The sequence below is a fragment of the Cryptomeria japonica genome, chromosome 11 (assembly GCF_030272615.1).
Source record: "Cryptomeria japonica chromosome 11, Sugi_1.0, whole genome shotgun sequence".
NCBI classification, from domain to species: domain Eukaryota; kingdom Viridiplantae; phylum Streptophyta; class Pinopsida; order Cupressales; family Cupressaceae; genus Cryptomeria; species Cryptomeria japonica.
The window spans coordinates 621450230-621594408 of NC_081415.1; the positions used below are offsets into that span (position 1 = coordinate 621450230).

Genomic DNA, 144179 nt, shown 5'->3' on the forward strand with positions numbered 1-144179 from the left:
GGATTATTCAAGTGCACTACCTTGGCACAATTTATGGATTACCATGCATGCAATAGAAGTCAAGATGACATTATTCAAATGCCTGTGGATGGTTCAGCATTTATGGACATAGAGGAAAAGTGGCCACACTTTAAAGAAGAACCTCGTAATCTTAGGCTTTCATTGGCAGCGGACGGTGTCAATCCATTTGGAGAGATGAGATTCGTTTACTTAGTGTGGCCTGTTTTTGTTATCAACAATAACATTCCTCCATGGATGTCAATAAAGAGGGAGCACATAATGTTGGCAATGATTGTTCCAGGTATTTTATCATTTAAATATAGGCGTCTAAATTTAATTATAAATATTGCAGTAAAATGGTCATAATAATTATGTAATGTTTTTGCTCATTCGATTAGGTAAGTACCAAGTTAAAAATATGAATGGATATATCAAGCCTCTTATCAACGAGTTACTGGAGTTATGGAATGGTGTCACTATGTATGACGTCTCTAGACCAATAGGACAAAGACAATTTCAATTCCATGCAATGCTTCTATGGACAATACACGATGCCCCAGGGCTAACACATTTTTGTGGTATGTTATAGTGTTTAAGTTGTGCATGAATATTATAATTCAAAAAATTATCATATTTAATCCAATTATACATTATCTTGTAGGTCTTCAAACAAAGGGAAAATTTGCATGTCCTATTTGTGGTCCAAAGATGAAATCTCGTCATTCAAAAAGTTTAGGAAAGCAAGTGTTTGATGAGTATAGGCACTTTCTCCACAAAAATCATAAGTATCAAAATAATAAAAAACATCTTTTCAATGGGAAAGAAGAGAATACATCAAACCCATGAAGAATGACACCTCACCTGTGGAAGTTGGAATATAATAGAATTAATCATCAAGGTAATGCCATTCCATCTATTGGTTTGTCACAAAACATCTTTTCTATTTTGTTTTGTTTATTGATGATGTGATTGATGATCATGATAGTCGTGAAGGCATAAATGACCACCTTCCTAAGGGAATAAAAAGTTATCCCTGACAATTTAGTAGGTTGCCCTACTACGAGCAGTTACAAATTGTTCATTTGTTTTGATAGTATGCATATTGGAAAGAATATAATAGAGACATTATGGAAAATATTGGATGGAAGGCATGACAAAGAGAAAATTGTCAAAATATGTAGTGACATTTAGGATTCCAATCATGCAATGATAAATGTCATTCAATCAAACAGCCATGGAGACCAGATTAATATAAGTGAGCTTCCTTGGTTATTAACGGACCAGCAAAGCAATGCTATAAAAGAAGTCATATGAAAAATTCGATTTCCCATAGGATTTGCTGCGAACATAAACAATCTCATATCAAAGAAAAGTGAATTTGGGCCAAGGATGAAAACGCATGATTGGCATACCTTCATTAAGGTAATTCATGTTCTTGTGTTTTTAGTATGTATTTAAGTATTGAGCGTACGTGTACTTTTCATTATGTTACAAAAAAATGAAAAGATAATTTTATAATTGTTGCAGTACGTTCTACCTCTATCTCTCCTAGATGACTTCGACAATAATGTCAAGCAAGTCATATATGATCTTGGAAAATACATAAGGTAAGTAGTGATATTTGTTTAGTTCGTTGTATAGATATTATATTTGCGATTTGTTTTACTTCTTATGTAATATATTTTTTTGCGTCTTGAATACCTTGTAGGTGATTGTCATGTAAAGAAATCCATAAAGATGATATAAAATATTGGAAGAGAAAAATTCCTCATTTAATGTGTGAAATGCAAAAGTGTCTACCTCCAAACTTTTTCAATGCACAAGAACACTACCTCATACACCAAGTTGAGGAGATTGAATTGTGTGGACTTGTACACACTAGGTCAATGTGGATGGTTGAGAGGAACTTGAAATTTTTGAAGGCTTTGGTTCGACAAAGAGCACATCCTGAGGGTTCTATGGTGGAGGGATATATGGTATACCAGACTATGGTGTACATTTCTGAATATCTTCCTAAGTTTGCAGCAAAGATCCACGTGGATCGCATTTGGGATCCCAACACCATTAACAAATTCGAAGGGGAGTACTTGATAGGGAAAGGTAGATTGAGGAAAGTGAGAGGTAATTATAAGATGTTATTGTAGTTAATTAATTCTTAATCTTCAAAATAAATTGATTGTAAGACGTCTATTTATTTTTTGTATAGTTGGTCGAGAGTGGGATGCACTACATTTGTATATTGCAAACAATCTTAATTGGATGATGGTATGGATTGAATGTTGTCAACATTCTGGATGCACGTTAACATGGGAAGGTGTGGCTTCATTGGTTAAAGAAGCACATCGTAATGGAGATTCCAATGTTACGCAAAGGGAAATTGATTTAGCATATGGTTTAAGAGATAAACAGGTACGTATAAATTTATTAATTGTCCATATGTTTATCAACTCACAATGCAATAAATTTTACATGTTTGAAATATTGCAAGTCAAACACCACAATGCTATGTGCTACAATGGTCATAAATTTCGCATAAAAAAGTTGGGTGACAGGAAGAAAACTTATGATTCTGGCATCACTGCAGTCTTTGAGGTGACAAATATTTCACCGAGAAATGACATTCATCCTCAATAGTATCAAAATTGATACTATGGTATTTTGGATGATATACTTGAGTGTGACTTTAATTCCTTCAAATTAGTTTTGTTCGTCGTCAAATGGTACAGGCTACGATTGAATAAAAATGATCTTGATAGAACTGTTATTGAACATGATAATGGTTTTATAATGCTAAATACAAGGTCATTTGAACTAGTTGGGGATGAGCCCTATGTTCTTCCAAGCCAATGTGAGCAAGTATTTTACTCTAAGGTTCCACATAAACCGGGTTGGTCATTTGTTGTTAGACATGATCCAAGAGGAAGGCCGATAAAGTATAATGTGATGGAAGAAGAAGATACAGAAGAAGTAGAAGATGAAGTGGATGATGATCATGATCGACAGTTTCACAATGACGATGAAGAAGAAGAGGAAGAAGAAGAAGAAGAAGATGATGATGATGATGATGACGGTGATGGTGATGATGGTGATGATGATGGCAAAGATGTTGATGATGATGATGATGATGATGACGACGATGATGATGATGATAATGATGATGATGATGATGATAATGATGATGATGATGATGATGATGATGATGATGATGATGATGATGATGATGATGATGATGATGATGATGATGATGATGATGATGATGATGATGATGATGATTATGATGACGATGATGACCTTGATGTTCATGATGATGAGGAATGAAATGTATGAGGAATGCGATTAGTATATTATCTATTGAATATTGACTTCTTGATAGAATTTTTTTTACATAATTAATTCATTCTATTTTGAATTCTAATGCCATTACATAATTAATTCATGATGCACCTTTTAATATGGAGATGGAGATAGGGGGTGTGACTATTTATGTGACAATTTTTAAACTGTGTTTATTTATGGAAATTGGATTGTTTATTAGCATGTGACTATTTATGTGACCATTTAGTTGAGGATCCTGCATAGTCTACATAAAGTAAAGGTAAGGAATTACAAAATTTACAATGATTTTGATGACAACATCTTTTTATTATTTAATACTCTTTTTGTCTACAAAGTTCATGTTATTCATGTTGTGTATGATGTAATTTCGCTAACGTTTTTTATATTTTTTCTTTCTCATAGGCCAACATGGATCCATCACATATCGCAGACAGAGATGTACCTTGCGACACTTCTACTGAGCAGGTAAACCACACTGTAATTGTACAAATTAGGTAGAAGGAAACTGTTACATTATTATGTTTTTTTTTTTAGTGATTTATACTAATTTTGTAATTGTTAATGATATTCTTGACACAGACAGATGTTCAGGGAAAGGGAAAGGGAGTTGTAGTACCTGAGCACCTTTCTATGGATGTCCAATCATTAGGGTTAAGCAATGATGACCGTGAAGATCCCACAAACCTTGTGAAATTCTTTAAGATACCTCTTATAAAAATTAGAAAAGAGATTGTTGCTTCGGTAGTTGTGCATCCTACCACTGATGAGATACGACAGAGGATGGAATTATTGTATAAGACAACAGAAAACTTGCAAGTAAGCAGTAATGAAAGCTTTAATTATAACAAAAGTTCAATAATGGTTTATATTTTATTCTCTTTTTATGTCATTAACTAAAATATGTACGTATTGTTTTTACAACAATTTATCCGCCCTCATGAAAGTTGTTCCTATGATCAGGGTGTTGCAGGATCAGGTGATGATGATTTTCTTGCATTATCACTTGCTTGGCTTATCACTCTGAGTACCCAAAACACATCATACTTGATACTGTCAATTTTCAAAGTAAAGGTTCATCCTTGTTTACAATTCTTGCACTTTTCATATATTTAATGTTTGATATATTTAATGTATTATTCTTTAGGTGCTGTCAATGTTACTGTGCAAATGCCGACGCCACCTCATCAGAGGTCACCCTCACCTGTATTGCCAACTGCAATTTTGGCAACACGTAGCATGCAGACATCCTCTAGTGCACGTCATATTGGCCTGCCCACTGTTGGTAGATCCCTCTTTTTCTCTATCTTCTGTCATGTGTTTATTTCCCTTCAAGCGTTCTTTCTTGAATTCTAATGCCATTTCATAGTGGATTCATTTTTTGTAGGAGGAGATGCACATGAGGATATGCCACAGGCGACTACTACTGATAACATAGCATCATTTCTTGGATCTTCTCGTATTGCTAGTATAGGAACATTGCAGGCCACATTCATGGTGAGTGACAAAGAAATGCTTCCCTTAAAGATACAAAAGGTTCCAGGTACTTTAAAATTATTATTATATATATTCTAATTGTAATTTACTTTATGATCACTCATTTTGGACTAATATTGATCCCATGAATTTTTTGCAGGCAATGATATTTTCTATAAACATCTTAGTGACATTGCATTGAAGATATTTGGGCCCACCATATGTAAAAGGTGGTACATCATATGTGAACTAACCCTTATCCACTTTTGATTTCATATCATTCCTAGAATACCTTTCCTTTGATCCATTTCTTGAAGTGTAAATGTAGCTTCAGTTCATTTATGAATCTAACAGGTTTGTTTTTGCTTTAAAAGGTGGAATGACCAAGAGAAAAGGTTAAAAGATGAATTGAAAAACCAAATGGTTGAGTGGTTTGGGAATGACACCTTTGACAAAACCAAGCTCCTTGAAAAAGTTGGCACATATCTAAAGTATGTGAGGGACCAATACAGGACCCATTTGGAGAGGAACCTAAAGTACGAGCGTCCCTCAATGATTCCAGAGAGGGAGTGGAAGAACCTAATTTTGGATGCCAAGGAGAGAATTGAAAGGAAAAAAGGAAATACACCAGTAGATGCTAGAAGAAGGTATGGGATACTATTAAGAATGTAATTATGTACTAATTAATTACTCTTTATACTTATATAATCTAACATATTTCAAACTTTTTATAGACTGAGTGACACGTCAAAGGCAACCAAGGCAAGGCAAGAAAAGCACGAGCAACACAAACTCAGCTCTGGTGGTTACATGAAACTTGCTGCACGAATTGTAAGTATCTCATGTAAACTCCCATATTGTCTCAAAATATTAATAAATTACAAATGTTTTTTTTTATCAAACAATGCAAGCAAAATTCATGGTACCAAGCAAAAATGCAGGGCTCTGAATTCAATAGAGCACCCACAGAAGATGATAAGAGAATTGCCTACCAGCAAGGCTATTCAACTGTGGCTAATAGGCTATGAGAATTGAGTGGGCATACACAACATTTGAGTGCATCCGTCACACAGGTAAATATGGTAAATGGAAGTTGTTTCAAATTGAATACTTTACCAATAATCTAAGTGATGTTGAGTTCCAACATAAAGTGACTATATTTGTTTGAAATAAGCAAGCAATGATAACAATGTGCATGTCATTGGAATGCAGCCTGCTAATTGTGAAACACCACCTACACATGAACATCCAGATGTGCATCCCAGTAGTGGAGGTATTCATTTTCTATTCAAATTTATTTATTTAGATATTATTACAATTAAACATCTTAGTTTGTAATTAGAGTAGTAATTAATGTAACCTCTCTTGTTAATATTTTAGAGCATGTAGTCGGTGGTGAGCAAGTGGAGCATGATCTGGGTACACAACCTCAAGAACGTGATGTTCCCCACTCAGGTGAAGAGGACTGTGGTGTTCAGCATGTTGAGGTTGAGGCTACACAAAATGATGTGGCCCCATCAGGTAAAGGGCACAACAATTATGTTCTCTAAATTAATGAAATACTTGTAACAATAATATGTTTTTTTTTTTAATTTAACCCATTTCTTTGTTATTGCAGAGGACCCCCCTTCACTTCAGTGTCCTCGTCCTCAGTATAGGACTAGGCATACATTGAGATCACAAGCAGTTGGCGGAACATCTGCAGAGGCGGGAAATGATGAAGACACCGATGTTCCACTTAGTCTTTTCATAGCTTCAAAGAAAAAACAAAGAAAGAAATGATAGTAGTCTAACTTATTTGATAATGACTGATTTTTATGTGTTAGTGAATGTAATTATGTGCTAATTAATGGTTATGGATGATATGTCTTAATTAATATTGATGAATGTTACGTGTTAATTAATATTAATCAATGTTATGTGTTAATGAATATTATGTGATATTAATGAATGAACGCTATATTTTTTTAATGGTAGAAAGAATTAATGAATGAATGTTATAAGATTTTAATGGGGAATTTAGAGTGATGTTAGGGGGGCGGAGAGGCCAAATGAACTTCCACCTTCATGTGGTTGGCCCTGTTAAGTAGAGAATATTAAACTATTCTCAAAACCAAGCGAAGCTCAACAAGGTAGCACACTTTTCAATATTTCATTATGTTGCACAGTTAATCTTATTGAATAATGTATATTGAATCTTAATTGCAGGGTCCGATAGAGTCAACACAAACAACAACACCATGAGTTGTTGGGTATAATGAACTCCCATATTGTCTTGTCTTTACACGAACAATATGAGTTGCTTCTAGTGTTGATATCCAAGGTGGGATTGCAAAAGTTATGAATATGCCTCATCCTTGTAAGTTTTTTTATTACAACTCCTAATTCTTGAGACTAAACTTTTTGTTCTTGATGTTTTTCACTAGTTGTCATAACCTCTGACTTTGATGCTTGTGCCTTAATAGAACTAGATGTTTCTTGTATGCATACTTGGTCAAGGACTGCATTATGATGCTATAGGGCTTCAAACTAAGATTATTTATTGTATTGAGTTTCACATTTGACATGAGTTGCCCTATGACTGCTATGCACATTTATGTATATACACTATTTCTAGTCTATATATTGATATTAATTTGGAGAAAATATTACAAAACTCAGAGTATTCTCTATAAGACTAGAAAAAAGCTCAGATAAATTTCTGTAGCATTTTCTTAAAATTACTTGCGATCAATTTTTTAGGAGTCCTGGTATCCATTTATAATAGTATGGATGCATACAAACTTTGGACCCTTCAAAAGAAAGTTTGTTACAAACAACCGGTCGTTTTCAAGAAATGGTTATAAGTCCTTTTCAGCATCTGTGGCTTCCTCTGCTTGTTGTTCTGTTGCAACCTCCTGTAACTGCTCCCAAGCATCTTCTTTTTGTCCCATATACTTATCTTTCCAGTCTCAATACACATCATCAATAGGCCAAGTAAAACTAGCAATCTTCTATTTCATATCTTCTAGCCGCTTCCAAGTGACTCGTACATGCACAATCTCTATTTCTATGAAACCATAATGAGATTTCACTTTTTCAATTTCCTCAATTATTTGGACAAATAAGGATGTGTCATCAGTACTAATAATATGATTTATCCTTGGGGACAAATTGTGGTCCACCTTCTTTAACCAAGTCTTCTCTTCCTTTAGCTGGACAAGACCAATGAAACCTCCTAGAAACATTTCAAATTTATGATTTGCATATTCTTTCCTATAAAGTTGGGCGTTTCTTTTTATACATGCTCCTTCCACTGAAAGAATATTCATCTCTTTTATAATCTCACATGTGGACCTTAGATTATCATTCTCTTCTACATCTACATGGGAAGAACACATGAGCTCCAACTCTTTACCTCTAGGCACCCACTTATTCAGGATTGGTTCCAAAGTGGCTTCTTCTTCTCTCAGTTTGATCAAAATCTCAAGAATCCTCTTCATATTTATGTATACATTGGAGGTTTTGATTGAGTCAGCAAACTTCAAGATGGCGGCTTTCACCTTCTCCTCATATTTGTTTGCATACAATGTCTGAGCTTGTTTCAATTTTTCCAACAGATGTTGGACATTTTCAAGTAATTGGGAACTAGAAGGCATAGGAGAAGGGGGATATTCAATGATGGGACTAGTAGGAGGGGGTCTTGCTAGAGAGGAGGCTATCATGAGTGTAGAAGATTCACCGGGATGATATTGACCTGCTAGTTGACTCTGGAGTCTAGCAATTATGTTGTCTATGTTGGCTATTCCTTCTTTAGCATCATTGTAAGATTTTAAAATAGTCTCCAACTTCAATTGGAGATTAGCCTTTTCTTGTGCCTCTTTCTCTGCCACCACAACACTGAATTTTGCAGTCTCTAGGACTGTGCTTGTAGCTTCCACTACCCCTGTGTCTTGGACTCTTTTAACTATAATGCCTCCTAAGAGGCTAGAATCTGATGCATCCTTCCTTCTTTTGTTTTCATCCTTCTTTAAAGACCACATGACAAGAGCAACATTATCTTTGCTAAATGTCACTCCTTCCATAGGCTTTATTTCTTTCCTCACTGCATCAAGCACTAAGGCATCGGCTATATCCCAATCAGGGAGAATCAACACACCAGCCTTTGCTACCATTTCTCTTTCTTTCTCAGGGGTGATTGCTTTGAACTCCTCCATCATTTCTTGCTTAACCTCTTCTTCTACCTGAGTTGTAATTTTAAGAGGTTGTTCACTTTTCCTTTGTTCACATCTAGTCTTGAATTGATCAATATTTTGCTTCCATAGAAACTATATAAAAGCTCCTGATGTGATAAAATTACTCTCACCTAGGAATTCTTCACTAGCTTTCTTAACAGTAAGGTCCATTTATTGGCCCTTTAACTCACCATCAGTCAAATCCATTTCAGCATTAGGTGGCTCTTCGGGCATCCCCTCTTGGGTCTCCTCATAGGTATAGGAAATCTCACTAAGACTCCCTGACTGCAATAATTGTTCAGCCACAGCTTGTTCATCTCCAATGTGGATAGGAGATTGAGATGGATAATATTGAGGCTCCTCAGCTTCAATTTCCTTTCCCACTCTCTGCTTCTTAGGGGAATCCTGGATGTCAATGGCATCTTCAATTTTCCTCTTCCCTTTTGAAGTGGAAGGCTCACCTGTCACTAGCATTATCATAGTGTACTTTGACCTTTTGTGCATTACATAGTCACCACATGGGATATCTCTAGCAAAGGCAGGCTTAGCCAATACCATCTTAGCCTTATCAGGCTCATTTTGCATTATGGCCTCCCTCTTTTCTTTTAAGGTCTACATGAGATCTTCAAAATAAAGAATCAAGAATTTTATTTTCTCCTCAAATGGATTGAAGCTAGAAAGGGGGTCATAGCCAGTGTCAAATTCATGGATAAAATCAAGGGCTTTCTTATATGCCACCCACTTCTCCTTCCTCAGTTCTTGCTCATCTAAGCTGAAGTCATTTCTAATTAGATCTTCTGGGAATTGAAATTGATGTGGCCTACCTCTGCACACTGCTCTTTTTCTGAACATGCCATTGAAAAAATCCTCGGGGTTTGCACATCTTGACACTGCAGTAGACAACCTATATGGCTTAAAGAATTCTTCAAAAAATCTCCATCCACCCTTAGTGATCACAAAATGGTGAGCCATGGTAATAGTTGGGAAAATAGTCCCTTTACCTCTATTGGTTAGCTCTGCTTCTTGTTCTCCCCCAATTTGTCTCAGGATTTCTGCAATCCCTATCTTCAATGGGACCTGATAGGGTAGTAAAAAGGGGGTGCCTCTCAATCCAAACACTCTAAAAATAGTAGACATAGGGTACAAATATATGTCTCCCCAATTGTGAACAATCTTGATATCCTCTGCAAACTCCTTTGGTCTGAGAAACTCCAAAAGAGCCTTAGGAATTCTAGGGTTTTCTCTGCATAGAAGAATCCTAATTTTAGATGCAAAGCATCTATCAAAATTTAAATAACTTGCATCTTCTCTATCCCAAGATAGAACAGTACTGCACAATTGCACTGGCATCTCCTCTTTATCCTTGATCTTAATTAGGTCCATCTCCTTTCCAAAATAATCATCCCCTTTGAACAGAAACATATGCATTAACATGGAGTACCATCCAAATGGGCTATCCACCTTACCATTTTTTATTCCTACTAGCCCTTTATGAATTGCATCAGCAAGGTATGAGGCATACTCAAATGTTATTGCTAGGGAGGGGTTTAGAATTTGTGCAATCATTAACATATAATGGGTTGGCATATTCTTTTTAGCATCCTCTCCAAAAATCTGGCATAATGCCCAATACATACCCTTAGCTCTCAGAGTGAATAGGTTGAGAGAGAATGGTTCCATTGTGTTGGGGCCTACAACTGTTAACCCCCCTATCTTTACAAAGAATTCTTTCAATGGGCCACTTCTAAGATGATCCCTTTGTGTGTTGTAAACCTGGGCTAATGACTCAAAGTTAATAGGTTCTAACAAATTGGAGGACTCACTAAGTTTAAACACTTTCCTGAATTCATCTTCATTTATCTCAATCAAGACTGATCCCTTTATGTTCCCGATGCATCTTGCCACAGAGTCATAATTATGTACAATCAAGGCTAACAGATCTACATCCATAAAAACACCTGGGACCACAAGCTTTCCACATCCTGCTCCCATATGCCATGCAAAGGAGCTGGGGAATTCCTCTACCCAAAATTGACTTTGAAGAGTCCTAAGCCTGACAATCCTATTTCAGGGTCCCTCAACCAATTACCCTTATCATAAAGGCCATCTCCAATTTTTAGACGAGGGTTCTTAGGTACTAGCTCTTTGGCCTTAGCCCCAGCATTGGTGGACATGGTTAATTGCTCTAAAAAATCATCATAGATATTTTGGTCCTGGTAATTCACTTTCCCTATAAATTCTCTTCTAGGTGCCATTGTGGTCAAACAATTATACCACTAGAAGCTAGCACAGACCTCTAATGAAGTAATTCACATAGCAGTATTTGAGAACAAACCAAGAGTTATCAAGAAAAGCACAAGAAACCTGATTATTTGCCTGAAGAAAATCACTCTGCAACAATTTTCTCTGCAACAATTCGCTCTGCAACAAACTTTGATGAAACAATACTTAGCAATCAAGTTGATGCGAACTAAAAAGGGCAAGTTGGCATTTAATTTTTTAGAAATTAACTCCACATGCTTTGAATTTCTTTTTGGAATTAAATTCACCAAATTGAATTCAAAACTGGCTCCAACAGGTCATAATTTCTCTAAATCTTTCCTCTGTTTCACTCTTTTGCTACTTCGCAAAACATAAAAACCGTGCTCTTTTCTTTCGCGAAACAATGCTGGCCATTGGATCTCAAGAACTTACATCGCCTTTATCTCCATTTAATCTCTTTGCTTTAGTGTCGGGGCCTACCTCCTTTTCACCATTTCACAAAGTTTAACAGTCGTGCACTTTTCCTTCACCAGGCTGTGCCAAGTGTTAGATCAGACTCAAATCATCCAGCCTTTAACTCCAACCGGGAATGTCAATCCTTTTAACTAACTGGACCTCATCTTGACGGCTAATAGTTTTCGCCATTTCACTGAGGTTAAGCTGCGGGCATCTTCGGGTCACAAAACAATGAGAAGCATTGGATGAATCTTGAGATGAATGCCTTTTAAGTGGGCCCTTTATCCGGGAATTACTTACCCCACTTGTTATTTGGTTAATAAATGCCACATGGGAGTCAGCCATTAGCCCTAGAAACTCCTTTTGGTTCCACCCTTAATCCGCCACGTGTTCCCTTTTACTATTCCCACATAACTGTTGGTTACTTCTAGGTGGGCCCTCAACCACTTTTTAAACCATGTGTCACGTCACTCCTTCGTGTGATTTCCACCTATCTTTCGCAACTTTGTGAACATTATTCTTCATTTGGCTTGCAACCACAAAACCACGAGAACCGTTAGATCAAAATAGACCTGATCTACTTTTAACTTCATACCATGCCTATCCCTTGGGCCCATCAGCCTTTTCACTACTTTGCAATGACTAACTTGCTAGCATCTTATCTTTGTGAATTCATGCGAGCCGTTAGCTCTCAAGAACTTGCTTGTTGTTTACTCTTTTTATGACAACCTTGCCCGGACCCACTGCATACTACCAACTCAATGCCTTGTCATCGCCAACTGGGGTTACCACATTTACTACCACTCTTAGCGGGAACCTCCACCTTTTCGCTATTTTGTTGAAGGTATAGCTCATACATCTCCCGGCCACGAAACAATGAGAAGCCATTGATCTTTTTCCAAGCTCTACAAAAAGCGGTAGCTATTATGCCACGTCACTCCTCCATGTGATTTCCACCTGTCTTTCATGACTTCACAAACATTACTCTTCATTTGGCTTGCAGCCATGAAACCATGAGAACCGTTAGATCAAAATAGACCTGATCTACTTTTAACTTCATGCCATGCCTATCCCTTGGGCCCATCGGCCTTTTCGCTACTTCTCAATGACTAACTTGCTAGCATCTTATCTTCACGAATTCACGCGAGGTGTTAGATCTTAAGAACTTGCTCGTTGTTTACTCTTTTTATGACAACCTTGCCCAGACCCACTGCATACCGCCAACTCAGTGCCTTGTCACCGCCATGTCATCACCAACTGGGGTTACCACATTTACTACCACTCTTAGCGGGACCCTCCACCTTTTTGCTATTTCACTGAAGGTATAGCTCGTGCATCTCCCGCCCATGAAACAATGAAAAGCCATTGATCTTTTTCCAACCCAATCATTCTTTAACCAAAGAAGACCGCTTATCTCTGGGACCCACCAAACCCTTTCGCCATTTCACGAAGGTTAAAACACATTTAGCTTGATCTCACGAAACCATGTTGTTCGTCCGATCAGATGAAACTTGATCGGTGTTTAGCTTTGGTCCAAACCTATATGTCAGGTCCATCTTCGCCTTTCACTACTTCGCAGAAACTAAGTTTTGAGCACTTTTTGGTCGCGAATCAACGCGGGCCATCAAATCAACAAAAAATCGCATGATACTTATAAGGCCCGACGGACATTAGAAAGGGCAGATTAAAAGCAAACAAGAATAAAATTTTAAAGGGACCATCTAGGTAAATGACAAGGGGAAAACACTTTTATGATAAATGGACCCATCACTTAAGTGAATAGTATAGTAATGCCAAATTAGAAACCAAAAGGGCTTTTCTCAGGTATTTATTTTTTTTATATCGATGATAATTATTACTTTTTTTATAAAAATGGTCATCGTCAGAATTACGACGAATACCAAGCTTTCGACTGATGACTTCTTTGACCGTCGGCAGAGTCCATTGGATTGTCGAATTTTCGATGGGCATGGCATCGTCGACCAATCCGACATCAAGTTTTCAACAGTGGATTTTGTCAACACTCTGACAAAAATTTGTCAAAAATCTGACAAATGGCCGTTAGAAATCAGCTCTGAATGTTCTAGTGTTAAGATCCTCAATATGTTCTTGTTTGAGGCTTTTTCTTGACCATTTCCTTGTGGGTAATATGGGGTGGATAAACGATATTGGATATGAAACTTCTCACAAAGTTCTCAGACATCCTGATTTTTGAAGGAAATCCTATTATCTTTAATGATGGACATGGGTACACCATACTGGCAGATAATGTAATCTAGGATGAATGAGGTGATCTGCTTGCTATTGACTTGGGTGAGTGGAATGGATTTGATCCACTTTGTGAAGTACTTAGTGGCAGTAATGATGAAGTTGTGACCACTGGATGAAGATGGATGAAATTTACCCACAAGGTCAAGTCCCCATTGAAAAAAAGGCCATCGTGTTGTGATGGGTTGTAGTTCTTGCACTGGTGCATGTATCAAATCTCTGTGTACTTAGTTCTTCTTGCATTTTTTGACAAAGTAATAGGAGTCTTTTTCCATAGAGGGCCAATAGTATCTTGTTCTCATGATATTTTTAGCCAATGAAGGGCCTCTTGAGTGAGCCCCACAGATACCTTCATGTACATCTTCTAAAGTTGTGGTCACCTCACTTTTCTCTAAACATCGGAGGAGAGTACCATCGAGACTTCGCTGATATTGGGTTTCGACAATGATAATGTAGTGGGAATATTGGTGTATGAAGGTTTTTTTTTATTGTTTGATTGGTGTGGTAGGAGGATTTGATCATGTATGTAAGAGTAAAACTCACCATACCATGGGGAATCGGGACCAATGAATTGATATACCATCTCCGATTCTGGGATATCATAAGTGAGGATCCAAAATTATTTGACTAAGAGCTCGTAGCATATTGAGTTATGTGGAAGATCAAGGAGAGAGGCTATTGTAGCCATTGCATCTGTAACTCTATTCTGGTCATGGGGAATCTGATCAAAGGTGATAGCTATGAATAATTCCTTGAAACTATCAACCATTTTCTTCTAAGGTATGAGATTATCATCCTTAATCTAGTAGTCATCATTGACCTGTCAGATGACTAGTTGTAAATGACCATAGACCTGTAGCTCCTGCAAGTTCGATTGTATGGCCATCCTTATTCTTGTGATTAAGGCCTCATTCTACTATGTTGTTTGTGCATGGTAATTTGATCTTGTATGATTTTGGAATGCTATCGCCTTGAGGTGTGATAAAAATAATGCTAGCTCCTGAACCATGTCTAGTGTAGGACTCATCAAAATATAGCATCCATTGCTATGTTGGCATGATTATGAAGATATATTTGTATGACAAATTTCAAATGAGAGAATGGTCTCTTATAAGTGGTACTTTAGCCATCTGATCTACAATGACTTTCCCTTTGATTTATTTTCGGTCCACATACTCTATGTCGAATTCGCTGAGAAGCATAACCCATTTTTCCAAGCAGCCTATTAGTGGTGCTTTACTGAGTAGGTACTTGAGTGGGTCTATCTTGTTAATGAGTTGTATGTTGTGTGTTATCAAGTACTGCCTTATTTTAGTGGCTTCCAAAATCACTACGAGGTAGGCTTGTCCAATAGGGGTATAATTGAGTTCATACCCTACCAGCATCCGAGAGATGTAGTATACTACACATTCTCTTCCTTCAACATTATGTTGTGCTAGTAATACTCCTAAGGCCATTTTTGTAGCTGATATGTATAATAACAAGGGCCTGTCTAGAGATGGTGGTATCAGTAATGGTGGTGTCATCAGGTAGTCTTTAAGCTATTGGAATGCTTGCTGGCAATTTTCTTCCCATTTGAAATGAACATTCTTATGTAGCAGATGTGTGAAGGGATGACATTTATAAGCCAATTGTGCAATGAAGTGCTAGATTGACTATAGCCTCCCTTGTAATGTCCTTAATTGACTAATGTTTTTAGGAGGTGGAATCTCCATGATTTCTTGTACCTTTGTAGGATCAACCTTAATTCCTTTATTTGAGACAATGTATTCTAGGAGTTTCCTAGAGGTTACCCCAAACACACACTTCTTTGGATTTAGGCATACATTATATTGTTCTAGTCTAGTGAAGATTTTGTCTAGCACTATGAGGTGACCCTCTCTTGTTAATGATTTAGCTAGCAAATAATCCACATAGTCTTCCATTAATGTATGCATCATGTCATGGAAGATGGTAGTCATTTCCCTTTGATATGTGGCCCTTGCATTTTTGAGACCGAATGGCATCACATTCCAACACTATGTTCCCCATGGGTATGTGGAAGTAGTTTATGTTGTTCTTTTGGAGCAATTTTTATTTGGTTGTATCCTAAGAATCCATCCATGAGAGAGAGGATAGCATGCCCTACTGTTAGATCCACAATCATATCAATGTTTGGTAACGAGAAGTCATCTTTCCAACATGCTTTGTTTAGATCTCTAAAATCTGCATAGATACAAATTCCCCAAGTCAGTTTTTCCACTGGTACAATGTTAGATATCCATTTCAAATAATCAATTAATCTTATAAAACCCACATCTAATAGCTTCTTGAGTTCTACCTTCACTAATAGTACAATCTAAGGATGCATCTTCCTGATATTTTGTGTTTTACCGATTTTTCTCCTTCTTCTACTACCAAGTGATGCATTACTAGATCTCAATCTAGTCCTGGCATGTCTACATATGACCAAGCAAAATTTATTTTCTGGTCCTTGAAGAGTTACACAAAGTGAGGATCCTCTATGTGAGGTAAGGATTCTGCTAAGTGAATTTTATGGGGTTTCCCCTCTAATCCTAGATTGAGTTCCTTGGTCTCCTCTATGAGAATGGATGATATCTCTTGATTCATGCTAAAGGGGAGAATTTCAAACCTTTCATCGTTAGGTGCCTCAGAGAGGTTTTCACTTTTAGATGCATCCTTTGTTTCTCCATTTTTGGGATCCAAAAGTGCCACAATGTGGTTTTGATTGTAATATTTTTGCAGTTGAAAGGTTTGGCATTCTCTCCAAAGTAAGTCACACTATTAAGTTCAATAACATACCCAACCTTGTGATCCCCGCTTGGTATATGATCCCATAATTAGAGAAATTCTATTATTGCCTCATCATTTTGGAAGGTATTAAGGCTTGGAGGGTCTTTTTGGTCCTAGAAAATGAGTTTGAGGTGGATAATTGGCATTGCTTCATCGATTAGGTTAATCTCATAGGAGTCATCAACTATTCTTAGGATGGAGGTATTGATGTCACCATCCATACTCTCCTCTTCACAATCAAGCTTGGGAGGTGACCTATTTCTTCTAGAAGTATCTTCAGTATCTAGATCCCAAAATATTTTGATCCATACCTCTCCTTCAACTCCTTTGTCTTCAAAAGTATCAAGAGAATCCTCTTCAAATTCATGTGAAGTTAAAGAACCCCATTCATATTCCTGTGAATCCATCTTGGAGTCACTCGACATAATTTTGTCACTATATATTATAGGGATACCATTGGGTGTGAAAGTTTTGGTGACAATTGCTATAGGTGTTGTATCTGATGGGATTACTGGTGTTGCTTGGGTGTCTGAAGTGGATAAGAACTTTAACCTTCCAGAGTGATTGCAACATACCTCTTTTTCTTGTTTGTTGTATGTGTGGACTTCAATTGAGAAGCCCTTGTGTGATGTGGATTTTTTGATGTTATAGATTTGTCTACAATGGACATTAGCCTGATTCTAGGAGTGATGGATTTAGAACTTGGTTTCCTTTTTTTGCTAGTGAGATTGATCTTAGAAGAGCCCCATAAACTACAATTGAATCAAATTCCTATTATATCTCTTGGTTTTAACAAGGGTGGTAATGAATCTTGTATACCTTGCTTATGGGATCCTAATGCACTATGGCCATCATAGCCCATCTTTTACATCATGGTAAAACCTTTTCCATATTTCTCTATTGGGAGATTGATCTATTGTTTACCTTTATCTGAAGGGTCCTTGTAAATCCATCCTACAAAGTCTTCATCAATAGTTTCCTGTTCTTCTGAACTACCTAGGGTGAATCCATCAAGTGTATAGGTAGTGGTTGCAATAGATGTCTTGAGTAAAATTTGTGGTTTTCCATGAGTCCTAGGTGAGATAGGTAGCTGACCAATAGATAAGAGTTTTCTAAGGTTCTATTCTCTCAGACCTTCATCTTTTACCTTCATTTTCAACTTATCATATTTGGGTGTAGGGATCGGTGTACTGGTAAGAGAACTTGGATGGCTGTAAGATGATGAGGTAGTGGCTTCTTTGTTGCTGTGTACTATGATATCTAGTTGATGTCTTATATTGTTGAAAAAGGCAAATGGGTTAGCATCACCAAGGATGGTAATATCTACTCCGTTATGTGGAAAATCAATGCATTGATGGTAAGTGGATGGTACCACTTTCATGGCATGAATCCATGGTCTACCTAGTAGGAGATTGTATGGAAGACAAAGGTCTAGGACTTGACAAACCACATGCTTCATCATAGGTCCTGCCTTTATTGGTAGAGTAGCACACCCTTTAGAGGAGAATCCTACATCATCATGGGCCTTGATGGTGATCTTCTTTTTGGCATCAATTGCTACTTCTGCATACCCTAATGTTGTGATTAACTGCAAGTGCAAATCTTAAGGCTAGATCCATTGTCAATCAAGACTCGCTTGATTCTATGTTTATGTATGAATCCCTCAATGTGGAGAGGAGCGTTATGTGGTTGTTGAAAGGATACATCATCATTCTCAATAAAAGTGAGACATGGTGATGATTGAGACTTCCAACCATGGCTTGAAATTTATTTGTATTTAGGTTGGATGGAACTGACGCTTCTTGAAGAGCTTAGTCCAAGATTTTTTTATGTGAAGGTGATAGGCGTAAAAGATCTAGTATGGAAATGAGTGATAGCATCTTATCTAACTGGTCCACAAGGCTATATTTTTTGGGCACATATGCCACTCTTCATGGTGCTCCTTGTATGGTAATATTTCTATGGTGTGTAACAACATTGCATGCAAGATCTTTTCCTTTCATTGTAATGGTTGTAACTTGTTCATTGGCATCATAAAGGTTATTGACAGTATAGGTATATGGTGTAAGTGTATAGTCTGCCATGTTGTCTTGTTTCTTACCTTGATGGGAGTGGATTTTTGAACATGGTACGACCCATATTAGAAGTTTTTGTATTATGGCCATTGAATTCTATGTCACATTGATCAACAAGGTCCAAAATGATATCTTTTAACTGATGGCAGTTGTTCGTTTTGTGTCCTTTTCCCTTATGAAATTAATAATACTCATTATCTCTCCAACATGAAGGTTTAACCTGTGGTTCATAGTTTGATTTTTTAGGCAATGTGATGAGTTTGGAAGATATAGGTTGTCATAATATCTTCTCAAGAGGTTCTCCCAAGGGTGTGTGTGTTCAATTTGGTTTGTAGGTAGAATACCTATTTTTAGGTGCTTCTTGCTACATATTGGGAGCTTGATTTCCCTGATTGGTTGGGGGATTACCTTGGTTGACATTGTGGTTGTTACAATAATCCACTTGCCCTACAATTTTGACTATAGGTTGGGAAATTTTGATGGTTCTTATGTCTACAACACCATCGTTAACGATGATTTTATTCTTGGCCCAAAATTTGGGTTTGTCACTGTTGTAGACTGGTCGTGGACCATCCTTGTTATCTTTGTAGATTTTAACATGTCCCTTTTTTATAAGGGCTTTCTTGATTTTGAGTCCTTGAGCTATTACATCCTTAAAAGAATATAAACATTTGACCTCTAACTGAAATTCTATCTCCTCATTTAGGTTTGAAATAAAGATTTCCACTAACTATTCCTCAAGAATGGGGAAAGAACATCTGCTAGACATGTGTCTCCATCTTTAAAAGAATGTTGAGAATAACTCTCCATTCTTTTGTTTTGTATTGCATAGATCAGCCATGGAGACATCACGTTCTATATTGTGTACATGATGTGTTATAAATTTTTGCACTAGGTCATCAAATGTGCCGATTCCACTAGGAAAGTGTGAAAACCATTGCATGACCGATTCGCCAAAAATTTGAGGGAAAATGTGCATTAAATATGTTTCATCATATGCCACCTCTAAAAACATGGAGTAAAATTCTCTCACATGGTCTCTTGGATCTCATTTCCCTTTGTATTTGTCAAACTTTGGTGTTTTGAAATTTCATGGACAAGGAGGCATGACCATGTTCCTATTGAATGGATAGGTACATATATCTTCAAGAGAATATCTTGTTGTGTCCCCCCTAAGTAAAATTGTTGTGCAAGGTCTTGTATTTTTTGTCTCAAAATATCCATTTCTATGGGAGGAAGTAGGAGGTTCTCATGTTCATATTTGTTGTCATCATAATTACAGGTATTCCTTGCTCTTCTATCATCTTGATTTCATTCTTGCTGATGACGATGTTGTGCTTGTTCTTAGGAAATGAGCATTGGTATTCCCCTTAATAATATCATTACATAGCCTATTAAACCTAGGATTACTAGTTGTTTCCACTATTTCTGATAGGGTTAACCTAGCTTGCTCACACTTCACCTAGTTGGTGTTGCTCAATTCAACCAACCTCACCAGGTCTAGCTATGTTTCAAGAACTCCAAGTCCTTCCCAATCTCTACTAGGACTTTCTCTTTTCTAATATTAAGGTGTTTTCAAAAAGTCTTTTGACTAGGAACTCTACCAACTCAATGTGTTTCCCATATGCTCAATCTTGCATTATTGACAACAACTTGTCAACTTCTCACTTTTCACCCCCATGCTATTATGAGACATTGTAGAGGTGTGGAGGTGGTATTAACCATGGAATCAATTCAACTAGGTCCATTTGAGGTTGTGCAATCTTCATCTCTCTTACCGATTTCATAAAATTGCTTAGGGTTAGGGCTACAAGGATGAGCCCCAATTAAGCCTCCTAAATCCAGTTTTTAAGGGTTTTTGGTTTTACGGTCCAAAAGAGCTTGCAAAGAGTTTTATTTTTATTCAATCACTTACCATCCTCACAAGATTTTGTAGGTTTTATCTTTCTAACTTGCCATACAGTGCCCTAACCCAAAAATGAGGGTTTGCTAGGGTTTCTAGGCCTTAACCGATAGTGACTGTCCAAATTTGTAAAATGCGCATATAAAGGACTTGTCAAGGCTTCTCCTTGTAGTTGAAACTCTATATTGACCTCATGAACCATCCCAAATGATTTGGTTAAGGTTTTTTATTCACCCCTATAGTATGCATTCAATTTACACCCTGTTTTCTCTAGTCGGGTTGCTCCTGGACTCCCCTAGAACAAGGTGGAAACTATCATGAACTCCACTTCCAAAAATCCTCCCTAAATATTTACACTTTACATAGGGTTTCCTTCCATATCCCAATAGGCCATGATGGTAGCACAGAGGGATTTTATGGGGCAACCATTTTACACAAATCTGCTATTTACAAGCCAAAACTGGCTGATTAAAAACAAAACAATAAATGTACTAACACACACTATTTACAAAGCATGAAATGAACCAAATAATACTAGAACATGCCAAAGAACCACTATCCAAAACTGGATCAATGGATTCAATCCATTTGTGTTCACTTCCTATGCAAAATAAGACAAAAATAGTGATAACAGTCCAAAAATGAGTAGTTTCAGGTTGTCATTTATAAAATTCAAAACTTCCAACCTTGGTAACCATGCAAGAGGAGGTTTAAATATTCTTTTCCATGTGTGAAGGCATCTTAGGTCAAAGTTCTAACCCTAACTCCACCTCTAAGCTCTTTTAGGACCAAAGTTGTCATGACAACTTTTACAACTTTACACATTTTGTCTTTTCAACTTAAGCAACCTATTTCAAGTCATTATTCATGTCTTTTCCAACATTCCTAAGACTATTCTAAACCTCTCTAATTTTCACATCAATTTATGCCTCTTTTGGCCATCAAGAAGGTCATTTACCTACTCAAACTACCACCTACTTAGAAGGTGCAAACCTAGAAAGAAAACTAACTCAACTAGGCCTACACTTGAATCAAATAAAACATTACACACACACTTTGGGCCCTCCTGGAGTCCTTATTAGAAACCTGACTTGGCTAAGGTCAGTACAAGCCAAAATTGTAGAAGGACTATGAGCCTAAGTCCTAGGTGTTGCTGTACCATTCTTCCAAGCAAAAGTAAATTAAGTCACCTCTTTGGGGATTAGATTTTGATCAATGCCTAGCTTCTTGAACTCTATCTCAAGCACCCATGTAGGCTCAGCATCATCCATACCCTACCACTTAATTAGGTGCTCCCAATAAATTTGGTGTCATCTTCTTAGCAATCCTTGAACTCAATACCTTTTCATCCTTTGGACTTGGTCTTTTTGGTACTTAAAGGTTATTTACATCATTTGATACCTCCGAGTGACTTCAATCTGAACCTCGAATTGGCCCTTTGTAAGCAACTAAGTTTGCTATGTTGAAAACTGGTGACAATCCTATTTCACTAGGTAGGTCCACCTTGTATGAATTCTCCATACTTGGCTAGGATGGCACACAAACCCAACCTTCTCAACTGCAACTTATTAGGTACTCCTTGTTGTAGCCTTGCCTTGTTAAGGTGCACCATGACAAGATCACCTACTTGGAATTGTAGGTTCTTCCTTCTCTCATCAACCTTTTGCTTGATCTTACATGTGTTATCCATCAATGCTTGCTTCACTGATTCATGTACCTCTTTCATTGACTGAGAAAAATCTTTAGCATATCCACTCCTTGTTGCTGCATTTCCTTAATCCCTTAACTCCAATATACCCCTTGGGTCAAAACCATAGACCACCTCAAAAGGACTCTTGTCGGTGGTTCTATTAATTGTGTCATTGTAAGCATATTCAGCTTGTGATAACACTTGATCCCATGTTTGACCATACTCCTTGGTAAGGCACCTCAATAAGTTCCCTAAGCTCCTATTAACCACTTCGGTCTACCCATGTATTTGTGGATGGTAGGATGATCCAAAAGACAAGATGGTGCCAAGATTTTGCCAAAGTGTCTTCCAAAAATGACTCATGAACTTTGAGTCCCTATCTGAAACAATGCTCATGGGTAAACCATGTATACTTATCAATTCCTTGAAGAACAACTGAGCTATATTACATGCATCATGAGTAGACTTGCAAGGTACAAAGTGGGCCATCTTGTTAGGGTTTCAAGCAGGTCCAAAGCAAATATGAACTAACATGGATAATATGCAGATTTAAATATAAATGATAAAGGAATAAAACAAAACATGGATAACATAGAGATTTAACGTGGTTCACCCAAAATGGGTTACGTCCACCATACACAGTCGTCCAATCTTTCTTATTATCCAGAAAAAATAGTACATCAACCTTGCAATGCTTTAAGCATCCCAACCACTTATGACATGCATTTTAGGGGCAACAAACAAAGTCGGCCTTGTTGGTCACCAAATCTGGTTAACCCAAGATCACCTACAAATAAATCTATAAGAAAGCCAATCTCAATCAATGAAATAACCTCAAGGCTTGGACAACATAACAAGGACCTAAATCCTTCTACTCTTCAGGCTCTACAAAACCTAGGTGGGTGTACCTATGATGCATTTAATCAGAACCATTACACACAAGACTGCATCAACAAAAGCATATGGATCTCAAAAGGTTAAAAAACTAGGAGGTTACTGCAGATGGGCTAGATCCACACTTGCAACTCAACATTATTTGAATCATGAGATGGATGGAACAAACTTAACATTACAAACATAAAATTAAAGGTAGATATTCTAATTTTTTATTTTAAATCCCTGAGAAAACCCCAAAATCTGTAAGAGCAGTGCCTTATCCAAGGGCAATAGAGTCGTACATCAAACTGAAAAATTAAATTTTTTATTGTAAATCCAATTCATTAAGAAAGATATCCCTGTATTAATGCCTAACATTAATACATTCTAAACTTAGACAGAGGATTATACATATCCAAACATCATCTTGAAATCCAAAATGGTTGCTCATAGAATTTAAACTCTTCCTAGAAGAGTACTTGAAAACAACCCTTACACTCCCACTTTGAGAGGACAAACCCAAACTCCCTTGAAGACTGGATTTATTGAAAATAGAGAATGCTTAGAGACAATCCAATAAATTGTGTATATGCCTTACACATACATGACCTGCAACAAAAGCATTTACAACAAGATGATACTCTATTATTGAAAGAGAAGCACTGCCCTACACAATCTTGAAGAAAACTCAGAATTGGAAGCCATGAAATCTGGAGTACTTCCTCCAAAATTCTGGAACCCTTACAATGAGAAGAAAATGAGAATAAGAAGGAGAGGGAAAAAGATTAGGTTTCATCAAAATTTGCCAAGTGTCTCTCTTTCCAACTAAATTTCACTTCCTTCATCTTTCCCATGGAAACTGCTCCCAAAATATCCAGAATTTGTTAAAAATAACTACCTAATTGGATTCCTTATCCCAAGAGCTTTCTAGTGATATATGATACTTGGTATTTTGGCCAAAAATAAGCCTCTGGGCGAATTAATTCTGAATATGCCTCTCTCATTTAAATATTTTGAATTTCTTATATAGTTGAAACTATATATTTAATTTTGATTTTTCAATCCATTTTTTGGCCTGACGCCCTGCCACATGGCAACCTCCAATTTGGGAACCACCTAGGATGACACCTCATCCTTCACCACTTGTCTGCCTCATCACTGCCACTGGACTACTTGCTCATGCACCACATCATCGCCATGTCAGCAGGACCCTTGAATTGTCTTTCCACCTAGATCCACCACCTATCTTTCACCATTTGATAGAGGCTAACAATCTTGCATCTTTGGGTGATGAAGTCATGCGAGCCGTCGATCTTGCTGAACTTGCAGGGTCTTTAACACTTCATTTTCACTTCATTTTCGGCTTGAGCTTTTCGCCACTTCGTAGAGGGTGACTGGTGTGCATCTTCGGCTTGCGAAATCATGCCGACCGTTGATCTACTAGGAACCTACTCACTGGTTAATCTGCCCTTTGTATGCAAAATTTGCCTGCTTTGGGATATATGCCTATGTGGGGTCCATTTGTCACCATTTGTTGGCCTCCTCAGTCACCTTGGAAGCGCACCCACATGTGAGGGGTCCGCCTTGGGTGCCCATCAGTACCATCTGTCAAAATCCTTTGAGGTTTTCACACTATGAATGTGTGAAGCCTTACTTATAAATACCAAAAAAGTGCATCGCCCAGCCAATGTGGCATAATGCGTTTGAGCCTGGAAATGCATTTTGAAGGCTTTTAAAGGTGCCAATGTTTATTCGCTTAAGTTCTGAAAACCCTCATTTGCAAACTTCATTTTCCACGCAAGGCTCCCATCTTTGCACTTGGTGTTGATGACACCCTTCCAATGATGGTATATGTGTTCACAGATGCACCCAAGGTATGATCTACAATACGTAAGCAGTCATTTGTCTTCAAAAGGAAAAGAATCACACGTGGAAGCCTCTTCAAAAGGAAAATATTGTGATGCATACATCTAAAGTTTTGACCAATCCTCACTTGTCCCATTCAAATGTAAATGGTCTATTGCTGGATCATCCACCTTGTTCCATGGCCTCATTGTAAGTATGCTAGCAAAAAGAACATAGAGATCCTCTCCAGCACCTAATTTCACACTGTAGCGTCGTAAATTGTATGCACTCGCTAGGGTAGTACAATTTCACACCTAGTTTAGCACCCGCCTTAGTGCATTTTGCATTCTGCATTGCATTTCTCCTTAAGCACTTAATTAATCAAATTAATTAGGTCTAAGGTTCCATTTCATCATTCTTTACATCACAAAGTTGGGCCCTTTCACTAAAGCACGCCCTTCGCATTTTATTCCTTCAATGCATCACTTAATCAAAAACCCTAATTAAGTCCTATTCCGAATTTAGGGGCTTGGTTTCAGGGTCAAAACATCTCGAAATCACCTGTAACTTCGGGATTCTCTCTAAAATCATCATATCCGATGGCCCTGAAAATTTGGTGAAAAGTTGCCAGGACCGTGGCGCCCGGTGCACATGGTCCCGGACATTTTTCCTGAAATTTTAGGGGCGCGATCCAATCATGAAATAAAGCTTAACCCCAAGAAATTGGCGGGATATTCAATCTCTAGGTCAGCCAAAATACGAATTTACGATCTAGGGTTTCATACATAAAAGGCTCTCTTTCCTTATTTGAAGGGATCGGATTTTTGTTTTCAGGAACTTCATATGCAGCAAAAGAGTAGATCTTTGAGGACTTCAACATCTTACAACATCTTTCTATCAAGCATCTATCAAATTCATTCATCCTCTTAGGGCTTGGAAGACATTGAAGAACAATAGGAGATTACCGACTGAAGATTGCCTTGTACTCCTCCCTTGAGGGTTGGCTATGATTTTGTATTGTTTTCATGTCTTTGCATAAGCTTTGATACATCATTTATTCATGCTTTAAATCACATTTCATCTTGATTTAGAGCATTTACATTATCATTTGCAAGCAATTAGGGTTTACTTTCTAGGTTGCTCTAGTTTGCTTTCTTGCATTTTTTGACCTTGCACACACACTAGGTCTGCACACACAACATATTTTACAAAACAACTTGGCTATTCGTGGAGGTGGAAATCACCGAAGTGGGGGTTTGACTAAGGCAAAACCCTATATAGCCGCCCCTCCCCCTTTTTAGATATTATTGCAGGTTTCGGGATTCGGACGACGCCGCAAGATACAGATCTGGAGAGAGAAAGTTGGGACAGCACTCTGTGTGAAATTGCAGAGCAGGAGACCGGGATAGGGGCGCTGGGCGCCCTGGTCCCTGGGACAGAGGCGCTGGGCGCCTTGGTCCTCCGGACAGACAGTTTGCAGACAGTTTCCAGACAGTGTTTTAGGGTGTAGAACAGTGGTTTCCGGTGTAGTTTTCAGGACAGTGGCGCCGGCACCCCCGTCCTGAACATTTTCAGTCTGATTTTGACTCCGGGTACATATCTGCATTCTTATTTCATCCTTGTACTTACAGCTGTTCATTGTTTAATCTCAATTCTGCAATCTTGTTATTAGTTCATACTTGCATTTTGAGATTAGGGTTTGAACTTGCATTACTTGATCTTACAATTTCAACAAGGGAATAGGAATCCTAATAGATATCCCGTGGCTCTCTCTTTCACCAAAAGAAGTAGCCAATTGTGCGATATCTCTAGGCTCTTTCGTATTCCGTAATGTGTGTCAAAGAGTAGGATTAGGGTATGTTGACCTAGTCTCACTTTTTTTCACCACACATTTTGGTGAACCCGACGTGAATCCATCATTGCTTCCTCTTGCGTTACATTTGTTAGATCTAGATCTAGATTTAGTGTGTTTTCATTTCATTTTTATTAAAAGAGAAAAAGAAAAAAAAAAAAAAAAGAGTGTGTTTCTTTGCATTGGGTGTTTAAATTTTATGCAATCTTTTCAAAATGTCAGATTTTTATTTACAAAATGTTCATGCTTTTGATGATTATTATGAGTATAGCCAAGATGAATTAGATGAAGCTTTAGATGAGTTTTTAAACCCTAAGGATGCTAAACCTTCATTTTACCAAAAACTCATAAACCTTGTTACTATGCCATTTAGGTGTGGTGAGAAAGATAAGTCGAATGATTCCTCTCAAGGATACATTCCTATCAACTCTTCCCCTGAATCTAGTAACATGGTTGTTTTCAATAATCCCCTATATGAGGAGATGTCTCCTTTTGAATCAAAAAACAAACCTTTTAACCGATATGATCATGCTTTGTTGGATGATGCTCTTGATGACTTTGTGGCTTTGTCGAAACCTATAAACAAAAACAAGACCTCTAAATTGGTTAACATGATAAATTTGAATGAACATAATAAGCCTCTCTTTGAAGTCCAAGGTGCTTATCCTTCTCCTACCTTTCAAATTCCTAAATCACCCCTCCTTACTGTCCAAGGGAGGTATGATCATGATTCCTTTCGTACCCCGAATAAACCAATCATCACTGTACAAGGGAGAAAACCTATAAGTCCTTACAATTATGCTAAACAAATAACTAGAGAGAGTTATCATGAGGTTGCCCATACTTATCATACTAGAAATAATAGGCAACCTAATCCTCCTCCTGTTATTCCAATTTCCCTTCCTAATCCTCAACCAATTCTTCCTCAAGCTCCCCGTATTTCGCAAGTTATGGGTAAGGAATATGATCTCATAGAACAACTTAAAGCTACCCCTGCTAAGATATCCATATGGGATTTGATTCAAACTTCTTCTGCCTATCATGGAATGTTACAAGATGCCTTGAAAGATTTGAATGTTCCTCCACCGAACACATCTAGTAATATAGCATCTTTTGTTAACTCTGTGATGAATCCTAAAGCTCAAATTGTGTTTTCTCAAGATGAGTTGCCTACTAGTGAAATTCAACAACAATATGATCCCTTGATGATTGTGGTTGTCATGAAAGACACGGCTATAAGACGAACACTAGTAGATAATGGCTCTGGCCTCAATGTGTGTAGCATTAATCTATTGCATAAGATGAATGTGGATACGTCTCTTATGGAGCCTGACTCTCGTCCCATTCGTGGCTTTGACAATGTGGCTAAGACTTCATTAGGTATCATCACCTTACCTCTCATAGTGGGACCTGTTACTTTGCCTACTCCTATCCATGTTATGCCGGGAAATTTAACATATAACTTGTTATTAGGGAGGCCTTGGATTCACAGCATGCAAGCTGTCCCCTCTACGTTGCATAGACAAGTTAAATTCATTTATAACAATAAGACATACACTTTGATGGGTGATACTAATTTTCAAGCTTGTCTACAAACATCTAATTCCAAGGGAGAGTCTTCTAAGCCATCCTCATCTAGTAATGACTCTTTAAACAAGAAACCTATCGCTGAGTCTTCGCTCTCTGATGATCAAAATCCTTTGGATGAGCCTGGAACTCCTGAAGAAGATCCTTCTCGACTTGAAAATACACATAAAAAGGATTTTGATCCTGAGAAGGTCCTCGCAGAAGATGATTGGGGATCTCTTGATTTTAACCCTACCTTTGTGGGTGAATATAAGGTTCCTTCTAGAGAAATTAAAATTGAAAAGAAGGAAGAAGCTGAAAATCATAAAGTTGAAAAGAAAGAAGAAACTAAAAATCAATCAACCTTACCTAAATCTATGAGTAATAATTTTGTCGCTGCTTCTCAAACTGCTTCTCCTTACATCTATAATTATGAAGAGTTTGGTTCTTTGTCTTATGAAAAACCACCTTCTCTTCCTGAAATGGCTGATCGTTATGGTCATGGTTTTCGCATTTTTGCTAAGCATGGGTATCATGGAAAAGGTTGTGGTGCTCATGAACAAGGGATAAGAGTTCCTCTAGAGACTAATTTTCACAATTATGCCTTTGGACTTGGCTTTAATCCCTGTAGACGTACTAAAGCTTCTAAAAGCCCATGCATTAGTGTTAATACTATCTCTACATCTTTATCAATACAACATCCTGAGTATATTGATGGGGATCCTTCATGTGCCTGTGCTTTGGATATCTTCCCTACCGATGATGCTTTAGCTGAGTTCTTGGGAGCTTATGACACTCTTCCTCATTATCATCACAATAGGGGACTCCCTTATTGTTTGAACACCGAAGCCTATTCTAGAAAAGAGATTGATAATGATAAGATTGTGAAAGAATTCCCTCAGTTAAAGGATACTCCTCAACAAAAGGATACTCCTCAACAAAGTAATCTTCTCATAAGTGACACCATTGATGTTAAGATGGATCCTTGCAACAAAGAGAAAGTTATTAAAATTGGGAAATGTTTGGATGAAGAGGAACAGAAACAATATGAAGAACTATTGCATGAATTCCCTGAGATCTTTGCTTGGGCATATTCTGACACGCCTGGTATAGATCCTAAGATCGTTACTCATAATATTGTCTTAGTTCCTGACGCTAAGCCCGTGAAACAAAAGATTCAAAAAATGAATCCTAAGGTGGCTCTGCTTGTTAAAGCTGAGATTGAAAAACTATTGGAGGCTGGATTTATCCGCCCTATTGACTATTCCCCATGGATTTCAAATATTGTCGTTGTGGCTAAACCAGATAACAAAATAAGGATGTGTACCAACTTTCAGGATCTGAATAAGGCTTCTTTAAAAGACGATTTCCCCCTTCCAAACATTGACATGATAGTTGACTCTACGGCAGGACATGCCTTGCTATCCTTCATGGATGGTTTTTCAGGCTACAATCAAATTTTCATAAACCCTCAAGATCAATTCAAAACTGCTTTCACTACTCCTTGGGGTACGTTTTGTTGGATAATGATGCCTTTTGGACTTAAAAATGCCGGTGCAACTTATCAACGAGCGATGACCCTTATCTTTCATGATTATATGCATAAGATTTTAGAGGATTATGTTGATGATATTTTGGCCAAATCCTTTCTTCACATGGATCATGTTAATGTCCTTCATCAAATCTTTGAAAGAATTCGTAAATATCACATGCACTTGAATCCCCGAAAATGTGTTTTTGGTGTGGATAGTGGAAAACTATTAGGGTTCATAGTTTCGCATCGTGGGATTGAGGTGGATACTAAGAAAATAGATGCTATTGTTAACATGCCACCTCCTCGAAATGTGTCTCAACTTAAAAGCTTACAAGGAAAGATTCAAGCTATTCGTAGGTTTGTGTCTCAACTTGCGGATCGTACCTTTCCTTTTACTCAACTTCTTAAAAAGGATATCACTTTTCAATAGAATGAGGTTTGTCAGCAAGCATTTGAAGATTTAAAAGTGTATTTGGCTAGTCCTTCTATTCTTCAACCGGCCGAACCTTCTAAACCCTTTCTTTTGTATACAGCTGCTTCTTCTCATGTTCTCGCAGCATTCTTAGCACAACATGATAAAGATGGTAAGGAATGTCCGGTTTATTACATAAGTCGTACCTTACTCGATTATGAGACCCGATATTCTGCGATAGAAAGACAATGCTTGGCCGTGGTGTTTGCGAATCAGAAATTGAGACATTATCTTTTAAATTTAGAAGTCCACGTCATGGTTAAGTTTGATCCTTTGAAGCATCTTTTCTCTAAAACTGATTTATCAAGACGTCTAGCTAAGTGGGTTATGATGTTAACTGAATTTGACCTTAAATTTGTTTCACAAAGAGCAATTAAAGGACAAGCGTTGACCGATCACTTGGTTGAGGCCCCTTCGCCTTTCTCCTTCCCTAACCCTGAGTCCTTTCCTGATGACTTCACTCTTTCTATAGAGAAAGATGAAACTTGGGAGTTATACTTTGATGGCTCTAAGTGTCGTACGGGATCGGGGGCAGGTGTTGTTCTGATTTCGCCTACAAAGAAGTCCATTCCTTTATCATATCGTCTAAATTTCCTGTGTACCAATAACATTGCTGAGTATGAGGCTCTTATAGAAGGAATAAAAGCAGCCTTAGCTCTGAATATAAAACACATACATATCTATGGAGATTCGCATTTGATTATAAGACAAGTAACAGGAATATATCAAGCAAAACAAGACAAATTATCACAATATAAAGATCTTGCTATCTCTTTATTACAAAATTTTGATTCTTATACCATGGATCCCATTCCTCGAAAAGATAATCGGCATGCGGATGCAATGGCATGTGTGGCTTCTCTAGTATCTTTAGAAGACCCTATGGTCGATCTTAATTTCGTTATTCACAATCTTATTTCTCTGGCTATTGAAGATGATTCTAGCTTGATAACATGTTGTGACTTTGTAGACTCAAATGAATGGTTCTCGCATATCATAAGATATTTGACCGATGGTACCTTTCCTGATTCCGCTAATAGGAACACTAGGGCTAGAATCCGCAAGCTGTCTGCTAGATATATCATCCTTTCTAATGTCCTTTATCAAAGGGGTTATGATGGTCTTCTCCTTCGTTGTCTTAACAAGTCAGAAATCCCCGTTGCTCTTGAAGAAGCACATTCAGGTGCCTGTGGGGGGCATTTTGAGGGCAAATCCCTGGTTCATAGGTTGCTTCGTATGGGATACTATTGGCAAACTATGCAGAAGGATTCCTTTTCATTTGTTAAAAAATGTCATCAATGTCAACAACACAATAATCTGATTCATGCTCCGGCCCAAGAACTTCGTTCTCAAGTAGCTTCTTGGCCTTTCTCCGCATGGGGTTTGGATCTTATTGGAAAAATTTCTCCTCCTTCATCTCAAGGACACACCTTCATTATAACTGCAACAGATTAATTTACGAAGTGGGTAGAAGCTATTTCTCTTCGCTCTACTACTGCTGAAGTGATTTGTCAATTTCTTCTAGAAAACATGATTTCTCGATTTGGGATACCTTCCACTATTATCTCAGATAATGGGACATCGTTTAAAAACAAGGATGTGAAGAAATTCCTCGAGAAGTATCATATCAAACATCGATTTTCTACACCATATTATCCTCAATCAAATGGCCAAGCCGAATCATCCAATAAGATAATTGAACAAATTCTTCGTAAAACCGTGAATAAGCATGGTAAGGATTGGAGTAACCAGCTGATCTATGCTCTTTGGGCCTACCGAACGAGTGTACGAATTGCTACGGGAACTACTCCTTATAATCTTGTTTATGGTGCTGATGCTATTATGCCCTTAGAATTAGAGATTCCATCACTTAGGGTTTCTCTCAAAGGTATAGTAGATGATGACTCTTATAGGGAACAACAACTTCAACAGCTTGAGATGCTTGATGAACAACGCATAAACGCTCTTGAGCATATTCAAGCGTATCAAAAAATTCTACAACGAAGCTATAATGACAAGGTTATTCAACGTTCCTTCTCAGTAGGTGACTTAGTCCTTTATGAGAATCAGCGCAATGTGAATGCCTTGCCTGTAGAAAAGGGAAAATTCAGTCCTAATTGGCTTGGACCATACATCGTTATTGAGGATTATGGATCAGGTGCTTACAAAATAGCGGATGTAGATGGTACACCTCTTAAAGAACCTATAAATGCTATGCACTTGCATAGATATTATGCTTAATTCTTCATTCTTCATCTATCTTCTTTTTCAATTCTTCAACATTGGATAATATGTTAGTATCTCTTAATTAAAGCAAAATAGAATTAAATGTTATGTTGTTTAATCTATATTGCTTCGTTCCTGACAAGCGTGTCTCCTTACTTTATAGTTTGTCTTGAATTCATTAATGTAAATTGTAAAAGGTTTACATTTCTCATTATGCTAGCATATTATACAATGTCTTTATGTATTAAGCAGAATCGTATCATGTTGTGTTTAAATTCATAATTAAATCACATTAGTTATATGATTCTTAGGCTTAATGCATATTTCTTCCTTATCATCAATGTAGTACTTGATTAAACATTTTAATTAAGTCACACATGTATCAATTTAATCATGGAGCATTGAGAAGTCAATCACATGGAAATTAAATTCTGAACATACATGTACATTTACCAAATGTATTAGATTTAATCAAAACAAAATATACATTGTTTTAAGCATTAAAGATAACACATTTGAGACAAAAGAGAAGCATGTATATATACATATATATGTGTGGATTGTATACAAATCTAGGTCACTGTACATCCAAAATGTGACCTCTCTTTTACATCATAAAATCATCTCCTATCCCTAGGGCTAGTGGCTGGAGAGTGTCGACTGGACGCTCCCTCCTGATCTGGCCGTGAAGGTGGACCCATGGGTGTGTAGCGTGATACAGATCGTGAGTGACTCTGAGAGGAACTCCTACGATCCCTGTCCATAAGGATCGCGCGATAGGTGGTAGCCTCGGTCTGAGCCGCTGCTAGATCTTGCCGCGCCTACTGGAGGTCCTCTGATAGGACTCTCTCTCTCTACCGCACCTTCTGAAGGTCCTCTGATAGGGCTCTCTCTCTCTGCTGCGCCTGCTGAAGGTCCTCTGATAGGACTCTCTCTCTCTCCCTCCATATATCTACCTGTACTCAGAATGGGAAAAACAAATCCCCATGTCGACCCGCATTCCCCTGAGGCCTATAGGCAATCTGTGAGGAACTGGGGATCTGTGCTATCATGGAAATGTCTGTCATTGCCTGCTGAATCAAGGAACGCCATTCCTGCACATTAGCTGTGGCAGTAGAACAGATTTTTGTTAGTACCATTCTATGTCATCAAAACATTAATCAATCAATATAAACCTACTATACCTGGATCTCCCTCGCACCAGTAGGGATCATGATATGGTAGTATCTGCGACTGAGAACCGCTAGACTCCCCTCGCTCATACACTCTATCCACGATGGGTGTAGGCTAGATGGTACTAGTGATAGGTCTCCGTATCACCTCCTGTTCCCCCTGTTGGGGAATAAGAGGTGGATCCAGAGCTATGGTATCATCTCCTGAATGGTGGGGAGCTGCATCTGACTCCTCCTCATCATCTCGATCCTCCTCCTTGTCGTCCTCCTCATCATCATCATCCTCGTCCTCATCCCCATCATCACCTGCATCCTCCTCGTCCTCCTCTCTATCTGCATCCTCATCCTCCTCCTCCCCGTCACTGGGCTGATCGCCTGTAGGTGGATCAGGATCTCCCGCCTCCTCATGACCCTCTCCCTCCTCTGGCTCCTCTGACCTGGATCCCTCATCCTCGTCTCGGTCTCCATGTCTCCATGGGCCTGGATAGCTTGTCGGATGATCTGGTGGAAAGATAGGACCTGGATATGATCTCATGAACCATGAAACATATCTACGCTGTGCTCCAGGCTTTGCAGAATAGTCGGTGACTACATCCTGATCAGATCCCTCTAAGTCTGTCATCTCAATATCATCTACCATCGGTCTCGCTACTGCTCCAGGTCTAGGAAGGACCCGTGAGTGTCGAGTATAGATGGGTACATCAGCTGGAACACACTACTCTAGTCCGAACTGCCTCCGTACTTGGTCAAAGTAGAAAGGGACTATGATGTGTGCATATCGTCCTCGCAGTAGGTGGTTCCTCTGTAGACATGCTAACTGTCTCTCCATACCATCCCATCTGTGCATCAGTAGGTGAGGTCTCCACACTATCACCTCGGATGTCAGTCTATCAACAATCACTCTCCAATACAACAAATCGCCAAATCTCCACTCTCTGGTAAGTGGATAAGCGAACACCCTAGGTCGCCCACTCGCTGTACTCAGTGGAAAGCCGACGGGCCTGGTGCATGTGAAATGCTCTAAAATCCACACCTGTAGAAGTGTGCATGTCATCAAACTGCAACCCTATCCGAATATATACTCCTCAAGGTCATGATAGAGATGTGCAAGCATACTCCGACCCCATGCATACACTCTCCTGTGTCTCTCCATCGCTCTGATACACCATGTGAGGCCCCCATGCATGTGTGTCCCTCGCCCATTAGGGCAGACAACTAGTGCTATGATAGCTATCATAAGGTGTCTCAGAAGTGGTACCTCCCCTGTAGGATGTAAGAGCCAGCTGACCATGATGCGACCTCTCGTCTTGCTCGGCATGGCTCTCCCTATGCAATACACCTGCTCTCTTTGATGATACTCCGCTGACCGATCGGTCGCGTATGTAACTGTCGCTCCTCTGATAGGAAGATGAATTATACGGTACACATCCTCGAGTGTGATCGTCAGCTCTCCTACTAGAAGGTGAAAGGTGCATGTGTCAGGATCCCATCGCTCCATCAAGGCCATCAGCATCGCAGGATGAAAGCGAATGGCCGACATCAGAATCATGTACCACAATCCTACAATAGATAGAGTGTCTCTCTCTAACTGAGTCAGCCGCGGAATCTGATCTCGCAAAGTGCAAAGAATATGTCCCGCTGTGTTCTCTCTCATGTACGGGAGACCCTGCAACACGAAAACATGACGATAATTAGTACTCGATCATCAAAATCGCAAATGCAAACTGTCGCACATCGTATGCAAGCCCCGAACCTCTCGCCAGGCCCTGATTGGGGACCATGGCGCCCTGTCAGGGACCATGGCGCCCTGAGGGGACCATGGCGCCCCTATCAGGGACCATGGTGCCCTGGGGGGACCAGGGTGCCCCTCAGGGACCATGGTGCCCTGGGTGGGCCCCAGTCAGCCTTCGAGGCCCGCATACGATCACGAAAAAGTCAAACATGCGAAAAATCAAAAGTCAAACGTTCAGTCAACTCACCTCGTCCAGTGGCTCGTCATCGATCACGGCCTGGCGCAGGCTCTCAATCCTCGTAGGACGCTCCAGTCGTCGTGAAGGCATGATGATGGCTAGGTGGGCTCTGCTACACTGAATAGTATCCTAAAATCGACAAAGTGACGAATACAAGTGTCACTTTCGAAGTATATACTCTTGTTCGTTTATTCTTACTTTGTGAAACCCTAATTTTTCCTCTGTCATTCATTGTATCATAACTTGAGTTTGGGAGATGCGATTTTCGAGCCATTCGTTGCGTTGGAATCGTATTTTCCTTCTCTTACTCCCGGGATGTTCCAAAAAAGTGCTCTGATGAAGCCTATTTCGCGAACACCCCTCATCAACACTCTCTTACACAATTTGTCACAAGTAAATATGCTACCCTGTTTCACCTCCCTAAATAAGCAAGTCGAAACAGGGGGGGGCATACAGCTACTCACAGATTTCATCACTTTCCCTAGTAAGCATTAGGTGATTTTGTGATCTAACATTTGTTTTGTAGGGTGCGGTTCCTAACTGTGTACTGCAGATACCGCTGGGGGCTTCGTCCGACAACTTATGGATATATCCTTTTTTCAAATGATGTTTACTTTTCTGTACTTTAGCTTGCATATGCACGTAGTACTCATATGACCGCTAAAGTGGGGGCTAAATGTAGGATCGTAAATTGTACGCACTCGCTAGGGTGGTACAATTTCACACCTAGTTTAGCACCCGTCTTAGTGCATTTTGCATTCTGCATTGCATTTCTCCTTAAGCACTTAATTAATCAAATTAATTAGGTCTAAGGTTCCATTTCATCATTCTTTACATCACAAAGTTGGGCCCTTTCACTAAAGCACGCCCTTCGCATTTTATTCCTTCAATGCATCACTTAATGAAAAACCCTAATTAAGTCCTATTCCGAATTTGGGGGCTTGGTTTTGGGGTCAAAACATCTCGAAATCACCTATAACTTCGGGATTCTCTCTAAAATCATCATATCCGACGGCCCTGAAAATTTGGTGAAAAGTTGTCGGGACCGTGGCGCCCGGTGCACATGGTCCCGGACATTTTTCCCGAAATTTTAGGGGCGTGATCCAATCATGAAATAAAGCTTAACCCCAAGAAATTGGCAGGATATTCAATCTCTAGGTCGGCCAAAATACGAATTTACGATCTAGGGTTTCATACATAAAAGGCTCTCTTTCCTCATTTGAAGGGATTGGATTTTTGTTTTCAGGAACTTCATATGCAGCGAAAGAGCAGATCTTTGAGGACTTCAACATCTTACAACATCTTTCTATCAAGCATCTATCAAATTCATTCATCCTCTTAGGGCTTGGAAGACATTGAAGAACAATAGGAGATTACCGACTGAAGATTGGCTTGTACTCCTCCCTTGAGGGTTGGGTATGATTTTGTATTGTTTTCATGTCTTTGCATAAGCTTTGATACATCATTTATTCATGCTTTAAATCACATTGCATCTTGATTTAGAGCATTTACATTATCATTTGCAAGCAATTAGGGTTTACTTTCTAGGTTGCTTTAGTTTGCTTTCTTGCATTTTTTGACCTTGCACACACACTAGGTCTGCACACACAACATATTTTACAAAACAACTTGGCTATTCATGGAGGTGGAAATCACCGAAGCGGGTGTTTGACTAAGGCAAAACCCTATATAGCCGCCCCTGCCCCTTTTCAGATATTATTGCAGGTTTCGGGATTCGGACGACGCCGCAAGATACAGATCCGGAGAGAGAAAGTTGGGACAACACTCTGTGTGAAATTGCAGAGCAGGAGACCGGGACAGGGGCGCTGGGCGCCCTGGTCCTGCCAGGACAGGGGTGCTGGGCACCCTGGTCCCTGGGACAGAGGCGCTGGGCACCCTGGTCCTCCGGACAGAGAGTTTGCAGACAGTTTCTAGACAGTGTTTCAGGGTGCAGAACAGTGGTTTCCGGTGCAGTTTTTAGGACAGTGGCGCCCGCGCCCCCGTCTCGAACATTTTCAGTCCGATTTTGACTACGGGTACATATCTGCATTCTTATTTCATCCTTGTACTTACAGCTGTTCATTGTTTAATCTCAATTCTGCAATCTTGTTATTAGTTCATACTTGCATTTTGAGATTAGGGTTTGAACTTGCATTACTTGATCTTACAATTTCAACAAGGGAATAGGAATCCTAATAGATATACCGTGGCTCTCTCTTTCACCAAAAGAAGTAGCCAATTGTGCGATATCTCTAGGCTCTTTCGTATTCCGTAATGTGTGTCAAAGAGTAGGATTAGGGTATGTTGACCTAGTCTCGCTTTTTTTCACCACACACACACTATGGTACTTTATCCCATTGACATCTGCAAACACAAGGGCCTTCCAAATTTTAGCATAGTTCTCTTGCATTGAGAGATCAAACACCCTATATAGGCCATGGTCAGCCAATATCAATTGTGGCTTTCTTTTACCTAGTAAACCAATTTTACTAGAAGGGGCAACCCAAACCATCATGTTTGCTGCATGTGGGTCACAATGTACAAATCCATGCTTGAAAATCATCTCTGCAAACGTCTGGCTTATAATTTTTGCAACATCACTTGGCTGAATCCCAAGCACCTTGATGACATCCACACCATTGACTCCCACTCCTTCCATAAACTCCATCGTCAGTAATCTTGATGTACTCAAGTTCCAATTTACATTGGGAATATAAATATACGAGGAAAGATGGGGAGATAATCTTTTGAAATTATAAAAACATTGTTCACTATTCTTTGCCTCATATATGAAATCAAGCTCCTTTGGAAGACTCTCACGTACTTCATCAATCAACCACCTATAACCAAATGCAAGAAACAAACCAGTGCAAAACATTGGTAACCAGCTCCACAGTTGCACTATCAATAGCTGTTGTGTTGGTCAAATGTGTGGGCTGAAACTTGACAGCAACTATCTTGCCATCAAAGGTGCGAGTAGCATGTACTTGAGCAAGCAAAGCAGTTGCCAATGGGATGGGATTGAACTCCAAAAAACACTTCATGGGGAAGCTTTCCAAGTACTTTTGTGAACACATCACAGACTTGTGAATATGAAGATGGGGGACACTTTTTCAACATTGAAGTCCTCATCACTTCTACATACTCCTGAGGAATCAAGTCTTCCAACTGTCTAATATGTTGACCAAGCTTGATATAGATTCCTCCATTTTGGAAACAAAGCTCCTGAAATCGATTTGCACACCTTAGGTGAACTTTATGTTTTTCTTTTATTCTCTCAACACTTCCTTTTCTCCTTTCAATACTCCATTTATTATCATATTGCTGCAACAGTGCCCAATAATATCTTTACTCTGTCACATACTTGCCTGGGAGTATCCGCGGTCTCTTTTGTTAACTGCCAATTTGCAATTTGGTTTAGTAAATGTGCCTCTTTATTGTGACTGCATGGGAGATGAATTTTATCATCATCACTCTTATAACATGTCTCATAATCAAAATCTGCATTTAAATATTCTGAAAATCTTTTATTAAACAAAGTCGCCAATAAAATCAATCCGCGAGCATGAGCCAGGTTGGGCCCCAAAGTGGGTCCGACTAAAAATTATTTTTTTTTCATTCAAATGACCTTAGAAATGCTTCAAGAACCTTAAACATACCTCTGGAATTGATTGACATCATTTTCGGATCATCAAACTGAGTTTTACAACTTTCAGGCACTTACGCCACATTTTCGCATTTAATCGCGAAGACATAATTTTCAAACCTGTCAAAACACCTTTCTGGACCTTGCCATTTGACAGGCGTGTACTCTGATATACAAGCATGAACTATACCAACCTTTTTTTCAAGATGAGTCCTGAGTGAAGAGATATTAATTTTTGAAAATGCCCAACTGGCTTTGTCGACACTGCAGACCTGACGAAGTCAATGTTCTGGCAACACATGATGCCTTTCTCAAAAATACCAAACGACCTCCGTAGACCCTCAAAATTGAAACACAGGTACCTTAAAGTATATTTTAAATCTTTGAATTGTCAGTTCGACCAAAAGTCTGATTGGGTGCAAATGGCGTGCTCATGAAAATAGCAACTTTAACTGATACGACAATGAAAGTACGGATCCCTGAAATAGATGGCTCAATAAACCCTTTTGAAAACCGATCAAACGGATTGGCAGAGGTTTGAAACTTGAAACATTGCTTGTCATTTATACCCATAATTAACTGAAACAAATGTTTTGGCATGACACTTACTGAGGCAACTTTTACACTTATGCAAAACAGGGCTCCAACTAGTAGCTAAAACAAGGACTAGTCAAACCATAAAAACTACAAATGGATTGATCTTCAAAAACTGAGCAAATGGATTCATTAAGACTTGAAAATTTGCACGGAGGCACATGTTCATGCATATAATTGAATATATTTTGAAATTATTCATGAAAATCAATAGGACGAAAGATGTAAGCACTCAAAGTAGGCCACTCAATAAAATATGCATTTGTGCCTAAAATGCACTTTCAGCTCACTGCTCGAAATGGGTACCTCATAAAATGATCCAAACTGAATTTTGAAAGTTGCACATCACTGCATAGGCCAAATGAAAGGTATAGGACACAATTCCTGAGCCTTACCCTTTGAAAATCAACTGTCTCTATTTTGCCCTCTCTCTAACTAGGCCATTCAAACTGACTCATTTGGAAATGCAGAGCAAAATTTTGAAATGGGCCTCTAAACTTGACTCAAATTTAATGAGTCCCAACAGGCCTTTTTAGGGTTTTATTACAATGTCGGTTTTCATCAACAAAAAATGGCAAAAAAAAATTTCTCAGGGGCTGCCGCTTCCTGACCCCTACAGTGGGCTTTGCCCACTTTCCTGGGACCCGACCCGGCCTCGGACCCCAACGAGAATACGTGCTGAGTGTACAGTACTTTGCTAATCAGTCACCACATATCAACAATCTCCCACTTGAAGACTAATCAGACTCCACACCAAACAATCTCCCACTTGGAGACTAATACTAGATGACACCACTGTACTTGCAACATCTACTGAATAAAACACTGGGACTCGACTGGTATAAATTCCACAATTATCAATCAAGAGGACCAATAGAAATTGATGAAGAAATCATCTTCTTTTGTGGAACTGCCTTCGTGAACATATCGATAGGATTGTCACTTGTGTGAATCTTCTCAAGCCGTAACTGACCCTCCTCTAAAATAGTTCGGATGAAGTGGTACCTGAGCTAAATGTGCTTTGTCCTTGAATGAAAAGCAGAGTTCTTCTCAAGATGAATGGTACTCTGGCTATCACTATACAATGGGTGATTCTCATGTGTCTGACCCAATTCCTCTTGAAAATATTGTAACTAAATCATCTCCTTGTTGGCTTTTGTAGCAACAACATACTCAGCTTCAGTGGTTGAAAGTGCAACAACCTTTTGTAGCCTAGAAATCCAACTGACTGTAGTTCCCCCTATAGTAAAAACATACCCTGTAGTACTCCTTCGTGAATCAATATCACCTGCCAGATCAGAGTCAACAAATCCACTCAGAGCAGCATTAGATCCTTTGAAACATAATGCCTTCGTAGTAGTTCCTTTCAAATACTGAAGAATCCATTTCACAACATTCCAATGTTCCATACCCAGATTACTCATAAACCTGCTCACAACTCCCACTGCATGTGCAATATTTGGCCTTGTGCAAACAATTGCATACATCATACTACCAACAACTGATGAATATGGGATGTTAGACATTTTCTTTACCTCTTCTTGTGCCTTTGGGCACATCTCCTTAGTCAATTTGAAATGACTAGCCAAAGGTGTACTAACTGCTTTTGCATCCTGCATGTTAAATCTTTTCAACACCTTCTTTATATACTTGCTTTGGGACAAATTCAAGGTTCTATTTTTCCTATCTTGTGTAATCCTCATACCTAGAATTTGCTTAGCTGCACCCAAATCCTTCATAGAAAATGACCTGGCTAATTTTTGTTTAAGATCATTTATGTGTTGCACGTTAGACCCAGCAACAAGCATGTCATCAACATAAAGCAATAGGATAATATAACTACCATTATCCAATCTCTTAAAATATACACAATGATCATAATGACATCTATGATAACCATGTTCAACCATGAAACTATCAAATTTTAAATACCATTGTCAGGGTGCTTGCTTTAGGCCATACAAACTTTTCTTCAACATGCACACCAAGTTCTCCTTACCTTTGACCTCATATCCCTATGGTTGCAACATGTAAATTTCTTCCTCCAAATCTACATGGAGAAAAGTTGTTTTGACATCTAATTGTTCAAGATGTAAATCATCTATAGCCACAAGACTAAGTACAGTTCTAATTGAAGTCATTTTTACAACTGGAGAAAATATTTCATCATAATCTATACCCTTTTTCTGTGCAAAACCTTTTACCACAAGTCTGGCCTTATATCTTTTTGGACCTCCTTCCTCCTCCTTCAGTCGATAAACCCATTTATTAGGCAAGGCTCTTTTTTCTGCAGGTAAAGGGACTAAGTCCCAAGTCTTATTTTTCATCAAGGAGTCCATCTCCTCTTTCATGCCTAGCTCCCACTATTGTTTGCCATCCACCTACATTGATTCTTCATATTCTTCTGGTTCACCAGAATCAGTTAATAAAATAGAATACAAAGAAGGAGAAAATCTTTCAGGGGGTCTACTTGACCTTGTAGAACATCTAACACTTGCATGAGTTTGTGGGATAATCTATTGTTGTTAAGCATCAAGTACCTATGGCATTTCATTTTCAGGAATCTCATCCAACACCACATATTCTTGTTTGTCCTGTTCATGCTTCTTTTCCTGCATCTGTCCTTTATACATAACCTTCTCATTGAATATAACATCTCTACTTCTAATTATTTTCTTATTTTCAAAATCCCATAATCGATAGCCATATTCATCTATCCCATATCCAATGAAGGTACATTTATGAGATTTAGCATCAATCTTGGTTCTCTTATCTTTATCAACATGGACAAAAGCTTCACAACCAAAAGTTTTCAAAAAAGAATAATTTACCTTTTTACCAGACCATGCCTCCTCTGGAATACCACCATCCAAAGGGGTTGAAGGTCCTCTATTTATCAAATAGATAGTAGTATGTACAACATCTTGTGTATGTAGAAAAGTGAACCTGTAGCTATAAGCACAACACTTCAATTAGTCATTATATGCATGGTTAGTAATCAATAATCAATAAGTAATAAACCATAACAAAGTGACCAATTGCCTTCTAAAAGATGCGATTATAAGATTGCTCTCAGATTTTTATAAGCAATGCCAGTGACTAGACTACACCAAGATAAAAGATTTAATCTATATTATATTAAGCTATATGGATGCAAGATGGATGAATAATTAAAGCAATAATCAATTCAAGAAACAATGGATGCAAGCAATAATGGATGTAAAATGGATGCAAACAATCTAAAAAGCACAATAATCTTCAATGACTCCAGAGCGAAATTAGCATGATAATAATCTCCAAGCATGTTCTCAAAAATCTCAGGGGTATATTGGAATGAGAGCTGAAGACTGACTTATAGAGAATCACAAGAGAGATGATGAAAAAGCTTAATTTTGGATTAATTGAAATAATTGAGAAATGATGTTCAGTTAACCTTGAGATAGATTCCAATTATAGTTTAATTGAAATGCATTCAAATTAGAAGTCCAAGTTGCATTGGAAAATAATAATAAATTAATTCCATGCATATCTAATAAAAATAGATAATTCTGTAATTTATTCAAGAAAAAGGTCTTTTCAATGCAACTGAACTTCTTTTTCTTAAAAGCTTTGAGTTCAAATTTTAGAGAATAATTCAATAATTCAATTAAATTGCTTTTCTGATTTCAAGTTCTAAATTTAAAAAAAGAAATAATATCTCAAGTTTGATTTCTCTCTCAATTCAATTCTTTTTGTTTTATTTTCAATTCAACTCTTTGTAATAAATTAATTCATCTTTTGTAATAAATTAATGCTTTTTGCATGATTGAATGGCAAATTAATTAATTAATTAAATATGCAAGGATATTTAATAAATTAAAATGGGATAATTGATCAAAATGATATTATTGGAAATGATTTGATTAATTAAATAAATATTTAATTAATATTGAGTAGTTGATTTCCCATGTGATATTTGATGATTAAAGAATTAATAATGTACTCAAGATTGATTTAATTGCCTTTGGTTAGGACCTTGGTGATGTTGTTGAGATTAGGGGCCCATGGTTTAGATGACCATTTTTAGGGTATTACATTTGCTCCTCTTTGAATTAATGTGTGAGCAGTGCGTTGGTTCAAAGAATATGTGATGTCTAGGAGATGCCAATTCTGAACTTGATTGATCACGAACTAGATGAAAAGCAAGGTGTTTAGCTTGATCAAAGCTGAATGAAATCTAATTAAAGCGATACAGATCCCAAACTTGATTGAACTGAGGAACGATAGAAAATAAAGATACCGAACTTGAACTTGATTGATCAAGAAGTGGATCTTACTGATCTAGAACTTGATTGAACTTAGATACAGTCAGTGATGATAAAATCGATCTTGAACTTGATTGATCAAGACACGATGAGTGAAGAATGAACTGTTCAGCTTGATCAAGAAACAAATACTGAACACCTGCTTAGATTTAGTGTGATCAAAGATACTCTTGAAACTTTTGATTGAGTTTAAATGAATAATCAACTTGATTTGAAGTGATGAAACTGATTAACATTAAAAGATTAATTCAGATGAAAGAGAGATATTAGCTTGATTTGAAGCGATGAAACTAATATGCCCCTAGCAATTGATTTGATTCAGATGATCGAAAGATCTCAACTTGATGTGAAGTGATGAAGCTGAGATGCCCCTTAGAAATAAGGATTGATTTTCTTTAATTGAAAAGATTTTGCCCGACTTTTGATGAAGATTTGAAAAAATTTCAAGACTTGTGAGATGTGAAGTCATAGGCAATTCTGTGGCAAAAATAAGTTATTTGAGCACAAATTGATTCTGAGGAATTTTTCAAGATTTCGGCGATGATTGATGAGAAATTGAGCGTAGAGTTTATTATAATATTGATGTGTAGAATGAAATTGAATTAAGATTCAGCATTGAAATTTGAGCGCAATTTGAAGAAAGAATGAGCATTTGATGAAAAAAGCACTAAGTGGTCAAAATTGTGAAATTGGCTAGCAAAATGATCTTGAATTTCGATTTCAATCCCGAAAATGGAATCAGAACAAGCAAATTAGCTAAGTGTACAATTTTCATGACCATTAGAGCAAGTTGAAAAATTAGGTTTTAGGCTATATATGGGACAAAAGTGTCATTTTCAAATCATTTTAACCCTTCAAGTTTGAAAATTCAAAAAAGTCTTCTACGAAGAAAATGGTGGTCCCTACTCGTTAGCATCAAATTGAATGCTAGAGACATCACAATCGACCACGAAACTACGAGCCAACAGTAAGTGATCAATCTTAAGCCTATTTATGTTTTCAATTTTGAAATTTTGTGTTCATTTTTCACGTTTTTCGCATGTTTGGGGTCGGGCATCATGTTTTATCATGCAAGACAGAATCCTGTCTCATATGAGAAACTGGTAAAAAGTCTTTTGTCATGTGAAGCCATTAGAATTGTCGTATGCAACCCACCCTTGTGTCGTACGACAGGTTGGTTAGAAGACCATTTTGTCATGCGAAATCTATTAAATTGTCATTTGAGGTTGTTTTCTCGTACGAGAACCATTCCTGACTCATACGAGATGCTACTTTAACTGTGTTTTATCGTTTGAAAGGCAGTGATCATTTTTTAAAGGGTAAACATGAAATTTTGGTTTTGCATTTGACTTATTTGGATTTGCATGATGTTTAACTTCTCTTGTAGGCTCATTTGGAATGTTTTCTGATGCTCGTTGTTCGTTTTTTTTTTTTTGTAGTTTCGATTACCTCCTGTGTTGTTTAGATGTGTTTATCCTCCAATGATGGTATTAGTTTGTCATTTATCTGAGGTTGAGCAGGCTCATGTTGATTTATGTGGCTTGACTCATTTATTGCGATTACCTGATATCTGTGTGAATCACGGGATGCTCACAAGATTAGTAGACTGGTTTCATTCGGAGCATAATACATTTCATTTGCTAGTTGGGGAGTTGACTATCACTCCCGAGGATGTGTACAGGATTCTTTGTATCCCTTTTACTAGGGATAAGGTGGATTATGATACCGTGTTATTACTGATATTACAAGCACTTAGGAACATATTCAGGGATCCAGACATTTTGACTCATTCCATGAGTTGGGACATATTGATGAGCAGGTACAGTGAGGAGTATCCCCTAGCATGTGTTCTAGCAAGGTTCATCGGTTGCTTTTTGATGTCGGACAAAGGGCAGCAAGGTTTCCAGAGCGGATGGGGCCGGATGCTAGAGAGGTTGATAGAGACCCCTCAAAGACTTGGATGGGGTTCTTGTTTATTGGCCCACATGTATTGGGAGATGCATGAGATCGTTTACAAAGATGGGTAGAGCATGGCTATGGGTGTATACATTTTGTAGGTGTGGCCTTGGGAGCACCTTCCTGTTTGTCGGCCAGTAGTAGATGACAGCAGAGAGCTTGGGCAACTAATCATTTATAGGTATGCCAGATATATCACACAGCCCCATCTAGGCAAGACGGACTTCTGGAGATGGCAGCTTGATGACCTGATAGTCATCGTATGGAGACCATACAAAGGATTGGAGTTGTGGGATGACTAGTGGAGGGTTTGTAGGGACCTTTTTTTGACATGCCCACTGATCAGGAGATCACAGACTGTTGTGGAGCGATTCGTCATTTCACGAGTGATGAGGTAGTACGGCTGGCCTTAGGGGATCTTGTAGGAGTATACAACATATGCTCGATATGCAAATGAGGAGAGATAGGGATGATCTTTGTGGTTATCATATGCGTTGGTGATGCAGGAGTTGACAGGGTTACACCACCTAAGATGGGATTACCTAGATGATGTAGTAGATGCGGGGATATTGCCCCAGTATAGAGATTATTTTCAGCAGCATCTGTTCCCACATTTTATAGATCCAGGTGAGTAGGCTCCGCATATTGAGGATGTTGAGGAGGATGCCCCTGCACCAGCACAAGGACAGGGCCAGAGGTAGGGTCAGGCATAGAGAGTTGAGGCTCCGCGATGAGGTAGTGGTGATCTAGGTGCTAGCAGTAGCAGGGTACTAGCTGAGGGTGCACAATAGAGGGGTGAGGGTGGATCCCTTGGGCAAGTTGGAGTTAGATTGGGCCCGATTGAGGAGGAGCGATTAGCTCCTAGACAGGTATGATAGTGGAGAGAGGAGTAGAGTGGAGGTGGTGGTGGAGGTGGAGATGGGGGTGGAGATGGGGGGCCTACAAGAGAGTAGGGGATAGATACTGGATGGTCGATGAGGGCATGTCTTGTAGAGCTACAGTTATAGTTGACAGTGGCGTAGACTTAGCTGGCGGAGTGAGACCGACAGCTGGCCGAGGTGAGGGCCGAGTGTGATCGCCAGATCACAGCATTGAGAGCAGAGTCAAGAGTAGAGATAGAGTCTCTATGATAGGAGGTCTTTCTCTAGAGCAGTAGGGTGACATATTATATGGTGGCATATAGTGTCGCAGTTCTTGTTGCACAACAGGTGCAACCCTATTCGCAGTATATGGCATGATCGGAGGGAGCTCAGGCACCGCGCCAGGATCCCAGACATTAGGCTTCTCCTCCTCCACTAGGCGATGAGAGAGAGGGCACTAGCTAGATGATTCTTTTTTTGTAGCTCAGATATATTTTTTTTGGTAGACACCCCCATTTTTTGTAGCCTATACGATTCTTACTCTGATGGGAGTTTGTATATGTCATTGGACATCATTTTGTACTCTTATACTTGACATTATATACATACACAAGATCCAATTTGACTTCATCATACTTGTGTTGATTCGTTTATGAGATGTCTCTTATATGCTTTATTCTATATGTATGCATTTCTTTGCCATATGAATGTATGTAATGCAAATGATTATGAATGTATCTTTTTGTTTCTTTTATATGCAAATAAATGATAATGCAAATGAGTAACAATAAAATGTATGAAGCTATATGAAATGTTATGTATGCAACTAAAACATCTCAAAACAAAAGTACTCAATCAAAGAAATGAAGATAAAAAGACCACTTAGCGTAAGAAATGATGATGCTTTCAGCTCTCTTTCAGAAGATGAAGAGATTATTACCATACTGGAATCACTCTAGATTCACAAAAATGCAAAATGATATGCAAAATGATGTGCAAAATGCAACCTAAACCTAGTCATTGGATTTAAAATACTTAAGATTCATCACTGAGCATAATGAATACAACGGGTAGGTTAGAGTTCCTTTTTCTTTCAATGTGCAATATTAATTATCTTATCCGCAATGACCCTTTTTTTGTTCATATCCTTGGACAGATTTCGCAGGGACCCAAATTGCATCATAAAGAAATTCCCTCAAAATGAACAAAGAAATGATATGGACCTCCCTATAGCATACAAATAAGCGGAGTCGAGGTATGTGAGGTGATTTCACCTTGATGTGAAGGCTCTTATCATAGACACTCAACTAATTTATATGTTTCCAGATCATCGAGATCATTCCTACAAGCAGAAAACAAAGAAAATATTATGCCCCCCAAATCCTTTCTCCTCTTAGTCATAATAGACTTCCTCGAGTTACTGAGAGGGACAGTAATCGAAAATCAATATAAAAGACAACATACAAAGAAAATTTTCATTCATAGCTCAAACTGTTTAGTGATTGTTTTTAGTTATGTTGTTTTGCTTGTGAACTCAGTGATAAACTCTTTGGTAGTTAGGAGACAGGTGACTGACTCGGAGTGGACGACCAAGTTTCACTGACAAAAAAAATGACTTGGTTGACACTGCTTAAGATATGTAATATGCTCTGTCGAGTAACCTAAGACTAGGACGTTGATCAGTTTCTAGTCATGAGGGTTCCAACGAACCAGGATGTTACGAAAGTGACTGAAAACATGTACAAATGAAAGCAAACGATGCATGAAAGTGGGAAATGCCAATGTTGCGTTGATAGATAGAGCGATTGAGTACAAGAGGTGCCTGTTTGTCAAGTTTTCACCTGCTTGGCAGAGATTCATTTTTTTTTTACCAAGGTGCTTGTTTACCAGGTTTTCACCAGGGCAATTTTTTTTCTTTTATATTTTTCTTTTCTTTTCTTTTTTTTTTTTTGATTTTTTTGATTTTTTTTTAATTTTTTTTTTAATTTTTTTTTTTTTTCAGGGCCTTTTCCAACTATACAAATTTGCTGGAGCAGAGAATGCTAAGCAAAGAATTTATTCAAGTGGATGGTTCTAATCAGTTCACATAGCTATTCTCCTTCTAAGTTTGAGAGTTGATAGGCACCAGAGCCAAATACTACAGTAACAATGTAGGGACCCAGCTAGTTGGGTTCAAACTTCCATTTATTATCGTGAAACCGTTGATTTTTTGGATTCTCTCTCAAGACTAGGTCACCAACTTGAAATTCTCTTTGTCGAACTTTCTTGTTATATCCTCTGGACATTCTCTTTTGATACACTCTGAGATGATCAAACGCCACTTGTTGACGCTCATCCAGCAACTCGAGTTCTTGCAATCTAGATATTCTATGATCTTCATCAGTAACAAGACCTTGCAATGAAACTCTTAGAGACGGTATTTGTACTTCAATAGGTAATACTGCTTCGGACCCATACACCAAAGAGAAAGGTGTAGCCCTAGTATGTGTTCTGATACTAGTTCTGTAAGCCCATACTGCAAGATTGAGCTGCAGATGCCAATCCTTCCCGGATTTGTTTACTGTTCTATGTAAGATAGTTAGTAGGTTTTTGTTAGATGCCTCGACTTGTCTATTACCTTGAGGGTAATATACTAATGACCAGTGTTGCTTTATTTTGAATTTCTCACAAAGCTCATCTAGATCTTTATTCTTAAACAAACCTCCATTATTAGTCATGATGGATGAAGGTATCCCATACCTAAAAATTATATAGTTTAGGATGAATAAGGTGACTTGTTTACTAGTTGCTTTGATAAGCGGAACTGCCTCTACCCACTTGGTGAAATACTCAGTGGCAGTTATGATGAATTTATGTACATTGGATGAAGCCGGATATATCTGACCAATGAGATCAAAGGCCCATTGCTGAAAAGGCCAGTGTGTATGAGATCCCTTGCCCGGGCATGTATGAGATTTCCATGAAGCTGACATTTCTCACAAGTCTTAGCAAATTTAATGGCATCTTTTTCCATATCTGGCCAATAGTAGCCAGCCCGTAATAGTTTCCGAGCTAAAGTAAAACCATTCAAATGAGATCCACAAATACCTTCATGAACTTCCGATAATGCACATTTAGATTCTTCAGTTTCCAGACATCTAAGCAATGTACCATCCAAACCTCATCTAAATAAATCATTAGCTATGATAACATACCGTGAAGTGTTTCAAGTTAGGTTTCTTTTCTCGTTACGAGTAAGGTTTTCAGGGATAATTTGATCGCATAGATAGAAATAGATGTGGTTGTATTGGGATGAGTCATGTTGAATAATAGAACAGACTATTTGGGTCTCAGGAGAATCATAAGCGGGGTAATATAACTCTTCCACCAGGAAATAAAAGCAAAAATTGGACTCCTGTAACTCAGGTATAGATTCCAAGGTGGCCATAGCATCTGCTGCCCTATTTGCTAATCTATGAATCTATTGGAATGATACAAAAGCAAAGTACTTCTTGAGATCATCCACCATCCTCTTGTAAGGCATCAATTTCTCATCATGAGTTTGATATGTATCGTTGATCTGATTGATGACTAGCTGAGAATCTCCATAGATATATAATTCAATAACCTTCTATTCAATGGCTAGTTTTATCCCATTCACCAAAGCTTCATATTCTACAATGTTGTTTGTGCAAGGGAATAGAACCTTATAAGACTTTGGGATTGAATACTTCTGAGTAATGAATAATATGCCAGCACCTGAACCATTTTGAGTAAAGGAACCGTCGAAGAACATCTTCCAGGGTTGTTGAGTAAGATGCATTATTGATTCATCTAGGAACTCGATGTGTAGTGGTTGAGTATCCTCAAGCGGAGCTTCAACAAGTTGATCAGAAATTACCTATCCTTTTATGGCTTTGCATTCCACATATTCAATGTCAAACTCTCTAAGGATCATAACCCATTTCACCAATCTTCCGGTGAGTGTTGCTTTATTAAGAAGATACTTGAGTTGATCAATTTTGGCCACCAACTTGACTGAATGTGCTAGCATATAGTGCCTCAGTTTCTGTGATGTAAAGACTAATGCTAAGCATGCTTTTTCTATTATACTATAGCTTATTTCATAAGACACCAATGTCCTGCTGATGTAATAAATAGCTCTTTCCTTTTTGTTGTCATCTTGTTGCGCCAGAAGTGCCCCCAGTGATGAATCAGTTGCCGATATATATATATAAGATTAGTGGCTTACCTTGAATAGGTGGCATCAATATCGGTGGATTAGAAAAGTACTCTTTTATCTAGTGAAGATGTTGTTCACATTGCTGATCCTTGTTGTATATTATTCCTTTTCTCAGTACTTTTGTAAAAGGTTGAGCCTTGTCTGCTAGCTAAAAAATGAATCTTCTAATAGATTTGAGACGTCCTTGTAGACTTCTCATTTGACTGATGTTCTTTGGAGGTGACATTTCCATTATAGCTTGGACCTTCTCAGGACCAACCTCGATTCCCTTCTTTGAAATGATGTAGCCAAGTAGCTTACCAAATGTCACTCCGAATGTACACTTCTTTGGATTTAATCAGAGCTTGAATTTTTCCATTCTGTCAAGTATAGGACCTAAATCTTGAATATGCGTTGATCTTTTCATAGTCTTCACTAAGGTGTCATCAACATAATCTTCCATATTCTTATGCATCATGTCATGAAAGATAGTTGTAACTGCTCTTTGATAGGTCGGCCCTGTGTTCTTTAACCCAAATGGCATGACATTCCAGCAAAAGGTTCCCCATGCACAGGTGAAAGTTGTCTTTTCTTGATCTCTGGGAGCAATTTTAATCTGATTGTAGCTAGAAAATCCTTCCATTAGTGAGTACATCTCATACCCAGCTATCATGTCGACTATCATATAAATATTTGGCAATGGAAAGTCATCTTTTGGACATGCTTTTCTGAGATCTCTAAAATCTATACAAACTCTGATAGATTTATCTGCCTTCGACACAAGCACTATGTTGGAAATCCATTCAACATAATCTATTGCTCTGATAAATCCAGCTTTGGGCAGTTTCTCTAGTTCAGCTTTGACCAATAACGCTACATGCGGGTGCATCTTACGGAGTTTTTGTTTAACTGGTTTTACTCTTGGCATGATTAAGAGATGGTGTATAATGAGATCAGGGTCCAAGCCTGGCATATCTGAGTACGTCCATGCAAAGTTTATTTTATTTTCTAAGAATAGTTGAGTGAACTCCTTCAATTCTTCTACTGATAGTGATTGAGCTACGTGAATGATTTGTGGTGTTTCTTGATTCCTGATATTCACTGGCTGAGTTGGCTCGATCAATATGGAAGACCGCTCCTAGAAATGACTGGACAGTATACCAAGTATCTCACCTCCAAGCACCTCAAAGAGGTTTTCACCTTTAGGTACATCCTTTATTTTCTCTTTTTTATATTCTGACACTGCCACAATGTGCTTTTCGCCATCAGATCTTTTATTTTTATTTTTCTTGTTTTTGTAACTAAGATACTTGATATCCGCTTCAGTCATATTTTCACTCTGTTCACTGGTGGAAGAGTTGATAGGTTTGACTGCATTGAGATAATAGGATAATGTATAGTCATTGGAAAAAGTAGGTATATCCATGGGTTGGTTCTGTAAAGTACAGTCAATCAATTCAGGATGTACTAAGGACAAATTTTGGATAGGTTCAAGAGCGTTCATGGTATTGTTATCACAGCTAGGGATCAAAAAGTCAAGTTCCAAAATGATACCTTGCGTAAGTGTCTTGAGACCAGGAAGAGTTAGATCATGATTATTAAAGTTCACATTAATATTTAATCAATATAATCCAATAGACATACTTGTAACGTTGTTTACTATGCCAAACTAGATGTCATATCATGGTTTAACTACAATAAGACTAGTAGGCAACTTTTCATTGTTTGTATCAGATGATTCAGAATTTGAGGCTGAGTGGATATCATCATGAATAGGACTATCATCAGAGCCATCAGAGTCATTGGATGAAGTTTCCAAGCCTCTTTCAAGTGATTTAGTAAGCATATGTATGGTATCAATACCAACATCTTTAATGCTACAAGTTCCTTCATGTTGTGGTTCATTTGTCATTTGTATCAGACACACCTATTGACATGATCTCATTATTTCTGTGATTTTTTGTTGTCTACTCCATTCAGCTTCTTCAAGACTGATGACTAGTTCTTGTTCTATACCTTCTAACTCTTGTGTAGTGCTATAACTAATTTGTTCTATTTTAGGATAAGGGCACATAGATGAGAAGCTTTCTAGTATTCTTCCTTCTTTCAATCCTTGTTCATAATTTGCTTGCCTCTTTTGTTTGATTTATTGTATTTCCCTCTATTTTTATGCGCATTAGCTCTTGAGTATCATCTATGACACCACTAGATTCTTCTGGAGTTTCTGTAGTGGATGTGTCTGAAAGATAGTTAGGACCCCATTCATACTCGTTTGAATCAGTCTTTGAATCATCTACTTGTTGCCTGATAGTATATGTGACTGGAACTTTTAATGGTGAAAACAATTCTCTGATTCTTACGACTTCATCTCTTATATCCTTAGGAATCTCAACTTCTTGTATTATCATAGCTGATACCATCGAAGCCTGGGCACTGACTATTTCTTCTTTCTTGTCTGTTGATTCCTCCTTCTCTTTTCTACACTCTACTTTTGTTTGTTTAGTGTCTGCTTCATGTAATGTTAAGGTGATATCTTTTTCGAGCATTTAGACTTAGAAACATGTTTTTGGTCTGATATCTTTTTTGGATTGTATCCCAGTCCAGCCTTATCATTTGTGGATTTGGTTTGTAGCTGAATTGGTTCAGTAATACCTTCCTTTTGTTTGCCCAGAGGACCAATACCTGGGTATCCCATACGTTGAATTATTTTATAGCCAGGACCATATTGGTTTGAGGAAATCTCATAGTGTCGTACCTCCTCATTTTGACTATCTTCCTTAAAGAGATAGTTAAGCACATCATCCTCTTCTATTTCATCTACCAAGGAGGTAGAAGACTGTACAAAGAGACCATCATATATGGTATTCAGAGCCAAAGTTTTTGTTAGCATAGCCTCTGATGGCTTGCCCAACTATTTTGGCAATGGAGGGAGAGAAACTAATGATAGTACTGATTCTATCTTGTAGCCATCCATGCCGGTATCTGTAATCTTCAATCTCTTTTCTAAGTCTTTCATCAAAGTTTTTGGATCTTCATTTGGAGAGGCTGCCCTATTATGAGGCACAAAAGTATCTGCACCTTTTGTCAATGCATTACAAATGACATTTTTATCAGCAGGAATACTGACTTCAGCTTCGTTATAGGGAAACTTTAAGCATTGGTGATACGTTGACGGTACTGCCTTCATTTCATGAATCCACGGCCTGCCTAGTAAAATACTGTATGACAATGGAATATCAAGAACTTGGAAAGGGAATTCTCTCTCTACTGGTCCCACTTTGATTGGTAATGATACTAGACCTTTGGAGGTCCCCTCTTCCTCATCATAGGCTTTAATTGTTATTTTATTGCCTGGATCAATGACATTTTTAGAGAATCCTAGTTGTGTAAGCAGATGATAAGTACAGATATTCAACCCCACGCCTCCATCTATCAAAACATGTTTGACTCTGTGTTTGTGGATCATGGCTTCAATATGCAATGGCTGGTTATGTGGATGATTTAATGAATTGTCATCTTCTTCAGAGAAGGTCAACTAGTGAGGTGAAGTCAGATGACCCAGGTCATAGACTGAAATCGATCAATGTCTAAATCTTTTGGTACATTGGTAGTGAGCAATGCTTTGTCTAGGATTTCCTTGTGAGCAGATGAGAATTGTAGCAATTCAAAAATTGAAATTTGAGCATTTGTCCTTTTTAACTGTTCAACTACGCTATATCCAGAGGATGATGATGAAGTTAACCTTTTAAATTTATCAAAGGTTGACTCCTTTTGTTTGTTTGGCAAGGCTGTTGGGTTTGATGTTTCTTGAGCTAGAGTGGAAGAACTAGCTCCTTGGAGAGTGACTTTCTTTTGAGATCGGATCAGAGCTCTTGCATATCATGATTCATTTGGTTTATCTTGAACTATAATCACATTGCAATATTCTGAGTGTGAAGACTCAATCATGTTGATAACATTGTCCTAGCTGTCATAAGTATAATTTACCTTAGCACCTCCTTTGGTCTTTGAGGAATCACCTTGTTCGTAAACAAGCAAAGGGTCCTTAAATGCTTTATGATTAGCATTGGTTGGATGATTCCCAACAACAACTTTACTAGCGTCTATAAGATCTTGAATCTCATGTTTTAACTTCATGCAATTGTTTATGTTATGACCCTTATTCTGATGGAAGTCATAGTATTCATGTTCTCTCCACCATCTTGGTTTGACATCTAGATCATATGGTCTGGAGTTATCTAGTAGTGTTATCAAGTTGTTTGCCAATAGAGTTTTGAAAGTGGATTCATATGATTCTTCAAGAGGAGTAAAATCACGCTTAGGTTTGGAAAGCCAAGGCTTTTCTTTGAACCATTCCTTTGTTTTCTTTGGTGGATTCTCTACTGCAATCTCAACAACTTTAAGTGCTCATGTACCACTAGCCAAGTTGAATATTGTGGATTTTGAGTTGGTTTTGATAGTGTCTACTACTCCATCATTAACAACATTTGTGTTGTTGTCTTTGGCAAATTTCCAATACTTGTTCTTCTCTTTAGATCTAGATCCTATTTGTGTTTCTTTCCAAGGTGTGATATCTCCTTTCTTTATGAGAACATCTTTCATTCGAATGGTATTATCTACCATTTTGTTAAATGATGGGTGTACTTGTATTTGTATACTATATTTCAGTTCGGGGACCAAGTTATTGACAAATATATCCATTTTCTCAGAGTGTGGGATAGGTCATGGATACCTAGAGAACATCTTTCTCCAAGGTTGGAAGAAAGTAAGAAGAGGTTCCCCTGCTTTCTGTTGAGTATTACAAAGATTGATCATAGTCATAGGATGTCAAATGTTGTATGAGTATTGTTGTAAAAATAGTTGGATTAGTTCTTCAAATGTTTTTATTCCTTTGGGTAGACTTGAGAACCATTCCATTTCTTGACCCCCTAAACTCCTTGGGAAGAGATGCATGAGGTACGTTTGATCATGCATGAACTCCATACAAGTAGCACTAAATTCCCTAACATGATCTTGAGGATCTGAGGTACCATCATATTTGTCAAATTTTGGGATTTCCACTCGTGGAGGAAATGGAGGCATCTGTAGATTCTTGTCAAATGGAAAAGGACATATTGTTTCCAGAGAATATTGTTTTGGGGACTTGTCCTTATTCTTTAGTTCTATGACCTCCATCTGCAAAGCTAGTAACTGTTTGTGTACCATGAGTATAGGTGAGTCTTCCATTTTAGTAACAAGTGTCTGAACATCATATCCAATAGGAAGTTTGGCACCTTGTTTTGCTAGTTCTAAGAAATAGTTTTCCTTCTCTCGATTCATGATAGTTTTCATCATTTTTATTAAGTCTTTGTCTTTTTGACGGTCAAGGTTTTCTTTTTCTGGAGGTTCAGCATCTTTGTTTGTCTCACTTGATGATGAGGAGTCATTATGATTTTTGGGAATATTACGGTCGTTTTTGTTTCCATCATTATATTCTGTCTCATGTATGGTGGGAGATTTGGGTTCATCAAAAATTGGTCCGCCTGATGACGATGGCATGTCAGTGAGTGGATCCTTCACATAGAATGGATTATCTTGATATTTGAAGGGTTGTTCTTTGCCTTTGGCTTCTTTCTTATGAGAACTCCTGGTTTGAATAGGCATCTTTATGGATTTGTGTGACCTAAAGTTGTTTGTGATGTAGAGGTCAAGATCAATTTCAGAGCTAGTTGTTCTGTTTAGAGTATTGTTTAGGAGAAACAACTGAGATTTAGTTTGATTTCAGGAACGATCTATCATGTCTAAGATGTTATCTAATTTGATTCTAAGCATAGTGTAAGATTCAATCTAGTCTCAGGAACAATCTATCCTATATAAGATGTTATCTAAGTGACTAAAATTTGATAGGTAGTTGATTGAACTAGCTGAAAGATGATTGACCAAATCATGCAACGCAAATGACAGAGGTACATTGTCTTGATCTGTTTATGCTCAGGAAAATGATAACCAGTATTATGTTTGCTGTAAGCTATTTTTAGGTAAGTTTGACTATTCTGTCCTGACAAAACCAGAGACTCATACGACAATATTTTCTGGAGTGGACGACAATTTAGCAGCTAAAGGACGACAATAGTTTTGTTTCATATGAGTTTCTGCCTTGTACCGTATGACAAATGGGCATGTGCAAGATAACAAAAGAATGAGGGCAATTCTGTCTCGTACGAGACAGGATACAATGTAGGATGATAGATGACTCAGACTCGTACGACTGATAATATGGTATAGGATGACAAATCAGTAGACTCGTATGACACACGACCTGGTGCAGCATGATGGATTATCAAACTTGTACGACTGTTCATAGGACAAAGCCTAGAAAATTTGAGTTTTTCCAATTGCTAAGTATGATAACTAAGTATGACTAATTCTGAGATGGACTGATTTTTTACCAAGATAAACCAGTCTATGACAGAGACAGATTTCCGACTTAAAATGGACTAGTTTCTAACATGGACAGAGTTTTGACTTAGGATGGACTAGTTTCTGACATGGACAGAGTTTTGACTTAGGATGGACTAGTTTCTGACATGGACAAAGTTTTGACTTACTGAGTTGTTTCTGGTCTTCACCAATTTTTGGTATTTCAGTTTTTGTTTCAGGGATGAAAACATAGAAAACAAGTAGTATGTATAGTGACTCCAATCACAACATGCAAACCCTAAGGAATTTGGTGAGGAAAGAAAAACTTTTCTTGTAAACTCAGGTACACACCCAATAGCTAATCAGAATACGGCCGCTGAGTCTCATGCAATGGATTCTCAACACCGTATTATCCGACTCCAAATACTAATGGGGGCACGAAATGACAAGTATCTTGGGAGAGTTACTATCTCTCTTGCACAAAGATTATCCCCCTTTCGGAGGTGAATCGGGTAGCTTCTAATTTTAAATCAGATTTAGTCAAGGATCCATTCAGCGCGTCAAGATAAAAACTCAATTAAGAGGTCTCCCAGCCTTGAAAACTAAGGTTTAATATACCCGAAGGTACGAAGGAGAACTATTCCCGAGCACTGCCATTGACTTGATTTTCATTAAATCACATTTATTTTATAGTGGGTTAGAGTACTTGGCATCTAGAAATTCCTACTTAGGTCATTCCCCTCTCACCGGCCATAAAGGCTATAGAGTTATTAGCTCCTCCGGAGGGCAGGCCTGCTAAAGATGTTGCAATCAATCTTAAGAAAATACTTCAAGGGTCTAGATTTCTGATTGTCTAGAAGAAGACAAAAGCATACTCTCCTACCTCTCAGATTTTTCTAAAACACAAAAGATAGATTTTGTTCATTAACCAGATAGCAAGTTAAGTGCCTAAAAATGAATTTAAAGAATACACGATGTTTAGTCAATTCTCCTTAGGCAACCTGCAAAGACAATGAATCAGTAGTCATATTGTCTTTGTGCGACAAGCATATTCTTCGACAAGCGTTCTACAAAAACTAGTTAGGCTGTGAAAAACTCTGAGATAGATAAATAAACAGTCAGGGACAGTCATTAGAATAATCAATCAGAAATGAGAAAATTATGAAATTTGCCTCTTTTACCAAAAAATACAGAATCGTACGACAGACACTTGACTCATATGAGACAGGATTTAGTATCGTACGAAAGAAGATTGCTGATGATGTCTGCTCATACGATAGAGGATTTTTGCTTGTACGACAGAGGATCTACTCGTACGATAGGATATTTGCAATTCATGTGACACCTGTAGTTTGTTGCTTCATCCTGTAAAAATTGTCGTATGAGATGTATGGATGAAAAACCAAAAAATCTGAAATCTGGAAAATAACAAAAAAAAGTGGTCAGTCTTGGAGGCCAAAAAGGTGTAGTCTTCAGGCCCCATGGTGGGCGCCAGAGATGTGTGTGTGGAAAAGTGAACCTGTAGCTGTAAGCACAACACTTCAATTAAGTCATTATATGCATGGTTAGTAATCAATAATCAATAAGTAATAAACCATAACAAAGCGACCAATTGCCTTCTAAAAGATGTGAGTATAAGATTGCTCTCAGATTTTTATAAGCAATACCAGTGACTAGACTACACCAAGACGAAGGATTTAATCTATATGATATTAAGCTATATGGATGCAAGATGGATGAATAATTCAAGCAATAATCAATTCAAGCAACAATGGATGCAAGCAATAATGGATGTAAAATGGATGCAAACAATCTAAAAAGAACAATAATCTTCAATGACTCCAGAGCGAAATTAGAGTGATAATAATCTCCAAGCATGTTCTCAAAAATCTCTGGGGTAAATTAGAATGAGAGCTGAAGATTGAATTTATAGAGAATCACGAGAGAGATGATGAAAAAGCTTAATTTTGGATTAATTGAAATAATTGAGAAATGATGTTTAGTTAACCTTGAGATAGATTCCAATTATAGTTTAATTGAAATGCATTCAAATTAGAATTCCAAGTTGAATTGGAAAATAATAATAAATTAATTCCATGCATATCTGATAAAAATAGATAATTCTTTAATTTATTCAAGAAAAAGGTCTTTTCAATGCAACTGAACTTCTTTTTCTGAAAAGCTTTGAGTTCCAATTTTAGAGAATAATTCAATAATTCAATTAAATTGCTTTTCTGATTTCAAGTTCTAAATTTAGAAAAAGAAATAATATCTCAAGTTTGATTTCTCTCTCAATTCAATTCTTTTTGTTTTATTTTCAATTCAATTTTTTGTAATAAATTAATTCATCTTTTGTAATAAATTAATCCTTTTTGCATGATTGAATGGCAAATTAATTAATTAATTAAATATGCAAGGATATTTATAAATTAAAATGGGATAATTGATCAAAATGATATTATTGGAAATGATTTGATTAATTAAATAAATATTTAATTAATATTGAGTAGTTGATTTGCCATGTGATATTTGATGATTAAAGAATTAATAATGTGCTCAAGATTGATTTAATTGCCTTTGGTTAGGACCTTGGTGATGTTGTCGAGATTAGGGGCCCATGGTTTAGATGACCATTTTTAGGGTATTACACATCTGCCCAAAAATGTAAGGGCAATCCAGCATGCAATCTCATGCTCCTCGCGCGTTCCATGATAGTCGTATTCATTCTCTTTGACACACCATTTTCCTGTGGAGTTCCTGGAACTATCTTCTGCCTTCAAATCCCATTTAAGGAGTAGTAATCTTCAAATGATTTGTTGCAATACTCACCTCCATTATCCAATCTGAGACACTTCAACTTTTTTCTGTCTCATTCTCAACCAAAGCTTTCCATTTCTTAAAAGTTTCAAAAATATCTGATTTTTGTTTTAGGAAATATACCCATGTTTTTTTGGTTGAGCCATCAATAAAAATGACATAATAACAAGAGCCACCAAGAGATGATACCTGAGCCAGTCCCCATACATCTGAATGTACAAGCTCTAACTTCTCACTCTTCTTCTCTTTCCCAACCTTGAGAAATCTGAATCTTTTTTGTTTACCATAAACATAGTTTTCACAAAACTCTAAATAAATCTTCTTTAATCCTGGAAATAGATTTTTGGAGTGAAGGGTTTTCATCCCTTTCTCACTCATGTGCCCAAGCCTATGGTGCCACATTATTGAATCTGTTCTTGCAACATCTATTATTGTTGTCCCTGCAGTAGCTTTATCTGTAGCAACTAGGGTAGAGTAAGTGTTACCAATACACAGATATAATGTGCCTACCTTCACACCTTTAGCTACTACTAATGATCCTTTAGTGACCTTCCACATACTGTCTGAGAAGGTAACTATGCAACCTTCACTACCTAGTTGCCCTACAAAAATTAAATTTCTTCTTAAATTAGGAACATGTCTTACCTCCTACAGAAACCAGTCATTTCCATTCTGCAACTTGATTTTTATCTTTCCTTTTCCAACAATTTGGTAGGGCTCATCATCACCCAAATATACCTATCCAAAATCACCTTGAACATAATCAAGAAAATATTTTCTATGGGGTGTAGCATGAAATGAAGCCCCAAAATCTATTACCCGGGAATCATTAACATTATCCAAGCATAAGATTAAAGCATCTTGTAAAGTATTACTTGCAATATTAGCTTCCTTACTGTCATTTTCATTTTTGTCTCCTTCTTTGTTTTTTTGAGACCAACAGTCTTTCTTTAGATGACCAGGCTTTTCGTAGTACTAGCAATCTTCCTGTCCTCTAGATTGAGAGCATCCTTTCTTTGACTTCCCTCATGACTTCTCATTCCAAGGGCCTTTTCCTCTTTCCTTTGATCTTCCTCTGTTCTCCACATTCAAAACACTACTTGATGATGTTGGAGTCTCACCTGTGCTTTTCATTCGCATTTCCTCGCTTAAGACAACACCAACAATATCATCAAATACCAAAGTATTTTTACCAGAGACAGAGTTACTTACAACCATAACCAAGCTATTCCAACTTTCTAGCAAAGAACATAAAATCAAGAGAGCCCTAACCTCTTCTGCAAAAGTAATTTTTACCGAAGACAATTGACTGGTAATTGTATTAAATTCATTTAAGTGCTCTGTTATAGATCCTCCCTCACTCATTTTCAAATTAAACAAATGCTTCATAAGAAATACCTTATTTGAAGCTGAGGGTTTCTCATACAACTCAACCAATGTTGCCATCAAATCTACAGTCATCTTTGCTTCTATTATATTGAAAGCTACAGACGGTGCAAGGCAAAATCGAATGGATCCTAGTGCCTTTCTATCTAAAATGTCCCTCTCTACATCTGACATTGTGGTCACTTTCTTTGCCTTTCCTTCTGAAGGCCACCACAAATCCTTTTGATATAGGTAATCCTCCATCTTCATTTTCCATAACTGATAATTCTGATCGTTAAAATTTTTGACCTTGAATTTGGAATCCTTCATTTCTCCCACTCAAATCTGAAAGTCCTGCCAATTTAAAACGTCACTCTAATAACAATTGTTAGGGTTTCAAGCAGGTCCGAAGCAAATATGAACTAACAATTATGTGCAGATTTAAATACAAAGGATAAAGGAATAAAATAGAACACAGATAACACAAAGATTTAACGTGGTTCACCCAAAATGGGTTACGTCCACCATACACAGCCATCCAATATTTCTTATTATCTAGCAAAAATAGTACATCAACCTTGCAATACCTTAAGCATCCCAGCCGCTTATAACATGCCTTTTTAGGGAAACAAACAAAGTCAGCCTTTTTAGGGTTTTATTACAATGTCAATATTCTAAAGTCATTTTTTCCATCCTTCTCACTTTGAGAATATGTGCTGAGTGTACAATACTTTGCTAATCAATCACCACATATCAGCACATCTTACTAAACCTATCCACTATGACATAAATATTGTCAAATCCCTTCTTTGTCCTTGGCAAATCCACTACAAAATCTATACTAATGCACTCCCAAAGTCTATTTGGTATGGGAAGAGGTTGGTATAAACTGGCATTTGAAGAAGTGCCCTTGGCATTTTGACAAAAAATACAAATTTCCACATACTTCCTAACATCTTGATTCATCCTAGGCCAATAGTAATACCTTTGAACTAACTCTTGAGTCTTTTTGAATCCAAAATGACCACTAAGACTATCATTATGCTTCTCTTATATGAGATTTTTTCTCATTGACCCTCTAGGCACACAAAGCTGTCCTCCTCTAAACAATAACCCATCTTGGAAGGTAAAATATGAATACTCACTATGAAAATGATTTTGATACTCTTTGCACACCTTATAGGCATTTGAGAATTCTTCATCATCTGGGTATAGGTCTCTAAAACTATCAACACCTATGCTTCTTAACTGAATTTGTTGGACTGTCAAGAGTCTCCTGCTCAATGCATCAACAACCCTATTTAGTTGACCCTTTTTATGCTTGATTGTGAATGTGTAGGCTTGCATATACTATACCCACTTCATGTGTTTGTGATTGAGTTTGTCTTGTGGGTTTAGAAAGCTTAAAGCTTGATTGTTTGTGTAGACTACAAATTCCTTAGGAAGGAGATAGTGTCTCCACTTCCTCAAAGCCTGCACTAAAGCATATAACTCCAAGTCATATGAGGAGTATTTCCTCTTTGTATCACTTAGCTTCTCACTATGGAAAGCTACTGGTCTTTCTTCTTGACTTAGGACAACACCTACTGCAATATTGCTTGCATCACATTCCATTGTGAAGAGTTTCTCAAAACTAGGCAACACCAACACCACTTGAGTGGCTATCTTTTCTTTCAAGGTTTCAAAATCTCTATTTGATTGTTCATTCCACTGAAACTTTTCCTTCATTCCACCTCTAATAGTGTCCAATATTGGTGCACATATAGCACTGAATTTCCTAATGAACTTCCTGTAATACTGAGCTAGTTCATGGAAGCTTCTCACCTCTGTTGCTGACTTAGGAGTAGGCCAATTTACTATGGCTTCAACCTTGCTAGGATCCATCTTTAGATTCCCATGTGACAACACAAACCTAAGGTAAACCAACTCCTGCTTAACAAATTCACACTTGTCCAAGTTAATGGTTAGCTTCTCTTCATACAATCTTTGTAGATCAATTTGCAAATGATTAACATGACCTACCCTATCCTTACTGAAAATGAGAATATCATCTAAATATACCACCACAAATTCACCTATGAAGTCTTTCATCACCTCATTCATGAGCCTCATGAGGGTGCTTGGAGCATTAGATAAGCCAAATGGAATTACAAGCCATTCATAAAGACCCTTTGTTGTTTTGAATGTTGTTTTCCATTAATCACCCTCCTTAATCCTAATTTGGTGGTATCCACTTTTAAGGTCAATCTTGGTAAAGTATTTGGCTTCCCCTAAACAATCCATTAGGTCTTCTATTCTAGGAATTGGAAACCTATATCTAATGGTGATCCTATTTATAGCCCTAGAGTCAGTGCACAATCTCCAAGTACCACCTTTCTTTGGGGCTAAAATGGTAGGTACAACACAAGGGATAATGCTTTTCCTAATTAGGCCTTGGTCTAAAAGCTCTTGGATTTGTTTGGAAATCTCAACATTTTGTTGGGGAGTCATCTTATAAGCTGCCTTGTTAGGTAAGGATGCTCTGGGTATGAAGTCTATTTGATGGCTTATGGCTCTTTTAGGAGGTAAGGTGGCTGGTTGTCCATCACTCACTATCCCTTTGAACTATTTCAACAGGTTTTGAACCTCCATTGGAAAATCTATTTTCTCTTTCTTGTCTTCCTCTTTAGGCTTCATCATTAATGCAAACCCTATACCTTCACCTTCCTCAAGTGTCTTCAAGAACTGTTTTTCACTCACTAAGAGGACATTAGGACCTGTTGCTCTCTTTTCACCTTCCTCAAGGATAGATTGAATCTTGAATCTGACTCCATCTTTCTTGAATGAATATACATTCTTGGCCTCATCATGAATAGCTTGTCTATTAGATTGCCATGGTCTTCCTAATAGAAGATGGCATGCATCCATGGGCAAGACATCACATAACACTTTTTCCTTATACCTCCCAATGGTGAAATCCATCCATGCTTGCTCATTGACTAGGACATGTTGGCCTTTGTTCAACCAAGTGACCCTATATGGGTTGTTGTGAGGTATCCTTTGTAATTTAATCTTACTCATTGCCTCTTCTGACACAATGTTGTCTGTTGACCCTGATTCAATGAGCACCTTGCAAACTTTGTCCATAATCTTGCATTTGATCCTAAATAGTGATCTCCATTGGCTAGGCTCTTCTCTGACAGGTTCTTTTATCAAAGTAATTTTTATGATTAGGTTGTCTCCTACCTCTGATTCTAAGGCAACCTCTAAAGTCTTACTGCTTGAAGTCTCTTCTTGAAGATAGTTCATTGTACTTTCACTACTCTATGATGATGATCCCTTCTTTGGACACCTATGTGTAGGATGACCAAGCTGATTGCAATGGTAACACTTCATTGAGGCAAAATATGAGGAACCTCTACCTTGTCCACTAGACCTTCCTCTAAAACTACTATTTGACCCCCTTCCTCTATTGAATCCTCCTTTACTAGTGCCACCTTCTTGCTGCTCAATGAGTTTAGACTCACCTGGTGTTCTTCGCTCTGAGTTTCTTCCTCCAAAGCCTCCCCTATGGCCTCTATTTTCTTTTCCTCTACCTCTGCCCCTATTACTACTTGAATCATGTTTTCTTTTCAGTTTCTATTCCACTTTAAGGGAAAGTTGATAGATTTGATGAACTATCTTTGGGCTCAATAGATTGATTTACTCTTGGATGTTCCATCTTAGTCCATTTAGGTACCTAGCAACTTTAAGACTTTCTTCTTCCACCGCATGAGATCTAAGACTAAGTTTGTGAAACTCCTTCGTATAACCACTAACATCAAGGTCTTTTTGTCTTAGGTTTTGTCTTTTCCTATGAATCTGCACTTCATAGTCATCAAGGAGATAGGATTCTTTGATTTTGACTAACATCCCTTTCCAAGAAGAGATGGGTGTTTTACCCACTTTCTTTCTCTCATCTTGCACACATTTCCACCATGTCAGAGAGACTTCCCTCATCCTAGACTTGGCCACTTTAACTCTTTGAGCTTTTATTATGCCTTCACACTCAAAATGGTTCTCGATTCCCTCTATCCATTCTAGAACCACTTCTACTTCCATCTTACCAGTGAACAATGGCAATCCTTCTACTGATTTACCACTTAAGGCTTTTAATGCCTTTAGGAAAGGTTCCTATTCTAAAACAAGATCAGGTTTAGGTACTTTGTCTACTTTTGACACCTCTTTACCCTTCCCTTCTTCTCCTTCAACCTTTACCAACACCACATCTACCTTGGTTTCAATTTCACCAAGCTTACCTTCCAATTCTATCAACTTTTCCTTCAAGAGTCTATTCTGTTCCTCCTGATCTTCCACTTTCTTTTCCAACTTTGCATTGGTCACCATGGTGTTGTCTCCTATAGATTCCACTAAGGACATCTACTCTCCTAGCCCAAATCTTATAGGCTCTAATACCAATTTGATAGGGTTAACCTAGCTTGCTCACACTTCACCTAGTTGGTGTTGCTCAATTCCATCAACCTCGCTAGGTCTAGCTATGTTTTAAGACCTCCAATTCCTTCCCAATCTCTGCTAGGACTTTCTCTTTTCCAATCTTAAGGTGTTTGCAACAAGTGTTTTGAATAGGAACTCTACCAGCTCAATGTGTTTCCCATATGCTCAATCTTGCATTATTGACAACAACTTGTCAACTTCTCACTTTTCACCCCCATGATGTTATGAGACATTACAGAGGTGTGGAGGTGGTATTTACCATGGAATGAATTCAGCTAGATCCATTTGAGGTTGTGCAATCTTCATCTCTCTTACCTATTTCATAAAATTGCCTAGGAATAGGGCTACAAGGATGAGCCCCAATTAGGCCTCCTAAATCCGGCTTTCAAGGGTTTTTGGTTTTACTGTCCAAAAGAGCTTGCAAAGAGTTTTATTTTTCTTCAATCACTCACCCATCCTCAAGAGATTTTGTAGGTTATATCTTTCCACCTTTTCATACAGTGCCCTGACCCAAAAATGAGAGTTTGCTAGGGTTTCTAGGCCTTAACCGGTAGTAACTGTCCAACTTTGTTAAATGGGAATATAAAGGACTTGTCATGGCTTCTCCTTGTAGTTAATACTCTATATGGACCTCATGAACCATCCCAAATGATTTGGTTAAGGTTTTGTATTCACCCCTGCAGTATGCATTCAATTTATACATTGTTTTCTCTAGCTGGGTTGCTCCTGGACTCACCTAGAACAAGGTGGAAATTATGATTAACTCCACTTCCAGAACTCCTCCTTACATATTTAAATTGTACATAGGGTTTTATTCCATTTCCCAATAGTCTGTGATGGTAGCACAAAGATATTTTATGGGGCAACCATTTTACACAAATCTACTATTTACAAGCCAAAACTGGTTGATTGAAAACAAAATAATAAATGTACTAACACACACTATCTACAAAGCATGAAATGAACCAAATAGTACTGGAACATAGAAAATAACCACTATCAAAAACTATATCAATGGATTCAATCCATTTGTGTTCACTTCCTATGCAATATAAGACAAAAATAGTGATAACAGTCCAAAAATGAGTAGTTTTAGGTTGTCATTCATAAAATTCAAAACTTCCAACCTTGGTAACCATGCAAGAGGAGATTTAAATAGTATTCCCAATGTGTGGAGGCATCTTAGGTCAAAGTGCTAACCCTAACTCCATTGCTAAGCTCTTTTAGGACCAATGTTGTCATGACAACTTTTACAACTTCACACATTTTATCTTTTCAACTTAAGAAACCTATTTCAAGTCATTATTCATGTGTTTTTAAAAAATCCTAAGACTATTATAAACCTCTCTAATTATCACATCAATTTATGCCTCTTTTGACCATCAAGAAGGTCATTTACCTACTCAAACTACCACCTACTCACAAGGTGCAAACGTAGAAAGAAAACTAACTCAACTAGGCCTACACTTGACTCAAATAAAACATTACGCACACACCTTGGACCCTCCTAGAGTCCTTATTAGAAACCTGACTTGGCTAAGGTCAGTAGAAGCCAAAATTTGTAGAAGGACTATGAGCTGAAGTCCTAGGTTCTCCTGTACCAATTTCTGCTTGTGTAGGAGATCCAAAGGGGTTGATGTCCTCTTACTCCTCCCATATTTCATTTTGTGGTTGTCTCTAACTTTGAGACCTAGTCCAAACCATGTTTGAAATTCATATTTATGGAAGTGAGGTGGGTAAAAAGTGGGTGGTTGATCCCCTTTTAGATTTCTAATTTTTGATGATGGTGAAAATGAGTTTGAAATTTTTATGGATGAGTGATCTCTTTTACTAAGGGTTGGATGTTAACAAATTCCTTTTTAAGATTACTTGCTCAAGGTTTTTCAACAATTATGAGATGAGGTGCAGCAAGGTTTGTGTTGTTTACAATCCCAAGCTACCTAGTAATGAGAGGATACACTCATGAAATAGTTTTAACCTATCTATGGTGCTTAGTAATGCTACTTAGGATGACTGATCCTAGATGTAGAGACACACTATAGAGTAATTTTGTTGGTATGATAAGTAATGTCTTGAAAGAACTAAGGACAAGACCCTTTTGTGTTTTAAGAGTTGAATGAAATTTTGATGTTTGGATTTTGGAATGAATGTGAACCTTGGAATTTCTACTAAGGGACTATGAATTTGATGATTAATTTTCAAAATGATTTTCAAAGTGAGAAGGATGGAAAAAATGACTTTAGAATACCTAGCTTATGATGTTTTGATTTTGGATTTGATAAAGATGGAATAAATTATTTAAGAAAATGTGGAATAGGAAACGATTATGAAGTTTTGGAATGATATGAGAAATGATTTAAGGAAATGTGGAAGATGAGATATGAAAGAGTTTGTGAAATTGAAGTGTTATTGTGAATTTGTGGAAATATTTAAGAAGATAAATTGATAAAAGACTAGCCTATATGGAGAGTGACTTAATAAGTAATTTCTGGTTGAGGTAGATATGACAATGAGATTTTACCACTTTTATTGAGAGATTGGGACACAAGGTAGACCTTTGTTGAAAGTCACATTTTTTAAAATATTCCTCATTGATGTAGTCAAGGTAGGGAGATCCAATGAAGGATGGCCCATCCTTGCAGCCTAACACAAACACCATGCAAAATATACAGATAACTTGTAACACAACCCTAGATGTAGTAGAAATAACAATTGGTAACAACACATAATACATAACTGGTAAATAGTATGAACACGTCTTATTATAGTTTGAAGAACTACATCTGCCACATGATAGACCGTAGCCTAGGATTACAAAAAAACTCTTACAACTTAGATCTATGATCTGCATATCATCTTCTCAACAATTCATCACCCGGTAACAACTTCCACTATCCTGCACTAATCTGGACTTCATCCATCTCGACTTCAATCTCCCTGGACTAGAATCTCATCGGAATCAATATACAAATCTAAGATTCGCAGATCTTCTGCTTGACGAATGGCTCTCCAGTAACAGTCTACACTATTGTGCACTAATCCGAACTTCAACCATCCTGACTTCCATCTCCCCAGACCAAAATCTCTCTGAAAACTACATCTTTGCTCGATCTCGAACTTCTATCTTTGATCCTCTATCTTCTCAAATGATTCACAAACTCCTATTTATACTATTTGCAAATAATTAACTTGATCAAGTCGGCTCAACGACCAACCAATTCATGAAATTTGTAAACAATAACAAGTTGGCTCAAATCATAAAGAACAACTTCCAATGCACAAAACATCATGCGGTCTTCTGGGAACATCTAACAAGACACAAGAAACATAACTCCATGATCAACAATTCATGGAGATCAACCACAACCTAATCCAACTTCGCTCAACACACTGCCAGACTAATCGGTAAGAACATATCAACTGAGCAAAAATTGGAATCGATAACTCACCTGGATTAAATCCAAATGCCATGAAACTCAAACACGATAAATATCACAAACTCAAAGGAATAAATCCAAAACCATAATGCTAAACTCTGAAACAAGAAGAAATTCCATGATCTCAAACAATTCCCCTATAAACTACCTCAATTGGTAAGAACTACACTGGTGCTCCTGCATCACTCATTAAACTCATGTCCATGACCATGTAGATAATCGTAAAAATGGTGAAGGAATGTTTGATGTTTGAGAAAGAGTTTGTGGTTTATGTATAGAAACTTTCTCTTCTTTAAGATATGTTTTTGGCTCAGTTTCTTCTTCTCAAGACGATGATATATGGATTTCTTGATATGCTTGAGGGATTTGATAATATGACGCTTTTGTAAAATTTGGTGATTTATTTATTTAGATTGTTGTTGGGGTGTAACTTGTTTCAAATGTTTGATTCCTTTTGACAAGAAAACACATTGAAAGTATACAAGCACATATTCTTGCCCTGTTCAAAATGGCACTAAAGGTGTGGGTCTAAATCAACCCATTCATGATCTTTTTAACCCTAATATTGCATTCTATGTTTATAGGCCTAAAGTCGGCCCAAATTTCAATTAGTATAAAACAAAATGAAGACAACTAAAACACTTTTTATCCCTTAGGTAATGGCCAGTTGTGATATTTTTATCCCACAACTTGATATTTTTTTGACTTTAGTACTACATACCTTATGTACTATCCTGCCATGGTAGGTAAGGATGTGATATACTAAGTCATGCGTGAGAATAACAGATAGGTGGTCCCTAAGAATTGGGAAGTCTTGACACTTTTATCAATCTACAAGTATCTTTTCAAAATGCCTTGTTTCTACTCAAGGAAATATGTATGTTGAGTATCTTGGTAGGAAAACCTTATATACTCTTGCACTAAACTTTTCACAAATATCCTCAATCAATATAATGGGTGGGATTCTAAAATAAGAGGTGTCTAGTAATGTTCAATGTCTTTAGATGTAAGTTCATTCTGCAATGACTCACTTAAGAGCCTATTAACTCATGGTGGGCCCCATATGTCCTTTCAACAAGTTGCATTGTAGGAACAGATACACCTAAGGCTACAACTTTTGCTCTCACCTGATTTCTATAGTAGCTTGAAGGATTTACCACACAAGGTCATCCCAAGGGTGTATGTGTCCCTTGGTAGGCCTCTCTTAAGAAAGAAATTTTTTGAGTGTTACTAACACTTTTCTCTTGCTCCTAGGACCATGAGAGCCAAGGGAGAGGATAGTGTGTGTTAGAGGTGGGTCCACTCTACAAACTTTGTACAAGCATACCAGTCACACAAGACACTTGTTATTTTTATTTCTTCATTGCAATATGATCTATTTGCTATTTGGAGATGTTGCTCCAACAACCATGGTGTTCTTTTTAACCAAAAATTGCAATACTTGAACTTTTAAAAATTTCAAAAAAACCTTGCAAGAATGGAAATATGGTTTATTATTTTTACCATTCAACAATGAAATGTGAGTTGTTTGTTTTACCCTTTGTGACAAGAAATGAAATTTGTTTGTTCCTTTTAGGTTGCACCAAAAGACGTGTGATCTACTTGCAAAAATAAAGGTTTGATTTGTTGTTCTTTTTAAGCACCAAAGAACAAAATGAAATTGTTTTTAGGGAGCACCAAATAAAAATGAAATTTTATTTTAGACCTTGCAAAATGAAAGGTAAATTCTTTTTAAGTCCCTTTGTAAAAAAAGAAAAAAAAAACTTGAAACAAAGTTAATAAAATTTAATCTAATGCCTTCGAACTTGCAAGAAACATTAGTACCTGCAAAAACCCTTTGAAAAATTAGTGCATATTGTGGGCTTACAATCGTAAAATTTTCTTTGAAGTTACAATTTTTAGTTGTCTAACTGAGACAAAAGTGCTACTCTGTCAATACATATGCCCTAAAACCAGAACAAAAGTGCTAGAACAAATTGAAAGCGATGGAAGAAGTGATACAAGCGCTAAAATGAAACTAAAGTGCTAAAAGAAATGACAAAAGAACCAAAACATAGATAGATATGCTAGATTGGGTATTTGCATAAGCGCTACAACTCCGAACAAAATCATTGAAATGTGTGACAATAGCGCTAAAGCGCAACCTGTGCGTGGAAAATATGCATGTTTCAAAATGTTAGTTAAAAATTAAACTTGTTAGTATTGGATTTATATCGGGTTCACCAAAATAATGCACTAAAAAGGGGACATAGTCATAAACTAAGTTCAAGTGTCAATACGTTAGTTTCCAACCAAAACTAAAACAAATGAACCCAAAACCTCTAAAATTAATATCAAAAGAGATTAAGCATACAAAATGAAGCATAAACGAAATAAAAGAGAGAAGAAACTCACTAAAATGCTCCCATGTTTCCTAATATCTCTCCCTTGTTCTTCTCCTCTCCAAGATCCAAAGTTATGCTTGAGTGTGGCCCTCAGTTTTAGCATAAAACCATGGATGCCAAATGAAGGATTGAATGTGGTTGAAGATGAAATGCTAATGCTATGCAAATTCTTAGACTAGTATTGCTATGAGAAAGCTCAAATGTAAGTGCTATTCAACTATAGTAACAATGTTCAAAATGATTCCTCTTTTACTTGAGGAATGAAGCTCTTTTAATAGGCAAAATAATGGATTGGAGGGTTAAGATTAACTCGGCTTATGAAGGGCTAGGATTGCATGATTCTCAATCCATGTGACATTTTTAAACCAATGCAGTGATGACAAGTGTCACCATGAGAGGGCTTGAGAGGAGAGGGAAGAAGCATTTAATGCTTGAGATGGCATGAGGGTAACCTCATGTGCTTGAGTTATTGGATAAATCTATTATTCAATGGATAAATTCTTGTGCAAGGGTTAAAGGGATAACCATGGTCAAAGCAATTAATGCTTAAAGAGACACATGGATTAAAAGGATGTTTAAGCTAGAGAGATAGTCTCTAACTAAAGGTCAATGGTGAGCTAACCATTAATGGTTATGTATGAGCCTTACATATTTTGGAAGACTTTGGAGGTTAACTTGTTGAACAAATAAAGCCTTCAATGCTTTATGAAGACTTTGCATGTTTTTGAGAAGTGACCCCTTCTTAAGGAATGTACAAATGTTTAGGAGGGAATTTAGGATTACGCATGCAAGTGGGCTTGGAAAGTGGGTGAGGATAAATAGGCTTTTTAATTACATGATTTATTTAATTAAAATAGGGATTGCAACTTGTATTTGTAGGAGAATGCAAGTTGATGGGGAATTTTTAAATAAATAATGATTAATTTAAATAGGGATTTGGTTAGGGTTTCTCAATAAATGTTTAATTTATTTAAATAAGAGGAAAGGGGGACTAAATAAATTTATTAATTTATTTAATTTAATTGGACTATAGTTCACAATTAAATAAATTTATGAAATTTATTTAACTAGAATAGAAGAATAGGCTGAGATGAATTAATTAAATGTAAATTTAATTAATAGAGGAATATTAGTGCATTAAAATAATAATATTCATTTAATTAGTGGAAAAATTTATGTGTCTACATGAAATATTAATTTGAGAGATGTGTTTGTGTGTGGGAACATTGAATTGATCTTTCAATAGCAGAGGAGAAGTCAGAAAGACTGTGAAAGAATGCGAAAGAGTGTGAAAGTGCAATGTTTGAGTATATTTTCTTAACCAAAATTATAACCAGGCATGTGGAAATGCTATTTCATTAGTTCATGATCCTCCAAATGTAATCCAAATGATTTTATAAGACAATGAGTCTTCCTTATGGTTGTAGCCCTTCTTGTTTTGTGATTTGGAGTTCTAGGGAGTGTACATAAATGCATGTGTAGTCCCCATTGTAATATTTCACTTACTCCTAACAGGGTATTATCTCATTGTGGGTAGGTTCCCATCGTGTTTTTTCCCTTAACCGGGTTTTCCACATCAAAAATAAGATAATGCATTTATCCAACCTAGTAATGATCATATTTTGAAAAATGTGATTGACTTATAAGTTAATTACATTGAATTTTGGTACCCAAAAGGTATGTATAAAGGAGAAGCATTTTATGAATAAAATGTTGGTTGTGTTAGAGATCAATGTGGAAAAATTTTCCATAATTTAAAAATTGATGAATATTAATGTAGAGTAGAGAAGATAAGATTTAATTTTAATTAGATATAATGTAAGAAAATATTTGTAAATAAGATTTAATTACAATATATGAAGTAAAATTTGATATAATTCAAATGAGAATTTTATTATAGTAGAGCTAAATAATTATCATTCATTGGAGAAGTAAGTTTCAAAAAGTAGAAGAGGTCAAGGTGCCTCCTGAATGGAGAGATTCATGTCTCTTTAGAGTTTGTGCTCAATTGTGGGGATTGGTGTCTTTGGTAGTTTAGTGCCTACAAAATTTGTAAGTTTCGATTGGTGTCTCTAATAGGTTGGTTCTTGAAAATAATGTAAGATATTCTCATCATTATTAAGACTAGATTTGGACAATATATCTATGAAATCTTTTAGTATGGTTTTCTCTTAAAAAAAATTCCACATAAATTTGCGTTCTCTCTTTTGCATGCTTATTTCAATTATTATTATTATCATTATTTCTATTAAAGTTGATAAGTTTTAATAAATTAAATTTTTCCCTTATATTGATTCATGTCCCTCTCTAGTATAAGTGTGTGCTCTCCAATTATTATTATACCGGCTTCCTTCAGGAACATTCTAACTACTAGGAGGCATAACTTGAGAGTGTAAGGAAGTGAAGGTCATGGAACAACTTCCTACTCTAATCTCAAGAGGAGAGTAATGAATTTTTTTTCAGACCTTTCCAAAAGTTAAAGAAAATTAACTTAAATAAACATAAGTAATATGCATACCACAATAGAGTGATTTACATGGGGAAAACCCTTTTGGGAGAATAAACCCACACTCCAAAAGATTCCCAATTGTAAGAAATTGTCAAAAATAGCCAAGATCAAGAGCTTAATAAATAGCACAATAAGAGAGACATAGTATTAATAAGAATAAAGTGTATTCTAATCAAGATGCAAAATACCACCAATTGGATTATCAAAGTTACGTACAATGAAGATGAGCCTTCTATTGGCACTGTGTTGTCATTGATGTCAACTGATATAGGATGATACTGGTATCACTAACATTGATGTCAGATAATGAACAAGAAGCTATGGATACAATGTTGTATATAACCGAGGTGAAGAGATTACATGATGAGCATTGGTCATGAGGAGTTGAGATGATGTGTTTGTCATCTTGACAAACCAGATGAGAGTAGAATCAGGTTGATGAAGTAGAATGATGGAGAGTCTGCAGGAATATACATGGGATACCAGAATCTACATTGTTGATGGTTGACATGGTATGTCAACCGATGAAACATCATAGAAGAGACAAGGAAGATAAGGTTCTCACCTGATAAAAGATGGATCTCGTTGAATGTTGATGACATGATGTCATCAAGAGTGGTAACCAGTATGAAAGCCCACCAGTAATATTGACAAGGTCCAGCTATAGAAGACTCCTACCTGATGAGAATGTGCATGTATTGGACTGACATGTCTAAAGACCGGTTTGAGAGTTATACCGGTAGATCAGAAAAGGTCATGACAAGAAGGACAATTGGCAAGGTGCCATAAGCCAGTAAAGGTTTGCTTACTGATGGATGAAACTGATTATGTGGGTGTTCGGTGACTAGGCATGAACCGATAGAACCGTGTGATGAGGTGGATACTAACAATGATGTCACATACGGATGAAATGGCAAACGTGCATAAAGTGGTGGGTGAAACATGCACAGGTCGGTGAAGTAAGGTCAATGAGGTAGTTGTGATTGGTTCGACATTAATGTGATTGCAAAAATCAAGGTAGAGTTATAGAATTGTGCAGCTCAAGATCCAGGACAAATTGGTTGTCTGGATCAAAGTTGGTGAAGGAGATAGCTAGGCCATTTATGGTGATTGACTTAGGAAAGTTGAAAGAATGGTTGCAGGTTGCTGAAGAAGGAAGGCGTGCTCTAGAAGGCACGTAAATGGTGGATATGTAAAAATAGACATCTCTGAGTTGTGATCCGATTAGATTTGATTGCATTCAATGTGTCTCGAGATCAGTGGAGAAAATCCAAAGGTGCTAAGTTTGAATTGGTTTTTGGTGGGAAGTCTGGGTTATAAATATGTGAGCCTAAGAGATAGTTTAGTGTTGCTAAATGGAAGAAGATTATGTTGTTGCCAAGTAACTAAGTGTTACTTCTGCATGTAAGAGCAAAATAGCCAAGTGCTCAACAAAAATCTGAGAAGAGACTAAGAGTGAGGGAGAATCAGGTTGAAGTGTTCAACCAATAGAAGAGTAGAACTGGTAGTGTCCATACCAGGAAAGTATAGGTGAAGAAAGATGCAGAATAGGTAGGCATAGAACTGGCTAAGTATAGTATCAATGGTGAGTAGTAGAGAGCCAAAGGAAGTGAGAATCAACAAAGAGAAATGAACCAGTATGTAGTAGCTATGAAAAGAGAGAGCAGTGAGTAAGAAGAGATGAACCAATAAGATAGTGACTTGGTAAATATTCAGTCAGAGTGTGCAGATAACTGGTAAAGCTGAGGAGACACTTTACCTACAGGGAAGATTGTATTGAGTTGTTACAAGATTCACTTGTAACTGGATTACTACCTTTGTATTTAATGTTTTATATTGTGATCACTGAGTCGTAGCTCAGTGTAGGGGTTGTATCTCCTTGGGTTGGTGCCCTAAAGTCAGGGGTCGTAGCTCCTTGGGTTGGTGCCCTAAAGTAAGGGGTTGGTGCTCCTTGGGTTGGTGCCCTAAAATTTGTAACTGAGTTTTCATTATGAGGTTGGATTGGAGCAGGAGACTCCAACAACATTGCTCACCAAGGTTTTTCCCATTTTGGGTTTTCCTCGTACATCCTAGTGTTATGAGATGCCTCTTTGTGTGTCATATTTTTAAGTTGGTGTACTCACTAATTAGTATTTCTTCATTGTGTTAGATCCCATAAACCGATATGCTCGAAAAGAATAGCTAAAGGGAAAAGTTTTAAGAACCACTAATTCACCCCCCCTCTCAGTGGTACATTGTGTCCAACACCTTCTTATAAAGGCAAGGCCATATGGATATGTGAGAACACAATCATGACATGTGGCTCAATGAGAAAGAAGGGTAGGTGAGGGCAGGTAGGAGAAATAATTAAATATTCCACAAGAGGTGGATCACCCACCGAAGGTGGAATGTAACAACAAGATAAAACCACAAGAGGTGGAATTTCTCCTAGAAGTAACTTCTCTACGTCCACACTTCCGTAAGTATCTCATATGCAAACAACAATGAATGTATTACACTAAGTCAACTTAAGTAAAGTGTAATTATGATACATAATTTACACCAACACCCCCCCTTAAGTGCAACTTAGGGGAATGTAGACTCAAGCTAATAATGCAATATGGGTCCCAGCTATTAGGCCATGTTAGGTACCCATGTACAAATGCAATGTAATCTCTCACAAATGGAGAAAAGGAGAAAACCACATGCGAAAAAACTCCCCCCCTCAAAAGAGATGAAAATACAAAAGAAGTCTCAAATAAGAATGAGAAGGACAAAACCCTATGTGAGGAAAAAGTCCCCCCATAAGAGAGAAGAAGAGAGATCATGAACGTAGAATCTCCTAGAAAGATGGTCCAATGATGTTGACCAAAATGCCTCCCCATTAGGAAGAAATAGAGCCAATGTCGCACCAAGAATGCCAAAGTGTGACAAAAACAACTACTAATGTCGATGAAGAATGACTGATAAATCATTCACTGCAACAAAATGAAGAGCAGCCATGGAGACAATCTACTTTGAGCATCAATTGGATACTCATCAATGTTATATTGGTGCAATTGAATTCTCACTGGAACCATGCACAATCTTGTAAAATATAAGTCTGAAATGGAGCCATGCACTGAGTCTCACAAGATATTTCCTAATCTATGGAGTACAAGAGGATTACATCAAATATGCCATCAATGACAAGGTACAAAGAGGCGTGGAGCTTTATATTAGTGTGTTACAACATAGCTCATGCAAGGGAATATAACATAACAATGCAAATCTAGAAACATGAAGATGATGCTACCAGAAAGTTGCCTTATAGAAGACTATAGATGAAGACACCTCTGATTGGAATGTCGCCAAGACATATGAAGGAGCAAACTGACCCCTCCCTTGGTTGCCAGTTGAAGAATGTTGCAAGATAGGTATGATAGACTAGAAAAAAATGCGTTCCCAATTTTGCTTATTACATGAAAATTTTATTTAAAAAAAAAAACTTACAAAGCTTAATTAAAAATATTAAAAAACATTATTAAAAGTCGATAAAGAAAAAATGATTTTTTTTTTTTAAAAAAACAACACTTTAAGCAAAAAATAAAGTAAAAAAAACCCAAATTTTTTTAATTATTTGACATTATTAAAAAAATTTTATTAAACATAATAATAAATAAAAATATATATTTTAAAATTTTTAACATTTAAATTTTTTAATTAAAAACATAAAAAAAAAATAATTTAAAATTTATTTAGAAAAAATTAAAACATTAAAATTTTAAAAAAATATGCAGACCCGTTATGGCCAAAGGGCTGGCATGCCCCAATTTTTTTAATTTTTTTTTCAATTTTTTAATTTAAAACCAAAATAATGATTCCCAAAAAAAATTATTGCATTTTTGTTTTTTTAATAAAAATGAAACAAATAAAATGCGTCCCAACAAAATTTATAAAATGCCCCTCCAAAGTTTTTTTTTTTTTAATTTTTGAAAAATAAAAAATAAAAATCATTTTAAAAAAAAATTCAGACATGTACCTGCAAGTCCGTACAACAAGCCTGGGAGGGTTTTTTTTCCAACTTGGACTGATGGAGGCCGATTTGAACAAACTTACAATCGATCTTAGGGTTTTCGGGCCTTCTGAGCATGATGACGATGACGAATTTTGCCAAAAATGCTCCAAAATTGCAGATCACTTTGTTGGTGTTTTCCATATAGTAGTCAAAACAAAATTGATTCAAAGCTTCACTACATTTACCATTCTAAGATAGATGGCCAATTGACAAGAATTCCAAGGACAAAGGAATTCTTCTACACTTTGGGCTTTGCAAAACCCAGGCAGGTAGATCTATAATACATTCACATAGATTGCACAATTCATACAAAACATCCCTTACAAATAGATAATTCTCAAAATTCTAAGCCAATGTACATACATGATTTCCTAAATACACAATTTCACTCATAGAATATGAAAGATACATTGGCTTTTGAGGAAATAATATATGAAACTGAAATTAAAATAAAGATTTAACTATTTTCAAATAAGAGGTATTTGAAATGTCATAATAATGTACAATCCAATACCTATCCTAAGGTAATAGCCTCAACATTTCCTAAATTTAACAAGCCCACAATCAATTCCCAAATAAAGATGTCTTACATCAATATTCAACATATCCCACCATGAATCATACTTATGGAATCTTTGCCATTTTATAATCCGTTGCAATTCATAGAAAGTATTCAATCTTTTCCTTGAAACTAACCTTAACTATACAATTACACATTCACACATACCTACAAAGGCAATACCCATTCATCCTTGATAAACATGAATCGTCAAAGAAAATAAAATAAAATAGAGAGACAAAACATGGTGCCATTTTCATTAACTCAGAGCTTGTAGATATACAAATCAGACAACATTAAAACCCTATTCTTAGAGAGATTGTGTTTTTTTTAGTATATGCCAATTAAAAAATTTCAAAACCCCTTATCAATTAGCCTTGAATTACTTTTATAGGAAATAAGGAGAAAAACAAGCTTCAGGCCGATGAGACATGTCACAATTGCATTGCACCATTTGAGAATATGCCAAAAGTATCTCTATACTTAAAAACAAGAAGTTGTTGCACTTGAGAAAATGAGAGCTTACGCCTTTAACAAGATGCATAACTACCTCCTTCAAATATTCTTCAATCATAACTAGCGAGCCACCTCCTCAAATGTCCTTAATAGCACAATACTTCTCATGTCGGCTATGAACTACAAAACTTATTGGCAATTCCACATTTTTTATAACTGCACTTGGTTTGAAGCCTCTTTGTATTTGGCATCAATAACTACTCTGACACTAGCAACAAACCTTGAATATGTTATATCAATTGAGTTGAGCTTATCAATAGCTGAATAATATATTGGCTCATTTATATAATCCTTATCAACTATATTCTGAATGTCTATACTAATTATATCTTCATATTGCCTCTTCCAATCATCAAAAGACTTCAAATATGAGCTCTTAGTATGAAGAGGAGGAATAGTCCAATTCTTTAATTCATTAAAACTCTACATTCTTTCTTTAATTTCTTCATCCTTGTCTTCTAAATAATGAATCTCATTGACAAGTGACTCATAAGCTTTGCAAAAATCTACCAATGGTTGTGGTGGCCTGGACATGTATTGGACTGCAATAGTTAAATATTTGATGTTTGGCCCTAGATCTTTACACCCTTCAAAAATTTCCCTTAAGTCAACCAAAAACTTGGAGCAATGAGTAGCCCCTTTTGAAAGAATGAAAAAAGAATTGTAGACATCTTCAACTCAGTTAAAAATTGATCTCAGTAAATGTGACAAAGTTCCCTTGATCATTGTTACAACTTTGTCTTTTTCCATTAATTTTGTTCTCAAAATTTGTTGATCCTTAGCCTATATCTGCTACTAGAGATCATTTATTTTTTTCTCTAAGGACCGTATCTCCTCTGTTGTCTTTGATGATTCTCCCTACTAGACAATCATAGGAGGGGGTGCAATTGCCTTCTTTTCTAATTTTTTCATTAGTTGAGAAATCTCAACTAGCACTTGTGTATAGGACTGATGCATCTCCACTCTCTCCTGCAATAATGTCATCTTTCCTTTTCTTGTAGCTTTACAACTTCTAGAGAAAACATGGTCTAGTGCATTGATAATGTTATCACTTCAACACTAGATGTGTCCTTCAGAGTTCTTATTATTGCCCCATCCCCTGTCCTTTCTTCAACTCCAATTAGGACCCTAGGCTTCTCAGTGCTTGGGTTTCTCACCCATTGGGATAAAGCCTTAAGAGTGGGGTGATATCCTGATCCACTTTTCCCTCCTTCCTCTTTAAATTCTTTTATAAAGGTGGGGTCTGGTTGCTACCTTATTTGATCTAGTAAAAACATTCCTTCCAAATTCCATCCTGGTATGAGTAACATCCCACTCTCCTTAACAATTTCTCTGACTTCCTATGGGATTACATTATCTAAATTGAGATCATTCAGAGACACCTTTGGGAGGACCAACCACCAGTAACCATAGAGCCTTGAATTTAGATCTCTTAAAAAAATATTCATCTAACAAAATTGTATGAGTAGCAATTGCTTTCCCATCTTCACACTTATCAATTGGGAGAGGTTCACCAAAATATTTTCTACTCTGAGGCTCTTCAACGATCTGCACATCCCTAGGAGATGAGGAGAGAATTTTATCTACTTGTTCCTCAATAACATCCCTACCACCCTGGCCTCCTATAACTTCTTCCTATTGTATATCATGTTCATAGTGTATTTGCTACTTTGGAGCCTTTCCTAGAGTGTGCTCCCCTATTTCCTCATGGGAAATATCATTTTCAATGTTGTAAGTCCCTATGAAAATGGACTCAAAATTCTCAAACATTGTATCAATCTCATAACAGGCCTTTCTTCCTTAGAGAAGAATCCTTGAATGTTAGGGATCTTGGCCCTTGTACCATTCTTAATTTTTGTGAGGATTTCCCATTTCTTCCTTCTTTGGAGGGCTTGTGCTAAGGCAATTTCTTATTATATCTTCATTCAAGTCTAGATCATGATTGAAAGACACTCTTTTAATTTTGGCTCTAAGCCAACCTATGAATCCTCCCAGGTCAAAATTCCTCATTTTACCATATTTCAATGCATATCTAGTTATCAAATAATTTTGCAGTCTAGTCAATACCTTATCTCCAACTGCAAGCTCACCAAACCTTGCGGACTTGGGAAGAAGAGAGTCTTTCTTCTACTCTACCAAATGAAATTTTTGAGTTGACAACATCTGCCACATGAATTCAAGAAAATCCAACCTTGGAGAAACATAAATCGACAACTGGTGAGGGTTTTGAGGGTACCCGTAGACCCTTATTATTGTATAGTTAGAGAATAAAATCAATTAGAAAAATTGAATCTCCACTCATCATCCATCCTATTCTCCTTGGGCCTTTAAAAATCCCTAACCTTGGTTGGAATTCTCTTAAGTACCACACCCAACCATGACATAATATTCATCACAAAATTTTGATGATATATAATATAGTCAGCCACCTCACACATTCTATCCCATACATGGCACCACCTTTGCACAAGAAAGGCCACAACATGCACATCATAAAATTTAAGCTAAAGATTAGGGTTCCATTCATACTTATGCTGAAAAGGAATCAAATAAGACAATAAGGAAGAATACTTCATTCTAATCTCCAAGTGCTTATTCACTACTTCCATCACCCCTTCATGAATCCGCCTAGAAATGTATACTTCATAATCATACTCTATGTTCACATATGCTTAATTTCATCCCCATCATCATTATGTCATCTGGCATCTTCTCCTCAACATCTTCCCCTAACATTCGACAAAGAGAGTAATAATTTTTAATGAAATATTTCTCAAATGCACTAACAACTAAAGGATCTTTCTCATTGGGAATAATTGGTACTATATCAAAGCACCGATACTTATTTCTAAAAAGGGGAACCTCCTTCTCCCTATAATGCCTTCTTCTCAACTTATACTCCTACTCAAATTTCTTGGTGTCAATGTCCACAACTGCACACCCTGTAAGACCAAAAAAATTATCAATCTCCATTGGACTTATATGAACTAAAAGTGTGCCCTCAACTGTTCAAACTATTCTTGATGCAAGATCTTACATTGTTGCCAAATCTCTTATATAATCCACTTCTAGAAAAAAACCAAGTACAATCAACTTGGCTATATCAGATCTCTGGGGGTTTGACCTAGGGATCAATTGATCCTTGTTATTATAAAAATACTAGAATAAATTCGAACCCCTCTTAGGAATGAAGACATCACCACACTGTAAAAAACCATCTATAAGATCATCATTATCCTTAATAATCTTGGTGGATGCAGGCAACACATCTAGGAGGTCTTTATATAGTGGAGGATCCTCCCTTCAGTGGTTTTTGTGGGATCAACAATAGGCACTTCAACAACATCCTGAAGTGTCTATGCATAGTCTTCCAATATCTCTATAGGAATTTGATGGCCCTCAGTCAAATCCACCTTAGAGGCCTGAGCTTCCTTTTTCTTCCTCTGAGCCCTATTATTTTTCTCTTTTGGCTCCATGTTCTCCTTGGGCACTGAGGCCTCTCCCTTCTATGTTATCTTCCTTCTTTTCATCTTGGGAGCCACTTCTGGCTGGGTGACCTCCTGATTAGTCTGGCTAGCCCCTACTTGTTATGGTTCATCGTCACGAATCTCAATTATTCAAGTACCTTGCACTTATTTATCTATTTCATTCCTTTTTCCCTTAGAAGAACTACCTCCTTTCTTGTCATTTTTCAAATCACAGAAATAGAGAAGAACTACTAAGACCTTAATCAAACAAAACCCTAGGGATGATAGGAAACAAATTACTCTACTCAAAATTTATAATTCACCCTTACACTTATAAACATGATAAAGAGAACTTACTATTTTTGATGCTCAATTCAGGACCCAAGATACCTTCAATTCACACAACACCTCTGGAATTCTCTGCAATTTTATCTCACCAAAGCACTTCTGGGTCACATGAACACAATTTTGAGAGAAACGTATTAATTGTGAATCAATTCAGCAACAAGTTGTAATAAAAACTAACACTGTGATCAATAAATGCGACAAGTCAGTTGAATGAGCAAGTAGCCATATTCTCAATTTGAATTTCCACCATCAATGCAATCCAACCAATCAAATCAAATGACTAGACTTGCCTTGAAATCCACATGGTTCTTTTTCCAATGTGTCTAAGATGCCATTTTTCCTCTTTGAAAAATCAGCCAAAGTGTACCGCATTCTTGCAAGCCTTCAATTTCCTTCCACCTTTCCTTTGTGGGGGTGTGGGATATTCACCTTTGTTTCGCATGCCCATTGATCTTCTTAGATTTTATGGAATGTGCATACAAGGATGTGGGGTACCCAACTCCTACTTTACACTTTTCACTTTCATCTTCTCGTAGGCCCGCAAGTCTTACTTTCTCTTATTATGTCATTTTGCGGGGATGTGGGATTCCTTACTCAACACTTGTAACATCCTTTCTCCCGCATGCCCACATCCTTTCATTTTCATCTACTTTAAAACCTATGGGGATGTGGGATGTACCAATTCACCATTCTACATGTACGCAACCTGAATTTCACTAATGCATATCATCCTATGGGGATGGGGGGCCCTTCTCAACTTACAAAACAATAAATCCTGCAAGCCTACAACATACAGGTCACAAATGAAAAGAACCTTGCGGGAGAATGAAGCCCTATCACTCATACATGGAAATCCTTCCACAAGCCCATAATAGATAAATAATTGAAGGAAAATACATTCTGGGGGCATAGGACTACCAACTAGGTCACTCACAACAGAACCCATGGGCCCGCAATGTGAGAAAAGAATCCTAGAAGCAACTTGCGGGAGTGGGGGATTTAAAACACAATGCATGATTTTGACCACGTGCCACTAACATAAGGTTCTAAGGGTCATTACAACATTGTGACTAGGGGATAACACCTAAAAGGGACCTAAGGAAAATAATAAGATCTTAATAAAATAAAATCCTTAAATAAGCAAAATTCATGAAAATAAACCCCAATTCATGGACTTAAAATTGACGACCAAAAGGAAAACCCCTTAGGACAAAAAAATAGAAGTAGATTTTGTAGTCCTAACAGTGGCTCTAGTTGGGGACACTTGACTTATCTATAATCTCCTCAATGAAATCCATGCCCCATTGTCAAAATAGAGCTTCCACATATAGTGATACTAAAGGGAAGGCAGCTGAAAATTTGAGCTTACTGTTAGCCATTCGGAGGAATTGATTATGTGTTTCATTGATGTTTTGTCATTGATGTCAACACTAGTTGTTTGGATGCTTTACTGACACCCTTCTAATCCTGGTAGGTTGAGTGGTTTCTAGTTGGTTTGGATTGGGCATGATCTGGTAGGCTCTTGTATGGTTTGGTTATGGAATTGGCTTGTTCATGCTCCTCATGTTCATATTTAGTCAGTTAGTTTTTCTCTCATAATCAGATGCTATCCAATTTTGATTGGAAGCTTGGCTTGCGGTTCCGACGAGGGTTTCATCGATATAGCTTTCGATGAAGATCTTTGATGATATGCATAAGTGGTGTTGGTGCAGCTTCTGGTGGAGATTTAGGATGTTGTTGGTGATCATGTTTGAGACTTGGTAGATGGAGATCATTTCTTTAGCGTTTGGACCTATGCTGGGTCCCAGTTGATCTAGGTTATGGACCGGCTTAATGTAACGTGTGGATTGGACCTCTCGATGTCTTTCTAGGATGTCTTATGTGCTAGATATTATTTGTTTGGTCTAAGGCCGACATGTTTTATAATTATGTAATTGGTTTATTTTCTGGTAGCCAACCTAATTGTTTATGGTCAAGGGTTTGTATATATATGATGTAAGATCTCATTGTAGATCATCATGGTTATGAGAAATGGATATGTAATGTGCAAATAATGTAATATCATTCAGGAAGAGGATTTGGTCAATCATTGGAGATCGAATTGGGTTTATGCAAGAGGATTTAGTCCTCTGGTATTGAGCTTAACTAGAACTATACTCAGGCATAGGAGATGCTATCTTTGCAATTCAACACTTCTCTGGATTATACTCTGGATTTCTATGTAGTCAGTGAGACTCCTTTTGTGATGAGCAGTGCACTCTAGGCTATTGGCCTTCCTGCAAGTTTAGGCCCCTCAATTGTAATTCACATACTTACTACAAAAGTATTATCTGACTATGGGTAGGCTTCCCACTATGGTGTTTCCCTTTATCGTGTTTTCCATGTACAAATATTAGTGTCATGTGCATGGTATTTATTCTCCGATTATTATTTATGCTTAATTTGTTTAACTACTATTCTAGTATTTGGTTTAAGTATTTCAGTATTAATGTTTTGGGTTCTGGTATTAAAGTTTTAATTACTTAAGGTTTTGTTAATCTGTGACAAGTGACAAACAATTCAAGTTCATCCAGTTCATCTAGAGCTATCTTTTAGAGAGACATTCCTAGGCTTGATGGAACAAATTACACAATATGGAAGCTTCAGATGGAGACTCATCTAAGATGTCTTGGCAAGGAGATTTGGGAGATCACACAGAATGGTGTCACACTTCATAATTTGGAATTTGGCAATCCTCCTCTGGTAAACTTGGATAAGGAGCTTGAGAATGACTATAGAGAAAGAGAAGCCTTTTTGTGTGCACTTTCTGATCAACAAATAATGGGATTAACTAAAAAATCATTTGGAAAGGATATATGGGATAAGTTGGAGACTCTTAATAAAGGCGACCCTACAGTGAAAATTGCTAAACTTGATGGTTACCGGGTGAGATATAAAAACCTAAAGATGGAAGAAGATGAAAGGATTACTGCATTCATGCAAAGGGTAAATGAGATTGTTATGGGAATTGAATGTGTGGTGGAACTCTGAGTGAAGATGAAATTATTTCTAAAGTTCTGAGATCCCTACCACCGACTTACAAGATGAAGGCTACTACTATTAATGAGTTGAGAATAATGGCTAATAAATCTATCAATAGAGATACTTTGGTTGGGAAATTATCTTCTTTTGAGCTTGAAGAATTTGTACCTTCTAGAGTTGTAAAGTCTAAACCTGCTTTTCATTCATCTGCATCATCAACCGGTAAGCAATATTGGAAAGCTTTATATGAAAATAAATTGGATGATATGAAGATAGAAGATGAAGAGTTTGAGCAACTGGAAGCACTATTTGTTGGAAGACCTGTAGGAAGTAAGTATGAAGGAAAAATACCTTTTAAATTTTTTGCATGTAATAAGATTGGTCATTTTGAATCTAGATGTCCTGAAAGGAATTCAAGATTTGAAGAAATAGTTAGAAGATATTTTAAGCCTAACCCTAGATATCAGAACAAGTATAAGTATAGGAAAAAGAGAGACAAATCATGCTACATAGCGGATGAGGAAGGCATTACTGACTCTGATGATGAACCAACAAAAGAATCTGCTAGTGGTTTTGGAAATGGGAAGGAATGGGTGTTCGTAGCTATCAAGGAAGATGTTCTGGCACTGGAAGAGAATATATCTGAAGAAAAGGCACTTAGTGCTAAAATTAAAGACAAGGATGAATGGGTAATTGATAGTGGTTGTTCACATCATATGACTGGAGATAAAGGGAAGTTTATATCTTTGCAAGAATTTGATGGTGGTTTGGTTAGATTTGGAGATGACAAAGCATCTATGATCAAAGGAAAATGAACTATATCATTGGATGGTAAGAACAATACTGACAATGTTTATTATGTTGAAGGTTTAAGGCATAATCTTTTGAGTATAGGACAATTGGTGGATAAGGGATTTCAATTACAGTTCAAGGATGGAAAATGCAAAATCATTAATAGAACTAGTTTGGAGATTGCAATCGGTACATAGACAAAAGGTAATATACTTCATTTGAATTACGGTGAAAAAACATGTTTGATTGCACAGATTGATGAGAGTTGGCTATGGCATAAAAGGTCGTGTCATGTGAATTTTGATTGCATTGTGAAGATCAGTTCAACTAAGGCAGCTAGAGATATACCTAAGATTGTGAAGCCCTATAATCCGGTATGTAAACAATATCAAATGGGTAAACAGGTCAGAACCTCTTTTAGGAGTATACAAGACAAATCTAATGATGTTCTTGATCTTATTCATACTAATTTGTGTGGCCCTGCTAGAGTTAAAATTTTTCAAGGTGATAGATATTTCATGCTAATCATTGATGATTATTCTAGAATGATGTGGGTTACTTTTCTAAAAGAAAAATTTGAGGCATTTGAAAAGTTTAAAATATTTAAGGCTAAAGTGGAAACTGAAACATGAGTGAAGATTAAATGTTTGAGGTCAGATCATGGTGGAGAATTCACATCTGGTGAGTTTAATAACTTTTGTGAGAAGCATGGTATAAGGAGACAATTTTCTGCTCCTCGGACACCTCAATAAAATGGAGTTGTGGAAAGGAAGAACAAAACTTTCTTGGATGCTGCTAGAACAATGATGATGGAATCTAGTCTACCTCATATCTATTGGAGAGAAGAAGTGAGCACAATGGTTTATACATTCAATAGAGTACATATCAAAGGAGAAATCGGTAAGACACCTTATGAATTATGGTTTGGAAATACACCTACAGTTAAGTATTTCAGAATCTTTGGTAGTAAATGTTATATCAGGAGAGATGATATCTTTGGAAAATTTGATCCTAGATGTGATGAAGGCATATTTCTTGGTTATTCTAATGAAAGAAAGGCATATAGATGTTATAACAAGAGATTGCAGCGAATTGTGGAGAGTGCTAATGTCAAGGTGGATAAGCTGAATAGAGGTCAAATTAGAGTTTATGAGAAGAAAACTAGTGGTGGAAATGATTATATCTGAACTAGTAGCACCTTTACCAAAATAGAGTTTTGAACTAGTTACTCCGACAGTATCAAAAAATTCTACAATAAATGAAGAACCAGGAAGAGGAACAGAGAGTCATAAGACTCCTGGGTATGTGAGATTGAATCATTTAGAAGATCAGATCATTGGGGATAAGAACAATGAATATTGGTTGAAAGCTATGGAAGAAGAATTAGATCAAATTGAAAAAAATAATACATGGACTTTGGTTCCCCAACCTGAAAATAAGAATGTTATTAAAAATAAATGGTTTTTTAGGAATCAATTGATGAGGATGGTCAAGTTGTAAGGAATAAGGCTAGATTGGTTTGTAAATGATATTCTTAGAAGGAAGGAATTGATTATGGAGATAATTCTGCACCGGTAGCTAGGATTGAAGTTGTGAGATTATTTATTGCCTATGCTGCCCATAAGAACTACAAGGTTTATTAGATGGATGTTAAGTGTACATTTTTTTAATGGGGATCTCGATAAGGAAGCTTAGATTGAGAAACCTGATGGTTTTTCACTATCATATGATAAAAACATGGTTTGTAGGTTAAGGAAAGATTTATATGGATTGAAACAAGCACCTAGAGCTTGGTATGCAAGGTTGGATAAATATATTTTGAAGCTTGTTTTTACTAAGGGTAATGCTGACAGTAATTTATATTATAAGATCACTGATGATGACATACTAATTATTGAACTATTTGTTGATGACAATACTTTTGGAGGTGAAGATAAGCTATGCATCGAATTTTCTAAGAATATGGAGAAAGAATTTGAAATGTCTATGATTGGAGAAATGATTTTTTTTTTAGGTTTGTAGATTACTCAGACTAAGAAAGGTATTTTCATCTATCAAACTAAGTATGCTAGGGAGTTGTTGAATAAATTTGGTATGGGAGATTCTAAACTAGTAAGTACTCCTATGGTTACAAGTGAGAAATTTACAAGAAAATAAGTTTCTACACTAGTAAATCCTACAAGATACAAATCTATGATTGGAGGTCTGCTTTATTTGACTTAGACTAGGCCCAACATAATGAATGTTGTTTGTATTGTATCAATATTTTAGAGTGATCCTAGAGACAACCATGAGAGTGTGATGAAAAGGATTTTTAGATACTTACAAGGTACATAAGAATATGGTTTATGGTACCCTAAGGATGATGAATTTACATTATGTGCATATACAGATGCTGATTGGGCCAGAGATGTTGAGGACTGAAAAAGTACTTTTGGTGGAGCTTTCTTTCTTAGAAAGAAGTTGGTTTCATGGATTAGCAAGAAACAATTTTGTACTTCTTTATCTATGGTTGAAGATGAGTATGTTGTTGCTAATATTAACTATACACAAGGTCAATAGATGAAGCAGGGTGAACTCATAATACTGGTTCCCACTTTTTGACCAACTTTGACACTTAGATGAATATTTTGAAAAAAACCTTCACTTTCGGACATCTATAAACTGTTAAGAATTTGAAGATGATATAAACTAGTGATTTTTAACATCTTGTTTGTAGATTCTAAATATATTTTTTTCAAATTTGTTTGAATAAAATTTTATTGATTTTTCCATCTCCCTCATAAAGTAGTTGTTTACAACAAACAACATTTTTTAAGAGTGATGTGTATCCCGAAACGCATAAATTTTTTTTTATAAATGATAAAAACTTAATTCTTTTGAATTTTGGTTTGTAACATCAATACTGAGGGCATGCACTTGGTTTGATAGTGATATGTTGAATATTTTTTATTTTATTAAGTTTTGAAGTTCGACTAATTATAATTTGGATATAGGTGTACGCTTGAACACATAACTTGCTCTATATATATCAAAATTCAATTTTTTATTTGTTAGAAAGAAAACACCAATACCTAGTGCATAGATATTTTTCAGATTTTTTTGAATTAGTTTACTATTTTTCCCAATGCATTGAACAAAGAAGTTCATGTTCGGTGAAAAACCTACATTCATAAGAAATAAAATAAAAACATATTAATGAAATTAAATATATTAAAAGTTATACTATTTGGAAAGCTTATAATAAGGACTAAATCCTTTTTTAAAAAAACTTTTAAATGAATTAATTTGACCCCCCAAAAGCTAATGTAAAATTGGTTTTCTATCAGCATTTGATAGACGCAAAGGAGACCCCATTGCAAGTATGATTTAGAAGTAGAGAGGTTCTATCCAATAAATTTTGATCTTAGAGCCTTTGATTTAACTCTCTTCAATTAATTACTTCAAATGGGACCTCTTAAAGCTTAAATCATTATATTTTTTTAAAAATGTATGATTTCAGCAAAAATCAGGACGTACCAAAAAGTGGGAACCAGCTTTGTGAGTTCACCCAGCAAATGTTGAAGGATATCAAAGTGCATTTCACTAGACCAATAGTTATTCACTGTGATAACTCTACTGCTATTGACATCTCAAAAAATCTGGTATTTCATTCTAAGACAAAGCACATATCTATCAAGTATAAATGTTTGAAGGAGAAGGTGGAAGCAAATGAAGTTAGACTGATTTATGTGAACACTAAAGAGAAGATTTCAGATATTTTAACTAAACCTTTTCCTAAGGATTCATTTGAGTACTTCAGAGATAGATTGGGAGTTTCTTCCCCTCCGATAGAGACTTGATTGATGCGGTTTGGCATCAGTGTGGTATGCATTATCAGAGATATTGGTGCACGGGCACCTCATCAACATTCCAATCATGGCTCTAAGGATGAATAATAGAATCATTGTAGTGTCTTAGTGTGTCTTGTTTTTATGCAAGTTTATTTCATGTATTCAATAAACCCCACCATGTAAGCACATGTCACCAAATAGGCAATTTGGTAAGCCAATTGGGACAATATGGTCAATAGGGGTAGTAGATCGTTTAGTTTTGTGTTCGATAGGTTTTTTGACATTTTTTATGAGTGTTTTGTTGATCCAAGTTTGTGGATCCCAACCTTAGCAAGTGTGACAACATTTTGTACAAAATTGCAAAAATTGCAACTTTTGAGTGCAAAAGTGCAACTTTTTTTGAAATGTGGTTGGGGAAGATTTTCAATGGCTCCAAAATCCTCCAATTTTGGTTGGAAACCATTGGGGAGTTGTGTAAACCTTGTGGACATTATTCCCAAGGTTTTTTATGTTCTGTTGTGAAGTTGTGAAGCAATTGAACACAAAAATATTGAAGTTTTCCCAAAATTTATGTCTTTGCATTGATTGCATGTGCCTATACGAAATGGATTGAAGAACACCATTCATGGATTAGATAGAGGGGTGAAGTAGCTTTTTTTGGGTGGTGGTCTGAGGTTCTAATTATTTCTGAGTGGAGAGAACCCTCCACTTTTTTGTCTGTAATCCGGAAAGTGAGGGTTTGGAGAGGGTTTTGGATAAAAATGGCCTTATCTTGCATTCTAGTCCACTAGAAGACTCTTCAATTAATTACTTGATTGTGTGGAGAAAGAAGAAAATTTTGGGTAGGCATCTCTATGTGACTACCTAGGACAAGATTTAGGATAGCCATCATAAAACATCTTAATGGTGGATTCATGGTGTGAAACCCTAGAATTGGAGGTTACTCACCATCCCCCACATGCCCATAGAGTTTTTTTTCTATTTTGAATTCATTGATTGGTAGTTGCTTTGTAAAATAGGTCTAATTAGCCCTATTATGTCTCTTGGCCTCTAAAGGGTTCAAACCTTGAAATTGCAGATTAGAGCAAACCATTTGGTGATAGGTGTAAATCCCAAAAGGGTATCTCAAATGGTAATTATTTTGTATGGGTGTGTGGAAAAGTTTTGAGTTAAGATCCATTTTATAATGGGTGAACTCACAATACTTGTTCCCACTTTTTGACCAACTTTGACACTTAGATCAATATTTAAAAAAAAAACCTTCACTTTCTGACACCTATGACTTTTAAACCGTTAAGAATTTGAAGATGATATAAACTAGTGATTTTTAACATCTTGTTTGTAGATTCTAAATATTTTTTTTACAAATTTGTTTGAATAAAATTTTATTGATTTTTCCATCTCCCTCAAAAAGTAGTTGTTTACAGCAAACAACATTTTTTAAGAGTGATGTGTATCCCGAAACATATAATGTTTTTTTCTATAAATGATAAAAACTTAATTCTTTTGAATTTTGGTTTGTAACATCAATACCAAGGGCATGCACTTGGTTTGATAGTGATATGTTGAATATTTTTTATTTTATTAAGTTTTGAAGTTCGACTAATTATAATTTGGATATAGGTGTACGTTTGAACACATAACTTGTTCTATATATATCAAAATTCAATTTTGTTTTTTTTTGTTAGAAAGAAAACACCAATACCTAGTACATAGATATTTTTCAGAAATTTTTTGATTTAGTTTACTATTTTTCCCAATGCATTGAACAAAAAAGTTCATGTTCAGTGAAAACCTACATTCATAAGACATAAAATAAAAATATATTAATGAAATTAAATATATTAAAAGTTATACTATTTGGAAAGCTTATAATAAGGACTAAATACTTAAAAAAATAAAATTTAAATGAATTAATTTGACCCCCCAAAAGCTAATGTAAAATTGGTTTTTTATCAGCATTTGATAGATGCAAAGGAGACTCCATTGCATGTATGATTTAAAAGTAGAGAGGTTCTATCCAAGAAATTTTGATCTAAGAGCCTTTGATTTAACTCTCTTCAATTAATTACTTCAAATGGGACTTCTTAAAGCTTAAATCATTATATTTTTAAAAAAATGTATGATTTCAGCAAAAATCGGGACGTACCAAAAAGTGGGAACAAACTCTGTGAGTTCACCCTTATCACCAAATAGGGCTACAAGCCTAGGGGTAGGTTTCTAAAGGGGGTATAAGGAATTGGAGTCTAATCCCAAAATCAATGCTTGGACTAGTCTCTAATGGCCATAAATGAACCAATTGCAAAGCCCTTAGGATCAGGGTGGTAGGGGATGGTGTGGGGTAGGTATTGAGTCATTTACTCATCTTGAGTAGGCCCGAGCCTAGTGAATTTGTGAGTAGATTCATCCAAGGTGTGGAGTCCTTCCTTGCATGACCCTTGTGATCATTTGAGGGGTTAGAAGTTTAACCTTGCTTGGTCTTGTCCTAAGGTTTGTGGGTAGGGCTCTGCATCAAGTCGTATCAAAGCATAGTAGTGTTCTTTGGATAGAAGGAGAAGACAATATGTCAGAAGAAGAGGGATACCAAGATGCACCTTCAAGAATGACCAATGTTGAGTTTAATGTCTTGGTGAAGAAGCATATGGAAGAGAGAAGAGTAGTCAGGGCTAAGAATCAAGCCTTGAGAAATGAGATGGACTGGTTGAAGGACAAAGTGGAGAGGGGAGAGAGAGAATCTAGAGAAGAAGGGGATGAAGAGGAGATCCCTAGGAAGGAAGAACTAGAGGTTCCTGTGGACTAGAGACCCATGATGAGTGTCCTAAAGTCCATGGAAAGAAGAACAATGGATGTAAAGATGGATCTGCCAGTGTTTGCAGGCAAGATGGAGCTTGATACAGTGATGGAGTGGATAGACTCCTTGGACAATTTTTTGAAAGTGAAGACATACCAGAGCACTAGAGGGTGAAGATGGCCCAATCCAAAATGAAAGGGGTTGCACTAAATTGGTGGAATTTCATCCAGGATGAGAGGGTGAAAGAGGGAAAGAGAAGAGTGTCTACATGGAAGAAAATGGTGGCTTGGTTGAAAGAAGCCTATGCCCCAATGGACTACAATTTCTAATTGCATAGGAGAAGACAAAACTTGAAGTAGAAGGAGATGGACGTGAGTTCCTATATAGAGGAGTTCATGAAGCTATGTGTGAGGACCAAGGTGAAAGAGAGTGAAGATGAGAAGGTGGCAAGATATCTCAATGAGTTGAGGATTGAAATCCAAGAATATTTCAATCTCCACACCTTGAAGACAGTCCAAAAGTGCTTTCAATTGGCACTCAAGGTGGAGGAGAAGTTGAAGAGAAGGAATGAAAAAAATGATAGAGGTAAAGGGAGACAACAAAGAGGGCAAAGAGGCCCTTTCAGAGGTAGGGGAAGTGGTTTTGGATACCAAGGTGACTCTAGCCAAGAAGGCAATAGAGGAGAGAGCAGTTACAACCAAGGAGGGGGTTACAATCCAAGCAAGAACTTTAGGGGTATAAGACCACCCTCTAGAGGAAGATCCCAAGCTAGAGGACCTCCTAGGTGCTATAACTGCAACCAAGAAGGGCACATGGATAATAGGTGTTCAGAGAAGGCTTCTAGCTCCATGGGAGAAAGGAGAAGCAATTTGGTGCAAGAATCTGATTGTAAAAGTGTGGCAAGTGCAAACACTTATCAAATTTTTAATGCTCCTAATAGCTACGGCTATCCTAAACGAGGAGAGGCTTTGATGATGAGGAGAGAAGTAACCACCATGAAGGTACCTGGCAAGGATCCTATAGAAAGGAAATCTCTTTTCAAAACCACTTGCAAGGCAAGAGGAAAGGTATGCAAGGTCTTGATAGACTCCGGATCCATTGAAAATTTTGTATCACTTGAAATGGTAGAAAAGTTTAAACTTAGAAAGTTGCCTCATCCTTACCCCTACAATGTCTCATGGCTCACCCAAGGTCAACAAGCCATGGTAGAAGAGTAGGCTTGGGTGGAGTTTTAGATTGGATCATACAAGGATAAAATGATATTTGATATAGCCAAGATGGATACATGCCATCTCTTATCTGGGAGACCATGGCAGTATGACTTGAAAGCTCATCATGATGGGGTGAGAAATACCTATTCAATCACCAAGGATGGTAGGTTGATAGAACTCTTACCTCTGATAGAGGAAGAGATGGAATCAAAAGGGAAATATGTCAAAGTGTTGATGGTAGAAGGAAAAGAGTTCATGAAGGAGATTGCAGAGAATGGTGAAGTTTGCTATGCCCTCATGCCTATTCCCAAGGTGACAAGGAAAGAACAGTTTGCAGAAGAGAAAGAAGGAGGCTATAAGCACATGTACCCTGCAGTCAGATAGTTGCTTGATAAGCATCAAGACATCATCTCAGATGGAATGCAAAGATCCCTGCCACTGGTGAGAGACATTAGTCATTGCATAGATCTAATCCCCAGATCTACTCTCCCAAACAAAGCAGCCTACAAACTCACTCTAGACCAGAATGCCGAAATGGCAAGGCAGATTGAAGAGTTTCTTGAATCGGGCCTAATTGGCAAGAGCTTAAGCCCATGTGCAGTACCTATTGTCCTTGCACCCAAGAAAGAAGGCACTTGGAGGCTTTGCACAGACTCAAGGGACATCAACAAGATAACTATAAGGTATAGGTTCCCAATCCCTAGGATAGAGGATTTGCTTGATTGCTTGGGGAGTGCTAAGTATTTCACCCAAATGGATCTAAAAAGTGGATACCATCAAATTAGAATAAGTCTAAGGGATGAATGGAAAACAACTTTTAATACCAATGACGGGTTATATTAGTGGAAATTCATGCCATTTGGGCTGTCCAATGCCCCTAGTACCTTTATGAGGTTGATGATTGAGGTCTTGGTGGAATTTATAGGCAAGTTTTTCATAGTATACCTAGATGATATCTTGATCTTCAGTCACACAAGGGAAAAGAACCTCAGACATATAGATATGGTTCTCAAGAGGTTACATGAAGAGAAACTAATGATCAATTTGGATAAATGTTTGTTCATGTAGGAGGAGATCATCTACTTGGGCTTTGTAATCTTACAAGGTGCGTTGAAAATGGACCAAGAGAAGGTGAGTGCTATACTATCTTGGCCAACACCTAAGACTATGAATAATGTCCAGAGCTTCCATGGTTTAAAAAATTGTTATAGGAAGTTCATAAGAGGATTTAGTCATGTTTGTGCACCCATGCTTGACACCATAAAGGGAGGACAAAAGTGCAAGTTCCATTTGGACCAAGGAGGCAGATGATTCATTTGAAACATTGAAGAAGGTTGCAGAACAACCAGTCCTTGCCTTACCAGACTTCAACAAAATATTTCAGGTGGAGTGTGATGCAAGCCACATGGCTATTGGGGCAGTGCTCAGTCAGGAAGGAAGGCCTATTTCTTTTTTTCAGTGAAAATCTAAATGATGCCAAGAAAAGATACTCATCTTATGACTTGGAGACGTATGCTTTAGTTCAGTCCTTGAAGAAGTGGAGACACTATTTATTGCCTAAGGAGTTCATAGTTTTTATTGATAATCAAGAACCCAGTTTCATAAATAGCCAAGAGAAGCTAACCCACTAGCACATGAAGTGGGTAGAGACCCTACAAGCCTTCACCTTCACTCTCAAACACAAGAAGGGGGTCAAGAACAAAGTTGCAGATGCTTTGACCAGAAGGGTCTTAACTATCAACCAGATCAAGATAGAGAGTGTTAGTATTGATTCCTTGAAGAGTATGTATGGTGCTAATGAAGATTTTGGAGAGATATACAAGGTATGTGAAACCTTTGGTGAGAGGTATCATATTCATTCTTCTGAATTTATGATAAAAGATGGATTGTTATTCAAAGGAGGATAGTTGTGTATTCCTAAGTGTTCCATGAGGTTAAATATCATTAAGGAGAAGCATTGTGGAGCTATGGTAGGTCATTTTGGCCTTGACAAGACTCTAGACCTTGTGAAAAGACACTATTATTGGACTAATTTGTAGACAGATGTAAGGAAGTTTGTGGAAACATGTGTAATATGTCAGAAAGCCAAGGGGAAATCCACTAATGCAGTTTTGTATCAGCCCTTACCCATTCCTTCTAGGCCATGGGAGAGCATAACTATGGACTTTGTGTTGGGTCTGCCTAGGACAAAGAGGGGATTTGACAATGCCTTTGTTGTGGTGGAAAGGTTTAGTAAAATGGCTCTTGCCATGTAAGACTTCTTGTGATGCCTCATATGTTGCAGACCTATTCTTCAAAGAAATAGTCTGGATACATGGATTGCCTCTAAACATTGTTTCAGACAGAGATGTGAAGTTCATAGGTCACTTTTGAAGGACCCTTTGGAAGAAGTTGGGAACTAACCTAGCTTTCTCATCAGCCTACCATCCTCAAATGGATGGGCAAACTGAAGTTGTCAATAGGTCATTGGGAAACCTATCAAGGTGTTTGACAAGGCCACATGGAGAAAAATGGGACAATATACTGTCACAGACAAAGTTCTCATACAATGACACTATCAATAGGAGCACAGGGAAGTCTCCTTTCCAAATTGTGTATGGCATCCACCCAAGAGGAGTATTGGAGTTAATGGATTTACCTAAGGAAGTGCCCATTAGTGCAGATGGTGAAGATTTTTCTTCAACCATCAAGGAGGTGCATGGCCAACTGAAGTCTCATCTCCAATAGTCTGCAGTGAAGTACAATGCTTATGCTAATATGAAAAAGAGGGATGTGCAGTTTAGTGTTGGGGATTTGGTATGGGTACATTTGAAGGAGAGACTCCCAAAGGGTAAGCACACCAAAATCATGCAGAGGAAGATTGGACCATGTCAGATTTTGAAGAAATGTGGACAAAATGCCTATGAAATCCAACTTCCTCCTGATCTTGGATTATCACCCATTTTTAATGTGTGTGATCTTAGACTTTTCAAAGGTAGTGATAATGAAGTTGAGGAACCAATGTAGGTTGCAGAAAACATTGACATTCCAAGGCATGAATCACCTAAGTTGAGCAAAGTGTTAGACACCCGATTCACAAAGAAGACAAGGAACAAGGAGTACATTGAGTACTTGGTGACTTGGTAGGAAAAACCAAACTCTGACGTAGTTTGGATGACAAATGAACAAATTTCTAGCCATTGTGCAGACATACAAACTCAGATCTCAAGTGGGCTTGAGATCTCTTCTTCTGGGGAGTGTGGTGCAGGGGCACCTCATCAACATTACAATCATGGCTCTAAGGATGAAGAATAGGATAATTGTAGTTTATTAGTGTGTCTTGTGTTTATGTAAGTTTGTTTCATGTATTCAATAAACCCCACCATGTAAGCCCATGTCAACAAATAGGCAATTTCGTAAGCCATTTGGGACAATGTGGTCAATAGGGGTAGTAGATGGTTTAGTTTTGTGTTTGATAGGTTTTTTGACATGTTTTAGGATTTTTTTGTTGATCCAAGTGTGTGGATCCCAACCTTATCAAGTGTGACAACATTTTATGCAAAATTGCAACTTTTGGAAAATACAATTTTTGAGTGCAAAAGTGCAACTTTTTTTGAAATGTGGCTGGGGAAGCCTTTCAACGGCTCCAACCTCCTCCAATTTTGGTTGGAAACCATTGGGGAGTTGTATAAACCTTTTGGAAATGATTCCCAAAGTTGTTGATGTTGTGTTGTGAAGTTATGAAGCAATTGAACACAAAAATACTGAAGTTTTCTCAGAATTTATGTCTTTGCATTGATTGCACGTGCATGTACGGATTGGATTGAAGCACACCATTCATGGATTAGATAGAGGAGTGAAGTAGATTTTTTTTGGTGGCCATGTAAGGTTCTAATTTTTTTTGAGTAGAGAGAACCCTCAATTTTTCTGACTGTAACCCGGAAAGTGAGGGTTTGGAGAGGGTTGTGGATAAAAATGGCCTTATCTTGCATTCTAGTCCATTAGAAGAGTCTTCCTTTGGTGGGATGTAGGATAGGCCTTTGTACTTTAGGGTTTTCATGGATTTATATAGGGGATACTTGATTGTGTGGAGAAAGAAGCAAAATTTGGTAGGCATCTGTTGGCAGTGGGCCAGCGTCCCTCATGAAGATTCGCGACATGGTTTAACAACCTACTGTGGATTCTATAAGTCTAGTGGTTATATCAAGAATTGACAGGTTAATCTTTTGGTGCAACAACAACCCTAGCTTGTAACAAGTGGTATCAGAGCTTAGTCCTCTTTTTGCAGAAGTTTAACAGCTTGAGGAGATCCAATGTCTACTAACTAATTCAGGAAGGACAGTCCTAAACTTGATGGAACCAGGTATGGAATATGGAAGATCGGAATGGAGACACATCTAAATTGCATTGGAAAGGACATCTGGGATGTTACAAAGAATGGCTATATTGCTCCTACTCAAAGTCAACCTAATCCACCTACCTTAGGAAAAGATGAGGAAAATGATTGCAAAGCAAGAGAAGAACTTTTGAGCGCATTATCAGATAGATCTATTGCTAAAGCTATTTGGGACCATTTGGAAACATTGAATGAAGGAGATTCCATAGTCAAAATTGCAAAACTTGAAAGCTTCTGGGTTAGGTATGGAAATCTGAAAATGGAAGAAGATGAAAGGAATTTTGCTTTTATGGAAAGAGTAAATGAAATTGTTTTGGGTATTAAATGTTGTAGAGGAACCTTAAGTGAAGATGAAATTGTTTCAAAAGTTTTAAGAGGATTTCCATCGGCATATAAAATGAAAGTTACTGCTATAAATGAGTTAAGAACAATGCCTAATACATCAGTAACTAGGGACACATTGATTGGAAAACTTTCAGCTTTTGAAATTGAGGAATTTGGTCCTATTGCTACTATAAAGATAGATTTAGCTTTTAAGGCATCAACATCATTTGCACCATCATTTGACAAATCTGATTGGAAAGCCTTTTATGCAAGAGAACTTGAAGAAAGTAGGAGAGAAAATGAAGAACTTGAAGCACTATTTGCAAGGAAAATGCCTAAAGGTCCAGTTGGAAGTATGAAGGTAAAAAACCCTTTCAACTATAATAAGATTGGTCATATGGCTTCAAGATGCCCTGATAGACATGCTAGATTAAGAGAATAGGCTAGAAGAACATACAAGCCTAACCCTAAATATCAGAGATATAAATTTAAGAAGAATAAAGATAAATCTTGTTATCTTGTTGATGAAGGAGCCACTGATGATTCTGATGAGGATCTAACAGATAATGGATGTGTCTTTGTTGCTATAACAGAAGATCAATCGACACCTACTGTTCAACTAGTAGAGCAAGCCTTGTCAGCTAAAATTGAAGTTGAGGATGAATGGATCATTGATTCAGGATGTTCACATCATATGACTGGTGATAAAAGTAAATTCTTGAACTTTGAGGAATATAATGGAGGTCTGGTAAGATTTGGAGATAATAAAGTTTGTTTGGTCAAAGGAAAAGGTACTATATCTCTTGATGGTAAGCATAATACTAACAATGTTTACTATGTTGAAGGTTTAAAGCATAATCTTTTGAGTGTTGGTCAATTAGTTGAGAAAGGATTTCAGTTACAATTCAAGAATGGAAAATGCAAAATTATGAACAGAATTGGTTTGGAAATTGCAACCAGTAAGCAAACTAGAGGTAATATCTTTCATTTGAATAACAGTGAAAAGACATACTTGATTGCACATATTGATGAAAGTTGGCTATGGCATAAGAGACTCTGTCATGTAAATTTTGATTGCATTGTGAAAATCAGTACTACTAAGGAAATTAGAGATTTACCCAAGATTGTTAAACCTCACAATCCGGTATGTAGGGAATGTCAATTTGGAAAACAAGTTAGAGCATCTTTTAAAAGTATTCTAGAAAAATCCAATAATGCTCTTGACTTAATTCACACTAATTTATGTGGTCCAACTAGAACTAAAAGATTACAAGGTGATAGATATTTCATGCTAATCATTGATGACTATTCTAGAATGTGTTGGGTTACTTTTCTCAAAGAAAAATCAGAAGCACTTGGGAAGTTCAAACTATTCAAGGTAATGGTAGAAAATGAAACTGGCAAGAAAATCAAATGTCTAAGATCATATCAAGGAGGTGAATTCACATCTAAGGAATTTAATACATTCTATGAAGTGAATGGAATAAGAAGATAGTTATCAGCACCCCAGACACCACAGTAGAATGGAGTTGTAGAAAGGAAAATCAGAACCATCTTGGATGCAGCTAGAAGTATGTTATCAGAAGCAAATATACCACATGTATATTGGAGAGAGGCAGTAAGCACAATGGTCTATACATTCAACAAAGTTCACATCAAAGGTGAAACCGGTAAGACCCCTCATGAACTATGGTTTTGCATTACTCCTACTCTTAAATATTTCAGAATATTTGGAAGTAAATGCTATATTAGGAGAGATGAGTATATTGGCAAATTTGATCCTAGAAGTGATGAAGGAATATTTCTTGGTTATTCATCTAAGAGAAAAGCATATAGATGTTTTAACAAGAGATTTGCAAAAAATTGTTGAGAGTACAAATGTGAAGATTGATGAACAATTTAGAGGAACCTCAAGGTATATAGACTCTGAATCGGCAACAAAAATACTGACAAATGAACCTACATTGAACCCACCAGTACAGAATGAAGATCTAATTACACCGGCATCATCTAAAAATTCCACTATAACTGAGGAACAATAGCGAACGAAGACACCCCGGTATGTAAGACTAAATCACTCTGAAAATCAAATAGTTGGGAACAAGTATCAAGGAGTTATGACAAGAGGAAGACTAGAAAATGAAGAGGTATGTCTTATTTCTCAAATTGAACCATCATCAATCAATGAGGCATGTGAAGATAAGCACTAGATTAAAGCTATGGAAAAGGAACTAGAATAAATTGAGAAGAATAACACATGGACATTAGTTCCCTGCCCTAAAGACAAAAATGTAATTGGAACAAAATGGGTATTCGGAAACAAACTTAATGAAGATGGTAAGGTAATCAGAAATAAAGCAAGATTAGTGCATAAGGGATATTCTTAGAAAGAAGGAATTGATTATAATGAAACCTTTGCACCGGTAGCTAGAATTGAGGCAGTCAGATTATTCTTGGCTTTTGCAGCACACAAGAACTACAAAGTATATCAAATGGATATTAAATGTGCATTTTTGAATGGAGATCTTGAAGAAGAAGTTTACATTGAGCAACCTGATAGATTTTCTTTGACAGATAACAAAGATATGGTTTGTAGGTTAACGCAAGCTTTGTATGGGTTGAAGTAAGATCCAAGAGCTTGGTATGCTAGATTGGATAAATATCTTTTGAAGATTGGTTTTTCTAAAGTAATGCTAACAAGAACTTATACAATAAAGTGACTAGTGATGACATCTTGGTTATAGAAGTTTTTGTTGATGATATAATCTTTGGAGAAGAAGATGGACTATGTAAAGACTTCTCTATTGAAATGTAGCAAGAATTTGAAATGTCTATGATTGGAGAGATAAAATTCTTCTTAGGATTGCAGATTTCACAGACTGATAAAGGTATATTCTTATATCAATCCAAGTACTTGAAGGAGTTACTAAAGAAAGTTGGGATGGATAACTCTAAACTAGTAAGTACACCTATGACTACAAATGACAAATTATCACTAAGGGATGAATCTACACCTATTAATCTGACTAGGTACAAATCTATGATAGGAGGCCTACTATATTTAACACAAACAAGACATGATATTATGAATGCAGTATGTATTGTTTCAAGATTTTAGAGTAATCTTAGAGAAAATCATGAATCGATAGTAAAAAGGATTTTTCAGTACTTACAAGGCACTACAAATCTTGTCTTATGGTATCCTAGAGATGAAAACTTTGAATTATGTGCATAAACAGATGCAAATTGGGTAGGAGATGTGGATGACAGAAAAAGCACCACCGATAGAGCATTTTTTCTTGGAGGTAGATTAATTTCTTGGTTGAGTAAGAAACAAAGTTGCACATCTTTATCAACAACAGAATTAGAATATGTTGCAACAACAATTAACTGTACACATGTATTATGGCTTAATCAAATGTTGAAGGACATAAAGGTAAAATTAAAGAAACCTATAACTATCTATTGTGATAACACAACAATAATTGATATATCTAAGAATCCAGTACTACATTCTAAAACTAAACATGTTTCTATCAAACTGAATTTTCTGAAAGAGAATGTTGAAGCAAAAGGAGTGAAAATGGTTTATGTGAATACTAAAGAGTAGATTGCAGATATTTTCACTAAGCCTTTGTCTAAGGAGACTTTTGAATATCTCAGAGATCAACTTGGGGTCATACCCCCACTGGTAGAGACTTAGACAGTTGATGTTTGTCATCAACCGACAGAATTAACATATAAATATTTTACTCTAGCTTTGATGAGGAGAGCTACTTCTTAGGGGGAGTAGTTGGTATACTGAATTGGTTGGTATTTTGTATTTGAACCTAGTTTTTGAATTGGCTTTGGCATTTGATGTCAAAGGGGGAGAGATTAATATGGAAAAACACAAGGAAAATACATGTTACCCCTAGGAGGAGAGACTTGGGAGAGATTGTTACTTTGGGAGAGATTGATTACTCTCTATATCTGAATTTTGATTTCTGGTTATGATCTCTTTTGGGAAATTGTTGGTTTTTGGTATTTGGCATTTATATTTTGGCACTTTGATGGTTTTTCCATCTTGTGTTGCCATCAATACCAAAGGGGGAGATTGTTGGTATTTTGGATATGTTGATATGGTTTTGTCATTGATGTCAACACCTATTAACACTTATCAACTTTGGCACTTTGGAGGATTGACAATGTTCACCAGAAAGCAAGTAACTTATGCACAGTCACCGGTATCTGGTACACCGGTAGGATATATTGTTCACCGGCACTTGGAATGATATGGAAAACACTTGGTTAAGTTGAAGACATCGTTTGGACACTTTTTCTTGGAGATTTGTTCACTGGTATATTTGTGTTTGCATATTTTTTGTTATCGGCAAATAAGTCCAGAATAAGCACCAGCAGGCTTATCTATTCCAGATCAGCACGACACGCTTTGGAGATGATTTTGTTTTCTGTAAATTCATTAAGCCGACATGTTGAATCGAATATTGCATTGGTTATTGATTTTATTGTAATATCTTTTAGAGCTAACCTACTATAATTGGTCTTAGGTTATGGTATATATGTAAGATCTTATTTGTAAGATCGATATGCGATTGGGAAAAGGAATTGTAAGAAGGTATATGCGAGAATAAGCAGACCTATACACGTAGACATCATTTGAAGGTGAAGAAGGTTTTTATGAAGGTATATCAGAACTGAACCGGTACTGAATCCAGCATATGAAGATGCTATTTTGAGCATTACATCATTATTGGATTTATCCATCCAATTGTAGTCAGTGTGACTTGTATTTGTGTTTGAGCAATGAGCTCTAGGCGCTTGGCCTTTCTGCATGTGCAGACCCCATTTGTATACACATACTATCTGAAGCAGTATCATCTAATTGTGGGTAAGGTTTCCCACCATGTTTTTTCCCCTTACAGGGTTTCCACGTACAAATATTGGTGTTATGTGTTGTGGATGTTATTGTCTTTCTGTTTCATGCATAATCTTTACCGGTACTACAATTAACTGATAAACTATCTACCGACATAAAGTTTGGTTTACCAGTATTAAGCATTAAGGTTGGTTAAGTTGTTTTTGGTTTGAATTTATTTGACAATTGATTCACCCCCCCTCTCAGTTTTCTTTGGGACCTAATAAATGGTAGCAGAGCTTGGTCACAGGTTTGAATCATGCAGGCCGCAATGAGTGACACTTGGAGGGAGATTGTTGGCAATGGACCAATGTCCCTCGTGGAGATTCACAACATGGTTTAATAGCCTCCTATGGATTCTATAGGTCTAGTGGTTGTATCAGGCATTGATAGGTTGATCTTTTGGTGCAACGACAACCCTAGCTTGTAACATCTCTATGTGACTACCTGGGACAAGATTTAGGACAGCCATCATAAAACATTTTAATGGTAGATTCCAAGTGTGCAACCCTGGAATTGGAGGTTACTCACCATCCTCCACATTCCCATAGAGTTGGTTTTCTATTTTGAATTCATTCATTGGTAGTTACTTTGTAAAATAGGCCTAATTACCCCTATTAGGTCTCTTGGCCTCTAAAGGGTCTAGAGCTTGAAATTGCAGATCTGAGCAAACCATTTTTTGGATAGGTGTAACTCCCAAAAGGGTATCTCAAATGGTAATTATTTTGTATGGGTGTGTGGAAATTTTTTGATTTAAGATCCATTTTATCGCCAAATAGGGCTACAAGCCTAAGGGTAGGTTTCTAAAGGAGGTATAAGGAATTGGAGTCTAATCCCAAAACCAATGCTTGGACTAGTCTCTAATGTCCATAAATGAACCAATTCCAAAGCCCTTATGAGTAGGGTGTCATGGGATGGTGTATGGTAGGTATTGAGGCATTTACTCATCTTGAGTAGGCCCAAGCCTAGTGAATTTGTGAGTAGATTCATCCAAGGTGTGGAGTCCTTCCCTGTAGGACCCTTGTGATCATTTGAGGGTCAAATGTATAACCTTGTTTGGGCTTGTCCTTAGGTGTTTGGGTAGCATTGTGCATCAGATATTTTTCATTTTGACACTACTGTGGGGATGCTACTGCTCAAGGGGAGTAGTTAGCTTTGCGATTCAATGGTTTATATTTTTGTTAGATATTTTTGATAGATTTCTAGCATTGATGTCAAAGGGGATAGATATTGATGTGAAAAAGAAAAACTTAAGGAGTTGTATACATTAGGGGGAGAGAAATATTTATAATTCAGAGCTTTACAAAGATATCAATCACAGGGGGAGTTTGGTCTTTATCTCAGAACTTCATTACTATATCTTTAAGTGGGACATTGTTGCTTATCTTCCATTAGGAGAGACTTGTTTGGAATTTCTTGGTACTTAGATGTTTTTCACATCTAGTGTTGCGATCAATGCCAAAGGGGGTGATTGTTGGCCATTTGGAGGAATTGATTATTTGTTGCATTGATGTTTTGTCATTGATGTCAACACTAGTTGTTTGGATGCTTTATCGACACCCTTCTGGTCCCAGTAGGTTGAGTGGTTTCTGGTTACTTTGGATCTGACATTATCTAGTAGGCTCTAGTATGGTTTGGTTATGGAATTGTCTTGTTCATGCTACTCATGTTCATATTCAGTCAGTTGGTTTTGGTCTGGTGATTAGATGCTATCCTATTTTGCTTGGAAGCTTGGCTTTCAGTTCAGGTGAGGGTTTCACCAGTAGAGATTTTAATGAATATCTTTGATGATATTCATAAGTGGTGTTGGTGCAGCTTCTGGTGGAGATTCAGGATGTTGTTGGTGATAATATTTGAGACTTGGTGGATAGAGATCATTGCTTTAGCATGTGGACCTATATTAGGTCCCAGTTGATCTAGATTATGGACCGACTTAATGTAACGTGTGGATTGGACCTCTCGATGTGTTTTCAGGATGTCTTATGTGTTGGATATTATTTGTTTTGTCTAAGGCCAACATTTTTTGTAATTATGTAATTGGTTTATTGTCTGTTAGTTGACCTGATTGTTTATGGCCAAGGGTTTGTATATATATGATGTAAGATCTCATTGTAGATCATCATGGTTATGGGAAATGGATATGTAATGTGCGAATAGTGTAATATCATCCAGGAAAAGGATTTGGTCTATCATTGGAGATTGAATTGGGTTTATGTAAGAGGATTTAGTCCTCTGGTATTGAGCTTAACCAGAACTGTACTCAGGCATAGGAGATGCTATCTTTGTAGTTCAACACTTCTCCGGATTGTAGTATCGATTTCTTTGTAGTCAGTGAGACTCCTTTTGTGATGAGAAGTTCTCTCTAGGCTTTTGGCCATTCTACAAGTGTAGGCCCCTCAATTGTAATTCATATACTTACTACAAAAGTATTATTTCACTGCGGGTAGGCTTCCCACCATGGTTTTTCCCTTTACTGGGTTTTCCACATATAAATATTGGTGTCATGTAAATGGTATTTATTCTCTAATTATTGTTTATGCTTAATTGGTTTAACTGATATTCCAGTATTTGGTTTTTGCATTCTGATATTAATGTTTTGGGTTTCAGTATTAATGTTTTAATTGCTTAAGGTTCCAGTAATCTGTGACAAGTAATTCACCCCCCCTGCCCCTCAGTTGTCTTCTAGTTATTTGAACTGTCTAATAGTTAACAGAGAAATTTTGGCAAGCTTCAAACTTTCTTGTGTAAGTATGAGCATCAGAAAAAAAAATGGGCCAATAATATCCTACCCTCAAAACCTTATGAGCAGTTATATGTGTTTTAAAATGCCCACCACAAACACCTCTGTACATTTATCTAAGGATCTTCTCTGACTGATCTTGATCCAAACATAACAACAACATTGGACATCTCTATTTTCCCAAAATAGATCACCTTTAGTCACTACATACTTTTGATCTCGCAACTTCAATGATCTCTTTTTGTGGTCTTCCATCTTTTCAGGGTATTCCATATGTTGTAAAAATTGAACAATGTCTTTATTCCATGGTTGCCTTTCTATGCTAGTAATCTTATCATTTGACACCTCCATGTTATTAACTTGAGAAGCATCAAGATTAGTCTCTGCCACCAAAATAGAAAGCCCTAATCCTTTGATCAATTTAGTAATTTGTATTTCTATATCAAATTCTTGAATCTTATTGATCCATCTACTCCTACGCCTAGTCACTTCAAATTGAGAAAATACATCCTTGACGGCTGCATTAGGCACATATGCAATGAATTTAACACATACTAAGTAAGGTCTGAATTTTTTTACTACTTTGACTAAGGCATATGCCTATTTCTCAACAATATCATACTTTAGTTCTATTGCCTCCAAAGTGTTGCTAAAGAAGGCAATGGGTTGCTCAAATCCTTGGTTATTTTTCTGTAATAGCATTTCTACAATAGTATGGAATGAGGGAAAAGAGAACAATTGGAAAGGTTTGCCATACTTTATAGGTTTTAACATAGGGACTTCTTTGATAGCTCTTTTGATGCTCACAAACCCTTGTGATGCTTTAGCTGTTCAGTCCATATTGGCCCCCTTTTTTAACATCTTGGCAATTGGTTTTATAATCTCTGCAAAATTTTAAGTAAACCTTCTGACAAAGTTAATTTCGCCATAGAATGGTTGTATTTCTTTTAATTTTTTGGGGATCACAATTTTATCAATACCTACTACTCTATCAGGGTCTATTTTCACCCCTTCCTTAGAAACAATGCGCCAAAGTAGCTTACCTTTTGTTACAACAAAATTACACTTCTTTGGGTTTAGTGAAATACCATACTCTAGTGTCTTTATGAATATTTTTCCCAAATATGCACAATGATCCTTATCATCCTTTGAAAAAGAAGTAAGATCATCCTGATACAACACCATGATTATGTTGATCAAATCTACAAATGCCACCTCCATGGCTCTCTGAAATGTTGCACCAACATTAATAAAACCAAATGGCATTCTCACATAAATTTAATTTCCCCAAGGAGTTGTAAAGGTTTTCTTATATTTCTCTAACTCCTTGAATTTCACCTGGTTGTATCCCAAGAACCCATCCATCATGGATAAAAGTTCACAACTAGTTACTTTCTACAACATATCCTCCATATTAGGCAGGGGATAATTGTCTTTCAAGGAAGAAATATTCAAATTCCCGAAGTCAACAAATAGTTTTATGTCCTCATTCTTCTTTCTAATAGGCACTAGATTTGAAACCCAAGAGGAATGTCTAACTGGCTTGATTGTTCCCCTTTTCTTAACTTAGTCGATTCTTGTTGTATTTTTGGGGCTAGAATTGGGTTAATTGCCTTATGCCTAAATGGTTTGGCATCTAGTTTCAATGGTATTTCATGCTAAAACAATTCTTCTCTATAAGAATATATATCCTCATAAGACCAAGCAAAAACACCTTTATATTTTCTCAGTAGCTGAATCAAATTATCCCTAACATTAAGACTCAACCTTTTCCCAATATATACCATTTTAGAAGATTTTTCAGTGCCCAAATTAACTTCTTCTTAATCCCATCTTATGGCCAAATATAACTTGTTCATTGCATTGTCATTTCCATAAAACACCCTCTCTAATGCAACCAGTCCTCTGGGAATCTTATTTGTTTTCAACTGCACTACCTCATTCCCAAAGATTGTATCTTTCCCATCAATGACATCCACAAATGCATTGAAATCAATCTCTTGTATTTCTTATTGGTCTATACATTGGATAAACTTTAGAATATCATCATCATCTTCAAACACTTGCCAATTATAAATGTTATTAGGTATAGAAGGCCTTGATTTTATTTCCACTTGTGACATCACAACTAGTGTAATATCATCAGATTTTAAAGGTACATTAGCTAAAAAATATGTCATTATATTATTTTCTCTTTCAACCCAATTAATAGAAACATGATTAAAAAAATCAGTGAAATCCCAAACACCATGCTTGTATTGCTTAAGCCTTTTGTTCTTAGAAGCATACTTTTACCTAATTTGAGATACCACTAATTTTGAATCCCCAAAAACCTTTAACATCTTAATTCCATGTTTAATTGCAATTTGTAATCCTAACAACAAAGCCTCATACTCAACAATATTGTTTTTACATGTTCAAATGCTAATAGAAAAGAGTATTTGAAAGTTTTACCTGTGGGTGATATAAACAAAACACCAAAACCAAATCATTCCTTGGAGCATGCTCCATCAAATAACATTTTCTATAGTTCATTTTTCTCCTTCTGTAGTTAATCTACTATTAGATCTATTCTTTTCATTAATGTTTTAACATTTTCAATAGTAAATCCTCCTAAATCAACATCACAAAAGCATGTCATTTGGTTTGGATCCACCATCTACACCACTGTAGATGATCTTAGTTCTCTGGATAAATTCACCTCCTTTCCATTTACTGGTATTGTAGCAAAGGATGTATCTAACTATGCACTTCCACCCATTGCAACTACCCACTGTCTAGACAGTAAAATCCCATACTGAGGCAATGTATCGATAACAAGGTTGTCCATCTTGTATACTTCTTTAGGAAAATTAGCCAATTTCACTTTTACATCCTTTATAGCTCCAATAACAGAGACTTCTCTGTTATCCATTGCATAACACTTGTCCAATGAAGTATCTATCCATAATCCCAACTCTTTCATGAATCCATATGGCATAACATTATTTGTGGCTCTAGAATCTATCATATAGTTTTTTACCAATCTATTATTTACAAAAAGTGTCAAATAAAAGAGATCAACCTGAGATGGGTTCTGGGTGATTTTAGTGCCCACATAAACTGAAAGAGTTTTTATCTCTTCACCCCTAACACTATCAGTTACATCCTTAGACTTGATAGCCGGTTTTGGTAGTACATTAGAGAATAACAATAGTGCAACATCCTGATGCTCTTCAATTTTTAGCATTTCCATTAGAGGGACTGGAACTTTCAACTGTGACAAAGTCTGAGCCATATCAAATGTTGGGAAATTTGACATATTAGGTAAATTTCTAGCAGCTATTTCTTTCTTCGGATTTCTTCCTTTTTCCTCAGAGGATGAAATCTTATTAGCACTATCAACCATTGGTTCTTTCCCTGCAACACTTACCTTGTGATCCTTAGCAAGCGTATCATATTTTGATTTATGTATCTTACTCTTGTCTTCAACCTTATTTACTTTGACTTAGGAATACTTAAACTAGGTTGATCCTTGTTCAAGTTAATCACCATGTTTCTCAAATTGTAAGTATTTCTAGCTTGATTGACAACAACTATAGTACGAGACCTAATTTCTTCATCACTTGGTCTTTTCATCCTAATGTCAACATCAACACCATGTACAACATTAATTACCATACACACCTCCTTGTTTGAGCCATGAACGGACTGTTGTTGTTGCAATTGTTCCCTATGAACATCGGATTTATTCATCTCATCCTCAAAAGAACTACACTCCTTAACCTCATAAGGGTGTATTGAAACCATGTTAATTTTTTACTTAGGATGAGCACCTCCATCAATGTCTTCACCTTGATGTCTTTGTCCAAAAATGGATTTGGTGACTTCACACTGATGAGGAGAATGAGGCATATTGCAAGATACACACCATAGAGTATCTTCAACTAAATGGGAAACTAATCTCATTAAAGGGTTAGAGGCATCTTTATGGCTTTAAGCTACACCCTTCTGATTTTCTTGAATAGGCTTACCATCCTTCCAATTGGTATGATAAGGCATGTCATTCAGTCCCATTTGTTTTTGAAATCCTTTTCTATCTTGAGGTAAGCCCTTTACATTTTTATCCACCTTATAACTCAAATCCTTGACTATACTCATGAGTTTATCTAGCTTATCTTTTTCATAGGGCTACTTATTTTGGTGAATCTTAGGATTTTGTAAAATTTTCACTTCATCCCTTTTTCCAACTTTTCCAGCAACTCTCGTATTATTCTCAATACTAATGACCACCTGAAAAGCATCCATAAGGGTTATGAGCTCTCTAGTTCTCAACACAACCAAATTTTGAATCAAATGCCTTATGATAACAAGATAAATTCATTGCATCACTTGGTTCCATGTCATGAGGTATTTTATTTAAAACCTTGATGAATCTAGTGTTGAATTTAGTGACCATTTCATTATGGTTATTTTGGATAGCAGTAATCTCTCCCAACCCAAACCGTCGGTTAGTGTGATCACCTTATTGCTATTTGAATACCCTTTGAAAATCATGCCAACTATGGATATGTAAGTCAGGAATTCTTTTGTACAAATCTTTTGCATCACCAACCAATTAATGCATAAACAACTTCATTATGACATCTTCATTATCAATCTCATAATTGTCTAGATTATTTAACAAAGTCCTGAGATGATCTTCTCTGAATAACCCATTGCACCCTAAGAACTTTAGAAATTTAGACCAAATCTCATTTTTCATGTGGCTAGGATAACCTAGGATACTTGTAAAATCTAGTTGTCTATAGCTATCCATACAAAGTGTAACCTTTCAAATGTATTACTTCCCTGAGGTGGAGAAACATGGGCATTTATATTAGGATTATTTTGCAATGCATTTCATACATTAGGCAACTGAATTGGGGCTTGAGGAATTATTGGTGGTAATGGTGGGGCCATCGGTATATTAGCATTTCATGAATTCATTGCAGGTATCTGTTGTTGGGCTTGTAGGTTTTGAAATTGTTGTATCAATTGATGATACTGCTATTATTTTTGCAATAATTGTTGTTGTAGTTGGTTTTTTTACAAATTAATTTGAGGATGCAATGTGGGAAAAGGCAGTTGAGGTGTAGATATCATGGGTATCCTTATAAGCATAGGTAAAGGAAGAGAGGTTGACACAGGTGTATTATGATTTGGATGTGTCACTGGTTGATTACTACCCTGTCTGACCAATAAATCAATGACGAGAGGATGAATAAAATTTTGTGAGGTAGAACTAGAAATGTTATAGGGTGGACAAGTGTTGGTGTTTTTCTTGGCTAATGAATTCAGATATGACATTCTATTCAACAACTCTTCTTTCCTAACAAACATTTCTTGCCTTGTGTATTCCTCCTCCAACTCAACTTCTTCCCTCAATTTTTCATCAATCAATTCCCTTGTCTTAAATTCATAAACTGAGGTATGTTAGCCTTTGTGACAATAGATTTACCCTTGTCTATATTTGATACATTATTTTTAGGGATCTCATTACCCATACCCATCAAGATAGGACTTATGGACAAGCCACTAAATAAACCCTCCTAGAAGATGAACTCACATTATCCATTAATGGAGTAAAAACAAAATTCTCAATAGTATATGAATCTTTATTTATATCTAGATAAACATGAGTATTTGAATCAGAGGAGAACTTATCTCTATGATTCTTCTGCTTCCATCATTTATTTCCATCATTTGGGGGGTGATTTGGATGCCCCTGCTACATAGATCTTCTTTTGTGCATCTTCTCTTATTTGCATCTTGAAAAGAAGTCATGAAGTATCAACAATTGATACTTATCATAGTATACTTGCGCATATCCAATTTTCCATACGCTCACAAAATAGGACTAGACTAGAACCTACAAAGTCACCACACACACTTGGGAAATAAAAATTTGAACATAATATATTCTTTCACAATGATAGTGATTATTTTGAAACAAAAACCCTTGTACCCAACTAAAACTACTGGAAGCAAATTGCAAAAGATGAGCATATTTAAAACTTAATCTATCCAAATTGCCACCCAACTCCTACAACTCAAATTTATAACACAATCCCCAGCAAAGTCACCTTTTTTGTTGGTGTTTTCCAGCTAGTAGTCAGAACACAAGTGATTCAAAGCTTCCCTACATTTACCATTCCAAGCTAGATGGCCAATTGACAATAATTCCAAGGACAAAGGAATTCTTCTACACTTTGGGCTCTACAGAACCCAGGTGGGTAGACCTACATGACATTCACACAGATTGCACAATTCATACATAATATCCCTTACAAAAAGATATTTGTCAGAATTCTAAGCCAACGTACGTACATGATTGCCCAAACACACCATTTCACTCATAGAAAATTAAATATACACTGGCTTCTGAGGTATTAACATATGAAACTAAAATTAAAATAAAGGTTTAACGATTTTCAAATAAGAGATATCTGAAATGTCATAAAAGTGTACAAACCAATGCCTATCCTAAGGTAATAGAATCAACATTTCCTGAATTTAACAATCCCACAATTAATTCCAAAATAAAGATGCCTTACAACAATCTGAAATAGACCTATCCTTTTTGTCTATGTGACAACCTTTCTATTTTACTGGACTTTGGATGTTTATTTTCATTTATTTTGTAACTCTATAGTTTCGGCTCCCTCTAAAACTTGCTTTTTCCTTAATCAAAAAACATATCCCACCATGAATCGTACTTATGGAATCTTTGCCATTTTATCATCCATTGCAATTCATAGCAAGTATTTCATCTTTTTCTTGAAAAGAACCTTAACTATACAATTACACATTGACATATAACTGCAAAGAAAATACCCATTCATCCTTCATAAATAAGAATCATCAAAGACAAGAAAATAAAATAGAGAGACAAAACACAATGTGATTTTCATTAACTCAAAGCTTGTGGATATACAATTCAGACGACATTAAAAACCTATGCTCATAATGATTTGTTTTATACTTTATGCCAATTACAAAACTTCAGAGCCCTTCATCAATTAGCCATGAATTCTTTTTATAGAAAATAAGTAGCAAAACAAGATTCACGCTGATGACACATGTCACAATTACATTTCACCATTGAAGAATATACCAAAAGTATCTTTATACTTCAAAACAAGAAGTTTCCACACTTGAGAAAATGAGAGATTATGCCTTTAACAAGATGCATAACTGCCTCCTTCAAATATTATTCAATCATAAATAGCGAGCCACCTCCTCATACATCCTTAACAACACAATGCTTCTTATATCAGTTGTGAACTGCAAAATGTGTTGGCCATTCCACATTTTTTATTAACTACACTCGGTTTGGAGCCTCTTTTCATTTGGCGTCAATAACTACACTGACACCAGCAAAAAACCTTGAATATGTTGTATCAGTTGAGATAAGTTTATCAATAGCTAAATACTGTATTATCTCATTTATATAATCCTTATCAACTATATTTTGAATGAATATACTAGTTATATCTTCATATTGCCTCTTCCAATCATCAAAATACTTCAACTCCATGCTCTCAGTATGAAGAGGAGGAACAATCCAATGATTTAATTCATTGAAACTATGAATTCTTTCTTTAATTTCTACATCCTTGTCTTCTAAATAATTAATCTCATTGACAAAGTGACTCATAGGCTCTGCAAAAATATTCCAATGGCTGTGGTGGCTTGGGCATGTATTGGAGTGCAATAGTTAAATCTTTGATCTTTGGACCTAGAGCTTTCCTTCCTTCAAAAATATCCCTTAAGTTAGCAAAAAAATTAGAGTATTGAGTAGCCCCTTCTGAAAGAATGCAAAAATAATTGTAGACATATTCAATTCAGCTCAAAATTGATCTCAGTAAATGCGACAAAGTCCCCTTGATCATTGTAACAACTTTGTCTTTTGTCATTGGTTCTGTTCTCAAAATTTGTGGATCCTTAGCATATATCTGCTGCTAAAGATCATTTATTTTTTTTCTCTAAGGACTGTATCTCCCACATAGTCTTTGATGATTCTCCTTGTTGGATAATCATAGGAGGGGGTGCAATTGCCTGCTTTTCTACTTTTTTCTTTAGTTGAGAATTCTCAACTACCACTAGTGTATAAGACCGATGCATCTCCACTCTCTCCTGCAATAACGTCATTTTTTCCTTTTCTTGTAGCTTTACAACATCTAGAGAAAACATGGTTGAATGTATTAATAATTTGACTACTTCAACAATAGATGTGTCCTTTAGAGCTCTTATTGCACCATCCCCTGTCCTTTCTTCAACTCCAATCAAGATCCTCAGCTTCTCAGTTCTTGGGGCTCTCACCCATTGGGTTAATGCCTTAGAGTGGGGTGATATCCTTATCCAATTTTCCCTCCTTCTTTTTTAAATTCTTCTATAAAGGTGGGGTCCAGTTGCTGCCTTATTTGATCTAGTAAAAACATTGCTTCGAAATTCCATCTCGGTATGAGTAACGTCCCACTCTCCTTAACAATTTCTCTGACTTCCTATGGGGTTACATGATCTAAATTAAGATCATTTAGAGATTGAATATCCAGGACACCTTCGGGAGGACCAACCATCTGTAACCATAGAGCCTTGAACTCAGCTCTCTTAACAAAATCTTCATCCAACAAAATTGTATGAGCAACAATTGCTCACTCATCTTCACATTTATCAATTGGGAGAGGTTGGCCAAAAGCTTTTCTACTCATAGGCTCTTCAACAATCCACACATCCCTAGGAGGTGAAGTGATATTTGTCTCAACTTCTTCCTCAAGAACATCCCTAACACCCTATCCTTTTGAAGCTTCTTCATATTGCATATCATGTTCATAGTGTATTTGCTGCACTGGAGCATCTCCTAGAGTGTACCCCCTTGTTTCCTTATGGGCCATATCATTTTCAATGTTGTAAGTCCCTATGAAAATGGACTCAAAATTATCAAACATTGTTGCAATCCTCATGACAGACGAGAGAAGTATTCATGAAAGCTAGGGATCTTGACCCTTGTATCATTCTTAATTCCTTTGAGGATTGCCCGTTTGTTGTTTATTTGGAGGGCTTGCTCCATGCTAAGACAATTTCTTATGACATCTTTATTCAAATCCAGATCATGATTAAAAGACCCTATTTTAATTTTGGCTCCAAGCCAACCAATGAATCCTTCTAGGTCAAAATTCCTCCTTTTATCATATGTTAATGCATATCTAGTTATCAAATAATTTTGTAGTCTACTCAATTCCTTATCTCCAACTACAAGCTCACCAAACCTTATGGACTTGGGAAGAGGATAGCCTTTCTTCTGATCTTCCAAATAAAATTTCTGAGTCCACAACATCTGCCACATGGATTAAAAAAAAATCCAACCTTGGAGAAACATAAATGGGTAGCTAGTGAGGGGGTTGAGGGTCCCGTAGACCCTTATTATGGTATAGTCAGAGAATAAAAATCAATTAGTGTGGATACCTAAATTTGATAAATCGATTTAATCAAACCTATTTCCCTTAGCTAATTGAATTAATTAATCTCATTAATTAATTCCCCTTTCCAACTCCTTTGAATTAATTAATTCTCCCTTTCCATTTTCATAAATTAATTAATTCCCTCCTCTTCCCTTTTTATTTGACTTATTTAAATTCAAATATCCTATTTAGGACATATGGCTCCTAACTTTTAACCACCTAACCCTCCTCCTAACTAACCCTTCTAGCCTAACCCACCTCCTAACCAACCCCAAACTAACCTTATCCTATCCTATCCTATCCTCCCCTCACATGTCTGTGCACACACATCAATCTCTAATTTCCTTATTATTAGGAATTTGATCCTATTTTGGAGTGGCCTCCTCCCAAAATGGACATGTTTCCTTGAGGACACATGTCAAGCCCCTTGTTGACATGTCTCCCTCTCGAGGACACTTGTCAACCCTTGTTGAGCCACTGAGGACAAGTGTTGCCTTCTCCCATTTTCTTCCTTTCCTATAAAATCCTATTTAATCCCCTATCATTTTGGAACAAATCCTCCACTTTCATTACATTACATTGTTATAATGCAGAATTTCATCCACCATTAGCACATCCATATTGTGATAATGCCTAATTTCATCCCCACTTCATATCATCCAATCCTCATATCTTGAATCCAATGACCATAATCACATCATGAAGCAATATTAAGCAGTTGTTGTGTTAATGAGCACTCATCTTACCATGGGATAATCAAATCAAAGATCGAAAATGGAGTTTGCATTCTATTGTTTATGCTTTTATACTTCATTTTCTTTCTTTTCAACATCCTAATTTTGAGGTGTTTGAGTTAATTGTGTTTACTTGATTGTCATCATAGGTATTTCAATCTCTCATATTTGAGCATAATTTTTACTCACACATTTTATGGCACGCTCAGTGGGACCCACTTCACAGGTTGATTTAATCCTATTTGCAGGTTGTCATTTTTAGCCAGTTTCTAAATTTGGCAGGTTTCTATGTTTAGCATGTTTCCATTTTTAGCAAGTTGCCATTTTTCACAGGTTTCTAAATCTGGAAGGTTTATTTTTTAGTAGGTTTCTATTTTTAGCAGGTTACCATTCTTAATAGGTTTCTAAATCTGATAGGTTTCCATTTTTAGTAGGTTGCCATTTTTAGTAGGTTTCTAAATCTAGTAGGTTTCATTTTTAGCAGGTTTCCATTTTTAGCAAGTTCCCATTTTTAGCAAGTTTCTAAATCTGGCAAGTTTCTATTGTTAGCAGGTTTATGTTTTTAGGAGGTTTCTAAATCTTATAGGTTTCCATTTTCGTAGGTTTCCATTTTTAGCACGTTTCTATTTTTAGCAAGTTCTTTTTAAAAAAAGGAAAAAATATTGATGTTGTAATTTTGATTTCTACTACTAATGGTCTATTTACAACATGTGGCAAGGATCACAAAGATGTTCCGATCAGACAAAGACTTACTTTTGTTACTACTTATTAGATTGCAATTAGTTTTATGTCAAAGTTATACTATATACTCTAGTCGGTTATCTATTACCAAAATATTTAGTCGGTATGCACAGTCTAGTTGGTTAAAGAAGAAAGCAGTCACAAAATGCAGTATACACCAAGCTATATACTGTGTATCTTTACATGTCTACCGAGTAGAAAAGATGACACACCGATTTGATTTATACCAAGTGAAAAGTGTTACCAGATTCATTGAACCTGGACATGCATATGAAAACGTGTTACAAGATCGAGGCACATCTAACCGTTATCACATTGGAAATTGCACTTAAAGATTGTGTATGATTTTGAGGTCATCTAACCAATGAAATATTTTGCATGGTTATTCATTCAATAAATCATGTTTGTAAGATCGAAGCAATGAAAGGATCACTGTCATAAGAGATCTATTTACACAACATGAGTTAAGAGTTAAAGAAGGGTGTGTGCATGAGTGTAAGAAGACTGTTACAGAGACATAGAGGTCACTGAGAAGGTTTTTAGAGTACAGTCGAAGAACAGAGTAAACAAAAGGGTTTATCGAGTTACTATATGGGTTACCGAGGTATGCTATAAGCAAGGTAATCTATTCTGAGCACATAGAATCTGCTATAACATTCCAGATGTAAAGTTGCAGATATTTGAAATGATTTTATTGTAATATTGTGAAGCTGTAAGAGAAACCTTTAATAGGGTAAAAGACTCTAATCAAGTTTATAAATTGTAAAGCCTCTAACCAGGTGCAACATTTAGATGAAGTGTTGTAAAATCCTTTAGCAAGGTAGATCTAACAGATCTTGTTACTCCTAACATGGTATGATATCAGAAATAGCTAAACATGTAGCTCTAACCGAGCACTCTTTATTATTGTATTAGTGAAGTTGTGGGTGCCATCCCCACCACAGTTTTTCTCTCTAACCAAGAGTTTCTGTGTAACCAAGATATATGTGCTATCGAGTGAATCATGTATGATTGTTATGTATTTGTTTTAGCTTTATATTATGTTACTGCACTATTTGGTTTATGCATAACAATAAAGTTATTGTTGAAGAAATGTTTTGAAGTACCAATTCACGCCTCCCCTCTCAGTACATTAGCTTTCCATATTAGTCCTAACAATTGGTATTGGAGCTTTAATCTTGGAAAAAGGTTTAACTACCAAAAGAGAAAGATCTTATCAATGGAAGGCTATAAACAATCTCAGAGGATTGTGTATCTGCAAGAAGAGATGGATCATGCTAATCAAGTGATTGCAGACATGCAAAAATCTCTGAAAGTGAGAAAAAGATTATCTGATGATTTGCAAGACTCTCAAGAGTTAGTGGAACAAATTGAGACATCATTTGAGAATAGTATATCTAAAGAGACTGAAGAAATGATTGGAGTATTGAAAGAGAAGAACAAAGCACTGGCTGATCAACTGAAAGCAATGAAAAGAGAACATGAACATTTCAGCACGCAGATGACTAAAAATCTTGATGCATTGAGGACAGCTGAGGATAAAGCAAGAGATCTATAGAGAGAGAAACAACAACTTGAAGTCTTAGTATCTAATAAGAATGATGAAATCACAAGGTTAACTGGAATTCAACAAAACCTATCAGATCAACTAGGTTATGCACATCATGAAGCAATTCTAAAGAATTATGAGAATCAAGCATTGAAACTTGAAGTATCAAAGTTAACTGATGAACTTGAAATAGAGAAGAAATCCAAAGAAACATTGAAGAAGAGTTATGAAGCATCAAAGATGTTGGATGAGCAACTGAATCCAAGATGATCCAACAAAGATGCAGGACTTAGTTACAAAGGAAAAGTCTCTACCGACAAAGGAATTCATACTACCGAAAGAGGAGAATCATAAAAGCAAGCTGGAAACAAGAATAACATCAAAAGAAAGAAGCCTATTTGCAACCACTATGGAAATCAAGGTCACACTACCAACATATGCCATATCAGAAAAGGTAAGAAACTGAAGGTCACTAAGTCCAATGGTTATTGTTACAATTGCAATAAATATGGTCACACAGCTAATCAATATAGGACAAAGTCTGTTAACAATTATCAGAAGGCAAAATTCAAAGGGTGCTGTAAAAACTGCAATAGATATGGACATAGTATCGAGAAGTGTTGGTTTAAGCAAAAGAACTATATGTAGTATGCACACCGAGCAAATACTAGAGGTTACTGAACTCACACAGATCCTTACTGACAGTATTCTCCAGTACCATGGGATTATAATACAAGGATATGGTGTGAATGTTGTGGGAGATATGGACATATAAGCGCCAACTATTTTATAAGGTTTGGGATGAACAACCAAAGATCATGGAGAAATCCTGGTATGGCATATTTTCATTGTCACAAAGTAGGACACTTAGCTGGAGATTGCAGAGATCAACCTAGAAAAGACACCGAAGAAATAAAAGAAAAATTAAAGATGATTTGGAAAAAGAAGGAAATTGTGTCAAATAAAGAAAGAACCTTACCTACCAAGTTAGGTGCACTTATTACAAATTAATCGATAAAGGTATGAAGGGACTGTATTCTCTGAAGGTTAAAATCTTAATAGTTCCTATCATATTATGTACTAAATTCAAAATCTGCATAGTTAAGATGTAAAAGTAAGTTTGAAATTCTATCAGTCTTTTTGAAGCACTTTACAGGAAACCTGTCAAGTCAGTGAATACAAGAAGCCTGTCAAGTTGGTAAATGAGGGAAGTTTGGTTACTCGATTAAAATGGAAAAAGGAGAACAAATCGGTTAAAGAGGAACCGAGTGCATTTAATGTTTTTGACCTAACCCGCATGGAGCCCGATAAGGTATTTTGTGTACTTAAAAGCATTTTCGCAGTCATTTTCACTTAGCAAGTTTTCGAGAAAGCAAAGCAAGTGAATCTAAGGAGATCAAACCTCCTACAAAGAAAATTCAAGGTATTTACATCAATCTCAACACATCGTTAAGCTGGTTTACCGATCTTATCTAGTTGCCATTATTTTCTAAGTATAAAGAATCTGTCGTTTGAAATCCTGAAACCCTAAGGACTCTTTGCTAGTTTTTTTCTGAAATCTACAATGGCACCCAAGATCCAAGATCCCATAGTTGTCAAGAATGTAGAGAAGCCCTCACTAAAATACTCTTTGACTCCCAAAGTCGCTTCTGACCCGGATGACAAAACCGCCTTTTCACTCATCCCGAACAGAGTGTTACTAGTCAAGGATGTGAGATTCTTCACCAAATGTCGTGTTGAAGAACTCGGTCATGTTGAAATCAAAGAAACCTATGATGAGTTGTGTACCAATGGTAAATTGAACAACAAGTATGAGCACATTAAGATCAAAGGATTAACTGAAACCCTAACCTATCCTTGTGTGTTCAAACCCCAGTGGGTCAAGTTTGTTCTGAGCAGAGTTCATGATGATTTCATGTGGCTAGAGGAGCAACCATTTAAGATTACCAAGGAAATCATTCATCTGATTACCATTTACCCTATCTATGATCATGCCTGAGCCTAGAAGATGATATCACAGAAGGAATTGATCAGTTTAACTAGAGTGAAATCTGATTGTAGAGGATTAAAACTGAATAATGTCACTGATGAAGAACTAAAATTTTCCATTAGAGTAATGGGCTACTGTTTCTTCCAATTGGCAAGGGAAAATAGTGTTCCCTGTGCAGCAGTAGACTTGGTATACAAAATTGTTAAAAAGGGAATGAAAATTGATCTATGTGAGGTATTGCTGAAGAACCTATTTGAAAATCTGAACACCATCAGGAAGATGAAGAAGAACAACTCGGCTAATACTCTAAAGTTTGGATCATTACTGGTATGCAGGTAAAATTGTTTGGGAGCTACACTGACCAATCACCCATTAGATTAACGACTTCATTAAGAAGTTAAGAGATAATTTCAATGATATCATGGATGATTACTTTAGTAAATTTCAAGAGAAAATACATAACAGATATAGGATTCCACCCCAGCTAGTAGAGAAATACAAAAATGATATATGTTTTGAAGTTGACACCGATTACTGTTATGTGAATGTTGTGGAACCAAGAACTCAATCTTTGTCACCAATGGGTTACGAGATTGATTTTGACATCACAAAACAGCAAATTGATGCATTTCTTACATTGCCTAGACATGCTACTGAGCTGAGGTATGGTACCTATGAGGAAGTAAAGGAAAAGGTAAAGATGAACATTGTAGTACCCAAAGCTACAAGAAAGGCAACAAAAATGATAAAGGCATTGTCAGAGAAATTCGGAGAAGACTCTTCCTCTACACCTATCAAAAGCACCATTGCCATTACCGAAGAGGAATCTGAAGCCCAAGAGGCAGCTATAACACTGAGCACTGCCTTGCCTAAGGGTAAAGTGTTGAAGAGAAAGAAATAGGACACATCAAAGGCCTCATCGACTCCACCTCCAATAAAGCGACCTAACACTAGAGCATCTGCAGCTTCACCGAGTAAGAAGACAAAGAGTGTTACTATTCCCAAGGTAACAAAGACATACAAGAAATCTACTCAAAGACTCATTTTAGCAAAAGAGTCTAGTGATATCGAATTAGAAGATGCAAGCAAATTTCAGATTGTCAAGAGCAAGAAGGTAAATATACATAGTGTTGAAAACTTTTGTGCTAATCTGAAAGAATATGGTGGATTTGGAGGATTTAGATATGTCAAGTATGAAACCAGGAACAATGATGAAAAGAGACAAATTGAAGAAGTTGTCATCTGCACACTTCTAAAGTTCCAGTTAGCTCCATTGGAACTAGCTAAGTCACTTCCAAATGAACTATATCTATATATTGATAATAGGTGGAAGTATGCAATGGACTTAGAGAAGTAAATCAGAGAAAGAAGTCCGGTCCATCTCTTTCCTGATATGTCAGTTGCTGAAATAAAGGAACATCTGACAACCTACAATTCAAAGTTTCTTGTCAAACAGAGAGCCTTAAAACTGATGAATGGGCTATATATTGAAGTTGAAAATGAGACAAAAGCAAAGTGGTAGGAAATCTTCAAAATCAAGGATGCTAGTGAGAAAGCTACAGTTGAAATCATTGATGTCACTGAGCACAATCCTAATGTCACTGAGCAAGGTCCTGATGCTACCAAACAAGACCCTGCTAACACCATTCAAATAGATGAAGATGTCATGGATTCAGAGGCATCGAAATAGGAAATGATAGAAGGCACTACAGATGCAAAACTTGTATCTAGTGAATCAGTCTTGGAACAAGTTTAGCCTTATCCACCGGTCAAGCAACCTATCTCAACCGAAACCCCTCAGGATACAGATCAAGGCACTGAAGGTCACAAGTCTACAGCAGGAGAAGGTACTACTCCAGAATAGACATCTCACGCATCTTCTAACATTGAGACTGTTGCAACTGAGACACCAAGTACCAAGACACCGAAGGACTCTATAGAGGCTAAAGGAACTGATCAAAGTGATGCCTCTATCGAGCAACCTACCGAGGGTCATCAAGCCTCACAAGCCATTGTCTTGGTTCCATCAGTGAAAGGTAAAGAAAAGAAAATGAAAAAGCATAGTTTTAAAGTTGATTTGTCAAAACCGATAGTGTTGCCCAATGTAGACATAGCAAAATTAAAGGGGCAAGCACTCATTGATTTTGGTGAACTGTGCAAAGCAAAGGCTGAACAAGAGAAGAAAATGGCCATTCAAAAGAAAAATAAAGTACTTCAGACGGTAAAAGCACTCCTAATAGATATGCTACCTAAAGATACAGTATCAATTGATGCAGCCATCCACATTCAACTGGATGAACTCCTAACAAAGATAGAGACATCTGGAGTAGATGCATCGGAGTATTTGAGCAAGCTAAAAGACAAAGAGCTCACTGCAAAAATGATAGAAGAGGTACAAAATGCTATAGCTATTGGCAAAGTTAAACTTTTCAAATTTATTGCTGAGTTGACTCCTCAACTCAAGCACATTCTTTATTTATTTCAGAAACTCTGCACATTTTCTTTATTCATTAAAGACATTAAGAATAAAATAGAGGCAATTGAGAAAGAGATCACCGATCTCTCAAGCAAGTTGACCACTAAGCCAAATTCAGTTCAGAATTTTTATACAAGGTTACAACAGCTCATGGCTCAACAATTGGACTTAAGAAATAAAGAACACAAGATCAAGATGGACATAATGACCCTTCAGACATTATTCCTTCCACATATTTCATCGGTCCAAGAACAGATCAACCGAGCCACATACTTATCTACTACTTAAGAGGGAAGCACTCTAGATGGCTTAATATCACTATTGGCTAATATTCAAGTGCATAATTCTTTATGGACAGTGTAAAGGATGCACTCTCTGTCGCTCTCACCAATGCCCAGACCAAGTAGGGGAGTAATATAGAGAATGGTATAGTATTTAGAGTACAGTATACAAGGGGAGTATACCGAGCAGAGTAAGAAGAGTATCAAAGAGCAGTGAATCGAGCAGTATACAAATCAGTAAGCACAGAACAAGAACAGATCACCAAGCATGCAAAACTCATAATTCTGTATAGTATATTGATAAGGAGAGTATATCTGATATATTATTATTGACTATTGTATATACTATCAGCATAGTCAAATTTTGCAAGTATATAGATTATTGAGTTATAACTTCGAAAGTAGTTTTTGTCAAACATTTCAACTAATGTCAAAAGGGGAGATTGTTACTACTTATCAGATTGCCATTAGTTTTATGTCAAAGTTATACTATATACTCTAGTCGGTAATCTATTACCGAAATATTCAGTCGGTATGCATAGTCTAGTCGGTTATAGAAGAAAGCAGTCACAAAACACAGTATACACCAAGCTATCTACCGAGTATCTTTACATGTCTACCGAGCAACAAAGATGACACAACGAGTTGATTTACACCGAGTAAAACGTGTTACCAGATTCATTGAACCTGGACATGCATATGAAAATGTGTTACAAGATCGAGGCACATCTAACCATTATCACATTAGAAATTGCACTTAAAGATTGTGTATGATTTTGAGGTCATCTAACCAATGAAATATTTTGCATGGTTATTCATTCAATAAATCATGTTTGTAAGATCGAAGCAATGAAAGGATCACCGTCATAAGAGATCTATTTATACAACATGAGTTAAGAGTTAAAGAAGGGTGTGTGCATGAGTGTAAGAAGACGGTTATAGAGACATAGAGGTCACCGAGAAGGTTTTTAGAGAACAGTCAAAGAACACAATAAATAGAAGGGTTTATTGAGTTACTATATGGGTTACCGAGGTATGCTATAAGCAAGGTAATCTATTCTGAGCACATAGAATCTGCTATAACATTCCAGATGTAAAGTTGCAGATATTTGTAATGATTTTATTGTAATATTGTGAAGTTGTAAGAGAAACCTTTAACAGGGTAAAAGACTCTAATCAAGTCTATAAATTGTAAAGCCTCTAACCAGGTGCAACATTTAGATGAAGTGTTGTAAAATCCTTTAGCAAGGTAGATCTAACAGATTTTGTTACTCCTAACAGGGTATGCTATCAGAAATAGCTAAACATGTAGCTCTAACCGAGCACTCTTTATTATTGCAGTAGTAAAGTTGTGGGTGCCATCCCCACCGTAGTTTTTCTCTCTAACCAAGAGTTTCTGCGTTACCAAAATATGTGTGTTATGGAGTGAATCATGTATGATTGTTATCTATTTGTTTTAGCTTTATATTATGTTACTGCACTATTCGGTTTACGCATAATAGTAAAGTTATTGTTGAAGAAATGTTTTGAAGTACTGATTCACCCCTCCCCTCTCAGTACATTAGCTTTCCATATTGGGCCTAACAACTTTGAAACAAATAACATATTTGATGCAGGACATTGTCAAAGACTATATTTTCAAACTGAGTGTCTTTAATAGTTAGACAACATTTTCAATTGGGGTTTAAAATGAACCAAGTGTATTTTGTATTTGGAACACTTGTGCACTCATAAGGTGGACCAACATTTACCTCTATTATCCTCTCCCCTCGTCTTCGTGTAACTTGGATGATGAGAAAGGTGGTTAATGCTGCCTTTTTTTATCTTTATTAGTGAATCAGCTCTTGGGGGCCTCATCACCTCAAGGGAGTGTTTCAAAATAGGGGAACATTGGGGATAACATCTCTCCCAGTGAGACCTCAAATAGTTTTTTTTGAGCTTCTATACAAATAACTGGTCAAACAGCCAGAGTATTGAGTGAATTTATCATATGTGGAGGCATTCTCTGCACCAATAAGCTCAATTAGAGCCTTAAGTGGTTTACTTTGTGGATTTGTTGTTGGACTAGACCAATCAAAAAGTTACTATGAACCAATGTTTTAGTTTCCCCAATCCTTCTACTTGTTGGCTCAGGTGTTGTGATACGTGCATGTTGAAGATACCCCTCATTTACCCCCAATCGAAGATAGAAAATTTCTCTAGATCCTTTGATCTCTAGAAATTCAAAGCTTGGCATGCCAAAGAAGTGTGTGCCAAGGGTGGAGACAGTGCTGCCAAGCTTCTATCTATCCTATTGGATGTGGTATTTTATGGTTATGGGATTCAACAAGTATCATCTATGACTATCCTAGGAAGTGCATATCAGATTTTAATTATCATACTTGCACATTTTCCGTGTTTGGTGTCAAAATAATCTTTGTCAAATATCAACTCAAAACATCAAACAATCTCACATCACTAGGTCCTATTTTGGTCTTGTCCTTCAACACTTGTTCTTTTTTATCTATTGATTTTGTGTCAGTTGTCTCGTTACACTGTCGAATTTTACCTAGGTCAAGTGTTAGTTCATCTTGGCGGTCCTCATTTTCAAAATAACATCATTATTTCATCCTCTAAGGTCTTCGACTTGCATAAATCAAACCTTTATTATTACAATTGCTAAGTCATTACCTTGTCATTTGTTTTCAAAATTTGCATCGTCATTATCACTTATTGAGGTCTTTGACTTACATAAATCAAACTTTCATTATTACAATTTTCTAAGTCATTACCTTGTCATCATTACAAAAATTGTATCATTAGTATCGTCTACTAAGGTTTTTTGACTCATGTAATCAAAATTTTATCATCTCAAATTGGAGTCATAACTTTAGTCCCTCTCTTCAATCAAAAATTTATAATCAAATCTTGGTCATCATTCCAAGCTTGTGTCATCATCATATTCATTTTTAACATCTGCATTCTCGATCATCATCAATCTTTTCACTTAAGTCAGGGATTAAATCTTTTCATCCAAGTTTGAACCATTTATTTGATCAATTGTATCACTAATTGTATTACATTGCTTCAATCAAATCAATCCTTCTTGGTTGGTTAATCACTTAGTATTACAATTCAGTTCTTCAATCAGTCCTATCAGTTTAATCAACTCAAACAAATCAATCCTTATTCATTCCCATCTTTTTGAATCACAATAGTCTGCATATTTTCTGCAACAAAATCATCATTAACTCTTTGACTATATCATGTCTAGAGTTGCATCTTTACTTCATTGTGGTCTTATCACCTCGAGCAAGAGGATCGATTCACTTTGGTATATTTTTGCATTTCTTGAGTGTATCCTCTTAAGTAACATTCAGTGTCCAAGTACTTTAATCACACGTCATACAAGTGTGATTTGAGCATTTGGTTCCTTAATTGGTTTGTCTTAAATTAGTGATTGCATTCATTTCAAGTCCTTTTCTCATCAATATTGATCAAATCGAACAGTTCATCAAAATCCTTGACTTTAGTTTCACATTATCATCTCCTCATCATCTCATCTCGCATTCATGCCCATTATCACTTGATCCCAATCTCAAAGAGCCATGGAATAACAACCCTCTCTGTTTGGTCTAGGATTATCAAAACCTCAAACAAATCTTAATTTAGGGGTTAGCCTTATCATGTCAGGAAATGTTCCTACTACTTATGATCCATTGGATTCAATCATCTCTGAAGAAGAAATAGTCAATTAACTTTATGAGATAGATGCCCAAATTAATCATGTTGACTAGTTCCTTTTAAATCTTGACAATGCTCAAATGGTAGACGATATCATAAAAATGCGTAAGAATCTTACCTTCGCAAGCATGGTTGCACAAGGCATGTTGATTGCATCACCTGATGCACCTATGACCACAAGTCCACAAGCACCTCCTCAACAACAAGCTCCCTTGCAATAAACCTCATCATCATTTTTTATTGAGCACGATATAATCAACTACCAATGGCACCATTACAATAAAATGCCCAACTTACGTTAATTGGATTGCCACCTATGGAAATTCTTGGACATCCATATCAACCTTTTTATTATAATACATCATGACTTGCACCACCTATATCTTCCAAAGGCGGTATCTATAATGTACCTGTCAATGTGCCATTTATGCAACTTCCATTGATCCCATTGACATCTCAAATTCTCATGACATCTAGTGTCATGCAAGTGACACCTTTCAATAATCCGATCACTCAACCTATGAATTTTCCATTAATGCAAGCACCAATTTGGACTCCAAGAATGCTTGGATATACATCATCATTCACGACATAGGCTATGAATGGGGGCATTAATTACACAATGCCATTACTGTCTGCATCCCCACCTGTCCAATTAGCGCCACAAGTGGTTAGTGACCCGCAATAACAACCTCAAGTCATGTCACAACCAACATCTTTGTGACCATGATTTAGTTATCTACAAGGGCCTCCTTCATATTATGTTGTCACAAACATTCATCAGTTACAAGGTGGTGTTAATCAGAACCCCCTATCACAAAATGCTATACCTAGTTGTATTGCAGGTAATTATCTGCAAGGTGGAACTACTAAGATCCAACAAGTTCCTTATAAGCAAAAACCCACAAGTCGACAATAGAATGTTGCATCCTATTTGCAACCACCCGTGTATCAACAAATGCCATTTGTTCAACAACAAATTCCTATCTACCAAAATAGGACAGACTATCAGAATATGCCACAACAATCAAACTATCAAAATTTACATCAAGTGGCAAAACAAGTATCATATTAACAATCGAATAAGCCATCTCCTGATCCTTATCCTATCAATACTAAATGGGAGGAGATGAAAGCCAGCCTTAAGGCATTACAAGAAAATAACTATTCCCTTTTGACAAATCCATAATGGCCATGCCCTTTCCCAAGCACTTTGAAACACCAAGATTTGACAAATATAAGGGGAAAGGAGATCCACATCATTATGTTAAGGAATTATTCATGGCCTATCACAAAGTGTCATGGTGTGACAACTGACTTCTTTGGTTGTTCCCAAAACTTCTCAGGAGTCCTTCTCTAGAATGGTTTGCCAAATTTCCATTCGGTGTGATCAGTACATTCGCAGATAAGTATCTGAGCATTTCGTAGCTCAATACCAGTATAATACAAAAAGTGATCTCTATGCTCGACCTATGTCAAGCTAAACAGAAACATGGTGAAAGTCTTCTCAACTAAACTCAAAGATGGAGAGCCTTCATTGGCCGCCTCCTGTGTATGATGTTAGACACTCAATTGGTCCCTATCTTCATTAATAATCTTCACCCAAAGCTTGCATATCACATTCAATTAAATTGTGCAATCACTTTCAAAGACATCATGTCAAAGGGACCTTTGATAGAACAAGCTTTAATTCATGAGGGGATCATCAAACTCTATAAAGAGTATGATGATAAGCCTATTCAGGAGAAGCAAAGATATTGGAACAAAAACAAGAATGACCTTATCCATCTCCACGTGATGAGGAAGATCAGATGGTTTTAAAATTCAAATTGGAAGTGGACGTTGATTTTCAAACTGATGCTTAGGGGTCATTGTTGACTTAATGGGGTAAAAATCAGTTTCTTACCTCATCAATATCCCAAATTTGATGTGATCTACTTCTAACCATTTCCAGCAGCTAGGGGACGATTTCCATTACTCCATCATAATCCTGCAGACTTTTCCCTTAGTTTCCCATGCCCATTTATTATAGACAAAAGACTTTTGGGTCTGACAGAGTAGATTAAGACGCCATCTTGATGCATAGGATTCCTTATTTTCAGGAATTGTTGCTCCTTCCTAGTTCTAGAAGATATCTTCAGGCATTCAAGCATCAGATCAATCGATCTGATCTAATTTCTCTTCCTTGAAACCTAACCCTAGTTGGTTAGGGTTTCTGAACGAAGTGTTTCATCTGAGTTTTGCCTGATCTATAAAGGCAATTTTGTAGCATATTCTAAGAGTTCTTCTCCCTTTTCTCTTACATAATTTCTATGAATTGTGTAACCATAATTACCTTGTCTTTATATTAATAAATCATCTATTTTAATTTATCTCAATTGTCAAATACAGTGTGTGTTATTCACCTCTTATTCTGCAATCTTTTCTTCTTTTGTCTTTAGATTTCATTTTTTGTTAAAATTGCCTACATGTGTTGTCTGTGGATATCTCTCAATCCCTCCCAACATCTATCTATTTTCTAACCTTCCTATTTTTACTTGGATATGGTTGTTAGATTGAGATTTTTTATACTTTTAGGTGGTTTATTGATGTATTTTGCATTCACAGGCGAGGAAAGAAACGTATTTCAATCTAGGTGTGTCACCTCTCAATTCCCTTTCATCATTCCTTCTCCTTTTCCCACTCTTGATTAGTAAAATAGAATTTATAGGTGTTGGGTTGATCCAACACAACACTCTGATTGGAAAGGAAGTTGACCTTCTCCAAAGTTTCAACCTCACATGTGCAAGGTCCCACACTTGGAGGTTGTTTCCATGTTTCACAAGGTTGTTGAGAATTAGTGTTCAACAAGGGTTTAAACTTTTGTTACAATAGTATGGATAAACAGTTGTATTCATTCATCCCTTCTATTTGTGGGAGACCTAAAATAATAATTATCTGATTAGCTTTGATAATTAGGATACATGACTTAAAAATGATACATAAAGTATACATCTTGACTTAAAGGGAGTTGACTTCGGGGTACAAAATTATAACTTGTATTTATTCATTCTATTATACCATCCACATCATCTCTCTTTTGTAATGCATCTGTGGTTGTCTCGTGTTCTTCCATAGAGAGTGTCCACAACTATTTATTAGTAGGTCTATCACGATATCTATCCAATTTTATATTAGTTGTCACTACCAAATGCGAGTAGTGAATAATGTTCTTCTCTAATTCATAATATTCAAACATGGGGAATCTATTCTTTCTTGTTAGATATTTGCATAGCCAGGTGCCAACAACAAGTACAAATCCTATTGGATAATCATAAGCATCATCATCCACTGAAGGATGAGTTAACTTATGTTTTGGCTCTACACTTCCAGCTAACCAATACTCTATCTCCTCTTCACTATCCTTTGGTGAAACAACAACATAGACATGTCTTGCAAACCAATTTTAATTTCATATTTAGTGATACAAAATTCATATATATACATTGTAAGTATTCATATATGTATTGTTTAATAAACTGAAACAAATTGAATTGAATTTTACCTTTTTGTATAAGATCATAAATGCAATCATATTCATCTGATGCAAACATATGATCATTGTCTTCATTTGTTCTTTCATGTTGATCATTTATTGTTTTGGGTGTCAACAATCTTTGTTTCCATTCTTTGACCCATTTTGTATTCTCACACAATTCCCAATCACCAACAACGCAAAACTGACAAAAATAAGCAAGATCCCTTGTGAATATAGTCCATGTGTTTGAATTAAAACTCTTAAATGAATGTCATTTAGTTGATCCATTGATTGTATCATAATCATGTCGAATAAGAATATTGTCTTCCTCAAATAATCAGAAGAAACATCAAATTGTGGAGTTCTTAGTTTATCCTAGAGAACTTTGAATTGCACCAATCAATAATTTCACAAGAATCTCTAAATTTCACTGCATCCTTGAATTTCAGTTGTTCTCTAACAAGAGCTCTTTTTACACCTGCACCAGCTACATCGTGTTCTCCTTTACCATGTTAAAAAAACTCCATATATGTTGGACATTGGTTTTCTTGTGAGCTTTGATTATCCAATAAAACATTCTTGCATTTTTTAACTGTCCTATGCAATTATCTGACCATATTATATATTGTGTCATCTGAATTTATCTTTCTTAACATTGTCATAAAAGACCTTGAAGCAATATTGAATAAACTCTTATGAGTGTAATCGATTATCACTAACATATAAATGATACTCCCTCAAAAAAAAATTGTTATCTTCTATACTATCATGTGCATGTCTATATATAACATGTACAAAAATTTCCACTTGCATTGAATTATAATACTGTAGTAGAGGAAATTTGTCACCTCAAGGATGATAAACCAAAGAGGACAAAATCATCCCCCATTCCGTCACTTATACTGGTGCTAAGGGTGAGCTAGGGGATGAAAATAAAAAACTAAGCTAACAGACTACAAACAAGACTCTTGAATGACTCTATTGAGCCTTTTTCTTTGGGATGAGTGTGCAGAGATGGAACACCAGCACAACATGTTGTCGTCTTGTATGGACAAAATACAATGATAAAATGAATAAACAATATGGAAAATTAAAAAAAATGAAGTATTGCAAAATATGAAATGAACGAGCGAGATAAGGGAGGAAAATAAAAACTCATAGTTGGTCCGTGATAGAAGCCTCTTGAAAGATGATAGCTTTTCTACCACTGCAAGCCTACACACAAGAAAGAAGGGAAAATATTGGGGTTGTGTTTTGGAGTCTTCCTAAGTCAGGCCCTTGTTTTGGTATTTCCATTGCCACAGACAACCTAGAGAATAGCCACATAAAAGATAAAATGATAAAGACAATATATATATTATAATAGATTCAAAGTAAAGAAATGTAAAATGTGTAAACAAATTGAGTAAAGGTGAGTAAACTCCCCTCCCATTATTTGTGAAGATGACACTATGAGTCATTCAAAAGGCTGCAACAATGGTTGACTACAGATTGTTGGAAAACCTATGAATGTTGTTTAAGAAAATCAACAAGAGCTCCCACCTGCAAGAAGTAATCTCAAAATGCCAAAAAGATCCCAAAAATTTATTCAAATGGGAGCGATATAGGGTCTAGAAGAGAAACCGATGTCGATGGGCCCATGTAGAGGCGTTATGATTCCTTTCGAGCACATACGTAATGCTCAAATGACCACTTGTAGACTGTCAAATTCATGGGATGCTAGTGCGTCACGTGGATGTCTTCGCATTACGCTATAGTCTCGAAGGTGATAGGTCGATAGAGTTTGTGAAATACCAGTTTGAAGCTAACAAAGTGATCCCGAGTGGACAAAAGGAAAAATATGGTGATACACGACCTCTGATGACATGGAGGAAGGCATCATTTGTTGTGATGAATTGTACAACGTGTAATTTTTTATATTACAAATACTGAGACTGAGTTTCTACTTGTGGTTTTAGACTATAGTTTTTTGCGAAATCAACAACTGATAGTACTATTCCAACTGAAAATGTGTTCTTGCATATGTGAAACTGTCCATCAAGCCACTGGGCATGTTGGGAGTATTTCACATATTTTGAAACAATTCGACTCTTAAACTCATTGATAAATGCATTTACACTATTTTTTTCTATGATCAAATCTAAATGTTTCCCAACCTTTTCATACTTTAGAGAGTACTCAATATTTTTAAATCTTCTGACATCAATGAATTTTTGTCCAAACTCATTTAAAATATATTCATGTAAACATTCACCTATCAATGAAAAGTTCCTATATACATTGCAATAACCAAAAATACATGCACTTGTCACAAATAATTTCTCATGAGGTGGCTTATAGAATAAACTTGCAATAAACTCCTTGATAGTTTCAAGTTGCATGAAAACACCACAATCTTGCACAATATCATTAGCATGCAATGTACAACATATATATATTAAAACAAATCATAATAATATTGAAATTAAACATGAGCTTTACAACAACATGAGATTCTTTGTTTATTGGTTTATTGGATCATTTTCAGTGGTAACTTATATTATTAAACTTTCTTTTATTTGCAATTGTTTTGTTAACAATAGCAGTTGTTATAACTCACCGTGCCACATTCCTATCTTTAGATCGTCTTCTTTTTCTAATAGAATCAATGGCACTAGCAATGGTAGATACAACTTGCTTACGTGATTCATGTTTCCTTTTTAGTTTTATATAAATTCCTTTTTTTTTCATCATTTTATGCATTTTCAACATTTCCATTCATTATAACATAAGTTGACATTGTAATCCTAGCTTTTTATTATAGAAAATTTGTTTATACAATCTATTAGCATGTGTTCTAATTTGCCTCCAAGAAACTAAACCATGAAGATTATCTAATGCACTGCTTTCAATATTAAAAAAATTACATTCATTTTCATTCAAAGAAGGTGCTAGTGTATTATTTTCAATTTTACTTTTTCCCTTTAGGTCTAACATTAATATCATTGATTGCATATCCAGCTTCCTTAAAATCTTGAATTTGAATTTCAGTGTAGTCCTGGTTATTTAGAAACATACTAGGATTCACATCAACATGAACATTTTCGATGCCAATCAAATTTTTATCTAAAGATGCACCCGTATTTGGTTCCACATTGCTCACATCCATCATGGTCTCTTCAATGGTTTCATCTTCAAAATGATGCTTTAGTATTATTCAATTGTCGTAGTTGTGATCTTTTATTTCTTTGTCGTATTTCCTCCTCTATCTATGCTTGAATTTTCTTTGTTATCATCATCTTCCTCTATCTCTTTTGGCGCTGCTTTGAACCCATATTTACAAAGCCCTCTTGAACAAAAAAATGATTCCTTTACAATTAGTATTCAAAATTGGTGACTTTTTGCAAATTCTGAGTAAATGGTAGTAAAAAAGTAAGCCAAACACTGTAATTATTCTTTGTTAGTACAAATCCTAATAAGAAGCTCTGTAGCTATTGCATTTTGTCCTTTTTTTAAAAATAACGATTATTTTTATAACGACATCCTGTTTTAGAAATGGGAACCTATTATTTATATATCGAGGCCTTGTTTTATAAAATGAGGCCCCGTTATGCAAATTAATGGTAAAAATTATAACGATGCCCCATTTCAATAACAGGGCTCTGTTACTTAATATTTAAAAATAGAGCTTGCCATGTGCATTGGGTTTAGGTTCAGGAAAGTCATGGAATGGCCAACCCTTAGCCTTGGACCTGCAAGTTCAAGCTTGTATCAATGAAATGCTCAAATACTGACTTCTGCCATATTTTTCATGTCCATTATCAGAATTTTTTTTATGAAATTAGAGCCCATTTCAAATTACACTATGTAGATTTTTTTTTAAGATTTGATTTTTTTTCTATTTATCAATTAAATTGTATTCAATCTAGTCCATAAACTTGAAATATTAATTAATTTTATTTATATTTAATTGCTTTTTGTTTTTACATTTATTTTAAAAAAATTTGTCATCAATCCACACAAAATTCTAAAAATGATAAGTTTAGGTCAAATTATGTCGGCTGTACATGGCGAGTTTTTAAAATGACAATTAGGGTCAATAAAAAATTAATAAAAAAATATTTAAAAAATACAAAAAAATATCCTCATCAAGATTTAGTGTATTAGAGATAATTTCCCATGAGAGTTTGAAAAAAAAAATTATTTGTGTCAAAAAGTGGTGGTCGTACACGTGCATGGTATGGTCCTAAAACAAGTATTTTTAAAAAGTGGTTTTAGAAATCCCTTTTAAAATTCAATTTATATTATTTGGGTATTAAAATAAATTACATATTTAGAAAGTAGACTTTGAGTACTACATTACGTAATAATGACTTTTTTCAAGGTTCAATCTCTAAGTGCTTCAAATTTATAGTTCAAATGTGGCACAATTTGAAAATCAAGGAAAACACTTCCACTTTTTGGCCAAAAAGTTGACTCAACTTCTTACACTGACCCTTAGATCTTGAGGAACACTTGAAGGATACAATGGGATGAAATGTTGCATTGCCCATTGAATTATTCATGATTATAGTGCTTGATAACGAATGCTTGTGATGTAATTAGTTGTTAAAATGAATAGGAAGAATGCACTTATATAGGGTTCTTGAAGTATTTCCCTAATTAGTCTAACCTCCACTAGTCAAGTTAAGACATTGTGATTTGAAACCAATTGGTGGAAAATGTGCACCGAGAGATTTAAATTTGGGCCTTAAATGGACACGGGCACCCCAAGCGCCATTGTCCACCCAAAACAAGGTTGACAAGCATGAGATAGGGTGAACACAAGCCAAGACAAAGGTTCAGACTACCATATGAACAAATGACACCAATTTTGAGGTAATAGTCCCAAAGTAGGCTTGGATGAGAGATAGAATGGGCCACACTAAGGCTAGGACATAAAAAGTGGTATAAATTATACAAGGTTATAATTTATGATGCTACAATTCAATTTTGAGATAAGTGTTAGCTAATTAAATAATTTTTTAAAATTATTTAGTAGTAGAAGACAAAAAGATGAATTAATTAAATAATAAAATTATACAATTACTAGTGGATGAATAAATTAAATAATTCAAAATTATTTGATTAATAATGGAGGGAAAATGGTAAATTAATTAAATTATTTAATTAATAGAAGAAATGTTTTCTCAATTCAATAATTGAAATTTAATTAATTAGTATGGATAAAAGAATTGATGAGAAGATGAAAATGTATTACACATTTTTAGATGTCTATAGATGATAAATATTGATATTGTATTTGATTATTAAAAATTTTGTCATTGATAAAGTTTATCATTCGATGTTTTCAATAAGGAAGATTGATTTTATGTTTAGTTGTTAATATTGTCATTAAATAAGTCTAATTACAAGAATACATTTGGTGGAAATATGATCATTATTGGCAAAGAAATCTCTTGTTAGAAGTTGAGAAAAAATGAATTGTAAGAGTAAATCAGGCTTTAGCCCTCAAGTTGTTAGTGTTTCATGTTTTGTTGGTAGGAGGGATGAGGGAAGTCTAAATGCCTACCACCAAAATGGCATTATTCTCTTTGGTGTTTAGACTTGGCATTTAACACTTGTAAATTTTAGTGTAGGTAAGCGACGTGCTATATAGCCAACTTTCGACCCCTGATGCATATTTTCTCTTTACAAATTTGACTAAGGAAATCAAGCGTAGGTAATAAAACTCTCTAATTAGCAATTTATTGTGTCTGTGAAATGAGATATGAGGGATCCCTAATCCTCGACCCCCATCCATCGATTTTATATTCAATCATCATTGCATAGGATTCTGACTAATATTTTCATTGAATGGTCCTTGGGAATGTGGTAAGAAGGATGTCTAACCCCCAACTATCAACAAGATAACTTATCTTCACAAATTTTATAAGTGACTTGTCTTTATGAGTCATTGGTGATCAAGTTTGAGGATTACATTGTTTGTCACTTGTTAGTATGCAATATGCTAAACACCCGACCCCCAATTGGATGACCTATATGTATTAAGTTCAAATTTTCCTTAAGCCCAAAAGGAGGATAATATGTTTGGTTGACCTGGCAATGGTCATATTTTGAAAAGGTTAGCCAACTTATGAGTTTTTTGCATCGAATTTTGGCATCCAAAATGTGTTTATAAAGGAGAAACATTTTGTGAAAAAAGTGTAGGTTGTAGATCAATATACAAAATATTTGATCATTTAAATGTCGATCAATATTAATGCAGAGAAAAAAAAAGCGGATTGAATTCTGATCATATTTGATGCAATCAGATGTTTGTAAATTAGATTGAATTGCAGGTGAAGAGGGTAAAAGAGCCAAGGAGAATAAGATAGTTACATTGCTAATAAACAAGAAAAAAATCATGAAACACAAACAATGCAATAAAACCCAATTATACCTTGCTTTCACCTTCTTCCTCAATGGATCTTGGATGAAGTTGAAGTGCGCCCAAATGCCTCCAACTTGATGTTGATTTTCTCCTAGATTGGTTGATGTGGTTAACTGTCCTTTGCTTCAATAAGATTGTTGGATCAATATTTGGATTAGAAGACGATTGGATAAAGGATCATGAAGACATTATGATGGCATGATAATAGAATATAGAAGAGGATAGAAGCAGAGTGAGGATACTATGAAGAATATCCTCTTTTGAGGAGGAAATGATCTCCAACTTATAGATTAGAGGAGGCCAAGGAAGGGCCAAGATTGATTTCCTTATGGAGGGTTGAGATTCATTTGAGATAGAAGGCATGGATCAAGGGTGCCTTGGGAAAATAAACAGGAATACAAAATTCCTTGAGAAGAGGGGGGAAAGGAAATTTGAATTCAAAATGAGGAATTAAAAATTCCAAAATAAGCATGCATTGAGGGATTCAAATAAATTTGAATTTCTTTGAGAGACTCAATGTTGATGTGACATGAGTGGGAATTAAAAATTGGAGATTAATGATAAGCATGATCATGAGATTCTAGAAGGATTAATTAGGTTGAGTGGGATTAGGAAAAGTGATTTGTAGGAATCACATGACTAGGTTAATTAATTAAAACTAATTAACTGAGTGGGATTAGAGGAAATACTTATTGGAGGGAATTTAAAAGAAAAGGGGAATAATTAATTTATTTGAGAAATTAATTATTGGACCATAGTGACGGGATTGCTTAAATTAGATTTAATTAACACCAGGAGGAATAAGGATAACACAATTAAATCAATTAAGTATGTTGACAGGCTTAGATTGATTAAATATAAATTTTAGGTGTCTACAATAGGATATGAAGTAAAATTTCATATTAGTTAAATGAGTAGTTTGTTAGAGAAAGACTAAATGCTTATCATTTATTGAAGAAGTAGTTTTCAAAAAGAAGAAGAGGTTGGTGCTTCTTTAACAAAGATATTGGTGTCTCTAGTAGGTTGTTCCCTACACAATTTGTAACTAGGGATTGGTGTCTCCAGTGGGTTGGTGTTTGGAAATGTTTTAATATCTTTTTATCATTTTGTGAGATTGGATTTGGGTATTAGATCCAAGCAATTCTTCACAATGGTTTTCTTCTAAAAATATTTTTATGTAAATCTATATTCTCTCTTGTGTGCGCTTGTTGTTATTGTATTTATTATTATTATTCCCATTAGGATTGCTAATTTTTAATGAATTGAAAAGTTTACCTTATATTGAGTCACCCCCTACTCTCAACTTATAAGTGGGTGTGCTCTTCTCAAGAGCCATTCATATTTGACTTAGAATAATGAAATGTCATTTACAAAATTGATTTGATTAATGCATGTTGAGTTACAGGGTACAAAAATTATTATACTACTCCAGTGAAAAATATTGATAATAAGAGGAATCCTTATTTAATTGAATCACTTTTATAATCATTTTTTAGTTTTTCATAGCTTCATGTTATAGCTACATATTTTGATTACATTTCTTTCTCATCCAATTCTAAAATCCTAATTTCATTTTAGTTCTTTGTATCACCATTTTGTATTTTTATTCCAAATTAATGCTCCAAAATAGCCTCATCCATGCTAGTCTTTGACGGATTCATTGTATTTTGTCTCCATCTCTTCATCTAAAGATATTGAATTGAATCTAGGTGTTTGTCATAAATAAAATACAATCACATAGTAATGTTTTAAAGGAATTTGTCAACAATATGAATGTTTATTGTAAGGCTAGATATCAAGATGAATTATATTTGTAGGTATGAAAGATCTCCATGTAACTAAGTTCATTTGTATAGGTCAAACTTTATTTCTACACGTGAAAAAGATATTCAATTGATTTTCATAAATGAGAACTCAATCCTATCCAAATTCTTAGAACTACTTAATTCATATTTTATTATTTAGGTAAACTAATCCAAAATTTAATCAATTCTATACTCTAATTCAAAAATCATGATTAAAAAACATATAATTGTTTGTTAGCCATCCAAATCAACTAAAGACTTTCACTCTCAATTTTCAATTCGAAAATCCTCTCACATAATCCACCACATTTTTAAATTAAATTAATTATCACCGTGAGTTCCAATAGAGTAAAACCACCTAGTAAGTGCTTCCATCACGATTAATGCAGATGGCCTATATCACCAAACCAATGGATGGAATTTGGTAAACAACCTCAATGTCCATCTGGCAAATGTACGAATCCTTCAATAAGTTTCGAAGATACTTAAAATCTTTCTAATTGACGTGACAATGGTGAATCCAGGACGTCCATTTGCACTCTTTACAATATATCCAGTCCTTTTGAAACGTCACGCCAGAGACAGCTGACATGAACTTATAGCTGATGTTCTTAAATCATTCAACTTTCACTGTAGAGTGCGGTTTGAAAGCAGTTGCAATGCCGCCTACCATCCACCGGCTTGACCCATCTCTCCATCTTCTTGTTGGCTTTCCATTCGTATATCTCAACGCTCAACAAACCCAATCAACTTATATTCTACTTCTACTCATCCACACACAATTCTTATCTTGTTTTCTACATCTGCCCTAAAATTTTTAAGTCACCTTCGTTGGCGGATTTGAACTTGCCGATTGCTGGATTATGGGCTTTCCAGTAAACTTCTGTGGTGTTTCCCTAGCTTTCTTCAGGTTTGCATGTGGTTTAGCTTACGTAGAACATGCAATGAGTTGCATGTTTTCTTGGTTTGGACTGACCGAGCCCAATCCACAGGAATTATATCAAAGATCTTCTGCAATTCTTTGTGTCTCTGGTGCACAGATAAGAGAGAGGTTGCCCGTGATTGCATTCAGAGATTTTACAGAGAAGTGTGGTGTGACTGAGGAGGATATTATGTGCGCCGTTTGTTTGTGCTCGTTTGAGGCAAATGATGAAATTAGAGAGCTCGGTAATTGTTGTCATGCATTTCATAGAAATTGTTTGGAAAAATGGATAGATCTTGAACACAAGAGATGCCCTCTCTGCAGGTCTCCTCTTGTAGGAGAAACAGAAATACTTGAGGCGTGATGAGGCATGGTAATGAAAAGTCCTGATGGTTTCAATGAAATTTCAGGGAGAAAGAGAGCCATTTTCGGGAAAGAGACTACTTATTTTGAAAATATGTAACTAGCTGAGCTTTAAGATAATCCCCATTTGTATAGTGCAATAGAATGGAAATATTTAACAGTTTTGAATAATACCTTAGTGAAAATGTACCATTTGTATTACTTGCTCTAATGAATTAGAGAGAATGTTCTTTGTAAATCAATGTCATTTATTCTGATATATCATTTTATAAATGCATTTGGCATTATGTGAGGGCTGTAGCTATTTTGGTTTCGTAGTATGATTTCTGCATAACATAAAGGTAAGTCGAAAATAGCAGATTTCAGCAGAAATAGCTGTGTATTTTTTAACTGTCTAACAGGAAGGTTAGTCTACTCTATTGAAGTCAGATTAGGCACGTCTATGTGAGGAGCATATAAAGTTTGTACATCATGTTGTATATCTATTTAATTTAGTTCTTGAATTATATAAAATTTGTTCATGATGTTGTGTATCTTTTTATTTTACTTATTGAACAAGAAGTTGAGATGCTTATTTTTTAATTTTTTACTTTCTCCAAGAAGAAGTTGAGTAGGTTAATGATGTGGAGATTTGTATAAAGAAAGTATAAACTATTTATATAAAAGGATGGATAAATAGTGATATTATCAAGATATTATATGATATTAGCATAATTTAAATGTAATTGTATATAATATTAATTATTTGGATGTGCACATGTGCTATTGTTGATTAGTTCAATTATATTTTTAGCTAGAAAAGAAAACATTACTTTAATGAAATAAAATATTTATGAAATTAATTTTGGGTTGAGAAATGTTATTTAGTTTAGAAACAACATAGATTTTTTTTTAAACTCAATAGTAAGATTTCTATAAAATGTTTAAATGTTGACAATTCAAAGTCACAAATATATCTCTAAATTTTAAAAATATAATGAGAATAAATAGAAAAAATATTCTAAAGGATCAAATAAATAGATGCATTATAGTAACATTAATTTAATGAAATCAAACTATATAGAAAATTAAATACAAATTAAGAATTGTTATAGAACTACATAGATAATCAAATTCCTTTTATTTTGCATAAACCTAGGAGAAATATATTAATAAAATTCATTAAGAACTAATAATTATAGATAATAGAGAGATGACAAATAATTAAAATATTTGTATAAAAAATAAATTTAGGGTTGGTATTAAATTCAAAACAAAATAATAGAAGAATGATGTGAATGATGTTTTGAATTGATTTGCATTTTACTGACTACTCAAAATTGGATGTGAAATAGGAAAACTTACAAATCAATTTTGAGCCCTACAAAGTTGAGTTCTATTGTGATTTTTTTGTCACATATAATTGATATACATGTTGTTTGACATTGAAATAATAGGGTTTGAGCCTAAAAGATTACTTTTCCTTAGCTTCAAAGTATTAAAATTTGTCAAGGTTGTGTCTAGAGATACCATTTAAAAGATTGTTAGCTCAATAGGTGAATGGGTTCTCCTTGATCCAACCACATACAAGTTGAATTAATGGTGATAATTTCTCTCAAAGATAACATATCTGGAAATGTAGATGGCCCATCTAATGTTTATATGGATATAACTATTTATTCTTATTTCGAAATCAATATGTCATATAGTGGTTGTTCATAATGTCAATTTTTTTGGATAATTAATTAACTAAACCTGGAATGTCTTTAAATACCATGAAATAGTAACATGTTGTACAAATGTGTGCTAATTTTTCTCACAATGACCAATAGAAATATATGGGAGAGTTGGATGGGATAGAATAATTTAACCTATAAAAAAATTGATACAAAAATATTCTACACAATATATTAATACAATATGAATCTATATGATGTGTTCATGTAATAGGATTCTAAAAAGCCACAATTTATGACAAATATCCATTCAATGGAACCATCAAAATTCCACTTTACAAAGGATAATAAGGTTAATTATACCAGCAAGGAAGCAGTCTACCCTAAGGTAAAAAATTTATATACATACAAATAAATAAAACCTAAGACTTAATTTTAGTGAAATTCTAACTAATACTAATAGATAGAAAACATAATACATAAGCTACCCGTAGACCTTTTTCTGTCAAGATCACAAAGTATTTAGTGTCATGTAGTTCTTATAGTGAGACAACAAACTCAATCTTGGTTAATATAAAGGAATATTTCTCAATATGTTTGAGCCAAAGTATATAATATGTTACAAAGATGTATTCATTTAGGACAATGAAATCCAACCCGTACTCATATT

The 144179-nt window shown here is 36.2% G+C and overlaps 1 pseudogene; it reads right to left on the bottom strand.

Annotated features, from left to right (window-relative positions):
- Positions 1-25132: 25132 nt before the first annotated feature.
- Positions 25133-111247, bottom strand: LOC131063065 (putative ABC1 protein At2g40090; annotated as a pseudogene).
- Between the last annotated feature and the right edge of the window lie 32932 nt (positions 111248-144179).